The sequence below is a fragment of the Phyllostomus discolor genome, chromosome 10 (genome assembly GCF_004126475.2).
Source record: "Phyllostomus discolor isolate MPI-MPIP mPhyDis1 chromosome 10, mPhyDis1.pri.v3, whole genome shotgun sequence".
Classification (NCBI taxonomy): domain Eukaryota; kingdom Metazoa; phylum Chordata; class Mammalia; order Chiroptera; family Phyllostomidae; genus Phyllostomus; species Phyllostomus discolor.
This window is the reverse complement of record NC_040912.2, coordinates 251,861-387,858: the sequence shown is the minus strand read 5'-3', so window position 1 is coordinate 387,858 and position 135,998 is coordinate 251,861. Positions and strand designations below refer to the sequence as shown.

General features: G+C 58.3%; 7 protein-coding genes and 1 long non-coding RNA gene across 21 annotated transcripts in view; 5 read left to right on the top strand and 3 right to left on the bottom strand.

Annotated features, from left to right (window-relative positions):
- PURB (purine rich element binding protein B) overlaps positions 1 to 9,181 on the top strand; it is a 9,384-nt gene extending 203 nt beyond the window's left edge. Inside the window, exon 1 of the mRNA XM_028504205.2 lies at positions 1 to 9,181. This exon is cut by the window's left edge and continues 203 nt beyond it. Within this exon, the coding sequence (XP_028360006.1) occupies positions 880 to 1,803 (924 nt within the window). The 5' untranslated portion in view covers positions 1 to 879 and the 3' untranslated portion in view covers positions 1,804 to 9,181.
- Positions 9,182 to 18,431: 9,250 nt separating this feature from the next.
- Positions 18,432 to 26,851, top strand: LOC114490230 (histone H2A.V). Its single transcript, XM_028504169.2, has 5 exons — positions 18,432 to 18,571; positions 20,965 to 21,042; positions 23,140 to 23,253; positions 25,495 to 25,624; positions 26,521 to 26,851. The coding sequence occupies exons 1-5, from the start codon at positions 18,569 to 18,571 to the stop codon at positions 26,580 to 26,582; spliced, it is 387 nt and encodes a 128-aa protein (XP_028359970.1). The 5' UTR covers positions 18,432 to 18,568; the 3' UTR covers positions 26,583 to 26,851.
- A 499-nt stretch (positions 26,852 to 27,350) lies between these two features.
- LOC118497010 lies at positions 27,351 to 28,181 on the top strand. Its single transcript, XR_004899551.1, has 2 exons — positions 27,351 to 27,672; positions 27,961 to 28,181. It is a non-coding gene; the product is annotated as an uncharacterized LOC118497010 (long non-coding RNA).
- An 8,668-nt stretch (positions 28,182 to 36,849) lies between these two features.
- Positions 36,850 to 39,945, bottom strand: PPIA (peptidylprolyl isomerase A). Of its 2 annotated transcripts, XM_028504168.2 has the most exons (5): positions 39,787 to 39,945; positions 38,170 to 38,200; positions 37,989 to 38,077; positions 37,617 to 37,789; positions 36,850 to 37,197 (listed from the first exon to the last, which is right to left on the bottom strand). In XM_028504168.2, exons 1-5 carry the CDS (start codon positions 39,853 to 39,855, stop codon positions 37,065 to 37,067), a joined length of 495 nt encoding a protein of 164 aa, XP_028359969.1. In that variant the 5' UTR covers positions 39,856 to 39,945; the 3' UTR covers positions 36,850 to 37,064. The 2 variants fall into 2 exon arrangements, with proteins under 2 accessions (XP_028359969.1, XP_035866252.1); XM_036010359.1 differs by lacking the exon at positions 38,170 to 38,200 and having other exon boundaries at positions 39,787 to 39,910.
- A 5,348-nt stretch (positions 39,946 to 45,293) lies between these two features.
- Positions 45,294 to 57,364, bottom strand: ZMIZ2 (zinc finger MIZ-type containing 2). 10 transcript variants are annotated; one of them, XM_036010358.1, is made up of 19 exons: positions 57,256 to 57,364; positions 53,383 to 53,505; positions 53,150 to 53,264; positions 52,684 to 52,886; positions 52,345 to 52,537; positions 51,879 to 52,136; positions 51,599 to 51,724; positions 51,167 to 51,244; positions 50,808 to 50,967; positions 50,256 to 50,400; positions 49,972 to 50,182; positions 49,159 to 49,264; positions 48,856 to 49,013; positions 48,006 to 48,073; positions 47,715 to 47,783; positions 47,251 to 47,495; positions 46,673 to 46,842; positions 46,350 to 46,589; positions 45,294 to 45,838 (listed from the first exon to the last, which is right to left on the bottom strand). In XM_036010358.1, exons 2-19 carry the CDS (start codon positions 53,430 to 53,432, stop codon positions 45,731 to 45,733), a joined length of 2,703 nt encoding a protein of 900 aa, XP_035866251.1. In that variant the 5' UTR covers positions 53,433 to 53,505; positions 57,256 to 57,364; the 3' UTR covers positions 45,294 to 45,730. The 10 variants fall into 10 exon arrangements, with proteins under 10 accessions (XP_035866251.1, XP_035866244.1, XP_035866245.1 ...); XM_036010351.1 differs by lacking the exon at positions 57,256 to 57,364 and adding an exon at positions 56,941 to 57,129 and having other exon boundaries at positions 53,150 to 53,212; positions 53,383 to 53,508; XM_036010352.1 differs by lacking the exon at positions 57,256 to 57,364 and adding an exon at positions 56,941 to 57,129 and having other exon boundaries at positions 53,150 to 53,212.
- A 4,740-nt stretch (positions 57,365 to 62,104) lies between these two features.
- OGDH (oxoglutarate dehydrogenase) lies at positions 62,105 to 105,116 on the bottom strand. 4 transcript variants are annotated; one of them, XM_028504178.2, is made up of 24 exons: positions 104,969 to 105,116; positions 95,121 to 95,367; positions 86,821 to 87,012; positions 85,706 to 85,796; positions 80,874 to 80,918; positions 73,930 to 74,045; positions 73,142 to 73,296; positions 72,892 to 73,038; positions 72,432 to 72,522; positions 72,074 to 72,253; positions 69,844 to 69,972; positions 69,548 to 69,727; positions 69,228 to 69,380; positions 68,726 to 68,828; positions 68,477 to 68,605; positions 68,037 to 68,187; positions 67,704 to 67,831; positions 67,416 to 67,594; positions 67,167 to 67,238; positions 66,772 to 66,900; positions 66,289 to 66,361; positions 63,363 to 63,526; positions 63,061 to 63,215; positions 62,105 to 62,976 (listed from the first exon to the last, which is right to left on the bottom strand). In XM_028504178.2, the coding sequence occupies exons 2-24, from the start codon at positions 95,340 to 95,342 to the stop codon at positions 62,856 to 62,858; spliced, it is 3,105 nt and encodes a 1,034-aa protein (XP_028359979.1). In that variant the 5' UTR covers positions 95,343 to 95,367; positions 104,969 to 105,116; the 3' UTR covers positions 62,105 to 62,855. The 4 variants fall into 4 exon arrangements, with proteins under 4 accessions (XP_028359979.1, XP_028359978.1, XP_028359981.1 ...); XM_028504177.2 differs by lacking the exon at positions 85,706 to 85,796 and adding an exon at positions 85,481 to 85,583; XM_028504180.2 differs by lacking the exon at positions 80,874 to 80,918.
- Positions 105,117 to 112,137: 7,021 nt separating this feature from the next.
- TMED4 (transmembrane p24 trafficking protein 4) lies at positions 112,138 to 115,427 on the top strand. Its single transcript, XM_028504170.2, has 5 exons — positions 112,138 to 112,388; positions 112,507 to 112,607; positions 112,772 to 112,897; positions 113,157 to 113,303; positions 114,422 to 115,427. The coding sequence occupies exons 1-5, from the start codon at positions 112,229 to 112,231 to the stop codon at positions 114,569 to 114,571; spliced, it is 684 nt and encodes a 227-aa protein (XP_028359971.1). The 5' UTR covers positions 112,138 to 112,228; the 3' UTR covers positions 114,572 to 115,427.
- Positions 115,428 to 118,526: 3,099 nt separating this feature from the next.
- DDX56 (DEAD-box helicase 56) lies at positions 118,527 to 125,198 on the top strand. Its single transcript, XM_028504175.2, has 14 exons — positions 118,527 to 118,652; positions 118,788 to 118,949; positions 119,495 to 119,655; positions 119,800 to 119,970; positions 120,090 to 120,180; positions 120,831 to 121,075; positions 121,368 to 121,487; positions 122,038 to 122,151; positions 122,247 to 122,341; positions 122,992 to 123,065; positions 123,151 to 123,239; positions 123,772 to 123,878; positions 124,499 to 124,566; positions 124,927 to 125,198. Exons 1-14 carry the CDS (start codon positions 118,593 to 118,595, stop codon positions 125,002 to 125,004), a joined length of 1,635 nt encoding a protein of 544 aa, XP_028359976.1. The 5' UTR covers positions 118,527 to 118,592; the 3' UTR covers positions 125,005 to 125,198.
- The last annotated feature ends 10,800 nt before the right edge of the window (positions 125,199 to 135,998 follow it).

The window sequence follows — 135,998 nt, the reverse complement described above, 5'->3', positions numbered from 1 at the left end:
TGGCCCCTTCCTGTTTTTGCACGCGTCACACGAAACACGAATTCTTGGGCTGACACGGAAAATGGTGGTCGGTGCCTGTGCACCGGGCGTCGGGGACAGCGCCACCCTCCCCCGAGCTCTGCACCCCCCGCACGTCCCAGTCCAGCCCTCGCCGCCGTTTTCCTGCGTCGTGGTGACGCCATGACGTTCCGCGTACGTCCCAGCCACTCATTCTGTGAGGTTTCGTGCGGACGAAGGCGAGCCCGCATTGATGAGTGGCGCACTCATCACACCTCAGGGACGATGCTATTTCCCAGGGATTATTTCCCGCCAGCCCCACAGGTGGGCTTGTCGTGCTCGCGTTCACCTGACCCCGCTCCTTGAACGCCTCTCTTCAAAGCACCCGTGCTGCGTGCAGGTGAAATTCATCGGCAACAAACGCACTCGCTTAAAGCGTACAGTTCAATGAGTTTTGGCACATCTGGGAACCAGTACCACAAACGGGACGCAGCGTTCCCGCCACCCCGACGGTGCCCACGCCCTTCCCAGCCTCCGCACTCCGGCCCCGGCCCGTCCCCTCCCCGTGACGTCACTTCTCTGCGCCTCACCGCCGCTGCGCGGGGTCTTTCCGGCCGCCAGGGCCTGTGGGCGTGGCGGGTGGCGTCACGCGAGCGCGCGCCGGAAGCGGGCTCCGGCCGGACGGAAGTGGCGGGGCGGGGCGCGGGGGCGATGGGGGGCGGAGGCCGGCGATGAGCGGCCGGAGAGAGTGAGCGGGACGGCGGCGAGGCTGGGGGGCCCCGGAGAGCGAGCCGCAGGGCGGAGGGCAGGGGCGCGAGCGCGGCGGGCGGCAGGCGGCGGCCAGGGCGCGGCGGCGGCGGCCAGGGCGCGGCGGCCGAGAAGATGGCGGACGGCGACAGCGGCAGCGAGCGCGGCGGCGGCGGGCCCGGCGGCTTCCAGCCCGCGTCCCGCGGCGGCGGCGAGCAGGAAACGCAGGAGCTGGCCTCGAAGCGGCTGGACATTCAGAACAAGCGCTTCTACCTGGACGTGAAGCAGAACGCCAAGGGCCGCTTCCTCAAGATCGCCGAGGTGGGCGCGGGCGGCTCCAAGAGCCGCCTCACGTTGTCCATGGCCGTGGCCGCCGAGTTCCGCGACTACCTGGGCGACTTCATCGAGCACTACGCGCAGCTGGGCCCCAGCAGCCCCGAGCAGGTGGCGGCGGCGGCGGCGGCCGAGGAGGGCGGCGGGCCGCGGCGCGCGCTCAAGAGCGAGTTCCTGGTGCGCGAGAATCGCAAGTACTACCTGGACCTCAAGGAGAACCAGCGCGGCCGCTTCCTGCGCATCCGCCAGACGGTCACGCGCGGCGGCCCCGCGCCCGGCGGCCTGCAGAGCGGCCAGACCATCGCGCTGCCCGCGCAGGGGCTCATCGAGTTCCGCGACGCGCTGGCCAAGCTCATCGACGACTACGGCGGCGACGACGACGAGCTGGCGGGCGGCCCAGGCGGCGGCGCGGCAGGCCCCGGGGGCGGCCTGTACGGGGAGCTGCCGGAGGGCACCTCCATCACCGTGGACTCGAAGCGCTTCTTCTTCGACGTGGGCTGCAACAAGTACGGGGTGTTTCTGCGTGTGAGCGAGGTGAAGCCGTCCTACCGCAACGCCATCACCGTTCCCTTCAAGGCCTGGGGCAAGTTTGGGGGCGCCTTCTGCCGGTATGCGGATGAGATGAAGGAGATCCAGGAGCGGCAGAGGGATAAGCTTTATGAGCGGCGCGGCGGGGGCAGCGGCGGCGGGGACGAGTCTGAAGGCGAAGAGGTGGATGAGGATTGAAACGCGCGGCTTCCCTACGGGCCTCCCACCCACCTCCGTCCCCTCGTCTAAAGAGCTCTCTTTCCCGCCCATTCCTGGTGAGTTAGTGCAGGGGGAGCAAGGGAGGCCCACGGGGAGAAAACAAGATTTTAAATAATGTAGTTAATTACGAGAAATGACCATGAGAGAACAGTCACGGACAATTAGAGAAAAGAAGTAAAGTTCCAAGGAGCTGACAGCAACCTGCAAGGAGAGCAACAGCGTCTCCTCACCCGAGCAAAATAGTCCCAGCTCCCGTGGTTTCCCAGCTGCGGTTCCTGAACCCATCGAGATAACCCTGATGGGTCTGGGGATAGGTCCTAGCACGGCGCGGGCCAAAGGAGCGCTTCTGATCGACCCAGACCCCTTGATAACAGCTGAATTTGTGTTGTACTTGGGAACCTGGTCTAAAGATTTCTCCAGACCTCACTGTTGCGGTGTCTGTCCCTTCACTTCCATTGAAATCAGCATTTTGGGTTTAGGTTTTCATGGAATTCCTGAGAAGGGAAAGGCCTTTGCAGTTACCCAGGTCTTAGGGTACAGGTTTCATGAAAAGGAATGCAACTTTAAATAATCATGGACAGGGCAGAACAAAATATGAATTTCAGAAGTCACCTGGGAATAGAGAAACAAATTGGATCTATATCGTTTAAAATGGTTTTGCACGATACCTGGACCAAGGCCAGTATCTTTTTTTTTTTTCCCTCCCCAGAATTGTTTTGCAGGATGCAAATGGATTCAGATGTCAATCCTTGAACTAGAATTGGCTACTAAAGTATTAAAAGTTGGCAAATTTTTTGAAGATGAGAGCAGTTTTACATTGGAGGTTGCTGAGATAGGCACAAGAAAAAAATCAGGCATAAAGCACAAGGAAAAAACTGTTTGAGTGGATTGGTAGCTACTCACTAAAGTTCCCTGATCTCTCAAACATGGAGATCATTACCAAGAAATGGCTTAGGTATGAATGAGAGCCAGATCCCTGTGGCTCCACCATGTGAGCCAGTGAATTGTGGCTAATTCGGCTGTTTCCGCCACTGATTGGCTGGATTTTAAACCGTAAAACTTGAAAAAGGAACAGTGTGGCTACAAGCCTGAGCTTTAATGAAATACACGTCTCAGAAGAGTTGGAAATTACCAAAACTGAAGTCTTCCTCTACCTTCAGTTTAATCTGTGGATTTGTTCAAATACTAAAGATCCTCAGGTCCAGAATTCCAGCATCATTTATTCTTTTTAAATAAAATTTTAGAAACTTGATCCATTGTATCAGTACCTCACAATCAAAGTTGGCAAATGATGCATGTGTGATTCAAGCAAGCAGCGTGCCCTTGGGAAGCTGAAATCCATCTGAATGGACTCAAAGTGAACATGAATGTGCTGACTCTATCCTGGAAGCATTTTTATACCATCTTGAAATTTCAACAAAAACTAGCTTTTGCTAGTTTATCCAGCTGTCTTTCAAGAATAAAAGTTGGGGTTTTCAAGGATCGCCTCTTCTATATTTTAAATGGATTTTCAGTAGAAATGGTTTTTACTAATCAAGTTAATCCCACCCTATCAAAAGGTATTTCTGGGAATGTCATGGACCTAGGTAACTTTGAATCGAATGGGGGCTGTTCTTTCCAAAGTTTTTCAGGTAGGCTTGGTGCGACACCTTCTCAACCAGGAGGCGAGTAACCCCACCTCCACAGTCTTAGTGTTTGTTTGTTTGTTTTTTAACTGCATGACTGCCCTTTATTTGAGCTGCCTTTTAATTTATTGTGTACCCTTTTTGTTATTTTGGTGTTATTCAATACATACAATCTTTTTGTATTTATTGGGAAATAAGTAATATACAAAAAGGTCGTTTTCATTCATTGTGGCTGAGAGGGAGGAAAATAATCATGTATATAAAATTAGGCTTTTTAAAAAAATCAGACTGTGATTCAGAATATCGTTCATCTTAGATTAAAAAAAAAAAAACAGCCACAAACATTGGTGCCCTTTTCGGACAATTTCTCTACTCTCATCATCCACAGTAGACTTTTTAAACAGATTTTTTTAAAGCTTTTCTTTTTAAATAATTTTTCTCCGTTGCAAAGAATGTTTCCTAAATTGTATGGGAGCAATAGTATTTCCGATGTGTTAACGACATCCGTACTCTTGTACTGTATTTTGTACTACAAGGCAGCTGTTTTCAATGGTGTCCTGCTGTATTTACCTGTGTGTTTTGAGTGTTTTATTTCTTTGCTGCGGAGAACAAATCCCTAAATAGTTTTAGTAAAGGAGCTGAGAAACTAGCATTAGTTTGCAGAAACTGTTTAAGTTTCAAATTCCGAGGCAGCAATGAAAATCAAGATTGCAGCTATTAGTTGATTGCTGTAACTTTCTCCTTTTCAAACCATGTACAATTCCTGTATAGACCAACTTGTTTTCTTGCTTCAGTGGTGGTTCTGTTGCTCAGCTGCAGTTGAGCCAGTTCAATTTTGCAAAGGTGCGGTACCTCTCCTTTTTAAGGAGTTGGTTCATTCTTTTTTCTGTTCTTTTTGTTTGGCTGAATTGCAGTAACTAGCCTTGCCTTTCTATTCTGTAGAAATGACAGGGTCTTCACAATCCTCACCAGTGGCTACTAAGCTATAATTAGCTGAATAGAAAGAATGTGGAAGTGGTCTGAGGCATATGGGGTATATGCCAGGAGCACTACCATATATGGAGTCAGCTTTGGTTACCAGAGAAGTTTTCTTAGTCATTAGACCATGTAACAGTAATATATCATATGTAAATCTTTAGATATCAATTTGAGAATCCTCCAAAAAAAGGAGCAAAGAATGCATAAGCTATGTGTTGGAAAAGTAATTTATATTAAAATTTTGACCTGCCTATATAAGATTAAGTGGTAAATGTCATAGTGGTGGGTTTTAAGTCTTAACCAATCTCAAAGGTTTGTTCTCCTGCAGGGGTGGCTGACGGCCTCTCTTCCCACTGCAGGAAGGTTACGGAAGGATGTGGATTGATTGTAGCATTTCACTGATCCTCATTTCAGTCACTAGGGACAACGGAGATTGCACTTCCATCGTGTGGTCTGTTAAACAAGGTGGTGTTATGGGCTGTCTCTCAGATGCTTCTTGTTAAAAGAAAGTCTTTGCTAAATCGAGGCAGAAAGTGTTTTCAGCCACCAGTGATTTAGGGCTTTTTTTTGACTTTGGCAAATATCCCAACTAATAACGTGTTCAAAATCATCCTATTTCTGAGAAGTAGGGAGGTAAAATTTATTTTCTGGTAATTGGCAGAACGTTTGTTTCTCAAACTACTGCAGTTGCAGAAGTGAGAAGCCCACAGTTTTAGGAACAGAGTTGAAAGAGCAGGAAGCTCTGACGAGACCCCACAACTGCCTTCGGTTTCTGGTGTCCCCGCCCATCGCTCGGGCAGAGCCACGGCTCTAGTCCGCAGAGGATGTCGTCAGTGCATGTGCTGCGTGGAACGAAATGCAGATCTGGATGGCACCAAAAATCAGAGCGGAAACCAAACCAAACCCAGACACCCTATGTTCCTGTGGGCGCTTGTAGGTGGTACAGATGACCAGCTGTGACACAGACACAGCTGTTTGTCAAGTCACTTTCCATAATACTTACTGCAAAATGATGGAGAGGCCCTCGCAGGCAGCCTTTAACCTGCTTCCTTTGTTACCTCTCGATCACTTTGCAGTAAATTGCAGGTCTTTTAAGAGATTCAAGCTTCAGTTTTCTCAAAACAAAACAATTATCCTGTCTTATCTGAAAATGCAGGGTTGTGGGCAGAAGAGGCTGGTTATAATAATGCCCTCATATTGAGTGGTCTGTAAATGGCTGCACACTTCAGGCACTCTAGTTGCTGAGGATGCTTTGTTAAATATGACCTTGACTGGCTTTACAGGGGGGTAGAGTGATACACAAGGTATTCAAGTGACAATTCACTTAGGTCTACCTTGCCTTGAGGTGGATGAAATTAAGGAGAAGCTTGAGTGTGTAAGCTATGCACATAAGTATTCTTCACTGTAAATTTTGTTTTCATTTTAACCCAATTATGGTACTTTGTCCAATGCACAACTGATCTCTCAGTAGATATTCATTTGAAAATAGTGTGGCCTTGATCGGTGAGAAGGGGAAGGAGAGAAGTGACTTTTTGCTTACGTTAAAAGTGACTCGTTTGCCAAGAGTCGTTCTGCAGCACTCTAAGTACCTGACGTGTTTGTTAACGGTCTCCTTTGTGATTGGGGAAATTGAATGGTTTTGACCCTGGAGTTACTAATTCAATTGAGTTGTCTTCTATTTTTAGGAAATATCAGAATTGCTCTGATAAGTACAAAGTTGACTGCTTTGATGTCCAATCTCAGGTTTTAGAATATACATGGTGGTTAAAATCCCACTGTTAACCCTTAAAAAAACAATTTTATTTAGCATACCTAAAAGTCACATGCGTGAGGCCTGTTCAGAGAGCAGAACCTCCCATCATTTTGCTCCTTTTCCATTTTGTATTTCACTTGAGAAAGTGTGATTTTACATTGTATATTGCCATTTTAACCCTGACATATTTTTCAAGATAAAGCACTTTTTGATCATGAAATACGTGGAATCTTTGTGTGATGTGGATCATGGTTTCTCAGGCTCCCCTAGATAATCTGCTAATGAGTATTATTCTAACTCTGTGTATGAAGAGTAGAAATCTTTATTATTATTGGGTTTGTATTACTGATCAAGAATGCATTTTGCTAGCTTCCAATGGATGAGACAGTGAACAATGCTGCATTCACAGTTTATAAGTTACTTTCCCTTGAGCCTTAAGGTAACTTTTTTTGTCAACAACAGCACTGAAGTTATAGTAAATGAATAAGACTCAGTTTTCAGGGTTAGTTTTAGAGTACTGTAAATCAATTAGATGTCTTCCTCAACAGTTATTGTTCCCATTGAATAAGCTGAGTAGTGGGTGTGTGGGTGGGACTGGGGGAGGGAGGAGATAGTTTGTAAAAAAAAAAAACAAACACACATTTACCTTAAGAAAAATATAGACAAAAAAGTACATGTCGATGCCCTGTTTGAAATCCCACATATAAGGTAGAAATGGCAAATTATAGCTTCATTTCCCATTTTAATCTTAAAAGCAGTCATTTTCCAATGTTAGACCCCAGAAGTGTCCAGAGATGGAATTGAATGGTGAGTTCTGATACAGCTAACATTGCTGCTTAAAGTCACTGTTCCCAGTCCTCAGTCTTAAAACTTAAGTTTCATTACTGATGGACTTAACAGACTCTTATTTCAACAAATGTGGTCCAGTTGTCCGCACCGAAAATTAAATTTGGAAAATGAAAAAAATAATAGAATTGCATCGTGAAGACTTATTACACAAGGTAATTTTCAGTTGGTATCTGTACCTCGGATCCAAGACCTTTACGAATGTATTTTGTATTTCCTAATGAAATAGGGAATGTGTCATCAATAATCACCTTTATTCACAATCTTGTACTTCCCTTTTGAAAATGTAACTCGCCTCATAAATTAGACATTCCATTTGGGACGGGCAAAGCCATGATAGAACAGCAGCAAATGCTAGGTGGGTAGTTTCACGGCTCAGTGGGACTTGTTATAAAGGGAGGACAGAGCTTTATTTGATGCCAAAATGTTACCATTTCCCCCACAGTAACTCTAACAAACTTTGATAAAAGAGTATTATTGTACTTGTAATTAAAATTAACATGAGATTTTGAGTAATTTTCCCTGTTATATGTAAAGTATCTCACTGACATGGATAAGGGAGAGCTGGTTATATCTTTAGTATTATGAAATGTGGGCTCTGTTAGAGAAAATGCTAAGTTCATTGTCCACTACTATGTGCAAGACACCAGTTTGTCTTTTTTATCCTACCTTCAATAATTTTAACGGCTCTTTGAAGAAAATTGATTGAGACCATTATTCCTGAAAGGCAGCTTTTGTCCCCAGTCTTACCCTGTGTCACAGGAACAGGCTGATTGGAAAAAAGTCTTCACGTTTGGAAATAGCAGAGCAAGTGGTGTATTTGTCCTTTTAAGATTGCTTTTTCAGGGACCTGTGTCAGCAGGGAGAGTCCTAAGAAAACGGAAAAAAATCATATCACTAAGCACATGTGTAGGAATTCTGGAGTTTTATTTTCAAGTCTTCAGATACGAGACATAGACCCTTTTCTCCCAGCCCACACGTCCCTCCTGTGTACAAAAGCTCTCTGGATTCCTAAAACTTAGGAGATTGGGCAGGTGCAGAAGCATTTCACATCAGAGCAGAGCATACATAGAGTGGACAGTTTCGCAAATTACAGTAGCAGGCCAAGTATATTTGAGTTGTTCCAATTATTTTCAATGTTTGCATAATGTAGTTGGACTTCTTTTTCCTAAAGCTCTAGGGAAATTAGAGATTCCTGCTTCCTTTTGTACCTTCATGCAGGTATTTCTCCACGGTCATTTTTAAAAGTCCATTTGTCTTCTGAGATGTTTCCAGTCATTGTCTACCAGGGCTTCCTTAGACTAGATTCTTCACTCCAAAGTGAGGCTGATGTCCTGCCGATAAAGAATCTGCAGGCGACATTTGAATGAAGTAAAACCAAATCTTGACAGCAGGAGACAGAGCTTCCTGATCTAAATGGATGTACAACTGGGCTTTAGGTTGGAAGTTACTTTAAAAGGGGTTTGGGGTGTCTTCAGTCTGTAAATACCCACATGCTGTGCATTGTAAACCAAGTGTGTGTTCTTATATGTGAATTTGTAGGACTGACTTATGCTTCAAGAGAAGCCGCACCTTTAATTTTATAAGGTCCCCTCCACCTGTAACCCTATAAATATTTGTAAATAGAACACTAAAATTTGTAGTGATAGGATCAATTTGGGAATATCTGCTGAGAGACCAAAAAGTTCATTTTTTTTAAGTACCTTGGTTAAAGAGTAAAGATTATTCCTCTTATTTTTTAAAAGAATGCACTTTAACAAACAGCTGCATGGGCAGTTCAAACAAATCCGTGAAGTGCAGTACCCATTCAGAAACCACACTTCCTGGAAACCGTTCAAAGCAGAGTCCCGGCGGGCTGTCGGCCTCACTGCCCGGGGGTGGAAGCTCAGACCGCGGTCAGTGTCGAGACGAGCAGGGCAGCTTCGAGAGAGTGGTGTGAGCACGGCCAGGAGCTTCAGACAGGTCTCTAAAATGGCGGGTCCCGTAATTACCACTAACTAGCAAAACTGACAGAAAAACTCATAGAGAAAAATGTGTAAGAATCCTTACTGCTGGTGTGTACTCCTTACAATAGCAGACTTTTGCAAATGGAGTTTTACAGTCTATATTTAAAAAATTGTATGTTTGTAACAAATAAAGTATGCGGAAAAGTGAATGGCCGTCTCGTGCTGGTGTCTCTGAGGAGTTACCTGGGGACGGGAGGGAGATGCCCCACACCCTCTGCTGGGGCTCGAGAATGGTCTGGGACTGGGCGAGTCCCCACTGGAATGACTTGCAAGCCACTGCACGTCCCAGCGGCCCGAGTCCCCACGACCCTTTTCTAGTTAGTAAGCGACCTGTGGAGTAAGAGTTGCAATGCGGTTCACTTCCCAGACAGGCCACTTGTCACTTCCCCTAGTTTCTTCCTATTCTACTGGCTTTTGGGCCCTACCATTCCCAGTGGGTGTAAAGAAACTTACCTCATTGTGCATCATCATAGCTGACTTCTTGCAGAGCAGACTAGGCCAGTCTTAGGCCACTATTAATGAAAAAGTAAAGTTACCTCCATGGATCCCAGCTGTGGTTCCCAATGTTTTTCATCTCAGAAGCCCCTTTATACAAAACGTACTGAAGAATCCCAAGGAGCTTTTTATCTTTCAGGGCTATAATAATGGATACCTAATACATTAGAAACTGAGCCTTTCTGAAAAAGTCCTCATGCAAGGATATGTTTGGATTTTTTTTATTTGTCTGTCTGTCTGCTTTAGAGAGGGAGACCCATCCCTCAGAGACCTACCACCCAGGTGTGTGCCCTGACCGAAGATTGATCCCACAGCCTTTTGGTGTAGTGGACCATGCTCCAGCCCACTGGGCCACCTGGCCAGGGCAGAAACTGAACCATTTCTAAGACGAAAATAAGCACATAGTCACTGTCAGCATTGACATCACATCACTGAGCCTCTGGACAACGCTAGACTTGCGAGAGAACAAACACAAGGTCAGGAACGATGTTAGGAAACTGGTTTGACTTCCAGACTCCGAGATTCCTCGGGGGTCTGAATCACCCTCTGAGAGCCACTGGAGTAGCCTGAGATGTAAAAAGGATGCCTTTCTGAAGATTAGGGATGGAATTGAAGACAGATTTTTTTTGAGGTTTATCTTTTTCTTTTTAAAGATTTTATTTGTAGATAGAAGGGAAGGAGAAAGAGAGGGAGAGAAACATCAAGGTGTGGTTGCCTCACACGCACCCTCTACTGGGGACCTGGCCTGCAACCCAGGCATGTGCCCCGACTTGGAATCAAGCCAACGAAGACCCTTTGGTTTGCAGGTGAACCCTCCATCCACTGAGCCATACCAGCCAGGGCAGAGAAAACTAAGCTTATTAATCCTTTAGCCCTTCCCATGTTTTCTCTATGGTAGAGGCTCTCAAATAATTACTCTGGCCACCACCACCACCCACACACTTACACAATATGGCAGTGGTTCTCAGTGCTGGCTGCGGAAGCACTTGGAGAGCCTTGAATGCTGATGCTCAGGCGCTGCCCTGCCCAACTGGACCGAATCTTTGGGACACGCACATAGAGTGTCTTGTTTTACCTTGTTAGGCTCTCCCCTGTGAGCGTGGATGAGAGGCTGTAGGATCTTGTGGTATTGGGAAGAGAAGGGGAGGGAGGGCTAGGAATCCGCTAGAGCAGAAGAAATGCAGGGTCACAGAGGACTCCAACACACGACCTTAACCTGTGACTGCTGTGCTGAAATTGCCCACACCACCCCTTACACCCCAAAGTGGCTCCTTTTGAGAAAAGTTTGCAAGTGGAATGGTGGGGCCTTGTGTCAGCAGTGCCCTCACCAGGGGGCTTTCCTCGCACATAGAACTCCTTAGCGTCAGCCACTCGAAGGGCTTCTTAAGCACCAGTTCCTGCACTTCTGGTTCAGCTGGTCTGGGTGGAGCCTGAGAAGCTGCATTTCTAGCAAGTTCCGAGGTGATGTGTTGTTGCTGGTCAAGGGTGCTACTTCAAGCCTCACTGCAGAAATCGAGGAGGTTCTGGGAAACTAACTGGGCGTCGCCAGCCGACTGAGGCCTCAGGGAGCACCCACCCTGGCGTGCTGGCTCTGCCACGGCCCTGCTGACTTCTTCCGTTGACGTGCGTTCCGGATGCAGCAGGCTGCAGCCCCAAGAGCTCTTTCGAAGCCAAGGCCTCCAGGAGTAGGGGCATGACTTCCGAGTTTTGGTATTTTGTGAGTTAGGTTCTGTCCTGACTCTGCCATAAACGAACAGTGACTCTGGGCACCTATCTTTAACACAAAAATCCTTAAGGTCCTACGACAGTGTCTGGTTTCCTGGAGAAGCGATTGGGATTAGGGAGACAAGAGCCACCTGGTGGTCAGCACTGAAATCCTTTAAATAACCGCTGTGAGGTCAGATCATTTGCAAATCCATTCACTCGGTTCTTTTGCACCAGGTATTGTGCTAGGGGTGGAAGATGCGGTCCAGATGGAACTTATTACTTTAGTGGGTCAGGAGGTAAAACAATAGAACTAGGAGGTACATTGGACTAGAGCATTCTTAGGATTCAAATGTTCTGGTTCATGTTTACCTTGGTCTCCAGACTAGGATGGGTTGCAGCTCACATTTGCTACTGAGCTCCCTACTCAGTAAAACACCGCTATGAATCTTAAACCCTAAGAAGCCACTTCCCCAGACCCCAGGGAGGATGTGGGTGGACAGAGGAAAGGAAGGAGTGGGAGAATTCACTGAGCTGCGTCTGTGTTCTTCCCATTTTCCCCCTGGCATCACTGACCGCACGGTTAGGGTCTGGGAGGCATGAGGCCCTGTCGCTGAGTGTGTGCCTCCAGCTCTTGCAGCTAGTGAGCACTAGTGCTGGACACCGGCCAGGTCCAGTAGGTGTTCCTGCTCCTTGCCCACACTTCCCTTGCGAAAGGTGACAAGCGGGTTCCTAGTGGAACCTGAGTGAACCAATCTCCCTAGCTAAGAACCAGACCTCAATCCAAGCAATAGAGAATTTATTCGCAACCTCATTCCTGCCCCAGGCCTTTACTGCTTACAAGAGACAACACCACGGAAAGTGTAAAAAAAGATACTCCCACTCTGGCCAGTGTGGCTCGGCTGGAGCGTAGTCCCTATTCTCGGGACTACTGTCCCTGATTCTCGGTCAGGGTACATACCTAGGTGGCAGGTTCAATCCCCCATCTGGCTGTGTGCAGTCCACAGTCCAGAAACTTACGATTCCCTATCCAGGGGCGTACAAGAAACAACCATCCATGTTTTCCCTCTCTCCCTTCCTCTGTCTCGAAAAGCAATGAAAAAAATGTCCTCAGGTGAGAATTAAAAAAAAAAAAAAAAAGATACTCTCCATGCAAAATATAACTTCTCAACTTCATGATAGTTCACGTAGACCTCTCAGTGGGCCCGATTCAGGTTTTGAGACTAGTTAGTGTGATGAGTGAACACACGTCTGAACCAGTTCTCTGACACGCCACACGGCACTGCCACAGAAAGGACAGCACTCCCATGCCAAGACCCTCCTACACAGACCCACAAAGCTCTGCAGAACCTCTGATGGTTTCTGCAGAGAGGCTGTCCTTCCGACTTGGATGAGCGTTACACTCATCAGTGATTTCAGGATATGGTGTCTGAGAACAAAATAAATATATGTCCCCAGAATTAAAAAAACAAACAAACACAACATGCTGATTTGATTCATCTGTATCAATGACCAAGAAATCAAATGCTAGTCTTCTATCAGAGTGAACATCTTGGGACACGCAACTCAATCGTAAGTACCTATGGTGCCCTCTGTAAGTTACAATCAGATTTTCCTCGTCAGAACATTGTAGGAGGGGACTAGAACCACACAAGACTCAATGTGAAATCAGTGACATGGAACCATGAGGCCCTGAAAATAGTCCTTTTTATGCTATTTTACATTTTCCCCATCCTAGGTATCAAATCAAGAAATAGCAAAGTTAGCCCTGGCTGGTGTGGCTCAGTGGATGAAGTGCCGGCCTGCAAGCCAAAGGCTCTCTGGTTCAATTCCCAGTCAGGGCACAAGCCTGGGTTGCAGGCCAGGTCCCCGGTAGAAGGTACTCGAGGGGCAACCACACACGAATGTTTCTCTCCACCCTTTCCTCCTTCCCTCCCCTTCTCTCTAAAAATAAATAAATAACATCTTTAAAAAAGGAAGTAAATGAGCAGTGATCCATTTATTCAACTCTATCAGGATTTCCGGGGGCCATTTACAGAACAGAGGTTGGGAGGATGCACTAAGGCCTGTGGGTGTGGCACTGGCCTGTACACAACCATCACACAGGACTCCACCAGGAAGCCCTCCAAGGGCCTTTAGACTGCCCCACTCTCAAAACTGCCGTGTCCTTTGCCTATTTACCCAGTGCCCTTCATAATTGGTGGGCATCTTTTATGGCAGTTACAATCACCAAACTTTATTTTAAAATTAATTTAAATTTAATAAAATTTAATTTAAAATTAATGCACACTCATTTTAACAAATGTGAACAGTAGAGAATCACCGTAAAGAAACAAAACGAATGTGCTCCTTCTCCAAACCCACTCCTTAAAGGTAACTACTGTTAAACAATCTAGCATTCAGTCTTTTAAAAACTTTTGATAATTCAAAAAATCTCAACACTGTTAAGTAGCCATCACATCTGTGTATATATTGAAAAATCTGTATTAGCTAAATAGGTTAAATAACAAGGAATTCATGTTAGGTATGTTGATAGCTATTCCCTGTGGCATTTTCTTTTTTTAAGATTTTATTTGTTTAGAGAGTGAGGAGACACAAGGGAGAAAGAGAAGGGGAGAAGCATCAATGTGTGATTGCCTCTTGCACGGCCCCAGCTGGGGACCTGGACCACAACCCAGGCCTGTGCCCTGACGGGGAATCAAACTGGGAACCTTTCAGTTCACAGGCCAGTGCTCAATCCACTGAACACCAGTCAGGGCCATTTTCTAATATACATTATCTTATTATTAACTATGCCACAAAGTCAACAACTGTTATGTAGAAATTAAGTTAAAAAGTAGTTTAATTCATTATTTTAGGTTCCATTCATTCAGGCACAGGCACATCTCTAGTTGCAAAACGAAAACTCTCAGGCCTCTGGAGTTTAGAGAAAAATGTCCTTATTTCATGAATTCTGACAAATGGAACATTTTGCTATTTATGCTTCATGTATCAGTTTTACCCTGTACTTCCCTTTCGGTAAACAACTTGCACTTAAAATTAAGTCATTAAATGAAGTGATTCTCTACTGAGAATTTATTCCACTGGGTACAGAGATCAGGTGCCCTTAGCTTGTGTTTCAAAGCTGTTGTTTAGTTTAGGAAAAAGAAAATGTTGTTGTTTTGGATATACTATATAGCCTATAGTGTGTGCTCTTTGTGTATAAAAAGAAGTTCTGACCGTACCTACATCTCATTGCTTGACTCTGATGCTTTAGCTTAGAATTCAGAAAGAGCCTTTATGAATATACGACTTGTATACGGTGTCCCCTGTAATGCACAGTTCAGAACATAAAGGCAGGGTCCCCATCTTTAGCATAAATAATATACAAAGAGAAAGCAGGTTAGGTTCTCAGTGAGAATGGCAGGAAACAGTCTTCTGAGGTAAGGAAAGTTGTTGTCAGCAGTGTGGAATGTTCTAGTCCAGCAGCTGCCAATTTTCCCGCAGGGAAAACCCAGCTGGCGACATCACTCAGGCCAGTGAGTCATCAGCGCAGTGGGAACTTATCTGTCTACTCCTCAACTCACCCACACCTTTCCCGGTGGGGACTGCAAGCTCTCTTGGTTACAACTAGTGAATTCTCCCAGACCTTTATCAGCTCAAGGTGTCTCTTTTGACTTGGGACAGAAGTAAGTGAGCAGAAGATTTTGGGTGATTTGTCAAAGTGTTTCTACGCTGTAACTACATGGAGTCTTCCGAGGTTTCTGAGGGAGCACTTCAGCATGTCAATTCATTTCCTGACAATCCACCTTCTACGTAAATGAGTAAAAGAAAGCAAATTCTCTTTAAGGAAAAATTCCAGCAGCATTTGTTGAACAGACTGTGCTTTCCTCACTGAATTTTCTTTTTTAAAGTAATGTTATTTATTGCTTTGAAGAAGATGGAAACATTGACTTGCAGTTCTACTAAAGTATGCATTCGCTGGCTGACTCCTGTGTGTCCTGAGCAGGGGTCACACCCACCACCTTGGGGTATCGGGAGGACACTCTAGCCACCTGGGCTACGCAGCCAGGGCCCTCGCGGAATTTTCTGGACACCCTTGTCAAATACCAAATGACCACAGGGCTCTAACTTACTCCATCGGTCTATGTGTGTCCTTATGTCATACGCCATCTTGATTACTGCAACTCTGTAGTATGTTTTGAAATCCAGAAGTGTGCATCTTTCAACGTCATCATTTTTCAAGATTATTTTGGCTATTCTGGTTCTCTCGCATTTCCATATGAATTTTATAATGGTCCTGTCAGCTTCTACAAAGAAGCAAGCTGGGATTCCCCTAAATCTTTAGGTTTTTTTTCAAGAATGTTTAGTGGACCCTGGCTGGTGTGGCTCAGTGGATTGAGCACCAGCCTGCTAACCAAAGGGTCGCTGGTTTGATTCCCAGTCAGGGCACATGCCTGGGTTGCAGGCCAGGTTCCCAGTAGGGGGCGCATGAGAGGCGACCACACATGGATGTTTCTCTCCCTCTCTTTCTCTCTCCCTTCCCCTCTCTAAAAACAAATTTAAAAATCTCACACACACAAAAGAATGTTTAGTGGTTTTAAGAGTCTAAATCTTGTGATTCTTTTCTGAAATTCGTTCCCAAGCACTTTGTTCTCTAAAAGCTACTGTGAATGGAAGTGCTTTGTTCCTTTCGCATTTTGTGCGTGTGAATACACTGCTCACCCTAAACTTGCCTGTGGTCGGTTCCCAGGAGACAGGCTCTAACGCAGGGACTGCCTTCCAGAAGTGTATGCGGGATGCCCTTGGCAACACGACTGAGGCGGCGAGGGAAGCAGAACTACGTGGAGGGACTGGACTGCGACGCAGGGTCACACGGGAACAGCTGGAGCCGAAAGGGCCCTTCATTTGCCCCAGGTCAAGGCAAAGGACGCAGCAGTCGGTCACCGGAGGCCCCGACCCCTGAAAAGGGGCGTGACCACGGACAAGGCGGCCTGACCAGGCCAAGCACGATTGTTGGGAAGGCAGCCCTGAGCGGCCCGCAGTCAGCATGCGCCGCTCGGAGATCTCACTGCCTCTGTGCGGAACCGGTCTTCAGAACCAGGCAGCTCGGCCTACACCGTCCCAGCGGTTCTCGGACTCGAGCGCGCCTGCAGCCTCCCGACCCCGCAGGCTGGGTCTGGGGTCGGAATCCGCACCTCTAACGGGGTCCGAGGCGAGGCTGCCGCTGCTGGGCCAGGGAGCACGCACTGACTGTTAGTGTGCGGCAGCGCACCGTGCACGAGCGCTCATGCCCACGCCCCGCTAGACGGTGCCTCTGCGGAGCTCACGCTGCCTTCTGGGAAAGCCGGCTCGCTGCAAACTAGACCCTGCTCACCAGCACACGTGGTCAGCAGGCCGTTTCTGCTTGCAGAGGCCAGGAAACTTCCACCCGCGCTTCTTCAGTCTGAGGGCTTCAGCCCGGCTCTCCGTGCCTAGACACACACGCCGGTGCTACTCTGTGTGCGACGAAAGCGTTCACTTCACCCTGCCTGCGCGTCCATCGGAACCTCGGCCACGGACACGAAGCCGCGGGGCGAGGAGCGGGCAGGACGCGTTCCCTGTGGGAAGGAAGCTCACACTCACCGGACCTCCTGCCGCGCGGGGCCCGAGCGCGCTCTCTGCGCGACGTGGAAACCTGTCGCCAGGCGCTGCTTGTTCCGGTGGACAGGTGGCCGGCCAGGAGGCCCGGGGACACGGAGCGCTCGCTCAGGTAGGCCCCACCTCGAGGGGGAAGCGGTGTGGACCCCAGCCTGTCCCGGCGCCTTAAAAACCAAGTGTGGCTCCCCCTCTGGTCTGCGAGGACACGCTGAGGGGCATTCGGCTCCGGTCCGAGGACGGCCGCCGTGGCCCCGCCGGGGAGCGGGGAGGACGTCGGGGAGGCCGCGGGGAGGGGGGCGGGCAACCGAGAGGGACTCGGTTCCAGCGAGGGCAGTAGCCCGAGCAGCAGAGCACAAGCAGCGGAGCACGCGGGGGCCGCGCTCGCACTGTGCCCAGCGAGGAGGGGCTCGGGGAAACAAGCCAAGCCTCGCACTGACAGCGCGCGCGGGGCGGGGGGCGCCGCAGGGAGAGGGGCTCCCACCCCGGCGGGACCCGGCGAAGGCTCAGCGAACGCGGGCTCGGGCGAGTGAGCGCCCGCCGTGGGACGCGTCTGGTCGCGCCGACGGCAGCCGCGGAGACCAGCCCCGCCACCCGCCCCACCCCGCCGCGTCCCCTCCGCTGCCGTCTGCAGACACCCGCACACGCGCGGGGCGTTCAGACCGCCGCGCCGAGGCCACCGGAGCGACGGCAGGCGCGCGCGAGCCCGGGCTCTGCCGCGGCCCGCTACCCCCTCGGTCTCCCTCCGGATTTCGCTCCACGCCCGCGACGCCCCGACCTCCCTCCTCCCTCGGCCCTCGGCCCCTCCGACTCGTTACCTCTCCTCCCGCCACAAGGTCACTCGCACTTGGCGACACTTCTAAAATGTCAGCCTGGAGACCCCCGCGTGGGAGGTGGGCCCCGCTCCCGACCGCCCGGCGCGGCCGGGGAGAAGCGCCGTGAAAACACGGGTCGGCTCGCGGCCGCAGCGGGTGGGACGCGACCCGAGGAGCCGGCGCCCGGGGGGACCGTGAGCAGACAGACACGCCCGCCCTCCGGCCGTCTCCCAGCGCCGCAGCGGCCGCTCCCGAGCGCCCCCGCCTTCCGCCCGGCGTCCCCGCAGCTGTCCTCCGCCACGCGAGGACCGCTGCGCTAACAAGCCTGGGGGTCTGAAGACCCGCGGGGAGAAGGACGCTACGGCCGCTCTCTTCCAAACAGTTCTGAGAAGCCAGAGAAACAGCGCCGCGAACGCGCGGGAAAACCTCCACCGCCTCCAGTCTCATCCCATTGGCGAGTCCTGCTGTCGCTCCTGGAGACCCACCACCCTTACTCGCGGGCAATGTTCTCATTGGCTGACTTCCGCGAGCTCTCCACCCTCACTGGTCCGTCCCTCCGTTCGTCAGACTCCGCCGCGGACATAGGCAGAGAGTGGCGCGTGGCCCGCCCCAGCCTGCGCACAGGCGCGTCCGCGTTGAGGTTGGAGACCCCGCCCCCACGTGCCGTGTGCAAAAACAAACAGCCGTTAGGGAGGAGGGGCCGGGGGTGGGGCCTGACTAGAAGGAGACGCACGATTGGGCAGCCGCCGGGGTTCAAACCAGCAAGGCGAGCGGCCATTGGCCGGAGCACCGCGAGGCGGGCCCCGGTTATTGTCCGGCGACGGCGGTGGCGGCGGCGGCGGTGGTCGGTGCTGCGGCGGCAGCGGCGGTGGCTCGGCGGGAGCGAGGGCGGGAGCAGCCGAGACCATGGTGAGGGCGGCGTGACGGCGGCGGGGCGGGCAGGCGGCGGCGGGCGAGCCGGGGCCTGGCGGCCCGACCCGCACCGCCTTCGACGGAGTCCGAGCGCCAAGCGGGGCTGCTTTTGGCCGGGACGCCGCGCTCGGCGGGGACGAGCGGGTCCCTAACTCGCGGTGGGGCCGTGCGGCGCCGGCGCCGAAGCCTTTTCGCGGGCGTGCGAGGCGCAGCCGGTCCGCCCAGCCCTGCCGGTGCTCCCCGCGGTCACGCGCGCACTCGCGACGTGCCGCAGACCGGTGTCGCTTTGCCGGCAGCTAAAAATACCGGGGCCACTGAGTTGTCACCCGGGCCCGTAGGGTTTTACACTGGAGCGGAAGTTGGCGCGGCCCGCTAGAGCACCGCGCCGGGGCGCCGAACCAAACAAAGTGCGCCCCGGCGCCGCCGCCGCCGCCGCCGCAGGTGTGTTTCCGGCCGGGCGCGCCCCGACGCCGTTCTCGGGGTGGGGGGTGTGCGGGGCCGGTGTTTTGTTCCGCGGCCGGCCGCTCGGTCGGTCGCCGTCTGCGTTCGGACTCTCATGCAGAGGGTTCGAGGGAGTTACGGGGAGAAGGCAGCCGCCTTCTGTGCGCGCGACACCGCAGAAGTTTGACTCCGTTAGGGGTCCCAGGCGAATCGGGACCCTCCAGACCTTGGGAGTAGCCGTTTACGGTGTGGCGGCTTCCGAAGACGGGGTTCGTGTCTGCGCTCTCGAAGGGCCAGTGGACAGAACACGCTCGGTGCGTCGGGGCGGCGGGATGAAGCTGCTCGAGACCACTGGGGCGCCTGCGGCGTCTCGGGCCGGTGGTGGCGCTTCGTTGGTGGCGCTTCGTGGTCCGCAGCTCCGAGACGCGCAGCGATCAGAAGCAGCTCAGGCGGAGCGCGGGTTGGCAGGCTGTCGGGCGCCTTCTGCCGGAGCGAACGGCGGGAAGGTGTCCGCGAGGAATGGGTGAGCACTGCTACTTGTCCTGACCTCGGAAGCAAGAACCTGCAGAGAAGTAGGGTCCGAGGTTATCAGGGTACGCCCAGGATAGGCGAGGCGTCCTGGGAGACCCAGAGACGCGCTAGTCGCACCGGTGCGTCAGTCTCCGGCCGAGGTGGTCCACGCGAGACGGGGATGTGGACGCGCTCTCAGACTCTCTTCCGCTGCCTGCCGCAGCTGCGGCTCGACCCCGTGCGGTCCTCGGAGGTGGACGGAGCCGAGACCTGCACTGAGCAGGCTGCGCGTCGCTGGGCTTCCTTAAAGGCGGAGAGGAGGGGAGAGCGGGGCACGGATTCGCCGCTCCGCTCCTCCGCGTGTTCGTTGGTCGGTTGGTGCTTGCGCCCTGACCCGGGACCCATCCCTCCGGTGACCTCGGCTGTCGGCCGACTGAGCACCCCGCCGAGGCCCTCGCAGTTAGTGTTTTGCTCAAAATTTTTTTTAGGGAAATCACTACAAAGGGGAAATGCCAATTCAGTGCTTACTCTTTTTCAAAAATATGGACCCTCAAACGGGTGGCCAATCTTGTAAACTTAGTTCTTCTTTTAACAGTTCTTTGTTTTTTGGTTGGTGGGGGGGTTGGTGTATTTTTTTTTTTTTTTTTGCAGTGAAGAAATAATAAATTCAAGTGGTAAAATCAGACAGTCCAAAAAGGAACATCAGCTTCCCTCTTGTCAGATCTTTAGTATTCCCTCCCCAGGGACAAGTAATTTTTCTAACTTAGTGTGTGACCTTCTTGAATGTGTGCGTGCACACACTGTAATGTCCCGTTTCTACATAAACCAGTTCCCTTCACTTGCAAGTATCTTTCATGAAAAAATGTTTTCTGGGTTGCATATACATATGTATATTTAATAATTTATTTATTTTTAGGGGAAGGGAGGGAGAAAGAGGGGGAGAAACATCCATGTGTGGTTGCCTCTAGCACACCCCCCACTGGGGACCTGGCCAACAACCCAGGCCTGTGCCCGGACTGGGGATTGAACTTGTGACGCTTTGGTTCGTAGGCCTGTACTCAATCCATTGAGCGACACCAGCCAGTGGGTTGCTCTTTATCAGCACACAAATGTACCTCATTTGTTAAAATGGTTCTGCCACTTTATTTTTTTAAGATTTTATTTATTTATTTTTAGACAGAGGGGAAGGGAGGGAGAGGGAGGGAGAGAAAGATCCATGTGTGGTTGCCTCTGGTGTGCCCCCTACTGGGGACCTGGCCTGCAACCCAGGCGTGTGCCCTGACTGGGGATCAAACCAGAGACCTTTCAGTTTGCAGGTTGGTCCCCGATGCCCTGAGCCACACCAACTAGATATTTTTAACTAAAGTAAAACTAGAAAGCATTTTGTTTCCGGAATATTTTTGAAATAGCATCTTCATCTGGAGCCTTTTTTCATATAGGCTGGAGGCAAAGCTGGAAAGGACAGTGGGAAGGCCAAGGCTAAGGCAGTGTCTCGTTCACAGAGAGCTGGGCTACAGGTAATGTATCAATGGTGTTGTCGTTCATTATTACTACATTCCTTTCTTTACTGCTGTAATTTCATGACCCATAGATGTTTCATTAATTACAAAAATTTAGTAGTGGTCATTAGTAATGAGGTTAATTGGTCAAAATTTAAATCATAAAGCAGTTGTCTTTTAATTTGTATTCTCTTCTACCAAACAAGAACAAGTTATGAAGACATCTTAATTTGGTAATTTTGCTCTCTCTTAAATCTCTTGTCTAAATTATAATTATGTTCCTGATTCTTTTACAAATTGTATCATTGAAATGATTATGCTGTGGTTTTTCTTTTGAAGACAGCATTTGTAGTGGTGCATTAACTTTCAGGATGAGATAAAAATTTTTGGTAGAATAATGAGTTATCTGTTAATCCTCTGAATATTTCCCCAGTAGATTTAGTACACTAAGTGATGTTCTGGATGAGTAAGAGTTAGCCTCTGTACGTAGGAGACACTTTGTAAATAGGAAAGTTTGAAGGCCAGACTGTAAGGTTTGGATTTTATCCTCTTGGCAGTGGTCAGCCACGGAAAGTTTTGGGGCAAGAGGCTGAGGCGCTCTCAGCGCTCTCGGTGCTCTGGGTGGTACTGAAGGTCGAAGGCTACATTTTATGTTTCAGTGCACCACGTAAACCTCAAGGGGCATTTACCTGCAGTGTGGGGGATGGAAGTCGGATGAAGGCAGCTGCAGTGGTTTTAGGAATGAGGTCACACACATTGCGTTAAAGCAGGACAGATGGGAAGGAGCAGGATCATGGGCGTGCTCCCAGAAAGGGCAGGGGGTAGTGTTGGGGGAGAGTGGGAGGGTTCTGCAGGCCGTAGAGCTAAGGGGCACAGGAGTTTGTGGGAGGGACAAGTTACAAGGTTTAAGAATTTAAGCAAAGTTTCATTTCAAAAGGTTCATTTTGAAGTTCTACCAAAACAGCCACGTGAAAATGTCCAAAAGCTAATAGATTTGCGTCCAGCTTTCCAAGAGAAGTGATCGAAAGAATTAAATTTAAAATCTCTTTGTAAAATTGGTGACTCATGCTCTGAGTGTTTGCAAGTGGAGCGTGAGAAAGGGCCCAAGGACAGTGGCGCGCCACCCAGAGAACACACAGCGAGACTGAGGAAGAGCCAGCACTCTAACCTGCAACCCAAGAAGAAATGGGTTTGAGGTCCTACTGTGTGTCAGATAACACACTGATCACTGAGGACGTATCGCTGAGTGAGGCGTTGATCCTGCTCTTAGGAGCTAGAATTACCCAGGGAGGGAATGTCACCCCCACCCTCAAATGCCTTTTATCCTTAAGGATGACACCTACAGATGGCGAATACAGTCGGTCATTAACATGTCACTCTCCAACTTCAAGAATGGTGCTAATCAAAAAAGAAGAAGGAGAGTGCTAATCAGAAGCATGTTTGGGAGAAGGTGGGAGACAGTGTTTCGGGGTTTGTGTTCAGATTCTGCCTTCGCAAAGGTGCCTGGGCTGTGGCTGGAAGCAGCTGCCACAGACAGGGAGAGGTTTTCAGTGGAGTGTGGGGAGGGAAAGGAGCCATTGGCGTGGGGGGCCAGGAACAGGGTGAGGGTAGTCAGGGGCACAGGGGGACCGAGGGCATTTTGGAAGTGAGCAACTTCCCATTCTCAGGGAGTGGAGTCGAGGTGAGAAAACGGCACTGTTCTCCTCAAGGCAGCCCTTGGGACCGGGGGACTGCAGGGCGGGCCCCGGAGGGTGTGGCAGTGGGGGTGGCAGAGGCTGCCCTGTGAGGGAGTGATGGGGGCAGAGACCGGTGTGCGGTGGTCGCTGTGCAGCAGCCTTTCTCCTCGTTCCGTGGCGACGCTCCGTGTCGTGGAGACGCTAATTGGTGAGACCCTGTGGTGGTTCGAGCCCTTTTAAGTCCGCCACCCTCTGAGAGGGTGAACGCGGGCCTGGAGGCTTGGGGCTGGGCACTGGGACGTGGCACACTGGCCACTGCCAAGTGCCGGCAGGTGGGGCTTCTAACACGGAAACCACACTTCGTAACTTCACGCTTCGTTTGTATTGTCTGCCTTGGCTGACACTCCAGTGCCTCTCATTCAGACGGTGTCTCTTTCAGTTTCCCGTGGGCCGCATCCACAGACATTTGAAGACTCGTACCACGAGCCACGGAAGGGTCGGTGCCACCGCGGCCGTGTACAGCGCCGCAATCCTGGAGTACCTCACTGCCGAGGTGTGTGGGGGTGTTAGACAGGGAAGTCCAAAAGTTTCAGAGTAGAAAAGGCTGGAGCCATGGAAAATGGGTATGAAGCAAAAAAGACTCGGCCTTTTTAAAAGCACTTTTAGATCTGTCTTCATCGGCTTATTACCCTGGACCACTGTCAGAACCTTGTGCACCTCGTTCTTAAGGTTAAGCAGTGGTTGGCAGTCCATATTTTTAAGTAGCTGCTGAAGGAGAGTAAAAATTAAAATGTTATATACTGTTGGGTGAACTCGGAAGTCGTATACAATCAGAAGTTACGGCGTGATCTCCTAAAGATTTGGGGAGGGGGAACGGCTTGCCAGTGTGATGACACCTTTTTGAAAGTCACAGATACATGACCTTGGACGAAAGACGTGACTGATCATTCTGGCTCAGCGCATGGTTGTATGCATCCTGTGCTGTAGCATGCTCAGTGTCACTTTTCAGGAAGGTGAGTTACTTGGGCGGGAGGTTTTACTAGGGGGTTGAGGACCACTGCTGCTCCACCCCAGCGCCTCCCAGGGAGAACACGGGTGGTCACACGCGTGTAGAGGTGGCCGACCCAGTGGAAGCACAGAGAAGGTTTTCACTTGAGAAAGATTCAGGTTCAGCCTGTATGTTAATGATCTTTTGCTGTCACTTCATTAACCTCACAAGGTCATTTGTGTCCCTTTGGAGACTCAAGATTAAATTACCAGGAGTCTCAGCCTTGCCGTGTCGGGAGCCAGGGGCTTCTCTCTGGCGGTGTGGCGCTGGTTGAGCGCGTCCTCACCAGCCGTACGCCAGCTTCTGGTTAGCACCAGACCGCTCGGAGACGTGCGCTTCCCGTCCGCTCGTGGAGGCAGCGTCTTCTGGCTCAGGAAGCTGGGAGTCCTGTCTGAACCCCCCCTTTGCTTTATTCTTGGAAACTTGGGTGGCAGTTGACTAAGGCACAATTAGACAGTAAACCTGTGAACAGTCAACACGTGTTCAGATATGTAAGTTTGGGGTTTTTGTCGTTAGTAGAGGCGAGGAAAATAATTTAGTCATTAGGGGAGACAATCACTTCCCGCTCTGGCCTCCGGCCAGGGTCGCTCGGGAGCCTTCAGGAGACACTGGTGCCAGGGCAGCAAGAGTCCCCGGGGACACGAGTGGGTTCCGGCAGGCTTTAAAGCCCACCAGTCACTTCTGCCGCTCTGTTTAAGGGTGGAGGTTCTGTGGAGTTACTTGTGTGTTCCATCAGAGGTTTATAATGCCAGTGTAGTCTACGGGGGCAAAATAAAAAATTTAAAAATGCTCTTCTGTGGCCAGCTGGGACTTTGAAATTCCTCCAGCTGAAGATTTCCATTCTAGAATAGAGGTCTTCCGGTTTGTTGCATACAGATTATAGGGCCCAGTGATGTTAAAATACCTTGAGTAAAATTTTATTTATATTTTTTACCTTTTCTACAAGTACTAAGAAAGAAAGTCCACCACTAAGGGCTATACAGAAATAAGACTCCATGAATATATGAAAATCTGTGGTCTTTCCAGATGCTCAGACTCAGAATGTCGGCTGAGGAACAGGAGGAATAGTGCTGCCCTCGGGCTTCTTTTCATAGAAGTAGGTTTTTGCTCAAGTTTCTAGTGCTGTTGCAGGAATGAATATTAAAAGGCCAAATGAGGTCAGGAGAGCTCTATAAAACCATTATTAAAATACGAATAAATGATTTTTGGAATTCCTGGGCATGCCTGTGACCTCTCTCCTCCATGAAGGGCAGGGGTCCTTAGGAAAGACAGAATCTGTTCTCAAGAGTCTGGCTGTTTTCACATGTACTGGATGGGACTTGTCTGTGTGTTTATATTCCCATTCAATGCCAAGTCTGTTGTTGGAGGAGTAGTAATACATAGCCCAGAATTCATAAAAACACAAAAAAGAGCCCTGCCTGGAGTGACTCAGTGGATTGAGCACCCGCCTGCAAACCAAAGGGTCGATGGTTCGATTCCCAGTCAGGGCACATGCCTGGGTTGTGGGCCAGGTCTCCAGTAGGGGGCGCGCAAGGTGCAACCACACATGGATGTTTCTCTCCCTCCCTCCCTCATATATATAATCTTTAAAAATATGAAAAAGAAAAATGTACTGTTGGTTTCTGTATATTTTTGTGCATTTTATGCACAGATGCTATAGTGATCTTTTTAGCTGTAACTGCTAGTCCACAATGAATCCTGCATTTCACCCTTTGTTTGATGTGCTGTCCCACTGGTGCTTTGTAGGTGCTGGAGCTGGCAGGGAACGCCTCCAAGGATCTCAAAGTGAAGCGGATCACTCCACGTCACTTGCAGCTTGCGATCCGTGGTGATGAAGAGTTGGATTCTCTTATCAAGGCTACCATAGCTGGGGGTGGTATGTATTATGGCCTCTTTAGCCCTGATTGGTATTGGCCTTTCTAACTAATAAATAATTCAGGTCAACGATCCAGTGCATTTCCTCAGCCAACTGGGAAACTTACAAAACTTAAATTCTCTAAGTGTTAGGTTTTATTACAGCTCTAGGCTTCTTTTCATTACCATTTGAGTAAATATTCTTTGTATAGCAAGTGTTTATCTAAATTTCATACATGATATTTAAAACCTGGTGTTGAACATATTTCCCATGTTCATTGTGTGTGTTTGAAAAATGGCCTTGAGAAATTGCTTCATATGATGCCCTTGAAAATCAGGGCTGAGTGAAGGTGAGAGGTATTTTGGTATCTCTTAACCTTTTTTGGGTCACCTTTAGAGAACCTCCTGAAAGCTGTGGTTACTCTTCTCCCAAAATGCACATAAAATCATGGCTGGCCAGTGTGGCTCAGTTGGTTGGAGTGTTGTCCCAGAACTGGAAGGTTGCAGGTTCCATCCCCCATGTGGGCGTGGACGATCCCAGGTGTGGGCACATAGGATTCCCGGTCCAGGCGTGCATGTAGGAGGCAACCAGTCAGTGCTTTGCTCTTGTGTCAATGTTTTTCTTTCTCTCTTCCTTTTTCTCTAAAGTCAACAAAAAAAACATCCTCGGGAGGATTTAAGAAAAAATTTTTAAGCACGTAAGATCACATCATGTTACATACCTAGAGGGGTTCCCACATCCCAAGGTGGGGCCCCCCTTGGTGTGGATACTTACACAGGGTGAGTCATGGGAGGAGACTCCGTTAGGTTCCATTCTGTGTGTAATTGCTCTTTCTGATTTGAGGCGCTGAAGTGGTCAGATGCAGTCAGCTCCCCGTTCTCGCTGATGACACCACCTTCCCCTCTGTCTCACCGCAGGTGTGATCCCTCACATCCACAAGTCTCTGATTGGAAAGAAAGGGCAGCAGAAGACGGCTTAGCACGCTGTCCCGACCGGCCCTCTCCCTCTGCCACCGCGCTGCAACCAGCACAGAGGGAATGATGGGGCTGCGTGGCGTTTTAAACACAGGAAATGGAAGAGCATAGACAATTACTGTAGACATGACAAAGGAGACATTTGTACGTTCTTAGATTCACAGTTTGATAAAAGTACCTTTTCACGTGTCAGCAGTTGTGTGTTGATTGGCTGGGTTTCTCCCATGGGTTTTATACAAAAATGGAATTGATAAACCATTTTTTACAAAAATAACGTGTCTCAAAACTGTTCTGTTTGTGATGTGTTGGAAATATTTTGCTCATACTTTGAAATTTTTTAAAATTTCAAATCAGTTATGTACTCATGATAATCTTAAATAAGAATTTGGGACTGTAGTTTGACCGTGGTCGATAGCAGTATTACATCGAATCCTAGATGCTATCCATTTCCAGTATGTACATTACTTTACATACCACTAAAGGAAGAAAAACTGCCCGTTAACTAGGATACGACATTAATAACAATATGCATCCCAATTTCAGAGATGCCAGAAGGTGCCCTGACACAGATAGGCACTCAGAATCGTTGGAATAGTCCCTGGCTGGTTCAGAGGACTGAGTGCTGGCCTGTGAACCAAGGGGCGGTGGGTACCATTCCCAGTCGGGGCACCTGTGTGCGATGTGGGCCAGCTCCCCAGTAGGGGGTGCGAGAGAGGCAGCCACACACTGATGTTTCGCTCCCTCTCTTTCTCCCGCCCTCCCCCATCTAAAAATAAATAGTTTTTTTAAAGAATTGTTGAAAAAGGCTAGCAGAATTCTTTGATTGACTGTGTGGCAGGCCCTGTGCTAAGGGCTTCGCTGACCCAGGCATTTTGCTGCCCCCACTTCAGAGAGGGGGAACCTGATGCTCAGAGCTAAAATGATTTGCCAGGAAACACCAATTTGGTTGACAGGAGGTGGCGGAGCTCAGATGCAAAGCTAGGGCTGCCTGACTTCAGAGCCCACACACTTAGGTAGCCTGGAACTTACACTTGGCTTAGAATTCAAACCTGTAGAGGTCTTTTATTGGTGCAGTGATGCTCAGTAATTTGTACAGTATTTTTTTTTTGTTTCTTTATTGAATAATTTTTAAATCCTCCTTTACAAAGTAGCCTCTCAAGTTGTTAGCCCATTCTTTTTTTTTTTTTTAAGATTTTTTATTTATTTATTATTCTTAGAGAGGGAAGGGAGGGAGAAAGAGAGAGAGAGAAACATCAATGTGCGGTTGCTGGGGGCTGTGGCCTGCAACCCAGGCATGTCCCCTGACTGGGAATCGAACCTGCGACACTTTGGTTTGCAGCCTGCGCTCAATCCACTGAGCTATGCCAGACAGGGCTTGTACAGTATTTTTAAAATTGTTTTTCTTTGTCAGTTTCTAAGTAACTGGTAAAATTTAAGTTAAGGTACCAGTTAAGGGTACTTAAGATAATATTTTTACGACTGGAAGTCCTCATTAAAAAAATTTAAAATGTTTTATAGTGCAACACTATCAAAACAAAACTCATTTTTAAAAACTTGACTATGGAAGTTTTCAAAACTACACAACAATAAAGAGAGCAGTACAGCGGACCCCATGCACGCCACCTCCAACCTCAGCCGCTGCCTGCGGTCACACGGGACAGTGTGGTTCTCCCTGCCCCGCCCCCCCCCACCGCCCCCCGCCTCCCAGTGGAGCTGCGTGAGCCCCTTTGAGGCTGATTCACTCCCGCGTCTGCGGACTTCACCGTGTCTCTAAAGACGGGGCCCTTTTCAGGCCACAGCCCAGTATCACTGTGAGACAACCAGCATATTTCACGTACCCAGCACCGCATTTCAGCGTGCAGATCCCCTGATTGTCCCACAGTTTTATTCACGGTTGGTTTGGACCAGCATCCAGACAAGATTTGTATCTTGCATATCTCGTTTCTTTTTAATCTAAGTTTCTCTCACTTTTTTCCTTACAATTTTTGAAGAAAGTCATCCTGTAGAATTACCTTTAATTGCAGATTTTACTGAGTGCACCCTAATGCTATTCTTTCCCCTCTGTTCCCTATATTTCCTGTAAACCTCTAGAGGGGTTTTTTGTTGCATCTCGCTTTTCACAAAAATAACTCCTAGGTGATAACTGCACTTCGAAAACCCCATCACCCCTTTCGCCCTTGGGTTTCCGAGGCAGGACCAGAAAGAGGGACGCACACCGGTGAGGGTCACCTCGTTTTCCCTTCCCTCCTGTGCCTCCCCGGCAGGAGGAGACTCAGGCCTCCCTTCCCCGCAAAGCCCCGTTCTGCGAGGACCGGAGCGCCCTGCCACACCGGGCTGCACCCCACCCGCAACTGCGGGCAGTGCCGCTCCTTGCATCACGGCTCCGTGTAACTCAGGGAGCCGCGCCAGGCCACCTGGCCTCAATCCAAGACGTGCGTGGGCCCCACAGCGAGACAATAACCAATCAACGCCTCCGTCCACGTTGGGTGTTGGCAGCACGTGCTCCCGCCCACCAAGGTCCTACACCCAGTGGGTACCTCCCAGCGCCAGCACAGAACGGCCCTTCCTGGCGCGGACGCCCAGCCCAGAGCCACAACCAGAAAAGCCGAAGCAGCCTGAGAACCTAGACACAACACCGGGACCCGCCACACCGGGACCCGCCACACCGGGACCCGCCACACCGGGACCCGCCACACCGGGACCCGCAACTCCGTTACTCCCAAGAGCACTCACGAGCAAATCTGCCACCGCCCCCAAACCGTGGTCCCCGCACAGTGGCTTCCCCAAAGCAGGCCTCACCGGGCCTTCCACCACCGCCTTCTCCGGAACCCGGCGCCTCTTCACCAGCCAGGCCGGTGGGGGCGGCCCCACCTCGAGCGGGCGCGCAGAGGGGCTCCCAGAGCTTGGGAAACCCACAGTCCCACTCGGGGCCGACCAGCCGACCAGCGGCCCCACCAGTCACCGCCGCTGTTACCGAACAGCAAGTGGGGTCCTGCCGCCTGCTGCCACCCTCCAAAGTTCCGGGGGCATAAAGGAAAGGGGTCTGTATTCAAAAACGTCACCGTTTCGGAATAGCGGCTTTCCACCGGCATTCCTCACTCAAGCCTGTCAATCAAGGCTGAACTCTTCACACCTGAGTTCTAGCAGCGCCCTGTTAGTTTTCAATGACCTCATTCCCGTAGGCTTGGTTTGCACACTGCCACAACGCAGCACACAACAGCTCCACAACGCGGGGAGAGGGGCAGGCTTCTGCCTCGGGGCCCGTCCCCTCTAGAGCCCCAGGGGAGGGACCACCCGCCGCCCGCCGCCAGGCGGCCGACCCCGGCTCTGCCCGCAGTTCCTTCCGTCCAAAATCCATCCAAAATCCACCCAAAACCCACCTCACATCCACCGACATACCTTCTGCTGGGAAGCGCATCCAGGCATCCCGAGGAAGGAGCCAGAGGGAGCCAGTCCGGGCGCCCGGGAGCCCGGGAGCCCCTTTCTCCCTTCGAAACCTCTGTAGCCCATAATTCCACGCACTCCGCTGCGTTCAACTTCTCAGCCAATCCGGTCCTAGGCTGTTTACCGTTGCCTAGGGCAACGTCCTCCTGAGGCCCCGCCCCACTCCGCCCCAGTGAGCTACCAGACCCCTCCGCAGCGTCGTCTCCGCCCACGCTGGGAAGAGTTTCTACCCGGGGAGGACCCGCAGTGGTGCCTGCGTGACCTTGTAATCGCTTCTGGAAGCCCAAGTAGCAATAGGAAAGCCAATAATCAACAGAGAGGAGGCTTCTTTTACTGGAGTTTTCTAGATCATTGCTGCAAATATCTGTTTCCTCTTGGTAGTGTCGTTATTTGACTACTGTGACCCCAGGATTGTATTTTTGTTTCGTTTTCTACTGGAGGAAAAAAAAAAACCAAACAAACAAACCCAAGCACCTGCGCCTGTGCTCTGGGCCTCACCCAGGCTGTCCATCTTGCCGCATCTGTACCCGCCCCTTCCTCTAAAGCGTGGCGCAGCCATCCCATTTCTTCTGTAACACCTGAACAGGTGTCTTTAAAAGAAAGCTTTTTCAAAAGGACGTTTTCTCTATTCAAAGAGCCCTCCTAGCTAAGGTGTGAAGTTGTTATAAAGTAATTCCTGCACCTTCGATAGAGCAGCACCCGTGTGTGGTAGCACCTCAGAAGGGAGGGTCTTGAAACATTAGGCCTGGGAGGGGCACTTGGGGAAGGTGTTGCCGCAGCGTGACAGACATCTGGGACAGGGAAGATGGTGTGTGCAGGGTTCACAACAACCGAGGAGCGTGTGGCTGCGAGGGATGGGAAATGCCACACTTCTGGCGTTGGGGCCTGTGGCTGAGTTCACTGCGATGGTTCTTTCTTTCTCACGGCGTCACTGCGTAGAAGATTATGTTAGTTTCAGGTGCACAACATAATGACTTAACATTTGTATATATTGCAACATAGTTGTTAATACCCCTCACAAGTTTTCCTGCGATAACTTTTTCAACTTTTATTTATTTATTTTTAGAGAGTGGGGCAGGAAAGGAGAAAGAAAAGGAGAGAAACACGGATGTGTGAGAGAAACATCCACCGGTTGCCTCTCTCACACCCCCCAACAGGGGACTGGCCAGCAGCCCAGGCCTGTGCCTGACCGGGAATCAGGCCGGCGATCTCTGGTTTGCAGGAGGACACCCAGTCCGCCGAGCCACGCCAGATCAGGGCCTCCTGCAGTAACTTTTAAGGTCTACTCTTGCCAAAAAGAATGTTTTGAGAATATAAGAGTTCATTTGAGCCAAACTGACCACACATGCCGGGGAGCAGGATCTCAAATGTTCCAGAAATGAACAGTTTCGCAGCTTCTGTCATGTATTTGAGATTAAGGGCAGATCTTAGCCACGTTCAAAACCTGCAGTGGAGCGTTGCTGACTACAGTCACCCTGCCGCCCACCCCATCCCATCGCCTACTCGCTTTACAACCGGAGGTTTGTACCTGTTGACACATTTCACCCACCACCCATCACCTGCCTCACACCACCAACCTTCTCTATCTGTGAACTTGGCATTTTTAAAAAGATTTTATTTATTATTTTCAGAGAGGGGGGAATAGAGGGACAAAGAGGGAGAGAATCAGTGTGTGGCTGCCTCTTGAGCACCCCCTACTGGGGACCTGGCCCACAAGCCAGGCATGTGCCTTGACTGGGAATCAAACTGGCAACCCTTTGGTTCACAGGCCAGCACTCAATCTGCTGTGCCACACCAGCCAGGGCTATGAGCTTGGTTTTTGTTTTTGTATCAAATTGTTTAACTTGATTTGAACTTGAGAATCACGACATTTATAATTCAAGCACTTCCCCGATAATGAAGGGGTTGGCAAAAGTAGATTCACAATTGAGTATGCAAAACAGTTTATTCTTGTATTATTATTTATTCTTGTATTATATATGTTTCCATACAAATAATTGTAAACCTACTTTTGCCCACTTCTGTGTAGCTGCTTTATCAATAAATGAACCCATTCATAGAGGGGAGAAAAAGCCCTGGCCGCGTGGCCTCAATTAGAGAGCTGCCCTGATGTGCCAGGGTTGCGGTCTGGTCTCTGGTCGGCACACACAGAAGAATCAACCCATGAACGCATCAGTAAGTGGAACAGAAAATCAAGGTTTCTCTCTCTAAAATCGATGAGAGAGAGAGGGACAGAGGGACAGAGGGAAGGAGGAAGGGAGGGAGAGAGATTGATTCCACCTGGAAACAATTAGTTCTCAAATGGTGCTGCCTGGCTCACTAGACGGAAGGGGAAGGGGATGGACAGACAGACCTCTTCACTGCACCGCACCGCACCTCCCAGGCACTGGGCACTGAGTGTCTTCTTGTTAATATTCTTAGAGAGCCCTGGCTGTCATGGCTCAGTGGTTGACCGCTGGCCTGCAAATCTAGGGCACACACCTGGGTTGTGGGCCGGATCCCCACTGGGGGGTGCACAGGAGGCAGCCACATATTGATGTTTCTCTCCCTCTCTCCCTCCCTTCCCCTTTCTAGAAAATGAATAAATAAAATCTTTAAAAAAATTCTTAGAGAGAGGGGAAGGGAGGGAGAAAGACAGGGAGAGAAACATCGGTTGGTTGTCTCTCACACACAATCAGAGGTGAGGCTGAGGACAGAACCCGCAGTCCTGCAGAATCCAGGCCTGTGCCCTGACTGGGAATCGAACCTGCAACATTATACCTTGCGGGATGACACCCACCCAACCAACCGAGCTACACCACTCAGGGACAAGAGCTAAGCGCTGCACAAACAAAAAGCCTGTGGCAACCCTGAGTCAAGATTGCCAAAGCAGCCCTGGCTGGTGTGCCTCAGGGGACTGAGCACCTGCCTGCATAGTGAAGGGTGGTTGGTTCGACTCCCAGTCAGGGCACGTGCCTGGGTTGCAGGCCAGGTCCCCAGTAGGGGGTGCTCGAGAGGCAACCACACATCGATGTTTCTCTCCCTCTTTCTCCCCCCATTCTCCTCTCTCTAAAAATAAATAAATTAATTAAATATTTAAAAATAAATAAAATTTTCAAAAAGATTGCCGAAGAAAAAGGGGTTACTCACCCAGAAAGGTGGGACCCCTGCCAACTAGGACTGTGGCGCGGGGGCTGCCACTGCCCTTTCAGTTAAGGCACCCAGGAGATCACTGTGGGGCCCCCTTTTCCCCACCTCTGAGCCCCATGCAGCAGAAGCCCAAATTCCCACCCCATCACACACTTTTCAGCCAGCCCCCTCACCTCCCATGAAATCCGCTCCTCGCAGGACACTTGCCAGTAAAATCCCTTATTCCAGGTACTCTTCCCCCTTTCCCAACAAAGCTCCTCGCAGCTGCTTAACTCAGTGCCACCTCCTGACCACTGGTGACACTCTGCCGGAGGCTCCTGGGTGACGCTGACTTCTCGGGGCTTGTTGTTTGCTCTCACGTAAGCGGTGACAGCCGCAGGAAATACCGTGCGGAGTGTGCAGTGCCCACACCCTTCAGACCCCTGGGCCGGAGGAGCTCACGCAGGCCTGCACCCTGGCCCAGGGCAAATCTGCCAGCGTGTGTACTGATAAGGCGTGTGCTTTCAGAACGGCTCACGGCGTTGGAGCGCTGCGGCAGCAACGTGGCGTTCGTACCTGCAGCAGAGATAAAATCAGGAATTTTTGGACACTGTACTTTTTGCTTTACATATTTTTCCTTCGTTTTCTTGTTTTTGTTTTTTTATCTTGCTATTTTTGGATGCTATACTGTATATATATGTGTATTTTATTCCTTGACTTTAGAGGGTAAGGGAGACAGAGATTGAATTGTTTTTCCACCTGTGCACACATTCACTGGTTGACTGCTGTATGTGTCCTGAGCAGGGATCGAACCTGCAACCTTGGCTCATCAGAATGATGCTCCAATCATCTGAGCTACCTGGCCAGGGCTGTACTTCTAAAAAGGGTGAATTTTATAGTGTATAAATGATGATCTCCATAAAGTTTTTAACAAATAGAAATTACAGTATGTAAAAATAAAGTGGTGTTCTAGATTAAGAGACTAAAGAAACTTCATAATCAAATGCACCGTGTGAACCTAGGCTGGATCCTAGGGGTGGGGGGAGAGGCGAGGGGAGGGTGTTGTGAAAGACCTTCTAACTACATGTAAACCATACCTTAATAAAACTAATTTTGCCCTGGCTGGTGTGGCTCAGGGATTGAGTGCTGACCTGTGAACCAGAAGTTGCCCAGTTTGATCCAAATCGAGATACATGCCTGGGCTGCAGGCCAGGTCCCCGGTTGGGGGCCCACGAGAGGCAACCCATCAGTGTCTCTCTTGCACATTCATGTTTCTCTCCATTTCTCCCTCCCTTCCCCCTTCCCTTCCCTCTCTGTATAAGTAAATAAGATCTTTAGAAAGTAAAATAAAGCTAATTTTAAAAACACCTAGGTCCCCTGGGGGAACTCTGAAACATGGACCAGATGCTCTACATGTTACGGATTCTGCTTACTTTCTGAGGCGTGACGAAGGCACTCCGCGACCTCGCCTCCTTGGGAGCTCCCCCGGCTGGCTTCCCCGTGGCCCTGGGCAGCTCCCCTGTGGCCCTGGGATGCCGAGGCCACGCCGGGATCCACGCTGCTCACCTTGCCTTCCCCTGGTTCTGTCAGCACACAGTGACACTCTCCCCTTTCTTTGCACAGACTTGAGCTTGCTTCTGTTTCGAAGCTAAGCACAATGTTTTGGGGGCACACATACGTGCTTGCGATTGAAGAACACAGAAATCAGTCACGGTCATCTCTGGTGAGGGGACGTATGCAGTGGCGGGGGCAGAGTGACTCCCAGGGGCTGTGGGGCGACTGGAAATATTAGATATGCTGGTGGTTTTATTTCTGGTCTCTACACTCCGCGTCTTACCTGCTGGTAGGAGGCAACTTCTGAGGACGGCCCTGCTGCCCTGCCCCCTCCTGGTGTACATGCCCTTGAGCATGGGCAGAACCTACCAAGTGGCTTGTATGAGAACACAGTAAAAGCGATGGGATGTCATTTCTGCGACAGGCTGAGACAGGGACTTGTACCTCACAGGGCTCCACTGCCTGCAGGATTGCAGGTGAAGCTTTGAAGCGAGCTGCCGGTTGGTGAGACCTCGTGGCAAGGAACAGCCCTGCCATGTGACACCCATGTGCACGAGCGCTACATGCTACGGAGCAGATCCTTCCCCACCGAGCCCAGACAGTAGGCCCTGGCCAACACCTTGACCGCCAAGGACCCAGTCAAACCGTACTCGGGTCCTGACCCACAGACAGAGACACTGCTCGGTCACTAAGGTTTGGGACAATTTGGGACAGCAGTAGGTGCCCGTAGAATAAGCTTCTGTAAGTATGCTTCGCAGTAAAACATTGAGTTCCCAATTCTGGAAAAACCAACCAACCAGCGTCGTGAGCCTCCTCCGGGGGCGCGGCCCCGGGATTCACTGCACCAGCTGGACGAAACCCCAGGGGCTCGCACTCCAACACACTGGCAACACGCCCTGTGCCACGCACTCACGGGTGTGGTCCCTGAACCCTCACACCCCTCGAAGCGGGGTATGGCCTGTGTAAAAGTGACTTACGGCAGGTAGGTTGGGTTTGAGAGAACAGGCAACCCACCGCTAAGCCCAGGACACTCCCGGGGTGCCCATGAGCCTAGAACCAGCAGAGATGGAGGGTGAAGAGGTCTTGCTTGAACCTTCTCTTCACCTGGTTGACTCCAGTGAAGCCACATGGGACCTTCACGACTGTCACCTTACACCATACGAAACAAAGAATGGTTACACACTCCAGGAGCCTGGTCTACACCCCTGGAAGCTCTGCAAGGCAGGAACCTCCCCACCTTGGCTCCCCGCTTTTTCTGGTACCCATACTGTGCCTTGCTATTCAAGTCCAACTGATAGCGATTGGACAAACGTGATCAATGACCTGGCATGTGTGGCTACACATGGGAGGAGTGGTCTACTACAGCAGGGGTCCCCAACTCCTGGCTTCGGGACTGGGCCACACCGGTGGGTTTGAGCCCAAACCACTTGGATCATCCCAACAATCCCCCCTTCCCTGGTGCCAAAAAGGTTGGGGACCGTTGCATGACAGGGACAACAGTGCCAAAGGAACCCAACAGCCCGAGTTCAGGCCACCAACTGGCTAAGCGCATCATCCTTTTAGGAGGACCACATGGGACAACCAAGCCGCAGAACTGCGGTCGGCTGGGAGGGGGGGGGGAGTGGGAGGTAAAACTGTGGGGTGTCCTTCCACCTGTGCACCCGTCACTCCTGACACGCGACCCTCGTACTCCAGAGGAAACCTAGTTCCCAAGGGCCTTTCTCAACTTGGTCCCACAACCGCGGCTGGTCAGGTGTGCGCCAGAGGGTCTGCACAGATGCCCTCTGCAGGCCGGAGCTCCAGGTACCTGACTTTTCGCCACCAGACTGTTTTGTCCGTTTCAGACAGACCTTCCCCTCTTCATCCACCTCCTCCAAGTGAACAGTTCCAACGGTGCCACCACGGTAGACAGTTCAAGTGCGCCTCTCAGCTTGTTGCCACACTAACTTGGACGGTTGCCTCCCAACGTGCCAAGCAGGAACTTCCTCCCAGCAGCAGCACGGCCCCCCAGCTCCTGGCCTACCCCGCTGCAGCCCCAGCTACTTGGCGGGTACTCGGTGACACTGAACTTAGAGAAACAAAACTTGTAGTAGTCTGGAATTAAAGAGCAAGGTTGCCTTAAAAGTAACCTGTCGCTGCTAAAAGTAAAACCCTAACCCAAACGAGGACAGACACTGTTGTTTAGTTTTTATTTCATAATCATAAACTTAACTCTGCAAACCAGCTAGCCTTGGAAGGGGCAGGGAGAACATGGAACCCATTGAACTGCGGCGAGAGCACGAAGAGTATAGAACATTCCAAGCAGATGGGGGTGAAGGGGTGCTCTCCTGAGCTACAGAAGGAATGGTCTGGTGGTTAAGATAAAACGTAAGTCAAATGTATTAGAGTTGCCCACAGTCAGTGATGGTGATCTTCTTGCTGGTCTTGCCATTCCTGGACCCGTAACGCTCCATGGCTGTCACGACGTCCATGCCATCCTTCACCTGGCCGAAGACCACGTGCTTGCCGTCCAGCCTGGAAGAGAGCAATCACGGTCACCAGGGACCAGAAATTACGGGCACCCCGCACTTCAATATCAGCTAATGTTGACTCACTGAATACTGGAAACGTTATTTCATCTTTCTACCTGAAGGAAAAGACAACACAAACACTGCCCCAAAAAGGTGGCACAAGACTCTACAGCCTTGGCTAGGGAGCTCAGCTGGTTAGAATGTTGTCCCGACACGCCAAGGTTGCAGGTTTGATACCTCTTCAGGGCACATATGAGAATCAATCAATGAATGCATAAGTAAGTGGAGCGACAAATCAATGTTGCTCTTTCTCTAAAGTCAATAAATAGATAAAAAAATATATAAAAGGATGAAGAGATCACGCGCTAATTTAGATAAAACACTACTTGTTCCTTGCTTGCCCCTGCCCGGTTCTGCCCTTACCACTCAGTCTTGGCAGTGCAGATGAAAAACTGGGAACCATTTGTGTTGGGCCCAGCATTTGCCATGGACAAGATGCCAGGACCCGTGTGCTTCAGGACGAAATTCTCATCATCGAATTTCTCCCCGTAGATGGACTTGCCGCCTGTGCCGTTGTGGCGTGTGAAGTCACCACCCTGTGAACACAACAGAAACCGATCACCTTTGCAACATAACCAGAACGCATGCCAAGCTGCAAGGTTCAAACTTCAAGACTCAAGTTTAAACTGACCAGAAGGTTTAAGTGAAGCCAAAACGGTAAACAAGCAGCTCACATGTACTCATCCAATCCCAAAGTAAGGTAACAAACCAAGGGGAAATCGGTAGGTTGCCTACCTGGCACATAAATCCGGGAATAATTCTGTGGAAGCAGGAGCCTTTATAACCAAATCCTTTCTCCCCAGTGCTCAGAGCACGAAAGTTTTCTATTAGAAGAGAGAAAAAAAGAATAATGTATGCATACACCACACACACAACTAAAACGGGACCACCTTATTAAACTTAAAAAGGCACTAACCTGCTGTCTTTGGAACTTTGTCTGAAAACAGCTGCAAGAGAAAAACGACACCTGCTTACACATCTTGTTGCGGACCACCCGCGTCCTCGGAGGCTTTGGGGTCCAACTCATTTCCTCCCGCAGAAGGACGCTTCAGTAACCGCTCTGACCCCGCAGGAGAAGTTCCCCGGGCAGCCTCCACGCCCTGTGGGCGCGAGCCGGGCACCGAAGACCCGAAGACTCGCCAGCAATGCGGAACCCGCCGTGACTTACATAGTGCGAGGCTTCCGGAGAGGGACTCAGGACTGCCGAGTGTCATGACACTCGCTCCCGAACAGACACGCGGCTTCTCAAGTGTCACCCCCCCCCCCCACCTCGGCTGGAGCGGAGGCACGGACTTTCAGGAACAGCGCCTGCTGCCCCTGCGGCCCGAGCCCGGCGGCCCGCTCCCATTTTAGTGGCCGGCAAGGAAAGCGCCGCCGCCGCCGCCTCCAATCTGGTCACGCAGCCGCACCGATTAGAGGAGCAGCCGCGTCTGGGTGTCCAAGTGCCCCACCCAGGAGCGGGCACGAGACCCAGATGGGTTCCTAGCGCTCTGCTCCGGGCCTCCCCTGCGCGCCCGCAGAAACCGCCGACAGGCCCCCGCACCAAGGCAGCGCGGCTAGACCCGACTCGCCCACCGTCCACGCGGGGCCTGGGTGTTCCAGCCGGGAGGGCGCGGCCCCTCGGCTCCAAGCCCCTGCGCTCCCCGCCACTTCCCCGGGAGGCCCCAACGCCCGTTCGGGCCCTTCCTGGCAGCTCCACCCCCGTTCTCGCCCAGGGCCGCCCGAGGTCCTATCGCCTTTCCACTAAGCCCCGGGGCTAACCCGACACTAACACGCTACAACGCGCCCGGCTCCGGCCAAGTTTCCACGTGGCCCTGACAGCTCCGAGCGCCTCGCAGCAGGGCGGGCCGGCCGACCGCGACACGGCGTGTGCCCGAGGGGCCCGAGGCGCCACGGGCGGGAGCCTCCGCCCTGGGCTGCACGACGGGCACCGACTCCCGGGCGGGCCCCGCCCCGAGCGCGGCGTCTTGCGAGAAAGCGACCGAAAAGACCACGCCCGGGAACGTGGCCGGGGCCGCACCGGCCGCCCGCCGTCCGGGCTCGCTCCCGGCCCTCCCACGGGCGTCGTCACCGCGGGGGAGGCGGTCCGCGGCGCCGCCTCGCTTCCGCCGGGCCCGTGCCGACTCCACCGCAGCTTCCCAACCGCCGCGGACGCCGCGTCACGCGGGGCCCGCACCCCGGAACCTGGGCTCGCCCGGGCCGGCGCCCCCAGGCGCAGCGGCCGTGAGGAGCCAGGCAACGGTCCGAGCGCTCCGGGCGACGCCGCGCCCTCCGTCCGCTTGGGCCGTTGCCAACCCGCGGGGCCCGCGGTCCGAGCACGTGCGCGGCCGGAAGGGCGAGGCCGCCCCTCCCCCGCCGCCTTTGTCTGCCCGCCGCCGCCCCCGGCCTCCCAAAATGGCCCCTCGTCAGGAAATGGCGCCGCGCTCCTCCGGCGGGCGGGCGCCCGCCCGGGCCCCTCGGCCGCCGCCCCCGCCTCACCCCAGCCCCCGCCCAGGCCCTCCCGCAGCGCCGCCGCCGCCGCCGCCCGCCCCACCTCGAAGGAGACGCGGCCCAAAGGCTCGCCGTCGGCCGCGATGTCGAAGAACACGGTGGGATTGACCATGGCTGGACGCGGACGGGTCCGGGGCGGCGGCGGTGTCTGCAAGGCGGCACGAGCCGTGGCGCCCGCCCCTCTTATAGTCCGGCCGGGCCCCGCCCAGGGTCGGTCGCGCGCCGCCGCCCTAGCCAATCGCGACCGCCGTCAGCCGGGAGTGACGGTGCGTCTGGCCGCTGTGCAGAGGCGGCGCTGGGGCGGGGGAGGGACTGCAGGCGCGCGTGCGCGCTGGCGTTCTCCAGCAGGTTCCCGCCCGCGGGCTCCGTCGCGCCTCTGCGGCGTTGGGTGGGGTGAGGGGGCCGGGGGCGCCGCCTCGCAACGGTGGCGGGGGCGGGGGCCGCGGGCGGCCCGGGGAGCGGCGGGAGTCCGATGGGCGCGGGGGAGCGGGGGCCCGAGGCTGCCCTTCGGCCGAGCGCCCTTCCCACTGCGCTCAGGGGGCCACTGAGGCGACCTCAGGTCTCAAGGTCGCGCGGCGCGCCAAGGTCGCGCGGGGTCCCGGGCCCCGCCGCGCGGCTGCGGGCCGGGGCGGCCTGGGGCACTGCGGTCCCCGCGAGCTGCAGAGGCGGCGCGGCCGCCCGGGCCGCGCGGTGACGACATGCTTCCAGAACGCCCTACTTTCCGAAAATACCTCGCGCTCCCCGCCTGCCTGCGTCCGCCGCGGGGGCGGGGGGAGACACTGCGGCGCAGCCCGGCGGCCCCACGGCGGAGGGCGCCGCCCCCACCTGGCCCCGCTCTGGCGAGGGACGGAGCCACAGCTCTAAAGTTGGTTTCGGCAGCACCGACAGTGACACCCTTGTCACCAGGTGCACTTACGCGACCCCAGGGCTCCGCTCGGGAAGCCTGCAAATGGCGGTAGCCCGCACGTGCGCCCCCCCCCCCCCCCCGCCACGCAGCCGCAGCGCCCGCAGCCCGAACCAGCGTCTGCGGAACCGCAGGGCGCGGGGCGCGGGGGGCGAAGCGAACGAGACCGGGGGTGGGGGGAAGCCCGGCGCCCGTCTCGTCCGCCTGCGCGGGAGCGCGGCGTGGGTCGCTCGCGGCCCTCCACGGCCCCCCACGGCCCCCAGTCACAGTCGCCGGCGGCGCGGGGCCTGGGTGTTTCTGGGCGAGCCCCGAGTGCTGGCGAAGCCGGCCCTGGGCCTGGACACGGGTTTTTGTTTTTCTTTGCCCTCCCTGCCTCCCCATCACCTGGTGCCTTGTGACCTTGAGGAAGCTACTCGCCCGCACCCGACACCGAGAGGAGCCCAGGCCCTCGCGCCCAACTCCAACCTCTCTCCCTTCCACTCGGAGCCTGAGCGCATTGGGCGCCTTGTCCTGGCCCGCCCCGGCCCGCCCGAGGCGAAGGAACGAATGCGAATGCAGGAGTGCCTAGTAGAATCATCTGATTTATACTAGTGTCTCTTTCTTAAGGATTTTATTCATTTATCTTTAGAGAGAGAGGAAGGGTAAGAGAGAAACATCAGTGTGTGGTTGCCTCTCGTGCGCCCCCTACTGGGGACTTGGCCCGAAACCGAAGCGTGTGCCCTGGCTGGGAATCGAACCCGTGACTCTCTGGTTCGCAGGCCGGCACTCAATCCGCCGAGCGCCTGCTGCTGCAAGTCCTGCCTGCTGCTGTTCATCAGCGCAGCCAGGACCTCAGTCTGCTCACTGTCCACACAGGCACACGGTGTGTACTCTCAGAGAGCAAGCGTGCGAGTTTTTGGTGAGGGAGAGTGGGTGTTGGAGCGGAGCCTTCACTGGCATTATGTATTGAACTGGACTTCCAAACCGAGTAAGACAGCAGCCGGCACAGAACCTCTGGAATGTGGGGCTGCCGGTGCCTTATTCGGACGATTCAGACAAAAGAGCAAATGCGAGCGAATTCAACAGCGCCCGGACCTGGCTCGGAGGAGGTGTTCCATCCCGGCCGTCAGAACTGCGTTTGTGTAGCATACTGTACACAAACGCTTACATCGCAAACCCTGAGCGAGAGGGAATGTAACAGGGAAAGTAAGTCAGGTTATCCAAAATTATGCAATCACTGCTTTGGAAGAGGGGATCTTGTCTCTTCAGGGCCCAGCTTGGCATTCCTGCCACCCTGCTCCTGCTCACAGCCGTTGGGGGGGGGGGGGGGGGCTGCCCCTGCTGGGCCGACCGGTGACGTCACCGTCGCCAAGCCCAGGGCCCTTCCGGGGCCGGGTCTCCCCCTCCACCAGGCACGTGCGCCCCCTTCTGCTTCCACAGCTTCCTCGATGGCCTTGACTCTTCCCTCCCCCTTCCCCAGCTCTGGCCTTCCCCGTTGACTCGTTCCCCAGATTTCTCCCGTGTCACGGCTGCACAGTTGACCGTGTGTTGTCCCGCGCGCACCTGCCGTGGGGGACCTCGTCCACGCCCACGGCTGCAACCCCAGGTGACCTCCGCACCAAGCGCTGCCTGCACCTCCTCTCCGTCCCTCCCGCCGCCGCGCCCGCTCGGCCTGTTGCGGCCTGGTTACCGGGCTCCTGGCCTGCCCCCCGGAGTGGACGTCTCAGAACCCTCTGACGGTGTAACTCCCACGCTGCACAGTCCTCTTGGAGGACCCCTGGGCGGGCCCAGGGCACGGGACGGAAGCAGCCCCTTCCCGGTCTGGCCCCAGCCTCCGGGTGGACACTTCTCCTTCCATTCTCTCCCCCTCACTGTCCTTTGTGTTTCCAGGACTCACTCTTGGCCTGCTCCTCGCCTGCCCCCAGTGCCCATGCTCAACCCGGCTGAGAAGCTCAGCAAAGCTCAACCCTCTGGTCCCGGCCGGGAAGTCACCCAGAGTCACAGGGTCTGCAACGCCCAGACTCAGCACAAGTGAGTTGGGTGGACACACACATGAAGCCTGTGACCCCACAGGCGGCTGACGAGAGGAGAGCTGACCAGAGGCTGACTCTGGAGCACGCCGTCCAAGGCTGTGAAAGGGCCCAGGCCCCGTGACTGGCCAGCCCAGCAGGTGGCCCTCCTCTGGACACTCGGTCAGCCCAGGAGAGCGTCCAGGGGATGAGGCAGCCCCACTTCAGTCCCCACCCGCCCTCCACATCTGCTGGCACCTGCCCACACCCTGCTTCCTCCCCTGACCCACCCTCTCCTGTCCCCATCTCGCCAGGCCCCTCGCAGGTAGCTGGCCTCCGTGTCCCTCTTCCGCCGTCCCCTCCTCTCAGCCTCTCCTCTTCCTGCAGCTCCCTCTCCCCTGCCCCTCCCTGTTCCCAGCCCCCGGCGCGTGCCCCATTGCCGCTCTTGGCTCACTCTTCAGAACGGTCTGCACTGCTCGCCCTGACCCGTTGCTCAGCCCGGCTTCTGCTCTCACCAAGGCCCCCAGGTACCTGATGTATGGCTTGTCGGGCTTCTCTTGCTAAACCCACCGGGCCACAGGCTCACCCTGCCTCGACTCGGTGGCAGGTGGGACGGACTGTCTCGGTGGTCACCGGAGGGGGTTGCAGTGGGGAGAGCCAGGCAGTGGGGACGGGAGCTCCTCCTGCAGGGAGAGTGGGGGAGAGGGGCTGGTGGTCCTGGGGTTTGGGGTGGGGGGTGGTCACCGACTTCATCTCACTCACTGGAGTGTTCAGCTGCTATTTCTTCTTGGGTCAGTTTGGGTGTTTTGCATGTTTCTAGGAATTTGTTCAGCTAGGTTATCTGATTTATCAGCACATAATTGTTCCTAGTGTTCTCTTATGCTTACTTCTGTCAGGCCCGTACTGGCTCCCGTTTCCATCGCTAACGTAGGCATTTGTGTCTCCTTGGCGTGGCTGCAGGTCTGCTCTTTCTGCAAACACTTGTGCTTGCGTTGGCTGTTGCTTCTTTGGTCTCTGCTTCCCCTCTGCGTCCAGTGCATGCTTTCTCCACTCCCTTCAGGAGTTCGATGTTTAACTCGGGACGTCTCTTGTCTAATGCAGACGTTCACCGCGGCAGATTTCCCTCCAGCGCCGCTCCCACCCAGCTCAGGTTTGTGTGCTGTTCTCACTCACCACAAAGTGTCTCTCATCACCGTGGCTCCCTCTTTGACCCTTGGCTTTTAGAGTTAATTTCCATGTATTTGTGAATTTTTGTTTCCCTTCTATTATTGTCATGTATCTTCAGTCCCCTGTGCTTACAGAAGGTACTTTGCACGATTTCAATCTTATTGGTACTTGCTTTGCAGCCTAACACATGGCCCGCTATGGAGAATGTGCTTTGTGCTGTTGTGTGGAGTGGTCTAAGACTGGCTGGCTTAAAAAAATATTTTTAAAATTAATTTTAGCCCTGGCTGGTGTGGCTCGGTGTATTGAGTGCTGGCCTTTGAACCAAAGGGTCATTGGCTTGACTCCCCAGTCAGGGCACATGGCTGGGTTGCAGGTCAGGTCCCCAGTAGGGGGCGCAGGAGAGGCGGCCACACATGGATGTTTCTCTCCCTCCCTTTCTCTCTCCCTTCCCCTCTCTAAAAAGTAATCAAAACCTTTAAGTAAATTGGTCTTAGAGAGGCATCGATTTGCTGTCCCACTTCCTGATGCGTCCGTCAGTTGATTCCATGTGCACTCGGACTGAGAACCGCACTCACAGCCTTGCTGTGCTGGGCGCACGCCCCAGCCCCCCGAGCTACCCAGCCAGGGCACCGGCTTTGTTGTTTAATTGCGTAATGTTCGGTGCACACTGAGGTGAAAACCCATGAAGCCACTGCTCTGCTCTCCCTCGGGCTCCCCCGCCCCACAGAAGCAGGCAGAGGAGCCCTGTGAAGTGCAGAGCGCGCAAGCTGGGACAGGCACTAAGGCAGGGCCCCGACCCTGGCCTCTGGCCTGCGTTGTGAGAGGAGGCGTCCGCAGCCATGTCAGGGCACCCACACCGCGGCGGTCACTGCTCAGCCTTTTCTGAGGACTCGAAGTGGTTTGCCGCCTTGCAGTTGCGCTCTGATCTCTCCACCGCCCCCCGCCCCCGCCCCGCAAGGAGCTCCCGCAGTGCAGCAGGCTGGGGCGCCAGCACCCGCCCTGCTCTGAAGTCCCCGGAGGGCAGGGCCGGGGCTGCTGGTGAGAAAGTGCTGGGCGGGGCCTGTCCCCCTGGCGGCCTTGCTCATCCCTGGGCTGGGGCTTCCTGGCCCCCATTTGGACTCCGGGTGTGCCCCGCAGCCCCGGAGGTCCGCGACCACCCCTGTGGCCAGACAGGCCGGAAACAGGCAGCAGCGGGAGGAGCAGGTCAACGTCTGAGGGTCCCAGAACGTCAACAGCCGGGACTGAAACCTGGCACCCCCCCCCCCCCGAGCCCCGCCAGGCAAGCAGGGCTGGGGCATCAGGCGGCCAGCGGGGCAGAGGGCCCCACCCCAGGCTTCCTGCCAGCACGCCCACGCGAGGGGACAAGGTGGCAGAGGTGTCTCCCGGCTGGAGCGACACTTCACAAAACAGCAGGCCAGCTCTCGGGCCGCAGCCAACTTGGAAAATTCCAGGGATGAGGAAATGCACGGAGGCGGGGTGGCGCGCAAGGAGGACCCGGGCCACCATGGGAGTCCTTTAATCGAGACGCGGGCAGGCGGGCGCCCCCACCCGGCGCTGGGACGCCGCAGGGCTGCACGGTCACAGTTCGGGGCTGCGGGGGCGACGATGTCCCTTGTAGGTGCATGCGGCTGCACCTGGGCAGGAGGGGGCCCGGCCCCCTCGGGAACCACTGGGGTCACCGCTGGGGGCGGCAGGCGGAGGGTGCGCTCGTGTGGGAAGCGGCTGAGGGGGCGGGGCATGGGGGGCCGGGCCCCTGGAACCTCCTACAGCTGCCAGTGGGCGGGGCTGGCACGGTCCCTTCCCGCCAGGGCAGGGCTGTTTGCAGCTCTGGGACGAGTGGCCCCAGGTGAGCTCTGGGGAGCGGGCGGGCGGGAAGGTAGGGCGCGGTGACGTCCGCGTCCTGTCTCGCCTCTGGGCGGCCGGCAGGTTCAGTTGTTCTCAAAGAGAGAGAGCAGGTCGTCGCTGCTGTTGGCGGGCAGGTCGGGCGGGCCCAGGTAGGACAGCAGCTCATCCGGGTTGGTCAGTTCTGGGAGCAGCTGAGGACACAGCAAACTGGCCTCAGACCCGCCTCCAGCAGCCAGGCTGCAGCCCAGCTGGGTGTGGGGGTGGGGGATGTGGGCCGCCCCTCCCCTCCACAGGCCCGCCCGAGCCCCGGGCGGTGTGGGGCTCTCCCTGCAGACGGCCTCTGTGACCAGGAACCCCTGACACGTTGCCCACGGCCCCCGTGGAACAGGCAGGGCTGAGCTGCTGCAAGCCTCGGGGAGCACAGGCCTGTGAGGGGGACCCCACTGTGAACGGGCCAAACGGGAGCTCGGGCCCCCAGTCCCTAGGGTTTCCTGCTTAGAGCTGCTCTGGTTGTGTTCACGTGGGACCTCAGAACCCCAGGCCGTGTCCTTCAGCCGGGAGCCCCGATCCCCGGGGCCCCGCACACGCTGCCTGCTGCCTCCTCTCGGCCGTCACAGAGGCGGGAGCGGGTGCACCCGCGACAGCAGAAGACCAGCCCCCAACCAGGCTCCCAAGCACCCCAGCAGTGGGCATGGTACTCACATCCAGGGCCGGCTCTGGGGCCTCCCCTGCCCCAGATAAGGGGGGCCCCATCACGCCTGTGGCAGCATGGAAGGCCAGCTCGCCGACAGGACCCGAGCTCACCGGACCCAGGGGCTGCCGGGTTGCCGGGAGAGGGTTAGGGTGGTGCAGCTGCGCCCCTGGGGGGCCTCCAAGTGTGGGGGCGTGCAGTCCGGGTGGTCCAGAGTTGTGGGCCGGGTCCAGGTGACCTGCAGGTGCCATCTGAGGAGGGCGAGGAGGACCTGGTAAAAGGGCCCAGGGCTCCCCCGGGGGGTGGTCCTCCGGCCCCTCGGCCTGGCGCTCACCTGGCCCGGGAGGCTAGGAGCCGACTTCTCTGGTGTCAGGAGGCTGCCGGGAATGTCGGGCTGGTAGGAGATGGGGGGTGGCCCCGGGGTGAACTCAGGAAGGATCGGGGCGCTGGGTGTGGTGGGCGGGAAGGAGTCGGGGAAGGTCCCAGGTCCCAGGAAGCTGGAGCCTGAGGGAGGAGAGCCAGGTCCTGGGAGGGGCCTTCAGGGGGCAGGCCGCAGTGCCCAGCAGCCCCGTCCTTCCCAAGCCCACCCTGCGGCCATCACTCACAGGCCAGGAAGCCACAGGAATGGGACCTACCTCATCGCAAGGGGTCAGATGGGGTCAGGCCACGGGCGTGTGCCAGCAGAGGGCCCCCTGCTGGAAGCCGCTGGGAGGGTGGGGCGCAGCTGCAGCTGGAGGGCCTACGGCCACACCCACTGGCGGGGCAGAGGCCGCCTCTGCACTGCGTGTCCGCAACCAGTCCCGACGGGCGCGGCCCGCGTAGCGGTGACACCCTCCCAGGCGGCCGACCGGGCCGGAGAGCGCGGTCCTTTGCCAGGGCTGTCTGCGTTTGCAGGCTGGGCGCCGTACTCACCCTGGCTGGGGTAGTCGCTGGGGGCCGGGGCCGAGGGTGGCTGCAGGGGGGCGAAGGGGGCGGCCCCTGGGCCCAGGGCGGCTATCATCTCCATCACGCTGGGCAGGAGCGCGTGTGCGGGGCTCACGGTGCGGCAGCGTTTCAGCGCCGGCCCGTCGGGCTCCTCCTTGACGTGCACGTCAGGCTTCACGGGCACCGGCCTCCAGCTGCACGCGGGGTCGATGGTGATCTCCTCGTGGTCGGAGCTGGGCGGGGCACGAGGACGGTCACCGCCCGTGCCGCCACCTCTCCTGGCCCCGGGGCCCTCTCCGTGTGCCCTGTGGGGTGCTGGCCGGGTGGGGGCAGGCTCCATGGCGCCTGGAGCCGAGCGCACTTCTCCGCGGGTCTGAGAGGGCGCCACCCCACCCATCCCGAGGCGGCCCTTGGCCGACCACAGGGGCCGGGGAGGCTGCAGGGAGACTCACTTCTGGATGTAGGTGAGGATGCCCAGCATGTACTGGTCCACCTCCAGGCCCTCCAGCAGGGCCGTCTTGCTGCAGAGAACGAGTGGGGCATGGCTCAGAGGCCTGGCCCCGCCTCCCAGCCCCCTCCTCTGCTCAAGGCTGCCCAGCGTGAGGGGCCCTGCGCGAGGCCTTGGCCCCAGCTGTGCCAGTGACGGTGTTGGTTGTGACCCCCGCCCGTGGCTCGGGTGCTGCTTAAAGAACCGTCCTTGCCCCTGGCACCCAGCGAGGGCCGTCTGTCTCCGGGACACTCACTTGCACACGGGGCACCTCCAGGTCCCCCGCTCGCAGTTGAGCTGCAGGTAGGACTCCAAGTCGAAGCACTGTGGGGAGGGAGACCGTTTCTCACGCGGGGCCAGCGCCCAGCCGCGCACTTGCAGGGTCACAGCGCTTATTTCCCTGCACGCTCGAGGGGCTGCGTGCACCAGGCTGTCACGACAGCATCGTTCCAACGGACCACGACTGGGGACAGCCGCGCAGCCCGCACTGGGAAGAGAAGGCCCTGGGCCAAAGCCAGCGTCGGGCAGCCGTGCTCCAGACGTGGCGTCTAAGGGAAGAACGGGGCACAGGGCCGTGCGCACGCCCGTGTGGTCACAAAGGCGGCGGGCACGCTAGTCTGCAGAGTTTCAGCAGAGGGCCTGGGTGGCACTCCTGAGGTCGCAGCAGGGCACTGCATCCTGCATCCTCGACACTGTCAACACCACATCCCGGGACGTGGTGAGGTCGCTATGCTTAGAACAAACAGGAGCCCAGCCTGAGGGGGACGGAAGGAGTCAGGCTACCTGCCTGCTGGCTGGGTGGCCTGTCCTATCACCTGCGGGACCAGGTGCTGAATCTCATCTGCTAAAGATAGACAGACAGTTGCCCTGGCTGCTGTGGCTCAGTGGATTGAGTGCTGGCCTGCAAACTGAAAGGTCACCAGTTTGATTCCCAGTCGGGGCACATGCCTGGGTTGTAAGCCAGGTCCCCAGTAGGGGGCGTGTGAGAGGCAACCAAACATTGAAGTTTCTCTCCTTCCTCCCTCCCTTCCCTAAAAACAAATAAATAAGACTAAAAAAAAAGATACTTAGAGGTTGTTCCGGAAAAGCCTGCGGTGACCACCCACCTGTATGTGGCGACAGTCGTGGCCTCGGGCGGGGAGCTGGATCCTGCGGAAGGTGATGGGGCACTTGAGGGACACCTTGATGGCCGTTTGCTCCACCCCGTCCTCTCCGTTGGGCCCAGGGGTACCAGGGATGGTGCCGCTGCTGAAGTTCCGTTTTACTGGCGGTGACAGGGGAAGGACTGAGGAGAGGGCCCCTCTGGAGCGGAGCACTGCCCCGCTGGGACCCCTGCCCGGGGGAGACAGCCCCATCAGGCAGGGGCGATGCCACGGGGAGGCGGGGCGGGGGGCGGGCAGGCCACTCACTCTTGGTGATGCAGTGCTCGGCAGGCAGCAGCCGCTTCCTGAGGAGGCCCTGCAGCACGGAGCGGACGGCCGGCCGGTGCACCAGCTGCAGCACGAACAGGTGGGACTGCAAGGCGCGGGTGGGTCAGGGGCACACGGGCCAGCCAGGCCCCCAGCTCCTCAGCGGCAGCGTGTCCTCCGGCACAGTGCACAGGCTGCTGCGCTGTCTCCCTCGGGAGCCTGGGTGACGGGGCTGACCCCGGCCACCTGGGCTCTGCCTGTGCCCCACATCCTGACCCCCCACCGCACCATCGCGTGGGGCCCTGAGAGCCTGCCCACTTGCGGTGCTCCCCTCTCCCTGTACCTGCCCCTGGGCTGCCCACCTGAGCTCAGCTGCCTGGGCCCCAGGCCGGGTGGAGTCAGGTAACCCCCTACCATCGTAGGCTTCCTCCCCTGCCTCCTCCTGCGAGCTTCCTCCCCTTGCTGGTGTGAGCACCTACCTCGTGCCCGGACCTAACTGGAAGCCTCGACTCGAGGGTGGGTTTAACTGGGTTCTCTCGTTTTGGAAAGATTTTATTGATTTATTTTTAGAAAGAGAGGGAGGGAAAAAGAGAGCAAGAGAAACATCAGTGTGTGGTTGCCTCTTGCACGCCCCCTACTGGGGACCTGGCGCATAGCCCGGGCCTGTGCCCCGACTGGGAACCCGACTGGTGACCCTCCGGTTCTCAAGCCAGTGCTCAATCCACTCAACGGGGGCCTCTCCCTAAAGGGCTGGGGGACCGACGGAACAGGAAGCCACGGGAAGCACACAGGCCCGTTGCCTGGGGCACTCACGCAGCAGCAGGCCGTGACGGTGATCTGGATGGTGTTGCGGCCCGGCTGGCACACCTGCTTCAGGTACAGGGGCTTGTGGGAGGTCTTGTTGTCGCCGCGCTCGATGGAGAGTGGGGTGGCGTTGACGCTGACCTGCACGGAGGCCGGCCAGTTGGTGTTCGTCTGCCGGTCCTCGTGGTGGTAGCACTTGAACTGCAGCTCCAGGTCGGGCCTGTGCGGGGAGGACCGCGGGCGCTGAGAGCTGGGCGGGGCTGGGCGGGGCCTCGGGGCGCGGGGGCGCTCACCTCAGCATCAGGGTCCTGTAGACCGAGTCGCGGAGCTGGAAGGCGTGGTTGCTCACAGCCAGGTTGTGCTGCAGGCGGAAGGGCTCCAGGACCACCCCGTCCCGCACCGGGAAGGTCAGCCGCAGCTCGTCACAGGGGCCGCCGCCTGGGGGCGGGCCTCCGCGTCAGCCAGCGGCCGCCAGCTCAGAGGCGCCCGCCAGGCTGCCAGTCCCAGGGCCGCACGGTGGGGGCGGGGGACGGGGGGCGGGCGGGGTACTGCAGCCCTTCCTCCCCCACACAGCGCTGGGGGCTGGTTGGCGGCTCTCCCGTGACTCTGGGCCCTGCTGCCGCCTCCAGGGGTCACAGGACTGTCCATGGTTCCGTCCTGCCTCAGTTGCCCCACTGGGCAGCCCCTAAAATACAGCCCAAGGACACGCCCCAGCCGGGAAAGGAGGTGCTCCTGGTGCTTTCGGCAGGGTGGGGACCGAGTGGGGTGCTCCAGTCGGCGCTGACGACCCGGCCCACGGGGGCTCTGGACCGGGAGCGGGGCCCCAGGGGCCAGGCGACACTCACCAGGGGGCGACGGGTGCAAGGAGCTCGCGCTGGGCTTGAGGTCAGGCAGGAAGGGAGACTTGACGTCCTGGCTGTAGGGGGCGCTGCTGCCGGGGGTCATGGGCGGCGTGGGGCTCCCCGGCAGCGGGGAGCCGGGGTAGCCAGGGAGGGAGCGGGCCGGCTGTGGGGCGGAGCAGACAGTCACGGCGGAGCCGGGGTGGAGGGGTGGGGGGCCGCAGTGCGTGTCTGAGCACCCCTGGGAACAGCCGCGGCCGCTGAGGGTGCCCGGCTGGGCGCCCACACTTCCTCGCTCCTGGGAGCCCTTTCTCCTCGCGCCCACCCAGGCAGCACCCCCCGCCCCCGCTGTGGGCTGCCCGTACCCCACTCAGGCCAGGCTGGCCGTAGCCGACGCTTCCCGCACCGAAGCTGGCGGCCGGCCCGTGGAACTGCTCCGCGGGCTGAGGAGAGAAGACCACGTGCGGCTGGGGCCCCAGCCGGCCCCTGCCCCGCGGGCCCTGCCCCAGACCCAGGACAGGGCCAAGGGAGGGCAGGGGGCCCGCCGCACCCCCGGGCCTCGCCTGCTACTCTCTCCTCCGTGCGCTTTTGTGTTTTCTGAATCACCCACAGGGAGCACGTACTGACTTCATAGTTTTAGAAACTGCCACCACAGAGACAGGCGGCCGGTTTCAGATGGGTTTACATGGGTGCCACAGAGAGGCCTCGCTCTCGGGGGGGCGGGGGGCCCTCACCAGGCTGCGCCCCTGCCCCCTGGTCAGCCCAGCCTGCTGGAGGCCTGGGGGAGCTGGCCCTACCTTGTAGTGCAGTCCCAGCGGGCCAGAGGCGGAGAGGGGCAGCCTGTGACCAGGGTAGGAGGAGGGGGCAGGGGGCTGCCCAGGTGAGTACTGGCCTCCCGTCAGGCACTGCTGCCCTGGACACACCTGGAAGAGGAAGAGGTGATGCCCAGGGGAAGGACGGGGGTCAGGGGGGCCAGCTCCCGAGGAGTGAGCAGTGTCCATGGCCCAGTCTCACGCACAGGTGTCCGACCTCACCATGGCCCCACGTGGTGCCTGGGATGAGGGCCCCGACTCTCACCTCACTGGAGTAGACTCTCTTGACCCCCTGCCGCGGCAGCGGCTGGGCCTGGGGAGGCCCCGGGTACCCGTGCGGGGGCAGCCGCTGTCCTGCATACAAGGGGGCTGTGCCCACCGCCCGGGCAGGGCTCATGCCCATGGGCCCGGAGGGGCCGGCCAGCCCTCCCATGCTGGCAGGGTTCATGCTGCTGGGGACGCTGGGCCCCCGGGGGCCTCCGTGCTGCAGGAACTGGCTGTTAAAAGACTGTCCGGCCCCCATCTGGGAGGAGAAGAGGGACCATGAGGCCCAGCCACTGCTGTGGGTGCTCCTGCCCCTCAGCACCTCACTCCTGCCCACCCGTCTCCCTCCCAGGGCCTGTCCTCACGGCCTGCACCCTGTGTGCACACCGTGCAGCCCCTGAGCCGGCCCAGCCGCACTGTCCCTGCCCGCCTGAGTCCCCCCTCCCGGGGGGGGGCTGCAGCCTCACCGCTCCATACTGGCTCAGCTCCTGGCTCTGCTTCTCCTGGAGGGCAGCCACGGTGGCCGTGGCCGTGGCTGTAGCGGTGGCGGCGGCAGCAGCCACAGCAGCAGCAGCCGCTGCTTGAGTGAAGTCCGTGGAGGGTCGTGTGACATGGGAGGGGAGGCCCAGACCCCCAGGTGTCCCGGGGCCACCTGCATACCTGCCCGAGACACAGACAGCTTGGCCAGAAGCTCCTCCCCACCCGTGGCCCGGGGGCGGGCGCTCTCGTGGTGGGGAAGCACACAGGCAGCATGCCCGCTGCTGCAGCGCCCAGACGCCCGCCCCGCCGGGGAGGGTCCTGCTCACCCGGTGCTGAAGCCGGGGCCCCCGGGGCAGCCCCCGCGGCTGTACACCCCCTGCGGCACGTAGCCCTTGCTGGCGCCGCCCTCGCCAAACGCCTGCTGGCCCAGGCACTGCGGGGAGCTCAGGGCTGAGCTGCTGCCTGCCATGCCAGGCATCACGGAGCTGCCGGGGGGGCTCCCCGTGGGGCCCATGGGGCTCCCCAAAACCTGCGAGGAAGCAAGAGTCACCAAAGGGAACCATCCAAACGACTTGTTTCACATGACACCTCTAAAGTGCACAAAGGAGACGCCGGCAGGTGGAGGTGGCGGGCAGGGGCAGCGAGAGGCAGGGGCAGCGAGAGGGAGGGGCGGTTCCCAGTGGGGGGGGGGGGGGGCGTCCAAGGAGGCCACGCGTGCGGGCAGAACTGGCCTCAAGGGCCCGGAGTGCAGGGGCCCTGGCTCCATTCTGGCCGAGACCCAAGGGGGCGCACCTGGCTCTGTGCCGCACCGCCGACTCCCCACACGGTCGTGACCACCGACAGCGATCCTGCGGGCTGAGGGGCGCTCTGTTGCCACGGCAGCGCCTCATACGCGAAGGGACCATCACTGCAAGGACAGGGGTGGCAGGGAGGCCTGGGTCCGGAGGCCACAGGTGCGGGGGAGGCACTGCCTGGGAGGAGCTGGAGGCTGGGAGCGGAGGGGTCCACGGCAGCGGCCCACTCACCTGTGTGGCGCGGAGGGCGGGGCAGGTTTCATGGGGTTCATGGGGTTCATTGGCTTGGGAGCAGCCTGAAGGGTGGCAGGAAGCAGCTCTCACTGGTGCTGGTGTGGGACTCAGCTGCTCTGGCTGCTGAGACAGGCGGGAAGGACAGCAGTGGAGATGCCGCTGGGGAACCCTTGGAGCAGGTTTTGGGGTTCAGGGTCCAGGGAGCAAGGCAGAGGCAGCTCCCCCAGCCCCTGGCCTCACCCTCCTCAGTTCCCGCTGACGGGGCAGGGCAGGCTACACTGGGATACCAGGGCCCCTCGGGGGGCCAGGTGCTAGGGGCCAGGTGCTAAGAAAAGCATTCCTAGACCTGACACCAAAAGCACGGCCAGTAGAAGAAAAGTGGAAACTTGTGCTCTGTGAAGGAGGCTGCTTGGAGGACGAGAAGATGAGCTACAGGTGGGAGACTTGTCTGCAAACCACACAGCCGACAAGACTGGGATCTGGAATACACACTAAAAACAAGTCCAACTAGAAAAAGGCAAACGACACGGGACACTTCACCGAGAGGACGTGCAGATGGCAAATGAGCACAGAAGAGATGCTCAGCATCACGGGCCACTGGGAACGTAAATTAAAGCCAGGGTGGGGCGCCCCTGCACACCTCCCAGGATGACCAGAGTGGGACAGTGGCCCGGGACCATCCCCACTGCCTCTGGAAAACAGCCGGGCGGTTCCGTAGAGCACTGGGCCTGCCGCTACCATCTGACCCAGCAACTCACTCCTGAGCGTCTATCGCACAGACACACACACACACAGGTGTCCCTGTGAAAATCTGTGGGTGAATGTTCACAGCAGCTTCACTCCTAATCGCCGGAGAATGGAAACCCAGATGTCCTCCGGGGGTGAAGATTAACCAAGGCTGAGCTTCCCGACCAGAGGCATAAACAGGGCGAGCCGAGCCTGGCACCAGCCCGCAGGAATCTCGGGAAATTCTGCTGCGTGGAAAAAGCCAGTCCCCAAAGGTTACACACTGTCCAATTCCCTTTATATAACCTTCCTGAAATGACAAAATTACAGAAATGGAGAGCAGACGGGTGGCTGCCAGAGGTTAAACGTGGGGAGGCCGGGGCCGCAGGGCCGCAGGGATGGAAATATCTGTGTCTCGGTTGTGCCCACGGAGAGTCCCGCTGTGCCGCTGCAAGGTGTCACCGCGGGGAAGCCAGGTGAAGGGTACACTATTCCTTACAACTGCACATGGATCTAGACGTCTCACAAAATAAAAACTTAGTTAAAAACCCACCACTCGCCCTGGCTGGTGTGGCTCAGTGGACTGAGCACTGGCCTGTGAACCAAAGGGTCGTCAGTTCGATTCCCAGTCAAGGCACAGGCCTGGGTTGTGGGCCAGGTCCCCAGTAGGGGGCGCACGAGAGGCAACCACACATTGATGTTTCTCTCCCTCCTTTCCCCTCTCTAAAAATAAATAAATCTTAAAAAAACAACAACCCACCACCACCAGCAGCCCCCTCTCTCCACAGAGGCCCACTGGCCATCTGTCTGGCACCTGAGCAGGCTGGGCTGGCCGGGCCCACTTTGCTGCCCTAGAAACAAAAGGTGCGGGAGGGCAGGAGGAGGCCGAGTCCCAGGGCAGGGGAGTTGCATGTGTTCCACTCGGAACTGCCTACACCAGCATCCCTTGGGAGGGCTGGAGGAGGGGGACAGGGCAGGTGCAGGGCAGCCTCCCACACCACGTGGGTCTGGGGAATTCCACCCTCCAGGCTTCTCTGCTGTGGACAGACCACAGACATTTCCAGTTCCCCCAGGGCTGACTTCGTGGGGGCGGTGACTTCCTGCCTGCCCAGCTCCTGAACCGTCTGCTCTCCTCCCTGAGAAAGATCACCGTCTCCAGATGCCTGTGCAGGTACCCCTGCCCCTTCGCTCCTCACAAGGGTGGAGGCTGTGAGTGCAGACCCTCCCCCCTCCTCCCTGCCTGGAGCGGAGCCGGGAAGGAGCCAGGGCCGTGCAGGGCCCATGCCTGGGCGGTAGCAATTCCAGCTGGAAGCCAGGACCGACCCCTTGGCAGCTGGTGTGAGGCCGTCTAGCAGGCCACCCGGCTTTCTGGGGATCAGATCACCTCTTCCTCGAGAACACACTGCCCAGACCCCTCTTCTCTGGAACCTCACAGCCACTGCACCCCAGTCTCCCGTGTGCCGCCTGAAGGCAGACGTTAATGTTGGTCACCTCTCTCCCACCCTCCACTCCACCTCTCTGCCTGGTCACCCAGGAGCAGCAGGACCCAACCCCAGCAGGGCAGCCCCTGTTCTGTCTCAGAGCAAGGATGCACTGCCTCCAGCAGGCGAGGGCATTGGTTCCTGAGGGACCTGGAGTCAAACAGCCCTGGGACCCAAGGCAGCAGAAGGACGCCAAGGCGTCCTCACAAGTGCAGGGGCTGAAAGCCCAGCCCTGTCCCCCTGCCAGGCCCCAGCACTGCAAGAGTTCACCAGGGACACCCAGGAAGGAGCACGCACGAATGGCCACCGTGCAGGGCGCTTCTAAGACCCGCTGAAGGGTTTACTACTTACTTTGAGCCTCCACTTACATATAATGGGGACTGAGAAGAGGAAAGGACACGTGACCACCTCTATGTCCTCAGTCCTGGCTCCTGCCCTGGACACAGGTGTTAGTGGACACCCTGAGAGAGGCCTGGCTGCGATCAAGCCAAGGATGAGTCCTCCTCCCCAGGCACCTTCCCCGATTCCCATGCTGGCCTGTAACCATCCCCGGGTGTGACAAACCCCCAGGGCCGGTACCCACTGGCTGAGCCTGAGATCCCTCACCGACCCTATTTCTGCTATCAGGCTTCTTTCTCCCAGGAAGTCCCTCTGGCTCGGGCCCACCAGCATTTGGTGGCTGAATCTGTGTTCACCCTGTCCGACCCGCCCCGTCTTCTATATCGAGCTGCGTGCTCTGTGTACGTCCCTGTGAAATCTTCTGAGATAACGAGTGACTTACAGACATCACCATGCATGTTCTGCAACTATCAGGAAAGGGGGCACGGGGCAGCAGGTGTGGGGGCAGGATGGTGCGGAGCAGGTCAGGGGGCAGCGGGTCAGCTGCGAGGAGGTCAGGGTGTGAAGGGGAGCGCCGGGCAGGGGTAGCAGATCAGAAAGCTAGGGCAGGACTCCCTCCCGCCCGAGCTTCTGTGTCTTCCGTTTGGAAAGGGGTGAACCCACGGATCCGCGCTGGGACTTAAAGGTCAGCGTCGCCGCGCCAGGTCCCCGCGCCGGCGGGCGCGCACCGCCGGAGGTGAGCCCTCCAGCCACAGCGCTGAGCGGCGGCCGCGGGGGCAGATCGGCGAGGCCGGCAGCCTCCCGCACACCCCTCAGGGGCTCGGCCGGCTAACGGCCGCCGCAACAAAGGCTCAAGTGAGAGGGTCGCCTGCACGCACTGACCAGCCTCCGGGACCACGACGCACGCGCGGCAGGCCAGCTCCGGAGCCCCGCCGAGGCGCCGCACCTGCCGCCCCGCACCTGCCGCACCTGCCGCCCCACCGCACGCACCTGCCTGCGGCCCGCTCACCTCCTTGCGGCCCGGCCCGGCCCCTCGCCGCCGCGGCCCCCGGCCCGCTCCGCTCCATGCGCTCAGCCCGCCCTGCGCGCCGCCTGCCACCCAAGGGCCGCCGCCGTCCGCGCCATCGCGCCTCCGCCGCTCCCAGGGCACAATGGAGCTGCCGCGCCGCTCATGCATATGCATGACGCTGCGCGGCCCCGCCCCCAGGCCAGAGCAGTGGAGCCCCGAGCCAACGCTCGGTCGGGGCAGCCGCGGGCCCTACGGCGGGTGACTCGGGGACTGCAGGCCGACTGGGGGCAACCTGCGACTCCGCCCCCTCCACACCTTTCCAAACGCAGCGTCCACGGAGCCACCGCGCTTCCTGCTCGCTCTCTGACGGGGCTGGGCAGGGCCAGGACGGAGGAGGCGAGGGCGGGGTCGGGATGGAGGAGTGAGAAGGGGCGGGGTGCGTCAGGGCGGTGGGGACAGGAAGAAAGACGAGACAGGGCGTGGCCGGGGTGGAGGAGGCGGGATCTGTCAGGACGGTCGGGGCTGGAGAAGGGGCGCAGGGGGTGGGGCCAGAACGGAGAAGGCGGGGCGGGGTCAGGGTGGAGGAGTGAGAAGGGGCGGGGCCTGCCAAGGTTGGGCAGACGGAAGGCGGGGCCAGGTGGGAGGGGCCAGGGCGGAGCAGGAGGGCTCTGTCCGGGCGGCAGGGACAGGAGGAGAAACGGGGGCGGGGTCAGGATGGGGGCGTGGGGAGGGGCGGGGCCTCCAGGGAGGTGGAGGCGGGATCTGTGAGGGAGGCGGGGGCCGTAGAGGGGCGGGGCCGGCAGAGGCGAGCAAGAGTCGGTGGGCCTCTTCCGGAGGGGCTGGGATGGACCCTGGAGGGGACACCCCGCAACAAACCAGTCGCTCTGCTCGCTGCTCCCCCCGCTGCTCTCCCCTCTCCCAGAGCCACCCCCGTCGGGACGCTTTTGAGTTATAGCCAATGGCGCAGCCTTTTTAAAGTTTGCGCCTTTCTGCTTTTTTATTTTAATCATTGTTCAAGTACAGTTTTCTCCCTTTTCCTCCCAGGCCAGCCCACCCACCCAACCCTCCCCACTTCCCTCCCATTACCACCCTCCCCCTAGTTAAGTTTGCGCCTTTCAAATGCTATCATCACCCTTGAAGTTATTCTCCACTTTCCCTGCCCTCCTTCAGGAAGGCCGCGTTGTCGTGATGACCCACCACATTTTTTACTGTGTCACAGTGCACACAACATCCACCATCTGAACCCCTGCGAGGGCACAGCCGGCAGCATCGAGCGCGTTCCCACTGCTGCACAGCCTCCACCGCCACGTCCATGCACAGGGCTCCCCACCCTGCAGCGCGGTCCTCCCTCCCATCAGACCCCCCCTGCACACCCCTCCCCCAGCTCCTGGCACCGGCGGCTGCTTTCTCAGGGACCTCGTAAGAGTGCAGTCACTCAGTGCTGGTCCTTGTGACCGGCTTATGTCCTCCAGGTTCATCCGTGTTGCAGCACATGGTAGACGTGCCTCCTTTTCACGGCTGAATAATGTTCCGTCGTCTCCTCCTGTTATCCATTCATTGGTCCACAGACGCCCCACTGTCCTTCTCTGGCGTTGCTCAAATTCCTTCCCTCCAGGCTGTGTGAGCCCTGTGCTCGCTTTCTTTTGAGGATCATTAGTTCATGGAAGAAATACTGTGGGCCTACTGTGGGCCAGGCACTGAGGAAATGTAAGTTCCGGCGCCAGCCCCCACTCGGCCCCAGTGCCGCTCCCTGTGTCCTGTCTTTGCTCCGTGCGCAGGGCTGAATGGTGGCCCCCAAAGACATGTCCGCATCCTCGTCCCCAGGACCTGCAAAAGTTACCTACCTACACGGCCAAGGTGTGATGGAGCTGACTGTGAGAGGAGGAGCTTATCCGGGGTCGCCCAGGTGGGTCTGGAAGGCCTCCAAGAGAGGCAGGGGGCGTGCGAGCCCACCCTGATACGGCCACAGAGCAGAGACAGAGCGATGTGGGCACCAGCCAAGGACTTGGACTTGCTCGGAAGGGTCCTGCCCCAGAGCCTCCAGGCGGAGCATGGCCCTGCCCACCTGGATTTCTACCTTCTGGTCTCCAGACGGCGAGCAAATGGACTCCTGTTGTTTAAGGCCCCAATTTATGTCCTTTGTTACTGTCGCCCCTCTTCTCTGGGTCTCATGGGGCCGATGTCCCCTGTCTTCACCCAGGCCACCTAAAGCTGGTGACCAGACTAACCTTCCAGGACACCGCGTTTCCTGGAGCTACCTCTCCTTCCCCTGGACTCTGTCCCCCGCTCCCCCTCCCTGGACACCCTGCTCAGCCTGCGCTTGCCCAGGCACCCCGCTCTCAGCGGGCTGCCCTCCCCTCCCTGCTGGGGAGGGCACCTGCCGCAGGCTTGGTCCTCCGAGCCACCCTGTTCCCCACACTGTCCCTGCAGTGGCTCCTGTGGCCCTTAGCTCTACGTGGAAAGGACTCTCGCCTCCCCCAGGTCAGCCGGGTCCACTCTTGTCTCTGACACCAGTCAATGCCCTCGTGTGCAGAACGGAGCTCTGGGCGCTCCCGCAGCCTCCGCCTGTGGCTGCCCCCGCCCCGGGGAACTTCTCACACTGGTGCCTGCCGTGCTGGCCCCAGCCCCACGGCTCTCTCTCCTTTTGCTCTTGGTAACATATTGAGACACAACTCACACTCCTCCACACAGCCCATCCACGTACGATGTACAGCTCCATGGTGTTACACTTACTCAGAGCCGTGCAGCCACCACCACGATCAGTGAGAGCATTTCGTCGCCCCCAGGAGAAGCCGCGCACCCGTTAGCAGCCAGCCTCCACCCTCCGCCCCCTGCCCCGGCCGCCAGCAGCAGCGAGTCCACTCTGTCCCCGTGGATTTGCCCGTTGTAAACATTCCACATGCGTGAAGTCGCTCAGTGTTGTCTCACATGTCAGTGTTTCATTGCCTTCGTACGGCTGAATAACATTCCGTTCTGTGGGCAGACCGCTTTTGTGACCGCTTGTCAGTCCATGGACATTTGGGCTGTTACAAATGATGCTTCTGTGAACCTCCGCATACACGTTTCTGGGAGGGCCTGTTTCTCGTTTCTCTGCGTGGACACCCAAACACGGAATTGCCGGACCACGGCTCTGTTAACCCTCTGAGGAGCCTCCCTCCTGTCTCCCACAGCAGCTGACCGTCTCACACGGCTGCCGGCAGGGCCGAGGCCCCGGTCCCCCTGCGCCCTGTGTCTTTGTCACTACGGTCACGAAAGGGTGTGAAGGGAGTGGCCTCTCACTGCGGTTCGGACTTGCGCTTGCCTCCCCGATGCTGATGGTATTGAAATCCTTTCATGTGCTTATTAGTCATACATATTTTTTATTGAATTTATTGGGGTGACATTAATAAAATTATAGTTTTCAACCACATGTAATTTATAACTGAGTTGTCTTTTTTATTAGTGAGTTGTAGGAATTTTTAAATATATTCTAGATATAAGTCCCTTACCAGATATATGATTTGTGAATATTTTCTGTAAGCTGTCTTTTCACATTTTTATTTTTTGTTTTTTAAATTTATTAAAAAAATTTATTTTTAGAGAGAAGTGAAGCAGAGAGAGAGGGAAACATCAATGTGTGGTTGCCTCTCATGCGCCCCCTACTGGGGACCTGACCTACAACCCAGGCATGTGCCCTGACTGGGAATCGAACCAGAGACCCTTTAGTTCGCAGGTTTGCGCTCAATCCACTGAGCCACACCGGCCAGGGTTCTTCTTATTTTCTCGATGGTATCTTTTGACTCACCAACATTCCAACTTTCACAAACTCTGATTTATCTCTATTTCCACTTGTCACTTGTGCATTTTGTGTCATATAGAAGAAATGGTTGCCTAATCCAGGGCCACACGGATTTACATTTTCTTCTAACAGTTTTGTGATTTTAGCTTTTATGTTTAGGTCTTTGATCCAATGCGACTGAATTTATGCACGTACAGTGTAAGCCGAGTCCAGTTTCATTCTCTTTCACACGAATATTCGTTGTCCCAGTGCTGTTTGTTGGGAGGACTACTCTGTACCCCGTGGAATGGTCCCAACGCCCTTGTTGAAAATCGCTTGGTCACAAAGTAAAGGTTTATTTCTGGACTCAGTCTCGCCCCATTGGTCTACAGGCTGCCCTGATGCCAGGACCCGGCTGAGTCGATCACTGTAACTTGGTAGCACGTTCTAGAGTCGGGAAGTTGGAGTCCTCTTCCTTGGTTCTCCTTTCCAGGACTGTATTGGACATTCTGGGTCCTGGAGCCGGCTCCCGGAGGAGCTCCGGCAGCTCCGGCCACACCGGGCGAGGCCGACAAGCCCCTGGGCGTCTCCGCTCCCTGCACTGTTACTGCTCCCCGAGGTTCCTGCAGGGCCTTCCCCTCGTCTCCTGTGGGCGAGACTCTGGGCCCTGGCTGCAGAGTCCTGGGCCCCAGACGACATCCATCATACAGATGTACAGATGGCAGGACGACACTTCTGCCTCCGGAAGGCCGGGCTGTGCCCTCCCTCCCTCCCATGGGCCGAGGGCAGGACTGGATGGCTGCCTGGGCAGACTCGGGGCGGGCGTGCCGGTCCCGGGGGAGCACGGGCGGGCCTGCCTGCACGTTGCCAGGCCGGGGCTGGAGCCTGTGGGCGAGCCGCAGGACAGCGTGGAGGCTCTGAAGAGGCTTTAAGGACAGGGAACCCGGGAGTGGCCTAGGGGACGGGTGACGGGCAGAGGGCCCCGCCACACCCAGGCCGCTCCCTGAGTGTGGTCCCCACCCCAGGGGCTACGGCTGGCCTGTCGTGGGCTCAAGACTGGGACTCTTGTCAAGATGGGGCACTGGACCCCACGGGGGATGGGGACCCTGCTCCCCTCTGGACGGGCACTTGGGCTTCTGGGCCGGGGTGCTAACCAGCCGATGTCCTCGGGGGCCCCCAGGATGCCTGGTCAAGCGCAGACCCGAGTACATTCTTAGGTGGTGAGGGAGGGGACCAGCGCAGGGGAGGCTCAGAGCAGGGCACCCGAGGTGATGTGCACGGGTGACAGGGAGGCCCGGCAGGAAGGCGAGGGCCTGGGCTTGGGGGGACATGGCCACGGAACACCAGCCATGCAGCACAGGGTGGAGGCCCCAGGGGGTGGCGGCCAGAAAGAATGACTCAGACGAGCCCACGGATAACTTAGTTTATGAGTCAAGCCAAATGCAATGCAAAGTTGTTTTTGCTTTTTTTTTTTAACCAAAATAAATAAATCAGATCTGTCCTTGTGACAGGTGGGGGGCGGCCCCACCCGGCCCTCCCCTCCTGACCGGCTTTGGCACAGGAGAGAAGGCCCTCCAGGGTCACCCTGCGGGAGGGACACAGGAGAGCAAGCCGGGCCGGGCTGAGGGGCACCCGCCTTCCGGCCCTACACCCGCCGGGCCCTCCGGGGCCAGGCAGATGCTGTGGAGAGCAGCCCTGCCCTCTCCGAGCCTGGGCAGGCCAAGGCCCTCCCCGGCTGGCTGGCCGGCCGCCCCGCCCCGCCCCACCCCAGGGGGCCCCCGAGGACGATGGCTCCTGCCGGGTGTCTGGGGTACCACCCAGGAGGGACCCACCCGGGGCAGGCATAGGGCCGCTTGCTGGGTGGGCAGCCCCACGAGGCTGACCGGGGGCGGGGGGTGAAGCTGGGAGTGGGGCAGCCGACCCTCCCAGGACGCCCGTGGGGCTCCCTCTCCTGCTCCCACGGTCTCCGCGGAGGCTGCGCAGGGGACAGCAGTCTCGGAGGCCCCGGGCCCGGGGAGGGGACAGCGACCTAACGAAGTGAGCGAGGGGGTGCGCGGGCGGCGCGTGGGCAGAGGCGTGGGCGGCGCTAGGCACTGCGTATTCTTTAGTGGAGGAGCGAGGGCGGTGGTGGGCGTGGGGGCCGGCCGCCTGGCGGTGTCTAGGAGAAGTTCTTGAAGGCGTCCAGGTCAAAGGCCGTGTCCAGCAGGCGCTGCAGCTCCGTCACGTGGGTCTTCTTGTTGCCGGTGGCCGGGGCCGCCGCCGGGTCCCGGCCAGCATACCTGGGGGCGGGCACAGAACAGTGACGGCGAGGCCCTCCCGAGGCCGGCCCCTCGCCCTCCGGCCCCACGTGGGCCGCGGCCTACCACACGGGCTTGGAGCGGCTGATGGTGGTCCGCAGCCGGGGCTTCACGTAGTCGTAGTAGCCCTGGTTCTTGTGCTCCTCCTGGCACCAGGCCAGCTCGGCGTTGGGGTACTTCTGCACCTCCTGCAGCAGCAGGTCGAAGGGGAACGGCGACAGCTGGGGAGAGGGGGGCCGTCAGGAGGGGGTGCTCAGAGTGGCTGGCGAGGCTGGCGCCGGGGGACGGCGTCCGGGGGTCGGGGGGAGCTCCAGACCCCAACGCCCGAGGAGGGGCCTCGGCACCGGCCGCGGCACCGCCACCCTCACCTGCTCGATCCTCGTGATGGCCACCTGCCCCACCATGTCCCGCGCTTTGCGCTCGCGCGTGAGGTCGTAGTACACCTTGCCGGTGCAGAACAGGAGTCTCTTGACGCTTTCTGGGCTCTGCGCTGCGGGGCCGTTCTCGGGGATCACCCGCTGGAAGTGGGTGCCTGCAAGAGAACCACCCAGACTGGGCTGAGGACGCGGGGCCCACCCAGGTCAAGCGAGGGCCGCACGGCAGGGCGCTGCCACGGCGCATGTGAGCGCACGCGGCTCAGAGGGGGGGCGGTGCCCCCGCCCCGCCAGCCTCCGAGGGCAAGGCCGCCCAGGCGGCAGCAGGCCACTCCCCAGAACAGCCCGTCCCAGGCGGCAGGGGCAGCCGCGTCTGGGAGCGCATCTGGGAGCGTGTCTCTCGGCCGCCTGCCCAGGCCCCTCGGGCGCTCGCAGACACGGAAGCGCCCGCACGACCACGGGGCACGGCCAGAAGCTCAGGGCTGGGGCCCCGCCCAGGGGCGCAAGGCTGACTTGGGGAAGCTGCGTCCAAACCAGGGGTTCACCGCAACACGCGGGGCTGGAAGGAAACCAGCCCCACGAACAGCGGCCGGTGAGGAGAGCCGGCAGTGAGCACAGCGCCCTGTGGCCAGAGACGCCGGCTTCTCCTGGGAGACCCGGAGCGAGACGCTGGCGCCCGCCCCCCGCCTGCCCCCCGCGGAGCAGCGCAGGCGCTGGCCAGGGCGCTCGGCAAGGAGGGGGGACCGACGGCATCTGAACAGGAAAGGAAGAAGCAAAACGGTTTGTAACGACACGATCTTGTGTGCAGGATGCCCCTCAAGATCCCACAAAAAGTCGAGTTAGAAAAAATAAACACATCCGGCAAAGCTGCAAAACAGACGGCCGGCACCCAGGACCCAGACCGCTTGCGCCCACCAACAGCGACCGACCGGAACGGGCCCCTGGGGCAGCACCAGCAAGAAGCAGACACTCGGGAGGGAGCGGCCGGGGGTGTGTGGGGGTCTGCACACGAAACCACACCCGTTGCCAAAGTGAATCACTGTGTCTTCCGGACCATAAGGTGCACTTTTCCTCCCCCGAGAACTCGGGAGGGGGTGGGGGGTGTTGCAGTCCGAATGCAGGGTGCCTGGCTCACAGCAGTGCAACGGGGCCACAGGTCATTAAACATTTTACCACGTTTTTTGCTTCAACATTTCCCCCCATTTCCCTCTAAAACCTGGGTGCGTCTTATGGTCCTAAAAATTCGGGGAGACTGAGAAACGGGGCACACCTGTGGGCACAGGCTGGAAGGCTCGTTACTGTGCAGACGCTAATACTGCCCAAAGCCGCCTACGGGCTCAACACAACCCCTATCAAAACCCCATTTTTGTCTGAAACAGAAAAGCCCACCCTAGAACTCAGGGGCTCTCCAGGGGCCCCGAGACCACCGTGAGAAGGAAGGGCAAGGCTGGAGGGCGCACGTGAGGTGCAGTGGCCAGCAGCGTGGTCCTGCAGCCCGGGCCGGCCCCGCGCACGTGGTCAGTGACTTCCGACGCAGTGCGGGGGGGACCGCGCCCCCCCACGCACACGGGCAGGACGCCCACGCCGCACGCCCGCGGGAGTGAGAACGGACCGAAGGCGTGAGCGCGGGGCTGCGCCCACACGACACAACCCTCGCGAGGAACGGCAGGGCAAGGCCTCCCAGCCCCAGGCTCGGCGACGGCACAGTGACGGCGTCTTGGCGACAAGACGAACACCCCTGCCGTCCTGGACACGGAAACACCGTGTAGCCGGAGACGGTGCACAGGACGGGAGGGGACAGGGCGAGGCCGTGTCCGACAGGCGTCCCCACCCAGCAGAGAGCGGAACCTCAGTGACAGATCGGGACGCGACTGCGGAGGGGGAACGGCCTGAACAGACGTTTCTCCAAAGAGACACACAAACAGCCAGTGAGACGCGAAAGGGAGCTTCCAGACCACCGGTCCGGGAAACCTAAATTGAGGCCCCAGTGAGATGCCGCTTTGTGGTCACTAGCGTGGTGGGGCTATTGTCGCAACACACCCGGACTCCACCACGTGCAGGCCAGGACGTGGGCAGCGGCTGGGACGCGGAGTGGGGCGGCCCCCGCGCGGACCCACGCGGCGGTCCTCGGAAGGTGGGACCAGGACACCGGCTCCCGGTGAGCGCGCACAGCGGCCGGAAGGGGGTGACCGGTGTCCACTGACAGGTGAGGCACACACACGGGGTGTGGTCCGTGCACACAGGGGCACGGCTCGGCTGTAAAGAAAGGGGGGGGTTCTGGCACCTGCCGCGACACGGCTGACCTCGAGGACGTGACGCCGAGCGAAACCAGACGGGGGTGGGGGGGTGGGGGGGGCAGACGCTGCTCGGTCCCACCCATAGGGGACAGGGGCCCCGGGGGGGGTCAGACCCGGAGACAGAGACCAGACGGTGGAGCCTGGGGCTGGGGGAGGGCAGGGGAGCGAGCGTTCGACGGGGTGGAGTGTCAGGCTGGATGGTAGAAAGTTCCGGAGACGACGGTGGTGATGCTGCACGGCGACGGGAACGTGTGTGCTGTCGCCGAGCCGTGCGCGCGCCCAGGGCCAAGGCGGTGACGCCATGTGCGTGTCACCAGGGCAAAAACCCGAAAGACAAGCCAGAGGGTCCCCTCTGCTGCAGCCGGGCTGTCGCCTCATGCCGTGGGCTGGGGGGTGGGCTCAGGCCGGGCCCGCCGGCCCCCCTGTCCCCGCAGGCGGCCCGCGCCTGCCTCCGGGAGCAGCGCCCCTGTCTCAAAGGGGGCGATGCGCCAGGCGGGGGCCACTGGGCCGCCGTGTTCGGTGGTCTTCACCCGACGACCAAAAACGTGGCGACAGCCCGGCGTGAGCCCCAGAGCCCCACAGAGCAGCAGCTGAGACCCCCGAGATGCCGTCCCCGCACCCACCTGGAAGCATCTCGTCGAAGCTGGTCCTGGCCTCAGGATGCCGCAGCAGGGACTTGGGGGTGAAGATGATTAGCTGGAAAACAGAGCCGCAGGCTCACGGGGGAGCAGGTGCTGAGGGTTCAGCACCGAGGTGCTGCCCTCCCGGCTCCGGCTGGCACGAGGCGCAGGCCAGAGGCGGGAAGGGGGGAGAGACGGCGATGCTGTCCCCCGCCCGCCTCCCCCCCGCTCCGCCAGGCATCCCCCCCACGCCCCACCCAAGCCTGCTCGGAGCCCGGCCACCCCCTGCGCGAGACCCAGGAAAGAGCCCCCTCCTCCCTTGGCAGCCCCCGCCTGGCCCTCTGCTCACCCCCCCTCACCCTGCGATGCCCCGCCCAGGCAGCCCCCGCTGGGGCCCGCCCGCCTCCCAAGCTCAGCACCCCACTGTGCCCACTGCCCACGCGTCCCTCTCCCTGGCCAGGGCTCCCGAGCGGGGGTGCCACTGACCGGCTTGCGGAAGGGCAGCAGGATCTGGCGGCGCAGCACGTGGAAGAAGTTGCCGGGCGTGGAGCAGTTGACCACCACCCAGTTGCAGTCGTAGAGCTGGCCGATGTCGAAGTCGTCCTGCTGCAGGTCCTGCGGTGGGGGGGGGAGCTCAGGGCCCCGCTGCCCGCTCCCCACACACCAGCCACCTGGCCGCCAGCCCGGGCTCGGCCTCCCTCCGTCCCCTCCAGACACGCGCCCCCCCCCCACCCCCCCCAGTCCGCCCGCTGCCTCTCGCGGTGGCGGTCGCCAGCTCTCAGGGGATCAGGAGTCCAGTTCTGGGCAGCACCCCCCCGCCCCCCCAGGACGGCTGCAGGACACAGCGGCCACACCGCAGACCCCCGCGCCGGGCGGCTCACCGGCAGGACGTCGGGGTCGTCGTTGCACATCTGCAGGAAGCGCTCGGGCCGGGCGGAGGAGTGCTCTGGGCCCTGCGGGCAGCCGGCGGTCACAGCCCGCTCCTCCCGCTCTGCCCCCACGTGGGCTGCCCCCTGCCGGCGGCTGGACTCTTCCCCACCGCCCGCCCCCCCACCCCGCCCGCTGCCCCCGCAGCGCGGGACGCGCCCCGCCCGCACAGGCCCCCCCGGGGCTCGCGGGCCCAGGCTCACCATGCCCTCCATGCCGTGGGGCAGGAGCAGCACGATGCCGTTCTGCCGCACCCACTTGGCCTGCCCAGGGCAGATGAACTGGTCGATGATGCACTGGGCCGTGTTGTGGAAGTCCCCAAACTGGGCCTCCCACAGCACCAGGGCGTTGGGGCTGGCCATGGCGAAGCCCAGCTCGAAGCCTGCGGGGGCGGGGCGGCGTCGGCGTCAGGAGAGCGGGGGCGGGGACAGGGCTCAGGGGGGCGGGGACAGGGCTCAGGGGGGCGGGGGGCGGGGCGTTCGCTGGCTCACCCAGGACGCCGTACTCGGACAGCGAGCTGTTGCACACGGTGTAGGGGGCCTGCTGGGGCCACAGGTGGTTCATGGGGATGCAGGTCTTCTTGTCCACGTTCTGGTCGTGCAGCACGTGGTGGCGGTGGCTGGGGGTCGGCACGGGTGAGAGGCGGGACCGCTGCCTCTGCCTCTGCCCGGCGAGCAGCTGCGAGCCCGCGCCTCGCCCGGCAGCCACAGCAGGGCCGGCAGGTTCTGGGTTCGAGTCGCCGAGCTGGCGACTGAGCCCTGGTGTTTTCTCCCGGAAGAGAACGGCCCCCGCCCCCATCCCCCACGTGGGGGCCTGGCCCTCACCTGAAGGTGCCCCGCTCCACATCCTGGCCGCTCAGGCGGATGTGGATCCCCTCCTTGAGCAGCGAGCCGAAGGCCATGTACTCCGCTAGGGCCCAGTCCACGGTCCTGTTCTTCACCATCTCCCCCCGCGTCTTCAAGATCCGGCTCAGCCCTGCGGACACAGGGGCTCACCAGCGGCCCCCGACCTCCCGAGACGAGAGCAGCCCCGGGGAGAGCGGGGGAGGGAGCGGGCAGAGCGGGCTGTGACAGCCCAGCCCTCACTCCAGAGCCGCCACGGAGAACCACGGAGGACCACGCGGGGCAGGGTCGGGGAGCGGAGGGGCCCCTGCACTCGGCCCCCGCCCCGGCCTGGGATGGGGCAGGGGCCACGGCACATGGGGTCGGGCCCAGCGGGGGGACCGTCCGCTGCACTGGGCCCCTGGCCAGGGCGGCGCCCTCACCCCCGTGGATGGTGAAGTTCTCCACGGGCACGGAGCTGGCCACGTTGCCGATGTGTGTGAGGATGTCTTCCTCCAGGCCGGTGGAGGGGCAGGTCATGCTCCGGGGCTGCCCGTCCAGCGTGAAGAAACCTGGGGCAGAGGACACGCTGACGCCTGGCCACACTGGCGTCCACGGGACGCCGCGCAGAGGCCCGGGCTGCACGCCCTCGGGAGGGGCGCCGGGGGCCGGCCGGCGATGCCCACGCTCACCAGGCCATGGGGAGTCCAGCCAGTGCTTGATGTGCAGGATCTTCTCGTCCTTGGACCGGGCGAAGGCCTCCTCGCAGATCTTGTCGTACTTGGAGATCTCCTCCTGCGGGCGCGCCGGCGGCGTCACGGAGCTCCACCCGGCCCGGCCGGCCCCACCCACTCTCCCGCCGCGGGCCGGCTCCCCCGGCTCCTGTGGCCCTGCAGGGCCTGCTGCAGCCCGGGCCGCCCCGCAGCTGCCCCGACACTGCTCGGGGCCGCCCTCCCTCCTCTCCCTCTGTGCGCCCCCCCCCGGGCCCCCCCACCGTCACCACTCAGACCCCCAGGCCCTCCCCAGCGGGACCTGCATCGCTTCTCTCCCAGGCGCTCCACCAGGCCCACACGCGGGCCCCCCTCCCTGTGGGGGTCCCCAGGCGCCCGCACCGCACGCACGGGGGACCCATTTTGCAGCTCTGCCGGTGCGCACCGGGCTGGAGCCCCGGGCCGCGCAGGCGGGCGGACGCACCTCGTACTCGGGCTGGTTGACCACGCCCTGCGACACCAGCAGCTCCGCGTACTTCTGCAGCACCGGCTTCTGCTTGTGGATCTGCTTGTACATGAGCGGCTGCGTGAACATGGGCTCGTCCATCTCGTTGTGGCCGTTGCGCCGGTAGCACACCTGGGGACAGCAGGGGCCGGTGGGGGCCGGCGTCAGGGAGCCGTGTCGTGCCTCTGCCCCCTGCAGCCGCGCTGTCACCCGTGCTGGGACCGGGGACCCGGCAGTGTCCCGGGACAGGACCCTGGCTGCCTTCCTGCACGGCTGCCCCGCCCGGGCCGGGCACTCACCAGGTCCACCACCACGTCCTTGTGGAAGGTGCTCCTCCACTCGGCGGCCACCTTGCACACGTACATGACGGCCTCGGGGTCGTCCGCGTTCACGTGGAAAATGGGGGCGTTCACGACGCGCGCCACGTCGGTGGGGTAGGGCGAGGAGCGGGCCATGCGGGGGTCCGTGGTGAAGCCGATCTGCAGGGACACACGGTCTGGCCAGGGGGCGGGCGAGGCCAGGGGCCGGGCCCCGGCAGGCTGCGGTGGGGGCGGGTGTGGCTGCCGGGGCTTCGGTGGCCTTCCCACCAGGCTACCTGGTTGTTGACGACCACGTGGACGGTGCCGTGAGTCGTGTAGGACGGCAGGTCGCTCAGGTGGAAGGTCTCGTACACGATGCCCTGGCCGGCGAATGCGGCGTCCCCGTGCAGGAGGATGGACATGACCTGCAGATGCGCGAGGGAGGTCGCAAATCCAGCCCCATCCCGACCGCCTTGCCCGAGGGCCCGCTGCAGATCAAGTCACAGCCCACTGGCCGAAAAATGTCTTCTGAGCCCTGGCTGGTGTGGCTCAGTGGACTGAGCATCGGTCTGTGAACCAAAGGGTCGCTGGTTCGATTCCCAGTCAGAGCACGTGCCTGGGATGCGGGCCAGGGCCCCGGGGGGGGGAGGCAGCCACACATTGATGTTTCTCTTTCTCTCTCCCTTACCTTCTCTCTAAATAAATAAAACCCGTAAGAAAGTTTTGAAATGAGACCATTTCAAAGTTAGAAAGAAAGTGGCAGGAGAGCACCAGGACCTGAGACTCTGCCCAGCCCCCGGCCTGCCAGCAGCTGATGCCCACGGCCCCAGAAGCGCCCGCAAAAGGCCCCACTGGGGAGGCCGTGCTGGCCTGGTGCCCCCGTGGGTGCAGGGGCTGTGGGAGGGCCACCCCTGCCCTGCCCCCACACCGGCCCTCAGGACGAGCCTTAGTGGGGGCTCGCGGCACGCCAGGACACGCCTGCGCTGGCTTGCCCCCTGCCCCCGTCTCCCCCCGTCAACTCCCCGCGCCTGCTGGGGAACACCGACAGTGGCAGAGGGGAGGGGAACCTGCGTTCCGTCCCTCGAGGCCCGTGGTGCCGTTGCCCTTCACCCTCTGCACGGACACGTGCTCCTGGACCTCGGTGTCACCCAGCGGGGGGACCTGACCTGTCCCACACTCGGACCCCCCCGGGAGCTGGGCTGAGACCGCACCGGCGCTCGCACTCACACGGACTCCCAGCCTCTGCACGGGAGGCGGAACCACAACACCTGCTGTCCCCCCGGTCCTCCCGGCCGAGTCTGTGTGGCACCGGCCAGGCCCCAGGCCGAGCCGTCCTGAGTGTGCGGGTCACGGTCCCGTCTGCCTCCCGTGCCCACTGGGGTACAGCCATCAGAAAACCTATTTCACTGCTTTTCTGGATGCTGCTAGCACCCCAGCTGAGCACGGCCTGAATGGCTTTTGTCTGCAGTTTAGGAGTGCCGGCGTCACACAGAGCCTCCTGTGACCTTGTTCCTCTCCGGGCCCCACACGTCCCTCCAGGAACAGCAGTGGACATGCTGGAGGTGGAGGGGCTGGTCGGCGACCCGCCCTGATCCCTCCAGGGCCACCGCGCCGGGGGCTGCATGGGAGGCAGGTGCCTACTTGAGTGTGTGGCACCGCCGGGCCCCCAGCCTGACACCCTCGCCAGACCACGCTCGTCCTCTGCAGCGGGTGTCCGTCAGCGCTGGAGCCGTGCCCTGCGGCCAGGGCCGCCTGGGCCGGGCCCGTCACCGCCGGTGGCGGCTTCTCTTCTCGGGCACAAGCACAGGGCCAGCCGACTCCTGGGGTTTCAGGGCAGAGCCCTGTGCCCTGACCCTCTGCCCCAGCCCCGCTCCCTCCTGCAGAGACGCCCTCCCCGCCCCGCTGCCCGCCCCGCTCCCTCTGTCCGTCAGAGCTGCGGGCCCCCTGCTCCGCGGACGAGGGGCGCCCGCCTCTCGCTGCGCTCCGAGTCTGTGCACAGCGCTGCCCACGAGGGTGCTCCCGGCTTCCCGCACGACACCCTCCCTTCCGGAGAGGGTGGCAGCTAAAAGCGGGGCGGTGCCGCCCACTCCGCACCCCCAGAGCGCACGCCGACGCTGGCGCACGCGGGTGCACTGCCTGCGTGGCTTCGGGGTCGTGACCTGACAGACACGGCGGCCGTCAGACCCGGCAGCCAACTGGTGCTCGGCGTTCACGGCACACACGGCGCCCACCTGTCCGTCCACGGTGCCTCCTCAGGCTCCTCCACACCTGGGAAGGCAGCCCACCTGCTCGGCGGATGCGCCTCCGTCCACAGCGATGCCCGTGACACGGGCCCCGCACGCACGCGCACACGCATGCACACACATGCACGCGCACACACACACACACACACACACATGCACGCACGGGGGCAGATGGGCCCCCGCCGCTGCCCTGCCCAGGCCTGCTCACAGGCCTCCGCTCAGGTCCAGACACTGACGCCCCGCGTGCCCGGGGCCGCGCCCCGCCTCGGCCCCGGGGCCTCACCTTCTTCCCCTCGGTGTCCCCGCAGTAGAACTGCTCGGCCTTGGTCTTGCCCATCACCACGGGGTCGGCGGCCTCGAGGTGCGAGGGGTTCGCCACCAGCGACAGGGTGATGTTCCTGTCGGTCACGCGGTTGATGCGCCGGTGGTACATGCCCAGGTGGTACTTCACGTCCCCGGAGCCCTGCAGACAGACGGGGGGGCTTGGCCCTGGGCAGTACGACAGCCCTGCTGGGACGCTACCTGGGCGGCCGTCCCTCCGCCCTCCCGGAGGCCAGCCACCAGCCACCTGCTCGGGGAATGGGGAACGGGGGCCACCCCCCACAGGACTCTCCCGAGTCCCCTCCGGGAGCCAGGCTCACCTCGTCCGCGGCCTCCAGCTTCGAGTCGAACTGGCAGAAGATCTGCTCTAGCTCCTTTCGGATGACGTTCGCCAGCACGTTCAGCCGCCCCCTGGGACATGGGGGCGTCAGCAGGGCCCGAGCAGGGCCCCAGGGATCCCCACCTCCCCCGAGTGGCAGACAGCACCTCGGTTTGCTGCCCGAGAGGCACTGAGACCAGCGCTGGTGGGGGACACCCCCGTCCGTTCGCTCCCCCTGCACCGGGGCACAGTGAGGCGGGAGGAGCTGGAGCTACGGCAGCTGCCGGCACCGAGCAGCCCTCCCTCGGGCCGCCCCACCCCACCCGCTGGGACTCCGACAAGAGCGCGAGGCCAGCACCCTCGCCTGCAGCCGCCCGTGGCCTTGGGCGTGACAGTGCCTGCACAGCGAGGGCCACCGGGGTCAGGGGTGCCGGGAGGGCGGGGTGGCCGGGGGGAGGCACCTGTGCGGCATCCCCATGATCACGTAGTCCACGCCGTTCTCACTGGACTTGTCGATGATGGTCTTGAGGGCGGGGATCAGCACCTCGCAGCCCTCCAGACCGAAGCGCTTCTCGGACGACCACTTGCGCTGCAGGAACTCCTCGAACCTGGACGGGAGCCAGCGGCCCTGAGCAGCGGCCACGGGGCCGCCCCGCTCCCCAGGGGCTGGGCCCCCCCCAACCACAGGCCTCTCAGAGCGCAGCCCCCCACCTGGTGGACCGCACCAGCCGGGCCAGCAGGGTGCGCTTCTCCTCGTTGGTGAACTGCATGACCCCGGGCGTCTCGAACTTCTGGCGGATCCACTGGCACTGCTCCAGGTCGTTGATGAACATGAACTCCACGCCGATGTGCTGGCAGTAGGCCATCTGCGCCACACACAGGGTGTCCCCCAGCTGGCCGATGCCTGCTCAGCCACAGCTGGGAGGGACAGGGCCGCCCCTTCGACAGCCCCAGAGCCACTGTGAGCGTGTGTGTGTGGGGGGTGCCCTGCCAGCTCAGTGCCCACTGAGGCCAGAGGGGAGGAGGGAAAGAGGAAGGTGGGGAAAGGAGCGACCATACAGCTTGGGCTCATGTGTTTGGGCCAGGCCTGCTCATGCCGGAAACAAATTCCCACTAGGACTGGAACCCACAGAAATTTTTCTCCTTCTTATGATTCGTTACAAAAAGAAAAACCAGCCCTGGCTGGTGTGGCTCAGTGGACTGAGCACCAGCCTGTGAACCACAGGGTCACCAGTTCAATCCCCAGTCGGGGCACAGGCCTGGGTTGTGGGCCAGGCCCCCAGTAGGGGGCGTGTGAGAAGCAACCACACATTGACGTTTCTCTCCCTCTTTCTCCTTCCCATCCCCTCTCTGAACAATAAATCTTTGAAAAAAGAAAAGCCGTAGATTTTCATTTATTAAAAAGCAGAAAGAAGTTCCTTTCCCCTCACAGTAACAAAGAGGAGGACCGAGGAGACCGCACCCACTGGGAGGCTCCCGGGGCCGGCACGCGCCCTCACCTCCAGCCGCCGGATGATCTCGCGCAGCGGGAGTGCCGACTCCTGCCCCCCGATGAACGTGGTGGTCGGCAGGTGGAAGACCTTGTCCAGGTCGGACTCGTCCAGGCCGTAGAACCCTGCAGGGCGAGGAGAGACGGGCACAGCCGCACAGGGAGCACGGTTCGTGAAACGGGGGAGGGGCTCCCCAGGGGTGAGACAAGAGAAGAGGAAAACCATAAAAAGCTCTGATTTGTACGAACAATATTTTACTGCTGGAAACACAGATTAGCAACAAATAGAAGCTGAGAATTTTACGGGGTGCTGTAGGTAATGAGCATCAAGTTCAATGTGCATCCGTTAGTCCAGGGCACCAATTACTTGTGATTTGGAGAGAAGAGCGTCCCAAGGCCCCACAGACACCAGACAGTGTTGGTCTGCAAAGGCACTGGGTCGGTCAGTCAGAGGGCAGAGGAGAAGCAGATCGGGGTGGAGGCTGAGGCAGGAAACGAGGAAGTGGAGTGGAAGGGGCCGTGAGTCTCCCGCAGAGGCGACACTCGTGTGCGGCCGGTGACAGGGCTGGGAGACGGAGCAGCCGGCTGCCTGCCTGCCTGCCTGCCCGCCCGCCGCACAGCGAGGGCCGCACAGCCGTCCCTGCACCTGGGGATCCCGGCTGCACGCTCTGGACCCGCTCTCCCGGCCCAGCCCTAACCCTTCACCTACGGAGGACTCCGGCCGACGGCCTCGGTGGGACCAAGGGCCCCGACTGACGGCCGTGGCCACCCCTGAGCACCCGCACGGCTCGGGCACCTCACGCTACTGGGATGGGAGGGAAGGCCCCCTCTTGGAGGCCGCGTGCTGGTCTCCAAGGGCAGAGACTCAGAGGGGAACCGCCAGGGACACCGCGGAGTGGGCTCCCACCCCAACAGAGGCCTGTCCTGCTCCTGGATTCCCGGGTCCTTTGAGAAATCAGACCCGCAGGGTCGGTCTCCGGGGAGGTGGAGAAGACTCTCCTCCCTGCTGCCCATCAGGCGCACCTAGAACTCAGACGCCACACGGCAGACGGCAGACGATGGGAAAGGGGGGAGGGAAGGGGGAGCAGTGGAGCCCGGGTTTCCTCCTGGGCCCCACGTCCCCGACCTGGAGCCAAGAACCTGGAGCCTGGAACCCCTTCTGGCGCAGACCAGCCCCACCCACAGCTGCTCCCGCAGGCGCCCAGGGGAGGGCAGCCGAGCTGCACTGACAGAAGCTGCCCGAGCCACACCCCGCCATCCCGGAGGCGCTGCGGCGCGCACTTTGACCTGCAACCCCTGAGGGCTCACCCCTCTGGGGGGTCAGGAGCCTACCTGCGCCCTGACCCAGGATTCCTATCCCTACCCGGGAGTGACGGGACGCCCTCCCCTCGGAGTGGCGCTCTGAGGAGGCTGCTGAAACAGAGGGCGAGGGGAATCCCAAGTCCCCCCCTTCCCCAAAAGTTCTGGTTTCAGGTGACAAGCACTCAAACAAGAACAGGAGCCCCTGAGACTGAACGGGACAAACAACGGGACAATCCACGGGGACAATCCACGGGGACACAGATGGCAGAAGTGTCTGACAGGTAGCTCGAGGAGCCATTGTGACACGGTTTCAGCAGCAACTAGAACATGACAGAGACCAAAGGGAAAAAAACTAAGACTCAGCCAAAACAAAACAAAACAAAAAATTGAAAATACAAAGAAGAACCAAACAGGAAATTTTAAAACCCCAAACTGTAATAACCCAAGTTTGAGCTCAGTGGGTGGGCTCAGGGGCACAACTGGAGACGAGGGGAGAGAAATGAACCCACTGACGGGACAGAGACAGGGGCTGGAGGAGGAGGCCAACAGCCGTGGGAACGCCGACACCGACAGGAGATCGCTCGCCCGGTCGGTCGGCGACCCCGCGAGAGCAGAGAGGGGGCTGGAAACTGGAAACCAATGGCCGAAAATCTCCCAAATACGGCAGAAGATGAGAACCCACAGATTCGAGAAATTGAGGAAACTCATGGGATAAACCCAAAGAAACCCAAGCCAGTGCACACCCTAACTAACCCTCTGAAAATTAAAGAAAAACCCTTGAAAGCGGCCCCAGGAAAACGACAACTGGAAGGAAAAACCACCCAAGGGACAGAGGACTTCCCCTGGGAGGGGCCCGAGCCAGGGGGCGGTGGCGGCACGGAGCGGGGAGCTGGAAGACAGGGGCCAGCTCGCAGGACCCGGTCAGCTGACGACAGCCTTCAGGGGAGGCGGCAGCTGTGCCGGGGTGAAGGGCAGAGAGAGCCGGTCCCCCCAACGGACGGCCGCAGGACGTTCTCGGAAGAGGGGAAACAGTGTCAGAGGGAACCGCAGACGTCAGGGAGGAGAGAAAGAAAGACGGTATATCAACAGGCTCTCCTGCTCCTCTGGGGGCTCCTAAATCACGTTTGGTGGCTGCGGTGGTTCCACTGGTGACACCGGCTGATGGGGTTCCAGACGCCAAGTAGAGGAACCGTGTTGGGAGCCAACCTATAACCCCCGAGGCTAAGGCTGAGTGAGAGACCTTGGGACCATAAGCCACGAAGGAGACAAAGCTTGTCTCCCTGGCAGAGGCGCTGCCTCTGCCCCTTTTACTTCACCCTGCTTGGTCCCCCGTGCATGACCGGCTAGCCAATGACGGGTACGATTCCTCAAGGGAGGGATGACCTGAGACAGGCGTGGTCACAAAGGTGCCCTCAGAGAAGGATTTGGGGGGTTGCAGAAAAAGGGGATGATGGACCCTCGCCCCTCAGCTTTGACATGGCCTGAGTCCTCCCTCTGTCTGCAAGAAGTCTCCTAATCTCTTGGCTGCCTTACTTCCCCTGCCCGACTTAAGCCTGAAACAATGCGGGAGGTGGGTGTGGCCCTGTGCTGGAAAGGGTGGGTTCCCTGGGGTGATCAGACCTGAGAAAGAATGCATGAAATCCTGTGAAACCTGCTTTGCTAAGAATGTCCTCAATTTAAACAATAAGGGTCCAAGCACAGAATGAGTTTGCTTCCCCCAAGTCTTATGGTCCTTTACCTACCTGACCCTGACTCAGAATAGGCCCTCATAGTTCTTGGAATGTTACCTTCCTGCCTGACAACGACTGAGCTTTGCGTACATGCCCTGCGTTCCTGTGCAAATCAAACCCAACAAAAGCCCATGGAGGAACAGGCTCCTGGCCCTTCTCCTCTGAGAGATCGGCCACCTCTCCTCTCCAAGCAGATCGCGTCTTGGTGGACTTATTCTCATCGTGGTGGGGGCGGGGCCCTGCGGAGCCCGCCCAAAGAAACAGTTATGGAGCTCTGCTGCCATCGGAGCCCGAGGAGAAAGATCCCAGCAGGAGACCAGGGCACACCCGTGTGTACAACGCCACACCGAGACTGCCACTACAGACCGACAAAACACCAGAGATCACCAGAGATGTGATAAAAAACACTGCACATAAAGGGAAGTAACTTAAACCCGCGGGAAGTCACGAGAAGGGAAGCAGAGGAATGCGAGGGAGGGCGCACGGCAAACAGACTGAAACGGCAGACTCGGCCGGAGCGCAGCGACCGTCTCGGTAACTGTGAACGGCCTCGCCACGCCGACCAGGCGACAGGGCTCGGGAGAGTGGGCTCAACAGGACCCGACCGCACGCGCGCCCACTGCACAAGCCCCGGCAAACACGCGCCGACACGGGCAGACTCGGACACGGGCGCGGTGGCCGTGCTGAGAGAGAATCCCCCGAGTGGGGGAGGGACGCTGCGCACGGGCAAAGGGACCGTCCGCTGGGAAGACACGCGGCCCTAGCGCATGCGCACGCGCCCCAGGCGGCGGGGCCGCAGACACGTGACCCGGAAGCCGCCGCTGGGACCGGAAGGGGGGGCAGACAAAGCCGCGGCTGTCGTCGGACGCTCGGCACGCGTTCCCAGGGGCCGGTCGAACAGCTGGACGGGACACCGGCAAGGACGGCCAGCGGGCCGCCGTGGACCTTCCCAGGACACCTCGCCCAGCGCCGGCAGGGCTCGCACTCCCCTCGAGGGTCCAGGCCGAGGCAGGCAGCGCGCCGGGCCCGGGCCCCACACGCTCGGCACCCGCGGCGGACGGAGTCGGCGCAGAGAGCGCTGTCCGGCCGCAGCGGGGTCAGACTGGAAAGCAGCGACGGGAGGACGAGAGAAGCGTCTCCAGGTGCTCGGCCCCCTTCTAGCTACCCCCCGGCCGCAGAGGTGGTCTCGGGAGACACGGGGACACGGGCGGGACTGAGCGACGGCGCAAGCATGGCGCACCCATGTCTGCGGGGTGGCGGGGCCGGTGGGGGGGGGGGCGTGCGGCGTGCGCAGGAGGGGACAGAGGTCTCTGCTCTGCACCTGTAAGGACCTGGGAAAAGGAGGAAAACAGAGGACAACTGCAGAGAAGTCAGAAGACGGGAAATGGTGAAGACGAGAGCAGAGACCAGTCGGAGGGAAGACAGGAAAACGGGGGAATCAGCAGACTGGGAGCGGGACAGGGAGCTGGGAGCCGGTGCGTGGACCGGGGACGGGCACTGAAGCCCCGGGCGAGCCTGGCGGAGGACGAGCCGCCCGGCCGTGGGCGCGACGGTGCAGCCGGACCATGGACGGTGCGGCAGCCGCCCCCAGGCAGCCAGCAGGACACGGACGCCGACCAGCGCTAGGGACAGGAAAGAGCAGAATTCACCGGAGCTCCTGAGAAGGAGATCTGCAAACTCAGGCGGTCTGGGGGAGAACGCTGCCAAATGTTTGCATGAGGACGGCGCACAGTCCCTCCCAGGACACACGGCAGGAGGGAACCTCTCCCATCTGACCAAGGCAGAGTCGCTGGGACACCAACCGGGCGGAGACACAAAAACAGGGCGGAGGAACCACAGACCCACGTCCCTCGTGGACGGAAACGTGACCACCAAATGGGCGCAGCAACGCAGGGGAAGGGTCACACACCGAGACCTCGCGAGGCTCGTTCCAGCAGCTCCGGGCTGTTCAACGTCTGAAAACCAACCAGTGCGACCCGCCACCCCGTCAGGTCAGGTGAGAAAGATCACGTCGCCACGTCAGCAGACGCAGAAGAGGCGTCAACAAAATCCAACCCCTGTTCGCAGTGAAGAACCGCCTGAAACAGGAGCAGGGGGAGCGCCAGCACCTGGGTGAACCCCGCACCCGCAGCTGATGCACCCCACCCGCCTGAGACGGGGATGAGGCAGAGCGCCCGGTCGCCCACACTCCCGGGACTCGGTGCCGGAGGCGCCAGCCAGGGCGCAAGGTGGGAGGGAACCAGCAACTGTCCCCTATTCGCAGACGACACGAGTGTCTACCTAGGAGATCCTAAGGAACCAGAAGAGACATCTTAGGAGGAGGGATCTCAGCACGGTCACAGGTACGACACACACACACACGTCACTTGTGTCGCCCGATGTCAGTGACGACCACGTGGGCAGTAAAGCTAGAGGGCAAAGGAAGAAACCCACGGGGCCCTGACGAGACGAGCGCGGACCCCGGGGCCGGAAACCGCAGGGCAGAGGCGAGGATGGGGAGGCGAGGACGCGGAGGCGGTCCTCACGGAGACACGGGGGCGAAGCCTGCCCGGCGACAGGACGGAGACGCCGGCTCTCCCTGAACTGACCCCTGGGCTGGGCTGGACGCCGTTCCTGCCCACCGGCCAGCGGGCTTTACACAGACAGGAACCAGCTCGTCTGAAGCGTGTGCGAGAGGGCCAGGCCCCGGGACGGGGGACACGGTGCAGCGGTCACAGGTTCACATGTCCACAGGTTCACACGTCTAGTGCAGAACCATAAAGCCTCGAGACAAACGCACAGGACGGCGTCTCGGGGGCTGGGCCCCGACCCTACGAACACGACCCCAAGAGGGAGAGCCGACCCCTGGGGCCCGTCAGAACTGGAAGCGCCTGCCCTGCAAACAACCCAGTAGCCCCAGAAGCAGACGACCCAAGGGCCATCGACAGGCCGGTGGCCGGGGCCGCCGAGGGCAGGAGGGAGTGCGGCCCGGCAGCGGCGGGGACGATGCGCTGGGAAGCGGCGCAGGCGAAGCCCTAGCAACGGAGGCTGGTCCGGAGACGCCCACCCCCACCGCCACGTGTGGCGGCAGCACTGGTCCCCTCCGGGGGTGACGGCGGTGGGAGCTGGGGACAGACCGTGGTCGCCAGGGGTCAGTTGCACCAGGGCGGCCGGGAGGCAGCGCCACCACAGCGGGCCGCAGGAAGGACCCTGCAGGGACAGACCGGGCAGTGGCGGCGCCCGGCTGGGACGCACTGTGATTGGCTGACGAGGTGTGACCGCAGGGGAGCTGGCTGAGAGGCACGCGCCCTGTTATTTCCAGCAACTGCCTGTGAACCCACAGTTCTCTCAGAATGGTAAGTTTAATCAACACTGGAGTCTCGCAGATGTGCTGAGCAAGATGGAGAGCATGCCGGGAGGCGCCCGGCACGGAAGGAGCGCTGGCGGTGGGTGAGCGGCCGCAGCCGAGGACCCCCAGCACCCTGCTCTGGGTCCCGCGGAATGGCCCGGCCCCGGGCGTCGGGGCCCCTCAGCGCATGAGGACTCGACCAGCACCTCGGCTGCCCGTCGGACGCGGGGAGCCCAAGGGGAGGTCTCGTCACAAGTGCCCAGGAGGCCGGCTGAGAGAACAGAGCCCCGAGTCCACGGGGGTGGGGTGGGGGTGCACATGCAGGAGGCCGCCCAGGTCCGGCCACCGCGGGCAGCGGGAGCCCCTGGAGCGCGAGGGAGCGCAGCGAAGCGAGGGGCCGCACGGGGTGGATGGAAGAGAAATGGCAGGAGCGGCAGCTCTACCTGCTGGGTTGCTACTGAGGGGCAGGGAGACAACGAACAGATCTCACGGCCCTGGGCAGGGTGGCGGCTCCCCCCCAGGGCATGCTGGGAGAAGCCCCCCGTCCTGGGCGGGTGGGCAGGCCTCCCTGCGGGGAGAGGGCCCGGCTCCTACCTCCCACTGTTAGCACTCGGAGTCGCTCCTGGAAAACGGCCAGGCCTGAGAGCAGGGAGCAGGGGCAGGGGGCGCGGGAGGAAAGAGACAGGTGAGAGTTAGTCCCAAACCCCGCCCCCCGCGCCTCGGCAGGGAGGGGACACAGAACACAGACAGACACAAACGTGGGGGGGGGTGGGGAGGAGGACAGGCAGGGAACAGGGTCGGGTCACCGGCTGTGGTCACTGGGGCTACTACCGTGGTCACCCGCTGGCCCGAAGTGCAGGAAGGCCAGGGGGCAGTGTCTGAGACCCCCGTCCCGTCCCACGGAAGCGACCGACAGGAGGCTCCTGGGGAGGAGTATGCCCGATCTGGACACTTCGGGAAAAGGAAAGCAAGAGGAAGGACTCACTCCTCAGGCCTGAAGCCCCGGGCAGGCACTAGACTGGAACCCCCGGGATCCTGGTGGCTTCTGGGTGGGTCTGTGCGGCCCCTCGAGGCAGAACTGGGGCCAAGGTGCTCGGCCCGAGGACACGGCCCACGGCCCCGGGGGACGGCCTGTCTGCCGCGCTGGCACTCTCCCAGCCGCCGTGAAAACCCCCGAGTCCCTTCTGCTCCGGACCCAGGCACCAGTGTGCATGGGCCTGGGGGGCGGGGAGGCGTCTGGTCACCATGCGGTCACCGTGCCTGTGGCCACTCCTGCCCTGGGGCAAGTGCACGGAAGGCCAGCAACACCTCCTGGGACGCTGGTGCCGAGCACTGACTCAGGACACCAGGACCCCGCTCTGGCAGGGGGATGACAGCACCCGGCACAGACCCGGGAGCCAGCAGCTCCCCGGCCCTGAGCGGAAGGTGCAGATTCTGCACCCGCGGATGCTCCGAGGTGAGAGCAAGGACTGTGCTTTTCCCCTCCACGCCCCAGAATCGAGACCAGCGCCGGGCCAGGGGCACCGGCAAACACGCTGTCCGTTCACATCTGCAGCCAGTAGGGGGGTGGGGGTGGTGGTCACGCCTGCTCACTCTGGGCGCAGGGCAGGTGGGCGCTCGGTCTTCCCCTGCTCAGCAGCCCCCCCACCCCCGTCTGCGGCCCCAGGTGCTTGTGGCCAGCCACACCCAAACACATTCAACAGAAGTCCCCAGACACAAACAGCTCCGAAGTTCCCCACTGCACACTGTCTGCAGCAGCGTGAAGGGATCTCGAGACACTGTTCACAGCCGCTGGTCACTCAGGGGCGTCTCGGTGACCAGAAAGGGCCCACATTCACACGACTCCTGTGACAGCATGCTGTCACAGGCACCTGTCAGCCAGTGCGACCCTCTCTCCCTGCGCCTGCAGGACGAGCTGCACCTGTCACAGGTGTGTGTGCAGGAGGAAACAAGGTGTGCACAGGGCTCGCACACCTGGGGGTCACGGGATGTGCCCACACAGATGAGAGGGCTCCTGTCCTTTTTCAGCTTTTAAAAGATGAAACACAAACGACAGACACAAACCAAAGGAAAGCAAAGGAAGACACTCTGGCCGTCACTAAGGAGAGCACCTGGACTCGGTGGCACGTGTGGCCCCGGCCGCACACAGGGGCCTCTGCTGCCCATCAGGGGCGGGGCCGGTGCCAGGCCTGCCTGCCTGCCACCGGCCTGCCAGCTCCCGGGCGTCCAGGAGGGAGGCAGCCTCTGGGGACGCGCCCGCCAGGCCGGAGGGAGCCCAGCCCCAGCTCCCACCCACCGCAGCCAGGAGGGGCTGCAGGCACTGCTCGCCCGAGACGGAAGCCGACTGCACGCTGCGCCCCGCTCCCCGTCCCGGCCGTCGAGGGAAGGCCCGGGGACGAGCTCCCCCCCGCCCTCCCCCGGGGAAGCAGCTGACTGTTCCCAAGGCTGCCCTCTTCCAACGGCTCTCGGGCTGCTCGGCTCCAGCCCCCCGCAGCCTGACCTCGTGGGCGGGGTCGGTCTCCTGTTCTGCACACGCGTGTGCGTCCCCCGTCACCGCGCGTCTCGCTCTGTCGCCGAGAGCAGCGGGCTGGGGCGTCCGCACAGGCACCACCGCGGGTGGCGCTCTCACGCCGCAGCCGGACGCGAGCGTTGTTGCACTTGGGGAGGAGACAGAGGGCAGGGGTACAGGGGGCCGCCTCCAGGCCCCAGACTAGGCGGGCGGCCCAGTGTGGCCAGGTGGTCAGCACCGGCACGTGGGGCTGCACGGGGCAGGCCCAGCTCCTGCTGGGACCTGGATGTCCGTCTGGCCCTTCCCATCAGGGGCTGCACTGACCTGTCCTTAGGGCGCCGGGGGCTCGTGGGAGAGCTCCAAGCCTCCTTTGGGGTGGGGGGGGGGGGGGCAGGACAGCCTGGCGCCTGCAACCTGACCCCCACAATCACATTCTGAGATATGGCACCGCTAGTCAGCTCCACAGGGGCAGAGCCCTGATGTCCCCCCACCCCTGGGAGCACCCAGGAGGCACGCGACCACCCAGCCTGTGGATGGCCCGTCTGGCCACCTGACTCAGGCCGGGGGATTTATAGGCCGGCTGTCCCAGCCTTCTCCAAGTCAGGCAGTGAGCATCGAGACCTCGGCGGGACGCATCCGCACGGTCCACTCTAAGAAACTCGGAGTAGACCGCTGGCTGCTCTCACCAGCCCTGCGCTTCTCCGGTGGCAGAGAATTCCCTGGAACGTGGGCACGTGTCACCCAGGCCCCATTTCCCCGCAGACTGAGAAGCCCCAGGGGGCTTGGCAGCGACTGAGGACACCGGCCACTCGCTCACTCACTCGCCCCGGACCCACAACTGGGCACGCTGCTGCACACAGCGACACCCTGTCCTCGGGGCTCCCTCGGGGGGCCCGGTCCTCCGCCCAGCCCTGTGCGGCCTGGGACCGCCACTCATCTCCCGACAGTCTCCACCAGAGGGCCACTAGCCCCTGCCCGGACTGCGCCGACGGTGCGCCCCAGGCTCTGTTCTGAAACAACCCGGCAGGTGAGGAGACGGGCACCCAGCAGACCCCGGCCTGGGGGTCGGAGGAGCCGGGGGCACACACGCCGGGAGCTGCGTGCGCAGGCTGTGGACGGAGAGGCTGTGCTGGGCCCCCGTGTTCCGGACCCGCGCACGTCCAGGCTGAGACGACTCAAGGCCACCTTCCCTGCAGACGGGGGCGCATGGCGGCGAGTCTGCACCACCCCTGCTGCTGCAGAGGGAACCCGCCGAGACTGGTGCGGTGACTGGTGCGTCACATGACTTCAGATTCCACAGAGGGGGGAGGGCTCCTCGACTTCCTGAGTGGCTCTGAGGGCCCCTGGCTGGAGGAAGCAGCACCCCTGGTTCACGAGGTCCATCCTCACCGTGGGACGCTCTGTCGGGCAGGGCGGGGTCGCCATTCCCAGGGAGACGGGAGGCAAGGCCGCCACGGCCCGCAGCACAAGAGGCCTTGCCTGCGCCCCATGAGAGCTGGGGGCAGAGGGGCGGGAGGGCCCCAGGCCTGACCTCGCGCCCTCCTCAGTCACCCAGGCCTGTCGGGTGCGGCCCGGCCCTACCTGAGCAGAGTCGGGGCAGAGGAGAGCTCTGGGCTCCCCGAGCAGCTCTCGCGAGCGCTGACAGCCACTGAAAACAGGTCCACTTGGACGCCACGAAGCTGGCGCCCTGGGTGCGGGGACCCCACTCCCTGTGCACCCGTCCTGCTCTGTGGGAAGGATCAGCCGTGCCCCACACCGGGGGGTGCTCACGGAGCCCGGACTCGGCCCCCCCCCCCCCCCCGAGGCCTGAGCCCACTCGACCAGTCAGGAGGCCGCAGTGCAGAGCGAGCCCTGCGTCACCTGGGCCTGTTCCCGAAACGAAGGCAGAGCAGGGACGAGCCTGCACACCGGGGCCAGAGCCTGGGCCCAGCCTCGCCGACCAGCGCCTGACCCAGGCACGCAGGGCAGGTTAGGTCCCCTCACACGGGGAGGGGATCGTTAGGCGGAGAGGGAACCGTCAGTCTCGTTAGCATGCAGCGTTTCTGTGACACCCGCCCACTTCAGAATTAGTCACGCCATCATTTGTTGAGCGCGGGTTAGCAGCACGGTGCCTTAGAGCAGATTAACTGGAAAAGCCACTGCAGGTATGAGCCCAGCCGCGCCCCACCCAGCACAGCAGCACCGAGGGGTGCACCTGAGGACGGCCCGGGCACCTCCCACGCGCCGGCCTGCACCCCGGGGCGCCTTCCGAAGTTTCCTCGGTGTGATCACCGGCAGCTGAGAATCGAGACCCCAGCTGCACAGCCCACTCTGAAGCTGGCCCTGCCAGAGGCGGGCCCGCTGTGCCAGGGAGCACAGAGCGCCTCGGCCTGGCCCGGGCAGCCCCGCACCTCGGTCCGGGACCTGAGGCCAGAGGAGCGAGTCTCCGACTGTCCACCTGCGTGGGTGGGTCGTCCTTTTCCGCCCCAAATTTTACTTCCCAGCTTGAGACTCAATCGAGCTCCTACGAACAAACTGAAAAGCCGAGATGAAAATAACCTGCCCCCGACACACGGAGGCGGCCGGCCCAGCAAACGTCCAGTGATCAGAGCGAAGGAAACTTGAGAGTCTCCCCTCCCGCCTGGGGCGTCTGCGGCCGCAGGCTGGGACGCGGGCGCTCCGCAGCGCACGCCGGCCGCTCTCAGACCCTCACCAAGTTTGTCTGTGGATGAGATAATGTCAGCGGGCACGGAGGAGTCCAGATCGGCATCCAAAATTCCCAGGGGGTCCAGCTGTGCTACATGGTGCCCTCGTATCTACGAAAGGGCCAGCGGTGGACAGGGAGGGACACACACAAAAGGACAGGAGAAAAAAAAGAGGGAAGGGGCAAAAAAAAGTAAAATTACATTAAAATGAGCATTTACAGATTAATCCTCACCCACGTTTGAAGAAACAGTTACTGGAGCATCATCAAAATTTACACAACTAATTCCGAGAGGATCAAGTTTTGCAATGTGGTGACCCCTGACCTGGAAGCAATAACACAAGCAGCGGTTAAGCAGGTCCCGGGCTGTGGGGTAGAAGTCACACGTGGTCAAATCTTCCCCGACAGCAGTGAACCCAAGCAACAAGACCACTCGTCAGCGCCCGAGCACAGGTGTCGGTCCAAGCACCGCGGTGTGCAAAGGCGCTTTCAGAGACGGGGGCCGACTCTCAGTGGGGGAGCCGGGTGTCTGAGAGGGCCCACTTCTTGGGATCCTTGGTTTCCCTGGATACATGGAAGCGGGCTCTGCTGGGGACTGTCACCCCCATGTGATGCTGGCTGAACCGAGAAGAGGCCAAGGTCCCTGCAGGGGAAGGGACTCCAGCACTGGGCAGGGGCGGGGAGAGGTCAGCCCTGGGGCCCCACCCATTCCTGCCGGCCAGGGCACTCTGGGGTCCGACCTGAACTGCCTGGAGACGGGAGAAAGAAAAGCCCCTCAAGCCTGTCCCCTCAGGCACGGGCAGGACACCCCACTGGCAGCAGCTGCGGCTGTGCCTGCTGCCCACGGCCGCCCCTGCGCCGCCCTCGCCCCCCTGGGGACAGAGACCCACGCCCGGTGCCCCTGCCACACTGCAGTGATGGGAGAGGGAGCAGGGGAGCTGGGCCCCAGGGCCTCCCCGAGACCTCTGCTTCCGGGCCAAGTGCCCGGTCTCGGCTCGGAGAAAGGCCCCGCACCCAGCCTCCGGCTGGCTGACCGCACACTGGAATCCCCTCCCCTGCCCCTGCTCCCACGGGCGGGCTGCTCCCAGACCCTGCAGTTCATTCCCACCTACTGTGTGTGGGTGCTAGCGTCTGGCTCGGGGACAGCACTCCCTCCCGCCCAGCACTGTCCCCGCCCACGGGTCTTTCCTGTAAGCCGCGGGAACAAATACAGGGCTCTTTCCGGGGCAGTCGGGAGTGGCAGAGGACAGGCCTTGAGGCTGGCTGTCTCGGCCCCTCTCCTCTCTCGCCCCAGACCCCAGGGCGGGGGACAGCGCCCAGTGTCTACGGGAGAGGGGGCGCCCCCTTACCTGGTAGGCCCTGATGAGAGACTGCACCGCCAGGTGGTCCTCCACCAGCTTGTCCACGTTGGGCTGGGCGGCCACCAGGGGCTGCGCTCGGGCCATGGCAGATAGAGCGCGCGGGCCCAGGGGGAGCGGGCTCTGGTAGGCGGTGCCTGGGGGTGCCCCAGCATTGGTGTTTCGGAAAAAAATGTCCCACGACTAGAGAGAGAAGGAACACGTGTGTCACTCCACCGCTCACCGGGGATCGAGCCCTCATTTTCAGTCAAAGAACGAACTCTTCTTGGCAGGCAGGCCTCGCCCTGATCGGGCGACGTCCGCCCGCTCCAGCCAGCTGCTTCTGCCCCACGGGGTGGGTCTCTCCAAGCTCGGCCCACCACCCTCCCCACTCCCGACACCCCGTGCCAACGACACAGGCGCCCTTGGCGGCCCTGGCACTGCCACCCCAAAGGTCTAGGGAGCCCAGCGGCAGGAAGAGGTCTTTCTGCCCATCTGCCCCCTGACCTCCTGTCCCCTGATGGAGCCTCCAGAGCCCAGGCCTGGCCTGGGTCCTCCCCGACACACCAGGAGCCCCGTGCAGAGGCAGCCCAGGCTCCGACCCCTGGGGGAGCTGTGTCGTCTGGTGAGGGGCCTGCCCAGTGGCCGGCTCGGTGCTCTTGTCCGCAGGTGGGAGGGAACAGCCTGTGCCCCCCCCCCCCCCCCCGCCGTCCGCAGTGAAGAGGGTCTCTCGGGGACACAGCGCCTGCGCCAGCCCCGCCCCACCCCGCCCCGCCCGTGTCCACACGAGGTCCTGCGCTCGACCCTCCCTACAGCACACAGCCTGTGGCAGCAAGGGCTGAGCTGCAGTTGCTCTCTCTCAAGCTCCCTTGTGCTAATCGAACTAACTCATTTACCTCTTTTCCTCCTATTTTTGGCTATTCACGTTTGAATGGTTCAGTTTGTAATTTTAAAAAATGTTTATTTATTTTGGGAGAGAGAGAGGAGGGGAAGGAGAAAGAGAAGGAGAGAAACATCACTGCATGATTGCCTCTCACATGTCCCCCACTGGGGCCCTGGCCTGCAGCCCCATCATGTGCCCTGACAAGGGAATCGAACCAGCGGCCCTTTGGTTCTCAGGCCGGTGCTCAGTTCACGGAGCCGCACCAGCCAGGGCTCACTTTGTAATTTGTATACATACTGGGAACTATTAACAGTTTACTCTTCTCATAAAAAGATGTGAATTTAAAAAAAATATCCGAGGCTAGAGAAACTAAGACTTAATACAATTCCATTGCCAAAGAGTCCCGAACTACTAGAAACCAAAAAGCTGAGAAACATGGAAACATTGTCCTTCTCCTCCGCCACATTTTCCAGTTTCCCGTCAATCCACTCTGATTAGAAGGGTCTGCAGCGAACTGTCGCTGGACTCGCGTTTCCACCAAGACGCCGTGCAGGCGCCGCTGGCTGCCGCAGGCAGGCCTCCCAGCGCTGTCCAGGGCGCAGGCGTACCCGACCCCGGGGCCCCCGAGGGCCACGGCCTGCAGCGGCCAGCCGCGAACCGGAAAACCCGCCGCGGTGAGTGGCGGCCTGCGCGCCTGCCTCGCACGGGGCAGCTGGCGTCACACCACACTGTTCCCGGGGGCTCTGTTCCCGGGGGCTCTGCAGCGGGACACGCTCCCCTCGTGCTCGAGGGACAGGCTGCCGGGCGGCTGTGCAACGTGGCCACCACACTAGGAGCCAGACTCTTCCATCTTAATGAAAACTGTGACTTACATCTTCAGAAAAAATATTCTATTTATTTATTCTTAGAGAGGGGAAGGGAGGGAGAAAGAGAGAGAGAGAACCATCAATGTGTGTTTGCCTCTCACATGTCCCCCACTGGGGACCTGACCCACAACCCAGGCACGTGCCCCGACTGGGAACTGAACCAGCCACCCGTTGGTTCTCAGGCCGGCGCTCAGTCCACTGAGCCACACCAGCCAGGGCTGTGAGTGACATCTTAACAGCGATTTAAAGATGTTTCAACACATCTCATTCTTCAAGGCCTTCCTATTTTGGCCGCTGGGTTGCTGGTCAGTGTGTGGGCTCATGGCAGGAGGGAGATCTGGGTTGTTCCGGCAGCCCTGGCCATTGTAAAGCACCGTGAACCAGGTCCTTGACACCGGGCATCCCTCTGCCCTGGGGGGGACCTGGCAACCGGGACCCAGGGCCATTCTCTCAGCCTCCCCGCGCGGCCGCTCCCCCGACCCATGCCCTGCACCCCGAGCCCTGCTCCACTGTGGGAGGAGGCGGTGTGCCCCAGCGGCAGAAACCGCCTGGCTGCCGCTCGGGAAGGCAGAGGCCGCCTCAGGGTCCACTCCCCGGGGCAGGGCAAGGCCTCCGCTTGGCCCCCACCGGGTCCGTGACAAGGACACATGAAGTGGTAGAACGGACACCCCAAACATTCCGACCCCCTGGCGCTTTGACAGCGGGCCCAAGCGAGCTCCCTGCATCCCGAGAGCGGCTCTGGCCCAGGGAGAGCCCTGGCCTCCGTCCAGGCCTCCAGTGACCGAGGGCCCAGCCTCACGTGGCAAGAACCGACAGCAAGCTGCCCCTGCCACAGCGCTCCTAAGGGACGCTCCTCTGCACCCGAGCGAGAGCCTGTGCCGGTCCCGCCCCGCCCATGTCCACACGAAGTCCTACGCTGGACCCTCCCTGGGCCTGCGAGAGGCTCCAGGGCTGGGCACACCCTGCCCCTCCTTCCAGACCTGCAGCAGACGGTCTTCTGCCCCACAGCACGCCACAGGTGCGCCCAGAGACACAGTGCAGTGACCCAACAGCAAGACGTCGGGCCAAGGTCCCGGCCACACAGCAGCCCATAGACCTGATGGCACCAGCTGCTTGTGGACCCAGAGCCAAAAAGCACAGCAGAAGCCAGAAGAGGTCCTCTCTTCGGAAACACGGGCGTCGAGCAACCGCACAGCACTGGCGGCAACAGAGGCGGGAGCAGCTGTCCAGACGTGGGGGCCCGGGTGCACCACCTCTGCCCCTGGGCCCCCCAGGGCGTGGGTGAGGGGGCAGGGCAACTCTTGCCACTGTACGTGGAGTGACCTGAACTCCCAAGGCTGCTGCCTGAGGGCACAGGGTCCCTTCCAGCCCAGCCCTGGGAGGGGCATCACCGTCACAGGGCCACCCCTCCTGGCCCTTCTCCTAACGGGCGGAGGGCGGCAGCACAGAGGGGCCCACAGAGAGCTGGGCCCTCAGGACAGCACACCCGGGACACGCTCCCACGGCTCCTGGACCACACCCCCGCCGAAAGCACGCGCCAGGCCCCCACCTCACACCTCTGGGCAGCGGGTGTGGGTGCAGGTGCTCAGTTGCACCCTGCCCGCCTGGCCCCCAGGTGAGGAGCCCACCCCAACAGCAGCCCCTGCCCACCATGACCTGGAAGGTCCTCACACTTGGGTAATGGACAGTTCTCGACTGCACACACTTGGCAAAGCCTGTGCGCTGCAACCTCCAGCAGGTAAAATCTGTGCCCCTGGGCTGGGCCGGGGTGCTGGCCCTCCCAGTGTGACACAGGAGGGTGTGACCGCTCACCAGCCACGCCGAGAGCCAAGGTGCGCAGGCACTGTGGCCACAGCCTGACCTGCACACCTGCCTGTCCCACAACGAACTCAGGGAGGAACCTGTCCCGTGCCGGGCCCTGATGGCCAACGGCCTGAGGCAGACACTCAGGCCTCTGCTCACAAGAGGTGAGAGGGCTGGTGACCTGCAGGAGGGGCCCTGCCCAGGGAGGGCACGGGAAGGCACCTGCGGCAGAAGGCCAGCTCCTGTGCCCAGCAGGGCCCCAGAGCCCGCAGCGGTCTCAGTGCAAGAGGACCGTCTCCCCGGACGTGCACGCAGGGGACTCGAAGGTGCTGCCCCAGAAACACCCCCGGGGGCTGCCTCTCTGTGTGCGGCTGCTCTGAGGTTCGGGGACAGGAAGGTCTGCGGTGAGCTCCTCCCTCCCGGGAGCGGCAGGACGGACGAGGCCACGTGCCACTTCAGAGCTGGCACCAGTACCGGGAGGGAGTGTGCTCGGAGGAGAGATGCTCCCATGGCCACGTGGGGCCATGTGGGGCCACGTGCGTGGGCTGGTGGAGGCAGGCCCGGAAGGTGGGCTGGGGCCAGGGTGCAGCAGCCGGGCGGTGGGACCCACCACGGAGCTCCTCGCCTGTGCCTGGCTGGGGGCTAAGAGGGAGGAGCCCGTGGGCAGCAGCACCACAGCCTGTCCAGGGGGTGGGGCTGCCCCCTCCAGCGGGTGTGAGGCCGTCAACTGGTGGTCGAAATGACTCACACCCAAACACGGCAGCTTTCACATGTGAGCGAGGGTGCTGCTGTGGTTGAAATGAAACCAGAATTCTCACTTTAACTTTATGTAATGAAACCACTGAAAGCCGTGAAGCTGTGCTTTCGACGGCTGCTGCTCCTCCCCTGCCCGCCCACCGACCTTCCAGGGCCAGGACAGGCTCTCCCTGCAGCCACCGGCGTCCCTCCCTCCCTCTGCAGCATCCTACCGAAGCCGGTCCAACTGCCCCACCAACTGGAGTCCGGTGGGGGGTGGGGGTGGGGGCAGACACCCGTGGAGCCGGGCGCGGTAGGGTCAGCTGTGCGAACCTTGAACATCCAGAGTGCACAGGCTCCCCGCCAGCAGGGAGGTGCGGACCATGGTGGGTGGGGCTGCTCACGGGGGGGGGGGGGGGGGGGCGGCTCACTGAGGCCGGAGGACTCGGCCTGCTGACTGCCAGCGGATCTCCGGCGTCTCAGTGCCAGGCGCCCGGCAGGGAGCTCTCACAAGAGCCTGACAGGTCGAGGGCTTCGGTGTGGGAGGGGGGGCCAGCACGCCCCCGGTGTCCCTCCGTCGAGAAGGCCCCACCGAGTGTGGAGCACGTCAGCCAGCACAAGCAGGTGGCCCGCCAGAGCCGCACACACGACTGTGCCCACCACAACGGGCCGCCCGCCGGCTCTGGGGTCTGGGGGCCCCTGCGCTCTCCCTCAGGCGGGGCTCTCTGCGCCAGGTCCCTCACCTGTCCAAGCGGGAGCACAGGCTACCCAGGGGGACACCTCACCCCTGCACAGCTGCGTACACTGGAGAAAGCACCTGCGGGGCCCTGGCTGGGTGGCTCAGTTGGTTGGAGCATTGTCCTGTGCGCCAAAAGGTTGTGGGTTCGATCCCTAGTCAGGGCATGTATGGGAAGTAACCAGCTGAGGTTTCTCTTTCACACCCATCTCTCCCCCTTAAAAAAAAAAAAAAGGCACCTGTGGGGACAAAAAGTTTAACTGACCCTCAGTTACTACTGCTCATCCCAGCTGCCACTCAATTCTAGGACTCTGGGACTCCAGGTTCTGGACGGCCACGGCCACTCCCTCTTGTCTAATGCCACTCCTGCGGCTGCCCTGCAGCCCCCACCTCAGCCAGGAGCCTGCCCCGCCTGCCCACAAACACACCCGTGTCCCCTGATGGCCACCCTGGAGTGCACCAGACCAGGTTCAAAGGCCATCACACACGGTAAACTGACGACTGCCGGCCCCCTGCAGGCCCCTGCGTTCTCGCAGACGGCCATGTCAGCTCCTGACACTGACAATGCTGTTGAGCTGCTACAGACGTGAAGTCCAGGGTGACACGTCACCACGGAAATGGGGTGCGCGGCCATCCGTGGAGAGCGGGCGCGGGAAGATGGCACTGGTCCAGTCGCAATGGCATGAAGCACAGCAAACAAGATGGAGTCACTCGTGTCAACCAAGACAGCGTGCCAGGCAGCCACCATACTCTGGCTCACGAGGGGAACCGCCCACGTCGAGCTGGACACGTTCGGCAGGGAGACGCACCCCAGGCACCTGCACACGTGGTCAGAGCAGCCATGTCTGCAGAGCAGGACCACCACAGGCTCCTGGCAACCCCCCCGCTTGGCACCAGGGGCACCAAGACACTTATCAAAAGGACCCAGAGGGGCGGAGCCCACCCCTTGGAAGGCACAACCGAGGCCCAGACCACTGCGGAGACGGCGAGCTCCACGCCCCGGAGGGCGGCCCCAGGCCACACTGACCTCCCTCCCTGCCCTCCTGTCTGCCCTGCTGCCCACCTGGCCCCAGAGACCCTTCCTTGCAGGATGCGGGGGGCCCCCTTGCCCACCGAGCCGGCTGCCGGACCTGCAGACCGAGACTCTGGGACTGGGGTTCGTGAACCCCCACTGATCGCCGTGCGTGTGTGTGTGTGTGTGTGTGTGTCACATTTGTCTTGACTGTCAGAGTGTGAGCAGGATATTAAGGTATGCTGCTGTTCTCCTCTGAGTGGACCTGCATTCGGTAAAAGCTGAGTGCGCAGCGCAGTTCCTGTGTGCGACTCTCGTCTGCTCCTCGGTGCCGGGCTGCTCTGCCGGCAGCGAGCGAGAGGCTGCCCGGCTGACTTACAGGAAGGACCGTGTCACAATGGAGCTACGCTTGTGACGTCACCTTGAGACAAGGGTTTGGCCAGTTCAGCATAACCAATGGACAGGCAGTGACCCCTCAAGCCAAGGACGGTCAGACCGTCCACACACGTGCACACCTGCCTTCCCACCACCGGGATGGGCTCCCGTGCCTGTGGGCCGGCTCACGACCTCCCCTCACAGGACCTGCACAAGAGACCCATGCTTTAGGGCTTGGCCCCTCTGGGACAGCATGCAAGACTCGGGGTGCTGACCTTCTGACCCCCCCCCCAGGACGGGCAGGGCCGCACTCAGAGCACTGCCCACCACGCCTGGGGGCACTGGGTCAGGCCCCTGACTTGCCACCGACGCAGCAGTTGCCGCTGGGGGCCCTGCCAGGGTGCTGCTCGGCCGTGGAGACCCAGTGGGTGCACGCTCGGTCGGAGCAACACCGCTGTTTGTAACCCACAGCAGCCCGGGGGGGGCCATGGCCAATGGCTTCACTGTCTCCCCTCCACAGCGTGCAGGGTGGCCACGGACTCCAAGGTCAGCGAGGAAAAGCTGCCTCAGCTCTGCCCCGGGACCTGCCGAGGGTGCGAGGCACGCCCTGGTCTCCGCCCGAGACCCAAGGTAGCGGCCCCGCTGGGCTGTCGGAGAAAGGGTGAGGCGGGCTGCCCCGTGGCCACACGTTCCCCACGCCCCGCCCGAGCCCCTCCGCACAGGTGCGGGCGTTGTTCTTGCTAAAGCCAGGTATAAACTAAGACCGGGGAGAGGACAGTCAGGTCCTGAAGCCTCAGGGCCAAGCTTATTCCAGAGAAGGGCTTGCAGCAGCTGTCCTCAGGGACCTTGCGCCTCCACCAGCCGAGGCAGGGCTGCCCTCCCCCTCCCGGCACTTCCTCCAGGGCTGCACCCCGCCTTCCTGCCCAGGGGAAGGCTCCAGAGGGCCTCCTGGGAACCCCGGCCCCACCAGGCTCAGCTGGCCGTGGAAGCAGGAAGGACCCAGCTACACGCCCTCCTTGGCTGAGCCACCAGCTCAGAGACGGAGGCGGCACTTCTGGTGAGACAGGGCTGGTGGCTCCCACAGACACACCAGTGTACCCAACCCAAACGCCCTTTGATGACGAGGCCCCAAGACTCACAGGGAAGGAAAAGGCCAGTGAACAGCGAGGACGTCAGCCTGCACCGAGCACCCCTGGGCCGCCCCTCGCAGCTCCCCCGAGCCTGCTCTGCCGTCGCCTACCCCCCACCAGGCCCCCCACCCTCCAGCTCCCGCACGGGGCCAGTGCCGGACCCGAGCACCAGGAAACAGTCATTTAAACCACACAGTTCCACTGGCCACTGCTGTGAAGACATTCCGCCAGGAGGTGTGCCTGCTGCCACGCCAACTGTGAGGAGAGGGGCACTCGGAAGGGCGTGTCCCCAGGAGACACAGGGGCCAGAAGGAAGCCTTCGAGGGGGGCTCTGCCTCTCGACGCAGGAGGAACGCAGGGGCACAGCGAGCTCAGACGCGGACGATGCAGAAGTCCCGCCCGGTGGTTTTGAGGCTCTTAGGACGCGGGGACGCCGGGGCGTCTGGCGGTCATCTTCCTGCTGGCTTCCTCTCCCCGGCGTCTTCCCCTCCAGCGGCCTTGCCTGCCGAGATTCGAGATTCCGGAAGTGCTGCAGCAGTGTCTCCAGATCCGCTGTCTGTTCCGGAGCGCGAGGCACGGCGGGCCAGCGGGAAAGCCCCCCGGAGAAGGCGGCCCCCGGTGGGCCGGGGCAGCCGCAGAGGACGCGGGTGGCCGGGCTCCCGGCTGCCTGCCTGCCTGCCGGCCCAAGGGCTCCTCAGGGCACTTACCTGGATGGCCGGCCGGCATCGGCCGCCGCTCCAAACACACACAGACCCGCTCCTGCGAGCCTTACCTTGTGAACACTCTTGGGGTTCTCCAGCCAGGCGTAGTACATCTCCTCCACATAGTTGGAGCTCGTCCCGTTGAGGAAGGGCTCTGCAGCCACGGGGGCAGTGTAGCATCGGATCTGCCCAAACGTCCTCGAGGCTGCTGGTCTGTTTTGGGAAAATGTCCTAACAGTCTGGGAGGCCGTCAACGGCCTCAACTTAGTAGCACAAGTCCTTAAGTGAAACATTGTTGTCCCAGTTTTCCACAACTGCCTGCACAAAAAAAACAAAAGAAGAAAAGTCAGAAAGAGCATTTTGGCAGATAAAGCTACTGGGGCAAAAATGCCCGCTGGCTCTGGCCGGAGGAGAAGGGGTCCTAACACTCGTGGCAGGTGTCCTGCTCCGGTCCAGAGGGCACAACGGAACATGAGCCGGGGCTCCCCGGCGGCAGGGGCAGGTCTTCCCTCACAAGCTTAAACCTCGTTGCAGGGATACAAACTATCACTGGATGTAAAGATGTAACATCTTTAGGTGCACACATTGTATAAAACAATGAACAACTGTAGAAAAGGCAACACGGATTAGTTGATTACAGGTTAGATTTGGATTAATTGCAACATGAGAAAGATATTTTTTACTCTACCCAGAAACTATGGAGCACCTGCCGTACTCATCCTGATATTCTGGAGAATATAGAGAAACTGGGAAAGATATTTCACAACTTATATTTGAGCAGAAGAAAACAATATTTAAAAACCATCACAGAGAAAGCGCCGAGTGCCTGCGAGGCCCAGGAAACGCCAGCTCCCCAGAGGGCTCCCTCTGTCCAGGCCAGAGGCCTCAGCCTGCAGGCGTCCCACAGGGAAGCGGCAGGAGGGAAGCGGAGCGGAAAAGCGTGAGGATGGCGGGGAACACTCGGGAACTGCCGGTGCGGGGCAGGAGCCGGGGCTGCACAGGCTCGGAAGGAAGCTTACACACACGTCCACCGTCAGTGCACCCGGGCCAGCGACCTGACATGCCAGGGCTCTTCCGGAAGCCCACAAACTCCCCTCCGTTTCCCAGCTCAGCTTTCTGAGTTTCAGTTTAGGTTTCCCCTAAGGTCACAAGGCCCCCAAGAGCAGAGCCAGGCTTCCTGACTGCAAAGCCCCATTCTGCCTGGCCCTTTTGAGATACTGTGAGCAAACTGGGCTTCTGGGAAGGAAATGGATGGGTAGTCTGTTTGCTTCTGATCCAAATGGACATTGCACCTGACGGTCATTAGTACTACTAACTCTAACTTACGACTCTATCAGAAGTACCCAGTCTAGCCCTGGCTGGTGTGGCTCAGTGGACTGAGTGCTGGCCTGCAGAGCAAGGGGTCACAGGTTCAGTTCCCAGTCAGGGCACAGGCCTGGGTTGTGGGCCAGGTCCCTGGTGGTGGGTGCTCAAGAGGTAACCACACTGACGTTTCTCTCCCTCTCTTTCTCCCTCCCTTCCCCTCCCTAAAAGTAAATAAATAACATCTTTAAAAAGAATATATCCAGGAAAGTGTAAGCGAACCTATCAATGCCAAAAAAAGTAGACAACATGACACTATCTGTAACCCATTAATTTCAGGATACAAGTACAAACCTATACATTCGACAAGAATAAGGTTTAAAAAGTAAATGCCAAAGCAAACTTTGTTTTTAAGGGTTTGGGGCCCCGGCCTGAAAGGTGACAGGACTTTATCTGTGCCTGCACCTTCCCCCGCCGGGCGGCACACACCCTGGGCCACCCCCGCGCGCTCAGCAAGGGGACAGAACGGACTCCTGGTGCCCTTCCGCGCCCTGCTGGCTGGGCGGAGGGCCAACTAAAGAGGCGACGTCAGCGAAAGCAGCCTGGGCACCGCGTCCCAGGAAATGAGTCCTGGAGGGTAAAGCGCACGCACCGTCAGGTGACTGTACCCCGCGCCCCTGCGCTTCCTCCAACAGAAGCTGAGGCAGCAAGGGAGTGAGGGTCACTCCCAGACTGCGGGGCATTCTGCCATGGCCACACCGAAAGGACAACTGAGCGGGGGGCTGGCGGGGGGCAGGGGAACAGGCGAGTGACTCCAACTGGCTGCACGGACCTCACACGCCTCCCCTGGTCTGCGCCTGGCTCCCTTCACGGTCCTGCCCCCACTGTCTTCCTGGGACCGAGACACCACCCTGAGAGCACCCCCCACGCTCTGGGAGTGTTTCTGTGACAACAGAACGACAACTCACCAAGAGAAGAGGTCAACCAAAGATGTCTCTTAAAAATCCGCATTTCCCACCCTGGCAGGTGCTCAGTGCAATGGGTGCTGGCCTGTGAAGCCACAGGGCTGCTGGTTCGATTCCCAGTCAGCGCACATCCCCGGGCTGCAGGTCAGGTCCCCAGTAGGGGGGTATGAGAGGCAACCGATCAGTGTATCTCTCACATGTTGATGTTTTCCTCCCTCTCTTCCCCTCTCTCTAAATTAAATAAATAAAATAAAATCTTTAAAATTCTGTGGCACACCAAAAAATATATTCCAAGAAGTCTGAAGTTCCCATGTAAACCTAAATGCAAGTTAATTTGGAGTGGGTAGCTGGCCAGATCTCGGAGGGACTCCACGCCCACAGTCAGAACCCCAGACGAGCTTCGTCTGCGGGTCTGCAGGCTGACCCGCCCTCACCCAGGCTGTGCCCACGACGGGGGGGGGGGGGGGGGGGCCTGCCTGCGGTGCTCCCGGGTGCAAGTCAACAGGCCCTTTTCAAGGGTGCTGTTCAGAACACAAATCACTAAATCTTTACAGGAAGGAAGGCCATTTACCAACACTCATCAAAATGTTTAAAACCATAAACAGGACTCCCATTTCCTGCTAAATGCACCTCGAGACACTAGACACCACATTTAAAACAAAAGACTCAGAGATGGAGAGGAGACAGACTGGGAAGAAGATACTGCACTGGGCTCCTGGTTTTCTCTTTGCTTCACATACCCCAGTTTCGGGGCTGGGGAAGCTGGCAGCCCAGGAACGCCAACTACAGTGGACAGAAATGGGCAGCAAGAGCCGGCTTCCCCTCACCAGACACCACACAGCAAACAGGGCCCCCCCCCCCCCCCCGGTGAGGTCAGTGGAGGTCAGGGGGAAAGCCTGGGTTCTACGCCCCCACCCCCGCCCCCAGCAGACACAGGGCAGCACCCTCTCTTCCCGGGCAGGGTGAAAACACAAAGACCGGACAGAGGACTTACTACACCCACAGAGCAGATACCGAGGAGGCTGGGTGGGGAGCCTGGATTACACCCTGACTGGCAGGGACGGGCCAGCAGCCCCGCCCCCATCTGCGTCTGAGAGAGACTGCCCTGCTCAGAGACTTAAACAAGATCCAGTCTCCAAGTGTAACACCCAAATGTCCAGGCTGCAACCAAAGATCACTTACCACATCAAGAACAGAGATGATCTCAAGTGAAACAAAAAAGAGCAATCTATAGACGCCAAGACCAAGTGACACAGATGTCAGGATTATCTGGCAGATTTTAAAGAGTCGTCATCAAAATGCTTCCACCAACAACTAGAAACACGCTTAGAACAAACGGCAAACAGCCTCAGCAGAGGAACAGTAGATGTGAAGAAGAACGGAATGGCCATTTCGGAACTGAAAAACACAACTAATACAAAACACTTGTGGGTGGGTCAAACTGCAGAGCGCAGGAGCAGAAGCAAATCAGTGAACGTGGAGCTAGAATAAAAGAAACCATCTGATCTGAACAACAGATAAAAGAGAGAAAAAAATGAACAGGCCCCCGGGACACGTGGCTCAAAAACAGAAGACCTAACGATGACGTGATCTGCCACCTGAACCCCAGGAGCAGCAGACAGGCGCTGCAGAAGCATTTGGAGAAACAACAGCTGAAAACTTTCCAACTTTGACAACGGGGAAAAACCTGCAAGTCTAAGAAGCTAGGTAAATCTAAACAGAATGAGCCACAAGAAATCCGCTCCAAGACACAAGATGGACAAACTTCTGAAAACCCCAGACCATTTGAACAGCACGCTCATCAGAAACCGTGGAGGCCAGGGGAAGCGACCCGACACTGTCAAGTGCTGGAGGGAAAGAACTGCCGCCCAGAGCCGTACGTCCAGCAAAAACACCCATCAGAAGGGAAGGGGGGTGGGAGCACCCTCAGGTGATCCAAGAGGAAGACCAAGAGGCTCTGCTGCCAGCAGACCTGCCCTCAGTGACCAGCGAAAGGAAGTTCTCTGGACACTAGGAGACGGTGAAAGGAATTTTGCAACACCACGAAGAAAGGACAAGCGAGATAACAGAGATCGAGTAAATATAATTTCTTTGTCCTCCTGAGTCTTCCAAATTACATGGGACACTTGAAGCAAAAACTACAACATGACTGAGAGAGTTTCATTATTTATTTATTTATTTATTTAAGATTTTATTGATTTATTTTCAGACAGAGGGGAAGGGAGGGAGAAAGAGGGAGAGAAACATCAGTGTGTGGTTGCCTCTCACATGCCCCCTATTAGGGAGCTGGCCCACAACCCAGGCAAGTGCCCTGACTGGGAATTGAACTGGCAACCCTTTGGTTTGCAGGCCAGTGCTCCATCCACTGAACCACAGCAGCCAGAACCTGATATGGTTTTAGATGCACGTAGAGAAAGTAGTTGAGACGAGTGTCAATGGGGGAGGTAAAGGGATGTATGCAGAGGTAGGGCTCCTACACTTCACTCAGACTGATAAAATGATGATATCAGTGGACTGTGGTAAGTGTATACACTTATATAATGTAATACTTAGCCCCTAAAACTGCACAAAGAGATATACTTGAAAACACTACATATCAATAAAGGAGGAATTTCGAAAACAACGTTCAAGTAACCTACAAGAAGTCAGGAAACAGAAAGCAGAGAAACAGAAAACAAAATAGAAAATAGAGCATAAAAGGGCAGATGTAAGTCCTGACACAACAATAACTGCATCAAATGTAGATGATCTAAACACACCAATGAGACGGCAGGTTGGCAGAGTGAATAAGCAGGCCCCAGCTGTGTGCTCGTCTGTAAGAAGTTGACTTCACACACAACGACTCCGCCCTGGCCAGGCAGCTCCGTTGTTAGGGCATCATCCTGACGCATCGAGGTTGTGGGCTCGGTCTGCAGTGAGGGCACGTGCAAGAAGCAACCAATGAATGCATAGGTAAGTGGAACTAATCAATCTCTCTCAAATCAATAAAAGTTACAGAAATCAGGGCTCTACTACCAGATAAAGCAGACACTAGAGCAAAGGAAGCCTCCGTATTTCGCTGTGTGTGACGCGGATCCTTGATTTTTTGCTCAAACTTTCAGTTAAAAAAATCTTTCGCTTTTATTTTTAAATTCAATTATTTATTTATATTTAGAAAGAAAACCAATGATCATATTTCAGGGTATTATTTTGCATACGGATATCATTATTGCTTTCTAGAGTTACGCTTCTAATGTATAAGCATGATAAAAGAATTAAAAACATTTATATAGATACGGAATTAGTACTACCCACGTACAATGGGCATCTTTATTTTTTCCTCAAAAATTTGGGCAAAAAAGTGTGCATTAAACACAGCAAAATATGGTACCAGAGAGAGCCGTTACCTAATGCCAAAAGGTCTATCCACCACAAAGACATAGCAATCATAAATGTGCATGTGCCAAACATCATATTGCAAAGTATGCAAATCACACTAATAAAAGTAAAAGGAGAAAAAGACAAACCCACAATTATATTTAGAGACTTTAACTCCGTCTTTCAACTAGACATAAGATCAGCAAGGATACAGAACTCAGTAAAAGTACAAACTACCACACTCACCCAATTAGCAACACGTAAGTTTGTAACCCCACAATTACTTAAAAACTTTTAATTTGTAATTAAAAAGCCTCTGTAAAAGTAAGTTCCAGGCCCAGATGGTTTCACTGGAGAATCCTACCAAATGTCTACAGGTGCATCACCTCCAGGTCTGCACATCTCTTCCAGAAAACATAGGAGGAGGGGACACTTTCTAATTCATCTCATGAAGCCAACATTTCTCCGAGACTAAACTCAAAGACAGTACAAAACAAAACAAAACAAAACAAACAAAACAGCTTTAAACTAATATCCCTCATGCATGCAGATAAAAAATGCTTAATAAAACACAGCAAAGAGGACTGAACAACACATAAGTACAATTACACACAGTGACCTAACGGGGTTTATTTCACATCTGCAAGGCTGGTTCAGCTTTCATCCCCCTAAACCAAAGGCAATGTAACTTATCATATCGACAGACTAAAGAACAAGAAACACATAGTCTTATCAACAAATGAAGATAAAGCACCTGATAAAATCCAAAACCCATTCACGTTAAAAACTCACAGAAAATAGCCAGAAGAGAACTTCAACTTAACAGAAAACATCCCGAAGCTGACAATTAACATCACACTCACTGGTGACAGACCGACTGCCTCTTTCTAAGCCAGGAGCCACGCAAGGCCGCTCACTCTCACCCCTGCTGTTGCACTCAGCACGGAAAGTCGTGCCTCCCGGGGCCGCAGGACAAGAGGAAGGACTCACAGGCTTTCCGGTCAGCAGACGGTGAGACGTGAACCGCTCCTGTCTGCAGATGACATGATCGTCTGTGCACGAAACCTCCAGAATCTCTCTCACACACACACACTCACTGAACCAGTAAGTGAATTCAGCAGAGTCACAGGATACAAGATAAACATAGAGAAACCTACTGTATTTCCATATACTATCAATGAATACGCGAAAACCAAAATTTTTAAAAAGGGAATACTTAGCGTAACTCTTAACAAAACGTGCGGAACTGTATGCCAACTACAAAACACCAATGGGAGAAGTGAAAAAACCTAAATAAATGGAGAGACAGCCTGTGTTCTAGATTGGAAGACTGAACAAAGATGCTGAGTGTCTCCAAACTGATCAAAATCCTAGTGAGACTTTTTGTAGATTTAGGTAAAATTATCCTAAAATTTCTATGAGAAAGTGAAGGAACGAAATTAGCAAAAAACAACTTGAAGGAGAATGATGTGTTTTGACTCAATCCACCTGATGCTGAGACCCACTGTGCAGCTGCACAACCAGGTGTGGTGCTGAGGATGGGACCAAGGGAGGGACCGAGGCTCGAATGGAGGACTGGGAGGCAGACCCGTGCACGCCAGGCACGGCCGACTGCTGACCAAAGTGCAAAAGCAATTCCATGGAGGAAGAACAGTCCATCCAATAAAGGGTGCTAGCTAATATCCATAGGCAAAGAAAAAAGAAAACGAAAGAAGAAACCCTTCAACCTAGATTTTACATCTTACATTGAAATTAATTCAAAGTGGGTCATAGATTTAAACGTACAACACAAGGCTATGCAACTTTTAGTAAAACACATACGAGAAAATCTCGAGGAACTAGTGCCAGGCAGAGTTCTGAGGTGTGACACTAGAGTAACTGACAAAACTGATAAACCGACTTCATCAAAATTATAGACTTTTGCTCTGCAAAAGATCCTGTTAAGGAAAGATCCTGTTAACGAGGGATCAGGCTACAGACTAGGAGAAAATGCTAGCAAATCACTACCCAAGAAACGGCTAGTATCTAGACCATGTAAGGAATTCTCAAAACTCAACATTAAAAAAAAAAAAAGGCAAGCAAACAATCCAATTACAACATGGGCAAAAGATATGAACAGGCATTTCAATATACAGATGGCAAGTAAGCACATGAAATTTTTAATATCACTAGCCATCAGGGAAATACAAATGAAAACCACAGTGAGGCATCACTCCACATGTATGAGAATGGCTAAAATGAAAAATAACATCACTAAATGCTGGCAAGGATGTGGAGAAAGTGGATCACAAACACACTGTTGGTGGTAATGTAAAATGGTACAGCCACTCTGGAAAACACTTCGGCTATTTCTTTAAAAATGAAACATGCACCTACCACATGACTCGTGGGCTGCACTCCTGGGCATTTGTCCCAGGGGATGAAAACTGATATTCACATAAACACCTGCATATGCGTTTGCCGAGCCTCATTCAAAACAGCCAAAGAATGAAAACCACCCAGGTGTCTGCGAATGTGTGAACAGTGACATCAGCTGTGGCATACCCGCGGCCTGGAGGCATTAAGAAACAACCAACTACGGATACAGGCAACAGCCTACCCACATGACCCTTCAGAGAACTATGCTGCGTGGCAAAAGCCAACCCCGAAAGGCTACATACTGTATGATTCTCTTTACATAACACTCTTGACACGCCAAAATTACAGAAATGAAGAACAGATTAGCACTTGCCAGGAACTGGGGGCTGGAGGCAGGAGAGAAGAGGACGTGGCTATAAAAAGGCAACAGGAAGGACCCTTACGGTGCTGGAATTGTTCTGCGTCTTGACTGTCACCAATGTCGGTATCTGGTGGTGACACAGTACTACAGTTTTTGCAACATGTTACCCCTGATGGAAACTAGGTAAAGGGACGCTGGGAGCTTTCTATACTATTTGTTATAACTGCATATGGTAGATTTGTACGCACAATCTCAAAACTGTAGTTCTTAAAATAAGCTGTTAAGGCCAAAAAAAGAAAAAGAGTAGATGAATGTGGACAGTGGTCTCGAAAGATAATCAGGACACCCTGATCTTTCTCCAGCTCCCCAAGAGTCAGTCTTCAGCCAGAACGTACTGCGTATTTCCACCTAGGGAAGGTCTGCACGAAAATCCGTGGCCTGCCACGGTGCAGACAGCGCTTCCTCCCAGGGCACTCGTCCTGGAGCTGCTCGGAGACCTGCGCTGGAAGTGGGTCTCCGGTACCTGCTGCAAAGCGCGGGACCGCAACGCGAGGCACCTGGAGCTCCGAGTCCTTTCCTCTCTTCCGGGCGCAGGGCAGATGGCAGGTTCTCGTCTACTCAGCCACACAGTTTTATACCAAATTTCGATACAAAATTACACTTATGTCAAGTAGGTGTGCAAACGGGAAAAGGTCCATGAATAGAGTCTTCCTCCAGGAAGTGCACTTCGTCTCATCCGCAAAGGCTATCAAACCTCCTGAAGGATGGGGACATAGGGTCACCTGTTCAAGGTCATCACCCCAGCAGCTCGAGGGGAGCAAGACGAACAAGGTGGACCACGGAGCCGGGAGTCCTGTGTGTGTGTGTGTGTGTTTGGGGGGATTTCTGCGGTGTGACAGGCTCACCAAGGGCGTCGGCCCAGGAGCGAAGGGGAAAGGACGGGCGGGGTACTGACTGAGCAGGGTAAGTACTGACTGCGGGGAGTATCGAGTGAGGCGGGGCACCACGCACGTGGGCTGCCGCAGAGTAACCCGCTCAGGGGCGTCGCCCCGGTAGGGCAGGGTCAACCCGGGCTGGAGCCGACCCCGCACCGCGCCCTGGGAGGCGGAGCCCGGGGCCCGCAGCCCGCAGCCGCTTCAAGGGCGCGCCGTCGATCAGTTCCTCCCGGCGCGCAGAGGACACTGCTGGGCGGCCCCACGTGACGCCTCCTCGACCTTGGGGGTCACCCCGGCGACTGAGCCCGTACCCTCACATCCGCCGCGCGCCCCGCCCCCCGCCCGCCACAGCCAATGGCACGCCGCTCCGCGCCCCGCGCGACCTCTGCGCGCGCCCGCTCCCGCCAATCTCCGCCCGCCAGGAGGCGCCCGCGGCGCCACTGGCTACCGCGTCCGTCCGTCAGACCCCTGTCCCGCCCACCCTCCCGTCAGCCCCGCTCCATCCAGCTTCACTCCCTGTCACCGCAGCGCCGGCATCAACAAGGGTGCGGCGGCCTCATCCTCCACCGCGGCTCCCGTGCCCTGCCTGACAGGCACGGAGCCTCCACACCGAACCGGGCCCGGCGACAGCGCGCGCCTACCTGTCTGCGGCTCAGCTCCACCCGAATGAAGCGCCGACACCCCACTCCGGGGAACCAAACTCTCGGCCCCGCCCAGGCGTGTGGCGTCAGCACGTAGCCCGGCGTCGGGAGTGTCCCCGCCGCGTGGGCGGGGCGGTGACGTCACAGAGTCGTGCCGCCGAGGTCTGTGCCGCGGTCCTGGCAGCGTCCGGGCCAGCGCGGAGGTCTCGGCGGCGGGGGTGGGGATGACCTTGGGTCCGTGGGGCAGGTCCGGGCTCGAGTCTGGAAAGGGATCTGCGCGAGACCAGGCGTGGGGTGCCCGAGGCCGTGAGGCGAGTTGAGGAGGTCGGACGGAAAGGCGCCTCGGTCAGCGGCAGCCTGGGAAGCAGGAGGCCCCGGCGCGCCCCCTTCGTGGAGCGGTCGTGGACTCGAGGGTTTCCCAAATGGACAGCGGGATAGGTGCCCGGCGCCGCGGCCTTCGGCCGGTGCGAGGGGTCATTGGCTTTTAGACGTTATGTTACTTATTGCTGAGAAAGAAAAAACGCTGTTACTAGGACGCCTCGTAGATCTTAAGATGCAGCCCTACTGCAAAATGCGAAAGTGTAGGGAAAATACTGTATCAGAATTTAAATACGGTGAGTGATGGTCACTCACGTAATGAGGAAGTCAGTCCCCTGCAGCAAGGAAAAAGCCTCATTTCATGCTAATGTGCCTGCAGCTTCACTTTTTCTTCTTTCCTTTTTACATTTTTTTTTTTTTTATTTTGAGAGTGCGTTATTAAAGCTGGGGACAGTGAAACGGGGGAGGGCCTAGGACAGAAGCAGCAGCAGGGAATGCAGAGACTGGGCAGGGCCGCTTTGCTTGCCTGAGAAATAAAAGTCGCAGTGACAGAGGTGAGCCAGTGCAGGGCTGCTATTGGCTCACTGAACAGTCGGAGAGAAAAAAAAAAAAAGAAACTCTGGGGGCTTTGGAGACAGGTTCGGGGGGTGAGCCGCCGCTGCCCATTGGCCTGGTGGGGACGCTTAGAGTTTTCGAGGTGCACACCTGGGAGGGCTGGAGGGCCAGACGCCTGTAACCCTGTCGGACGAGGAGACACGTTAGACAGGCTCGGGACTGGCGATGGGCTAGAACTTAAACTGCTTTGTCTTCCTCATCTGTGAGTTTCTCTTTGATGTTTATGGCAAGTGGTACTGGCCTTCCTCCTTACAGTACTGATAGTTTTAAATTTTTTAAAATTGCTCTTTAGAGAAGGAGAGGAAGGGAGAGAGAAAGAAACATCGATTTCTTGTCCCAGTTAATGATGCATTCATTGTTTCTTGTATGTGTCCTGCCTGGGGGCCCAAACTGCAACCTCAGCGAATGGGACGGAGCTCTAAGCAGCTGAGCTACCTGGCCGGGGCAGGATAGTTTCTTTGTAATAAACGGTTCCAGTGAAAGACTATGTTAACTAGGTATTAGTATGGGAAGGTGGCATCCAAACAGCTGATATTAGGGAACGCTGTTTCACACTGTCCCGAATTGATCTGTGTATGCGCCAGACAACTTCCTGGACTGTGCCCGGTGGTAGAGTAGAGCATGCTGGGAGGACGAGGGCAGTGATCTGACCCAGATAGTGGCGCAGAGGACACAACCGAGTCTGGGCTGGAATTCAGACTCGAGACTGTGTCGCCCACTCCCGGCTGCGATGCGGGCTTAGAGCAATTCCTAAATTCCTAGAAGGGAAAGGCAAAGTAAGAGGGGTTTTGTTTTTAAGTAGGAGTGCTGTATAAATGCTTGCGAGAACTAAGTTGGGCTGCCGTGTGGGATGAGGATGGAGAGACAACTGCAGTGTGTTGTTTTCTTTTTCCTTTTTTAAAAAAAAAACTGATAAAATATATGTGAAAAATATTCATTGCCCTGGCTGGCGTGGCTCAGTAGACAGCACGGGCCTGTGGACCCAAAGGTTGCGGGTTTGATTCCTGGTCAGGGCACATGCCTGGGTTGTTGGCCAAGTCTCCATTTGGGGGCGTGCGAGAGGCAAATGATCCATGTTCTGCGCATCGGTGTGTCTCCCTGTCTTTCTCCCTCCCACCTCTCTAAAAATAAATAAATAAAACATGAAAAAAATTCTCATTAAGTGTACAATTTGGCATTGATTACATTCATGCTGTCGCACAACCATCACTGCTATTTCTAAAACTTTTTCACCGGTCCAAATAGAAACTAACCATTAAGCAATAACTTCCTTTTCTCCACCCCTCTCCCTTCTCCCTATACTTTCTGTCTCTGTAAATTGACAACTCTGGGTACCTCATGCAAGTGAATTCATACAGTATTTGTCCTTGTGTGTGTCACTATTCGGCACATTTCAAGGTTCATCCATTTTGTAACATGTGTCAGATTTTTGTGGCTGATAGATTCCATTGTACAGCCAGGTCGCACCTGGTCTGTCCATCAGCTGCTGACATTTAGGTTGTTTCCACCTTTCGGCTACTGTGATTAATGCTACAGTGACCATTGGCTTCCAAGTACGTGTCGAGTGCTTGTTTATAATGCTCTTTATAATACCTGGGAGTGACTCGGTGAGTCACACAGTAATTGTATGTGCAGCTTTTTGAGGAAGTGCCCAACTGTCTCTGGCAGTGGTCATGTCCTGTTGCGTCCCCACCAGCACTGCATGAAGCTTCCCATTCCTCCACCTCAATACTTTTCAAGAATTTGTTATAGCCATTCTCATAGGGGAAGGTAATCTCATTTTGGTTTTGTTTTGCATTTCCTTATTTCTAATGTCAAGCATGTTTTCATTTCCTTATTGACTATCTTTATATCTTTGGAGGAAAGTTTATTTAAGTCTTTTTTTTCCTTTTCCTTTTGTTTTATTCTGGTCTTTTTTGAATTGGGTTGTTTGTCGTATATAGTTGGAGGACTTTATATATTCTGGATATTAATTCCTTACAAGATATATGATTTATAAATAGTTTCATTCTTTTCACTTTATTTGTAATATTTGATGAACAAAAATTTTAAACTTGAAGTCCATTTTATCCATGTTTGTTATTGTTGCTCACATATCTAACAATCTATTGCCAAATCAGAGATCACGAAGATTAACCCGTATGTTTTTTCTAGGAGCTTTATGTTTTAGCTTTTATTCTTAGGTTGTTTACCCATTTTGAGTTTATTTTTTGAATTGATTTTTTAGTATGACGTGTGTTAGGGGTCGGACTTTGTCTTTTTGCACCAGGAACTCCAGGAGTCCCGGCGTCACCTGGTGGAAGACGATTGTTTCCGCATTGAATGAACTTGGCACCCTTTAAAAAAATCATTGGCCTGTGTGCGTTGGGTTTATTTCTGGACTCTCGATTCTCCCCTTGGTCTGCGTGCTGTCTTTATGCCAGCACCACAGGGTTTTGATCACTGTAGCTCGGTACTAAGTTTTGAAATACAGAAGTGAATTTTCCAACTTTGTTCTTTTTCAAGATTGTTTTGGCTATATTAATCCCCTCACAAATTCATGTAAATTTACGGTTTGGCTTTCCCACTTTGGCAAAAAAGGCTGTAGGAGTTTTGATAGGGATTGTGTTGAATCTGTAGATTGCTTTGGGCAGCATTTACATCTTAACAATATTAAGTCTTCCAGACCATGAACATGGGATGTTTCCCACTTATTGGTGACTTAATTTCTTTCAGCAATGTTTTGTACTGTTTGGCGTGCAAGCCTTCTTCCTTGGTCAAGTTGTTCCCAGGTGTTTACTTGAGTGGGACTGCTCTCCTGACTTCCTCCTCCTGTCGTTCATTACTGGTTGTTGGGCACTGGTCTCTGTCCCGCGACCTCACTGAGTTTATTACCTCTCGTACCTTTCTCGTGGGTTCTTTGGGGTTTCCCATAGGTAGGATCATGGAATGTAAATAAAGATGGTTTTTTTTCCTTCCCTGTTTGGGTGTCTTTTTTTCTTGCTGAACTGCCCCGGCTGGAACTTCCAGTACTGGGTGAGGTGGAAGTGGTGAGAGTGGGCACCCTTGTTTTGTTCCTGATCTTGGAGAAATGTTCCAGACTTTACCATTGAGTATGTTTGCTTTGGGATTTTCATAGATATTGTTTACTATGTCGAGAAAGTTCCTTTCCATTCCTCATTTTTTGTGTGTTTCTGAGATGAAGGGAGAAAGGATTTTAAGTGCCTGTTCTTCATCAGTTGAGTTAATCATTTTTTCCCTTTTGTTCTATTATTGTGGTATATTGCATTGATTGATTTTCTATTGCGAACCATTTGTCCCTTGCATTCCTGGGACAAATCCCTCTTGGTCATGGTGCATACTCATCTAAATATGCTGTTGGATTTGGTTTCCTAGTATTTTGTTCAGATGTTCTGTATCTATGTTTATGAGAGATATTGGTCTAATATTCTTGTGATGTCTTTGGCTCTAGTTTCAGTGCTGCGCTGGCCTCACAGGATGGGTTAGGAGGTGTTCCCTCCTCTTCAGGTTGTTGGTAGAGCTTCAGTAGCATTGGTGTTAATGTTTCTTTAAATGTTTGCTAGAATTCACCGGTTGAATTCTAGCAAGCCATCCATTCCATACCAATTTTGGTTCTTGTTATGTTCAGGTAATTTGTGTGTTTTTAGGAATTTATCCATTTCATCTAAGTTATCTTATTTGTTGGCATGCCGTTGTTCATAGTATTCTCTTAGGTTTTTTTAATTACTGTAAGGTCAGTAGTAATGTTTACTTTCATTTCTGTTTTAATGATTTATGGTGTTTTTTCTGTCAGTCTAGCTAAAGGTTTTGTTGATTTTTTTAAGGTTTTATTTATTTATTTTAGAGAGAGAGGGAGGGAGAAGAGGGAGAGAAACATCAGTGTGTGGTTGCCTATCACATGCCCCCTACTGGGGAGCTGGCCTGGACTGCTGACCAGGAATCAAACTGGTGACCCTTTGGTTTGCAGGCCAGCACTCAATCCACTGAGCCACACCAGCCAGGGCCTGATTTTTTCAGAGAACCAAATTTACTTCCATTTACTTGTTTTTCCATTGTTTCATTTATCTCTAATTTTTATTCATTCCTTTCTTCTTCCAGCTTTGGGTTTAGTTTGCTTTAAAAAATTTTTTTTGGTCCTTCAAAATGTAAAGTTAGGTTACTGATAGCCTTTAAAAAAGATTTTATTTCTTTTTAGAGAGAGGGGAAGGGAGGGAGAAAGAGGCAGAGAAATATCAGTGTGTGGTTGCCTCTGACATACCCCCTACTGAGGACCTGGCCTGCAACCCAGGCTGTGCCCTGCCTGGGAATCAAACCTGTGACCCTTTGGTTCCCAGGTCTGGCACTCAGTCTACAGAGCCACACCAGCCAGGGTTGATATCTTCTTTTTTTACTGCAGACATTTATTGCTATAAATTCTTTTGTAACCACTGCCTTCATTGCATTCCATAGCTTTTTGCTCAATATGCTTTCTCATCAAAGTATACATTCTTCATTCACTGAACAGATACTCATACCAGCCTGGTTCTAGGTGGTGGGGATACAGAGGTAAATACAGGACGGGCAGGATCTGTGCAGTGATGGAGCTGCCATTTAGGGTAAACTGAAACAGCAACTGATGGTTTCAAATCTGTAAAACAGGGTGCTATGATAAAGAGCAGCAGCAGCGCTGCTTTAACTTTTTTTTTGCTTTAACTTTTAAGTATGTAATATATACACGGGGTTCAAAAATAAAAAAAGATATTAAAAGGTCTAGTTTGCAAAGTCTCCCTTGCTCATCTGTGACCTCTTGCCTCCTTATCTGCCGGCCTGCCAGACCCTCAGAGCAGAGGTGGAGGGAATTCAGGGCTCGGAGAGTAGCCATTCACCACCTAGAGCAGAAGTATCTCCACGTTTTAACCAGCACAATCAAATTGGTGTGTACTGACTGAATATTCATGCTACCTGCAAGTAACCATTTCTGTTGGTCTTAGTCTTCCAGGGTTTTTCATCAAATTCAAACCCAAAGATAACTTTCTGTGTACTTTCTATGCACCTTTTTATTTTTCCTTAATTTATCCTCACCCGAGGACATTTTTTTTTCTTTTAGAGAGGAAGGGGGAGAGAGAGAGAGAAAACATGGACTGGTTGCCTCCCAGATGGATGCTGACCTGGGATCAGAGATCGTACCAGACTTTCGGTTATGGGACCACACGCTCCAACCCAGCACCTTGTTTTATCTTAGCGATCTATCCTGGAAGTCTGGCTGTCAGTTCATAGTGTCACTTTTTACCCAGTTGGCGTAATTACATGGAGTGGTTTGGGTGTTGACAGCGGATCCTTGCGCCATGTTTGGGCTGCCAGCCCTTCTAATGGAAGTGTCCCAAAGGGCATCATTCCAGCGCCTGAAAATGGAAGCCCTAGGGCCCAGGCCCCAGAGCCATATAGGGCTAGTCTAGATGTGGAGGGAAATAGATGCCCCACCCCCACCGGGGGAAGAAGGTGGTGTTGGTGCTAGTTCTGCAGCCTTCCTGCCACACCAAGTCCCGGTCAAGGTCACATGTCTATGCGGGCTTATGCACACGCAGTCTCGTTTAAATTAGTGTACTTTCCCCCCTCCCCCTCCCCTCTTCAGTTCTCGAAAGGTTGAATCCAGTTGTCCTGTATTCTGGATTTGCTTTATTGTTTCTTCATGCTGTCCTCCGACTTCTTAATTCCCCATAAACTGCAAGGTGAGACAAGATACCTGATTAAGATCAAACATTACTTACAAAAGTATACTGTACCCAGTGGTGACTCTCACGTTTCACTGATCATCTTTTGCCAGGAAAGGATAATTTAAAAATCTAAGCTCAAATCATTCCTCAAACAAAATCCCCTAAGGGAGTCTCACTCATTTACCAAAGACCTTACGTGGTCCAACAGCCTACCTGACCCTCCCTCCGTCAATCCCAGCCCTAGCCGTACAATGGACCCACGCCCACTGCGCGGGCAGACCGGACCCTAGGGCTAGAGTGTGGATTTGGGGAATGGGGAACAGGCGTTTCAGTGCAAGCGTAGTCCGTGAGCGGTGGTGTCCAGCCTACTGGGAGCGGGGCGCAGACCCGCGACCGGGCGCTGGGGAGAAGGTGTGCGTTGGCAGTTGGCGTACGGTGCTACGTAGCTGGGGAGCAGAAGGGTTCCCCCGCCCTCCGCTCCGGGCCCAGACGCTCTGCGCGTGCGCACGCCCCACTTGCCCTAGCTCCGCGGCCTGAAAGGGGCGGGGCACACGTGACGCCAGTCGCGCCCAAGCAGCGCCCCCTAAGAGCAGTGCGCAGGCGTGCGCAGGCGCGCTGGGCAGAGGAGGCGGCGATGGCGGGGGTCGATTCCCCACGGCGACTCGCGATGGGGCGGCGGGCGTTGCTGCTGGTCGTGCTGTGCGCGGTGGGCGTTCGGGGGCTCTACTTCCACATTGGCGAGACCGAGAAGCGCTGCTTTATCGAGGAAATCCCCGACGAGACCATGGTCATCGGTCAGGCGGGTCGGGGGTGGACGGGGCCCTGAGCATCCCCCAGGCGCAGCCGCGGCTCCCCGCGGTGTGCGGGAGCCCGGCTGACGAGGCGCGTGACGACGGCTGTGTCGCTCCGCAGGGAACTACCGCACTCAGATGTGGGACAAGCAGAAAGAGGTCTTCCTGCCCTCGACCCCCGGCCTGGGCATGCACGTGGAGGTGAAGGACCCTGAAGGCAAGGTAGGGCCACCGCTGCCTGCCCGCAGGGAGTGGCAGGGGCGTCCTGCGGACTGTGGCAGGCCGACCTCCTCCAGAGCCCTACTGGGACGTGCGGAACTCGGAGACATCAGACGCCCCTGGAGAGGTCAGTGTAGGTGGGGCTCCCACAGACTTCCGTGTTGCAGGTGGTGCTGTCCCGGCAGTACGGCTCCGAGGGCCGCTTCACCTTCACTTCCCACACCCCCGGGGACCACCAGATCTGCCTGCACTCCAACTCCACCAGGATGGCGCTCTTCGCTGGTGGCAGACTGGTGAGAGAATGTTCTTGGGCTACAGCTTGGAATTTCTCACGTGGTTCCAAAGGTCTGATTAATCACCTGCACCATTTGTGACGCTTCGTCGTCGCATAGTCACAGTTGGAGAAACAGATAGTGCCCTTCTGCCCCGCAGCCGGGACGAGAGTGGGTTCCGTAGTCTGGAAAAGGCCGTTGAGGCCTCCCCCACTCAGACACAGCAACCTCGGCGTTTCTGACCCTGCGGCTTTGGGGCTCCCACCCCTTGTCCTTGTAGCGTGTGCACCTGGACATCCAGGTGGGGGAGCATGCCAACAATTACCCTGAGATCGCGGCGAAGGACAAACTGACGGAGCTGCAGCTCCGAGCCCGCCAGCTGCTCGACCAGGTGGAGCAGATCCAGAAGGAGCAGGACTACCAAAGGGTAAGGGCATGTCGCTGTCCTGGGACCTGGCAGTTGACCCTTACACCCACCACACCCACTGGAGTTTCTGCTCGGGGCCTTCCCAATGAGCTGTTCAGGGAGCGGAAGGGTATCAGTCTAGAGCAGCGATTTCCTTCTTTCCTGCCTCCCTTCCATCCAAAGATTTTATTTAGAGAGAGAGAGAGAGAAACATGGGTCAGTTACCTCTCCCCCACAAACCCAGCTCGCCCTCGCTGGGAACCTGGCCCCAAACTCAGGCATGTGCCCTGACTGGGAAGGGAACCCTAGCAGGCCTGTACTCAGTCCACTGAGCCACACCAGCCAGGGCTGGAGCAGTGACTTTTCAACCTTCACCTCGTGACATTTACAAACTAAATACTAAATTCTGATGCACACCAAAAAATACATTACAGTCATACTTTGCAGGTCTGACAAAAAAAAGAGATATAATTTAGATTCATTCACACCAGATGGCTATTGTGTTGGCTCGTCATTTTTTTATTTGACAGTCTAAGGGGAAAAAAGTCAGTATTCCTGACCAAAGAGTCAGGTATTGCGTGTTCTAAAAGTCCTGGCGTGCCCTGACTGGTCTGGCTCAGTGGGTTGGGCGTCATTCCAGAAACAGAAAGGTCGCCAGTTCCATTCCCACTCAGGGCACACGCCTGGGTCGTAGGCCAGGTCCATAGCTGGGGGCCTGCGACAGGCAACTGGTTGACGTATCTCTCCCTCTCTCCTTCCCTTCCCCTCTCCCTAAAAATATGTTTAAGAAATAAAAAATAAAGAATAAATAATTTTTAAAAATTAAGAAATAAAATTCTGGCAGCACGGCGGTTGAAAATTGCTTGTCCAGACGGCTCTTGTGAACCTCCTGTAGAACAAAGCGGAAGTCTAGGCGTCACCCCTTTCCCTTGGGGTCTTGCTCGAAGTGGTCGGAGCAGGGTCCACCCCCGCGGAGAGGCTGGTGGGAAGGCAGCTGCTCGTGGCTCCCCTGGGCCACTCCCTGTGGAGCCAGGCGGTCCCGAAGGCGCTTGGTGGGGTGGTTCCAGGGAGGGAAGCCCTCCTGACGGCCAGGACCCGGGTGTCCTGCCCCTGTAACCCTGGGTTTGTCGTCCGTGCAGTATCGTGAGGAGCGCTTCCGTCTGACCAGCGAGAGCACCAACCAGAGGGTCCTGTGGTGGTCCATCGCTCAGACCGTCATTCTCATCCTCACAGGCATCTGGCAGATGCGTCACCTCAAGAGCTTCTTTGAGGCCAAGAAGCTGGTGTAGTGTCCTCCCCGTGTGACCCTTCCCTCTCACCGCGGTTATTTGGTTCTTACCCCCCTGGCTTGTGAGGGGAAAAAGGGAAAAAGAATACAGACCACATTGGTTCCCTGTAACAAAGCGTCCCAATCAGCCACTTGTTAACACTGGTTCTCAAGGACATAGGACATTGGTCCGAGATTTCAGAAATGTCCTGGGGTTTGTGCACAGTCAGAACCGACCCCGAGCTACATCTTGCTTCTTCGGCCTCCACTGACTTCCTCTCCATCCTGTCGCAAAACGAGCAGATGACCAGTCTGTCCCGTGACTCGTCTTCGTCTGCCCACGCAGTGGGCGCCGGACATGCCCTCCCGAGGAGGCCCGCCTCCCTGACCCCTGCCAGCCCTGGGTTCACTCAGCGGCTCTGTGAATGTAAATACGGGGCCGAGGCCCTAGAGGATTGAAAAGTTTTTCTATGTATTAGAACTATTTTTTGATAAATTATATATTTTCCTTCCTAGTTGAAGTGCTGCTGCCTGTGTGACTAGCTGAACACCAGAGCAGCCTGCCCGCGTTCTGAGTTCCCACGTTTTTGGTGACCGCTGTGGCAGCTCTCGGAGTTCAGCGGTCTGTGGGCCAGGAAGCAGGCGTCCCAGCTGCGGTCCAGGCTCACCCGAGGGCCGAGCAGAGACCCCCTGGGACACCCGAGGGCTCCATCACGGGGCCTCGGGAAGAGCGCGGGCGTGACAGCACGCACAGGGCAGGGCGCTGCAGCCCTCCCACTTCCCTTGCCCTTTATTTAAGCTGTGGTGACTGTTTTCATGGAACCAGGGTGGGTTCTTCACACAGACTGTTCCAGTGAAATAAAATGTGTTGTACTAGCTGTCTTTGAAATGAAATGAGAGGTTGTGGGCAGAGGGGACGCCCCCCGGGGCAGTGGAGGCAAGGCTGCCGGCCTGGACTGCTCTGCAGAGTGGACCGTAGTGATGGGCTCGCAGTGCTCAGGCCTGGCGTGTGGGTGCACGAGTGGTCACTTAGCCATTGGGGTCATGTGAGGGGTTAAGTCCCAGGACCATAAGTTTAACCACACTCCTTTCATGCCGTTTGCTCTGGAAAACAATGCCATTATTTCATGGTCTTTTTTTTTTTTTTTCCAAGATTTTATTTATTTTTAGAGAGGGAAGGAAAGGGGAGAGAGGGAGAGAGAAACATCAATGTGCAGTTGCTGGGGGCTATGGCCTGCAACCCAGGCATGTGCCCTGACAGGGAATCGAACCTGTGATGCCTGGTTCGCAGCCCGCGCTCAATTCACTGAGCTACACCAGCCAGGGTATTTCATGGTCTTGTTTATCTGTCCTGCAGAACTAAATTCTTTCATGTTTTTTTTCCTTATGTCCTATACTACTCCATATTTATACCTATTTTTACTTATAAAAATATATGCAATTTAGATTTATAGATGTTGTCATTCAGTATTTTTGAAATTCTACCTGTTCCACATTACTAATTCTGGATGGCTCTGTAAACAGCCCTGTGAGGGGAAATGCCATAATTGACATACCCAAATTTATGTTTACTTTTAAAAGCAGGATCTTTAACAATACACTATGTATTTATTTTTGGGGGAGGGAGAAAGGGAGAGAAACATTGATCAGTTGCTATTCATACCCACCCTGGCTGGGGACCAAACCTGAAACCCAGGCACGTGCCCTGACCAGGAATTGAACTGGTGACATTTCACTTTGTGGGATGATGCCCAGCCAACTGAGCCTCACCAGTCAGGGCAGTATATTTAAAACAGGAAACTGGAACCAGCTGGCTGTGTGGGCCACTGGCCTGAGGCTCTGGGGGAAGGGAACACGCACGTGTCTGCTCTGGCTGGTGCTGGGAGTCCAGCCAGTGAAGCCAGTCTGGCCTGTGGAAGGACGGGAACTTCCAGGCAAGAGCTGAGGCTGGCTTTCACTGTCCGCCAGTGGTGGACACGGCTGCATCTTACGTGGACCGGTCGGTCAGGCAGTTTGTGGCAGGAGGGGGGTGGGGTGAGCGCAAACGTGGGACTGCATCACACTCCCGTGAGGGCAGGTGGGCACTTCTGTACTGCTGAGCGGTCTTCACAGACACGTCACAGCCTAGAAGTTTCAGTTTGGCTTCATCCATGGGACTAGCAACCCCATCCCTCTCACCACATACCCCCAATTCCCTTCCTGAAATTGTTTCTTAGACCACAATGTCCATACCAAATGGCCTTTACCTCTGTATCACAAAAAAGGGTTAAAAAGGGATGGGGGAGCCAATCTGATGCCCTGCCATCCTGGCCGGGTCCCAGGCTCTCACTGGGACGGCAGACCTCATGTCCACCTTTGGTCACTTGGTCCCAGCGTCACGACCCGTGGTGCGCAAACTGCTCTCCGTTCTCACCCTCATCTCTGGCAGTCTTACTGGGCCCGCGTCAGAGTTGACGCAAAGAGACGTCTGGGAAACAACACAGATTCCTGAGCAACACCCAGGTCCAGGCTGATGAAGCAGGTTCACGTGGTTGCAGGATGAGGGCCCTCCAGTGATGCCTGTGTCCTAATCCCTGGGACCTGGGACTGTCACCTAACAAGGCAAAGGGGACTTCAGGGTGCTAACAGCTGATTTTAAAGGGCAGCTCATCCTGGATTATCTGGGTGTGCCCAGTGTCCTCATGAGCTTCCCGAGACGTTGCAGGAGGGAGGCAAAGGAAGGTCACAGTGAAACGATGTGAGGACTCGACCACCTTTGCTGGCTTTTAAGATGGATGGAGGAAGGGGGCCGCTGGCTGGGCTGGGAAAGGCCAGACAGGAATGGTCCCTCTGGTCTCCCAAAGGGAAGGTAGCCCTGCCAACAGCTTGATTTCAATCCCGTGAGACTGTGTCAGACTTCTAAAATCGTAAGTACCTGTAATAAGTTGGTACTGTTTTAAGCCACTAAGCTTATGGGTAAATCTTTCAGCAGCAACAGCAAACTAATACAGGTGAAAACCAAGAATCCTCATTTTCTTTTAATCCTCACCCGAGGATGTGTTTATTGATTTTTCGAGAGGGAGAGAGAAACACCGATGTGACAGAAACAAGGATTGGTTGCCTCCCACAAGTGCCAGGGGCGCCGGGGGATAAAACCCACAACCCTTGGGTGCCGGAGAGGACGCTCCAACCACCTCCTGGGGCAACAATCCTCATCCGCATTTTAACCAAGCCCTGCAGGCAACTGATGGGCAGCCAGGTTAGGGAACCCCAGGCACACCTCCCTTCCTTTTTTTCTCACGCTACCCATTCTTCCAGTCCTCACCCTGGCACAGTCCAATTGTTCTGGTCTTTCCTTGGGCCGTCTTGTAGCTCCGAATCTCAGCCAGCCTCTCGGTGGCCTCTGCCGCAAACTGCCACACCCACTGTCATTGCGTTCTACTCAGAAAGCTGTTGTCCCCGCTCATGTTCCTGTGTCCCCACCACTGCTACAGACCCTGGAACAACTCCTCTGCGGGGAACTCTTCCCGAACGCAGCAGGGGGAGCAGCCAGCGCTCACGCAGACCCGGACACTGCCCCGGACAGCAGGACAGGCGAGGGTGCTCCCAAGAAGCTACCACGGGCCGCACTCCTGCTCTTAGGGAGCCACGCTCAGTGGGGCTCAAAGACGGGCTAGCGAAGGTAACGCCACAACCTACAACTGTGTACTTACGAGCTACCTGCCCCGTGGGGCCGCGAAGGTGAGCACAGAGGGACCACACCCCCGTCCACGCAGCCCCGCCGCAGGAAACCCCAACCCAGCAAGCCTTAGAAGTAGGTGTCAGAGGTCGAAAGGGGAGCCGTGGAGGTCCCAGGCGACCCTCGGCTTCCACCACCTCTGATCCGAATTCCGGGCCTCGCGCGCAGCCGCAGCCGCAGCGCTCCGCCGGAACACCGGAAGCCAAGGCTCCAGCTCTTCCGGGAATGATGGCTCCTCCGGCGCTCATTGGTTAGTGCTTTGACCCGCCCAGGCGTCGCACGCTTTTCGTGCTGCGCGTGCGCGCTGTCACTACACAGCTCCAGCATGGCGGACTCTGAGCAGCTGGGCTTTGAACACATGGGTCTTGACCCCCGGCTGCTGCAGGTACTGCGGGGACTAAGGGTCAGGGCCGGTGTGGCGGGCGGCAGCAGGGACGCGGCGGGCTGAGAAGCCCGGCCGGCCTGGCTGGGGGCCACTGCAGAGGTGTGCGCCTCATGAGCCGCCCCCCGTCTCTCCTAGGCCGTCACTGACCAGGGCTGGTCACGGCCCACGCTGATCCAGGAAAAGGCCATCCCGCTGGCCCTGGAGGGGAAGGACCTCCTGGCTCGGGCCCGCACTGGCTCTGGGAAGACGGCTGCCTATGCCATTCCGATGCTGCAGCTGCTGCTCCACGGGAAGGCGGTGGGTCGCGCGGCAGGGGCCCAAAGGCGGGGAGGTGCAGGCGTCTGAGTGCTTGTCGTGCCCTCTTGGAAAGGCGTGTGATTGTCATCGGTCTTCCCCAAGAACCAGGCTTTCTTGTGGCCTCTTAAACCTGGGAGGGATGGCCGCAGAGAGCCTGGTGCTGTCGTGGCAGACGTTCTGGGCTGGACCTCAGGTCACCCGGGTCTTAGTCCAAACTGTGCTGCTGCCACTCCGTAATCTTGAGTAAATCTTCTTTCTGCGGTAAAAATCACTCCCCCTCCCTCACAGGCTATGATGAAATGAAACACCAACTGCATGACTGGTGTATTTTAAGGAATTTGATAACCCTGAAGTAAGTTAGTCTTGAGGGTCAGCACCTGGGAAAGAGCCCTCTTGTTCCATGTCCTGGGGCGCAGAGAAGCAAGCACCGAGTCATTTGAAGTCACAGCAGTTGGGTCAGATTGTCTCTAAGAGTTAGAGAAAGCACCAGGTAGCCCCAGTGATGGGAACGGACTGTCTGAAGTCTTCAGTTTGTGCTCTTGCAGTCGGGCCCTGCGGTGGAGCAGGCTGTGCGCGGCCTTGTCCTCGTGCCCACCAAGGAACTGGCTCGGCAGGCCCAGTCCATGATTCAGCAGCTGGCTGCCTACTGTGCCCGAGACATCCGGGTGGCCAACGTGTCGGCCGCAGAAGACTCAGCCTCCCAAAGGTGGGGGAAGGAACCGGGGCTGTGGGGGAATGAAGCTGCACAGAGGTGTGGGGTTGGGTTCGTGTGCAGCCAAGGAAGGGGGCTGGTCCCGGAAGAGGTCCCAGCTGTACCTCCTCCCAACACTGAGGTGTGGCCCGCTTACAGAGCCGTGCTGATGGAGAAGCCCGACATAGTGGTGGGGACCCCTTCTCGCATATTAAACCACGTGCAGCAAGACAACTTGAAGCTGCGGGACTCCCTGGAGCTGCTGGTGATGGATGAGGCTGATCTTCTTTTCTCCTTTGGCTTCGAGGAAGAGCTCAAGAGTCTTCTCTGGTGAGGAAGAGGCATGTGGGGGCTGTGAGTCGACACCAGGGCTTGGGGCAGGGGGCCGGAAGCTGACACAATTAGAGGCCCTTGGAGCTGGAGTCTGATGGAGCTCTGTTTTGTTTTAGTCACTTGCCCCGTATTTATCAGGCTTTTCTGATGTCAGCTACTTTCAACGAAGACGTACAGACTCTCAAGGAGCTGGTGCTGCATAACCCGGTGAGTGGCTTGTGCGAGCATCTGGAGCAGCTGACACGTGACTCTCTGAGGACTTGATCCTCCCTACCCCCTGTTCAGGGTTTTGGGTGGGACAGTTGTTACTGGTTTAGCCTTCTGGTTTTAAAGCACCACGAGCCAGTAGTCATCAATACCTCCCTCCCTTTAAATCTAAAGTCACTGTATAGTTCCAGAGGTCCCTTAGGGGTTTAACACATTGTTTGCGGGTAGTTTTTATCATGCGCTTTACTACTAGTCAACGTAAAACGTATAAATACGTTTCCCGCATACAATGTGTTAAATGATAGTTCACCTAAAGGCCTGAGCAGAGACCTCAAGGGCCAGAAAGGCTGCTGTTAGCAGCAGGTGCAAGCTCGCTACTTTGTGACCCCTGCTGTTGAGAAAGGCTGCCGCTGTAGGATGTCCCTCCTCACTCCAGTCATGTGTCTGTCTCTCTGTGCGCTATTCCCCAAATGCTTTGCATGTAACTTTACATTCTTCATTCCCTACAATTATTAGGGGCCTTGGACTCCTTACACCAGCTGGACGGGACCCATAGTGCCCTGAACTAGCTCATTGCACTGTGGCTAGTGAGCCAGTGGCTTGCGATAGCATTTCTCTCCTCTTTCCTGACCGCAGGCCTGTCCCCCCAGGTCACTCTCAAGTTGCAAGAGTCCCAGCTGCCCGGGCCAGAGCAGCTGCAGCAGTTTCAGGTGGTTTGTGACACGGAGGAAGACAAGTTTCTGTTGCTGTATGCCCTGCTCAAGCTCTCGTTGATCCGGGGCAAGTCCCTGCTCTTCGTCAACACTCTGGAGCGGAGTTACCGGCTGCGCCTGTTCCTGGAGCAGTTCAGCATCCCCGCCTGCGTGCTCAACGGGGAGCTCCCCCTGCGCTCCAGGTGCGCTGCGGCTGATGTCTCGGCTGCAACGCGTCAAAGACGGGCTCGGAAAGGGGAGACGCACTTGCTGTTCTTGTTTCTTAAGTGCATAGAGGGCAGGCTTTGGGCTCAGTCCATAGTGACTTTGTCACAAACTCCGAGAGACCCACTGTCGCTCGGTCTTCAGCCGAAGGGTGGAGTCACCAAGATAAAGCTGGGGGAGAGTTTAAGAAGAGGGAGAGCCAGAGCATGATGGGCAGCGGTGCTGGGGTGGATGAGCTACTGGGTGTGACCCTCCCCTCTTGGCCCACAGGTGCCACATCATTTCACAGTTCAACCAAGGCTTCTATGACTGTGTCATAGCAACTGATGCCGAAGTCCTGGGGGCCCCGGTCAAAGGCAAGCGTCGGGGCACAGGGCCCAAGGGGGACAGGTGAGCCCACGCTTCTGTCCTCCCACACCTCCCCGGAGAGACGAATCAGGGTGCTAGAGTGGAGCCAGGCCTCTCTGCCAGCGTAGCCCACAGATCCCCTGTTCAGCTGCTGGGCCTGGAGAAGGGCAGCGAAGGGTGCGCGTGGTCCCCGGTGGGGCGAGGGGCTGGGCCGCCTGGGTTGTTGGGGCACCGGCTGGCTCGGGGAGATGGCCCAGCCTGCTCTGGGTGCAGTTGTGACTTGTGGGGAGGGTGTTTCCGAGGGGCAAAGGGAGGCCGCAGTCTGTCTGCTTGGTGGGCTTCTCAGGTCACCGCGTGGGGCGGTTAGTTCTGCTGATGCCCCAGAGCCCAGGTCAGGGCTGCAGTGTGGCCGCCCCGCTGCCCTGCTCCTGAACCAGTTCTGAAGGTCGAGTCTTGCACTCTTAGGTCCTGTGGCTCCACATTAGGTCCTGTGGCTGCACACAGGCCTTGTTTGGAGACTCTGTAGACCCAGTGGGCACGAGCACGCGGCCCAGGGAGCGCCGGGTGAGCCGGTTGTGTTCGTTCCCTGCAGGGCTTCTGACCCGGAGGCAGGTGTGGCCCGAGGCATCGACTTCCACCACGTGTCTGCCGTGCTCAACTTTGACCTCCCCCCCAGCCCCGAGGCCTACATCCACCGTGCGGGCAGGTAGGGGCGGCTGGGTGTGGCGGGACGGGCACCGGGACCGTGGGCTCCTGCAGGGCGCAGGCCAGAAGCACGAGCGGGGCCGTCTCTCCTTGCAGAACGGCGCGTGCCAACAACCCAGGCGTAGTCTTGACCTTCGTGCTGCCGACGGAGCAGTCCCAGCTGGGCAAGATCGAGGAGCTTCTCGGTGGAGGTGAGAGCCAGGGCCAGGCTTCGCCCAGGACGTCCCGGAGCCGGGACGCAGGTGTGACCGGCCACCACCTACCTGCTCGGCCCTGCTCGCCCCCAGTCCCTGACTCCATCCCCGCCCTGCCCTCCATAGCAGGCACTGTCCCCATCACAGATAAGCAGGCCCAGGCCCAAGTCACATGCACTTCCTGCCCCAGCGACAGAAGGGCCAAGGGCAGGGTGGGGATTTGGGAGACAGCACCGAAGGCTGGTGGTGTCTCAGGAGGCAGCCTTGGGAGAGGGCACGGTCTTGGGGCAGCCGGGCCGTGTCCCAGGCTCTGAGGAGCAGATGGTGGAGGAGGGGTGGGCGCGCGGTCTACCACCAGGATGTTAAGGGTGCGGGGTCCAGAGTGGCCCTGGGGAAGCAGAGTAGGGGGCTGGGCAGGTCCCGAGAATGAGGGGTTGGTGGGCACCGTGGACATGGGGCATCGGGCTGCCCTGGCTGCAGCACCCGGAGAACCCTCACGCCTGTTGGCGAGACCCAGGTCCCTCGCTGTGCCTGCAGACCGCACCGCAGGGAGCCGGCTGGCTGTGCCCGCTGTCTCTCGGGGGGGGGGGGGGGGGGGGCGGTGGCAGGTCTGCGCCTGGGTGTCGCTCACTGTCGCTTCCCCACAGAGACCGGGGCCCCGGCCCTGCTCCCCTACCAGTTCCACATGGAGGAGATCGAGGGCTTCCGCTACCGCTGCAGGGTGAGTGGGCTGGGGACGGGGGCGGGGGGTTCCTGGGGGGGGATCCCCGGCTGCCCCAGCGCCCTGACCCTCAGTGTCTGCCCAGGACGCCATGCGTTCCGTGACCAAGCAGGCCATCCGAGAGGCGAGGCTGAAGGAGATCAAGGAGGAGCTTCTGCACTCGGAGAAGCTGAAGGTGAGAGCCGAGCCCGAGCCCGGGCCGAGGCCTCGGCGGTGGGTGGGGCGCGGGGGGCCGTCTGTTTGGCCGGAGGTGACCGCGCGGAGGACAGTGGCCCCGCCCGCCCCCACGACGGGGCCCGTGAACGTGCACAGCTGTGGTGCTCGTGCCCCCCCACGCAGCCCCAGCGTCGCGCCCGGAGGCGGGAGCCCCCCACAGGGACGCGCTGCACGAAGCGGGGAGTGCACACAGTGTGTGTGTGTGTGTGTGTGTGTGTGTGTGTGTGTGTCGGTGCGGGGGCAGCCTGGGACGGCCCCGAGGGACGGGCGTGCTGGGCCCCCGGGTGCTTCACAGAAAGGGCAGCGGGGGTGGCGGGGGAAGTGAGACCCCATCGGCTGCTGCGTCTGGAAGGGAAGCAGGTGACCGGCACAGGCGGTGGGACACCCGCTTCGTAAACTCCAAGTGCAAGTGGCCCCCGGGAGCCCTGTGCCGACACACACGGGCCCGCCCTGCAGCGCTCTCCCCCGCCCCCCCCCCCCCCCCCCCCCCGACGTACTTCGAAGACAACCCCAGGGACCTCCAGCTGCTGCGGCACGACCTGCCCTTGCACCCGGCCGTGGTGAAGCCGCACCTGGGCCACGTCCCCGACTACCTGGGTGAGCGGGAGGGGTGGGCGGCGACGCAGCGGGCCCTGGGCACTGTGCGCTGGGCTGCCGGGACCTCCAGGCCCAGCGACGGTGTGTGCAGACACAGGCAGGCCCGCTTGCCGCACACCCCCACTGCGTGTCGCTCCGCGTGGGGACGGGGGCACGGAGGGAGCCCCGTCTGTGTCCTGGGGGGCCTGGCCAGACAGGGCTGTGCTGGCACTGAGGGCGGGTGCAGGTGAGGGCGGAGGCCAGGGCTCCTGCCGTGGGCGGGAATGGCGGAGGAGCCGACAGGTGAGGGCGGGCGTGTGGGGAGAGGCGGCCCGTCTGGGGAGAGGCGGCCCGTCTGGGGTGCGGCTGTGGTGGCACGCCACACGGGGGAGGGTTGTAGGTCTTCTTCCGTCTTAGCAGCATTTTCTTTTTCAGAAACTTACCTTCATTTTTCTCTGTTACGTGGCTATCGCAGCAGCCTCCGTGATAACAACTAGCACTGTGGGCACTTGACTGTGGGCTGGAGTGTGGCTCTGGGCCACACTGGGGGAGAGCCCTCCCGAGGGCCCGGAGGGCGTGTGGGTGCGGAGGGGTCGGCCAGGGGCTGGGCGGCAGCTGCTGAGGCCTCTTGTCTTTTGCAGTCCCTCCTGCTCTGCGCGGCCTGGTTCGCCCCCATAGGAAGCGGAAGGTGTCCTCTAAGAAGGTCAAGGTACGTTCCCTCGTCACCACGGCGTGCGTGCCTTGGCGGAGAGTGGCTCCAGCAACTGGCCCTCAACTCCTGGCTCCAGGTCAAAGTCCTGGGGGCTGGGACTTCCTCCACCCCCCACCCGTGTCTCCAGGGGCAAGGGAGGACTGGCTTTCTGTCCCCACCGCCCTCCGCTGCCCTCCCGGCCGCAGGAGGGAGGTGGGCCGAGTGGGGGCTGCCGGGTGTGGCGGCCACCGTAGCGTCTGTCCTGGGCGTCTGGGCTGCAGGGCCCCGAAGTGGCGGCCCCGCCCACTTCTCAGAGCCTGTCTCGGCGTGGACATTTGGCGTCCAGCGCCCTGTGCTGACCCGTGGCCCCCTCCCCAGAAGGCAAAGGCCCAGAACCCCCTGCGCAGCTTCAGGCACAGAGGACAGAAGCGCAAACCCTCGGCGGCGCCCTCCTGAGTCTGTCCAGGCCGGCTGCGAGTCTTCCAGGCCCCGCAGCCGAGCACGGCGGGGATTGGGTGTCTGCTGGATGGACCGGATTCCTGCCCTGGAGGGGCGCCCTGGGCCCCAGGCAGGCGGACTGTGGCCTCCGGGCCCGTGGCGCTGCCAGGCCAGCGCTCGTGCCCCCAGACAATAAAGGTTCTCACTGCCTTCTTGCCGCCTTGGTTTGGGCTCCTGCAGGGGGGAAGGGGCTGCCCCCAAAACTGCCTCTGGGAGGGCAAGCCTGGCCCTTCCTGCTGCGTGCAGCCCCTTTGGCCAGCAGGGGTCAGCCGTGCAACGCTGCAGCCTGGGGCCTCCGGCTCTGGGAGACACCTGCCCTGTCCAGGCCTCTGTCCAGCCCACACCTGCTCCCGTGCCTCTGTTTGGGGTCTTGCTGGCCAGCCTCTATCCCTTGGAGCTCGGAAACGACATTTCACCCACGGGGAGGACGGGCCTTCCTCACCTTGAGCCTGCTGCCCCCTCCAGTGCCGCACGCGGTGGGCGCAGCCTCCGCCCCTGCAGCCCCTGGCGCCTCACTGCTCCTGGCGGCACACCTGCGTGCCCCATCAGTGCGGGGGATGGGGGGGCTCACACGCACTGCTCGCTGCTCTGCACTCGGCCCCGACGCCCCGACGGGAGAGGGTTTCCCCGCCCGCCGCCCAGCTCCTGCTGTGCAGAGGACGGCCGCTGACTGCCCTCTGCGAGCCCCTCGTCCCAGGATCGCCTCCCCCCGCTCGGCGGGCCTCAGGCCGGGCTGCGGAGGGGAGTCCTGGCGCGGGGCTGGGGGCGCTGGCACGCAGCCGCTGGGAGAAAGCCCGGTGGCCTGAGCGTTTCAGAAGGAGGACCCGCTGTGGTGTCAGCACGGGCGGTGTGCACGGGGCACGCGCTGACCCTCGGTCACTGCTGGGGTGGGTGTCCCAGCTTTTCCTGCCCCGGTTCTCCTTGGAGGGCTTCTGGGGGCCAGGCTGTGTGCAGGGGAGGAGTTCTCCGCTCGGGGGATCGTGCGCCTGTGGGGAGACGGCAGCCAGAGCCGCGCCCCAGGGTGCTCGTGTGCCCCGTGGCTCAGGTGCTCTCAGCAAACAAGAACGGCAGCTTTACAGCGTCTGCTGGGTCCCCTCGGGGTGACCCCCTGGCGGCATGGAAGGGGGCGGGCTCACACCTTCCCCCCTGCTTTGCAAGGCGGGTGAGGAACCGGGGTCTGGCCCCAGGGACGGGTTTGCTCCGGAGCAGTGTGGCCGCCTCGCCCTGTCCCCCCCCCCCCGCCCCCCCGGCTCCTCCTACCCGCCACCACTGCACCTCCTGGCCAGCAGCCTGCATCCCGGAACCAGTGTGGGTGTAGGAGACGGGCTGCTTGGGCTTCCCAGTGACGGCCCTTCTGGAAGGGGCTCTGCTCTGGTCTGTGGCTCCGCCTGGGGCTGGGTGCAGGCCTGGCGGCCATGCCGCACAGCACGCTGCGGGCCGGAGCCTGCGCCCCCCTCGGCAGGCGCAGGCACGTGCTCCTGTGGGGGCTGAGGTGCAGGAGCAAGCTCCTGGCACGGGGGTCCCTGTGTGGGGAGGCTGGGCAGGCCCGCCGTCCCCCCAAGCACTGCTGTTGGTCTCCCCACCACACCCTTGGGGAGTTGGCCTGCCTGGTCACCTTCCCGGAGCTGGAGCGGGCCCTGGCACTGGATGGGGTCTGGACTGGCTGGGGCTCTGGGGGCCCGGGCGTCTCCTTCTGGCCCTGCACAACCCATTTGCATGCGGTGAAGCTGAGGCCACTCAGCGAGCACATGAAAGGTGCCTGGAAGGCCTGGGGCGGGGCTGGCCTGCTGTAGGAGCAGGGAAGGTCAGCAGTGGATCCCAGGGTGACCCAGTGGGACCAAGGGCAGGGAGGTCGGTGGAGTCCCAGGAACATCCCCACCCCTGGCGGGTGCAGTCACACCCACACCCGACTGGACACCCTGTGCCAGGGACTAGGGGGCATCGGCAGGCACAGCCTTGCGTGGGAGGAGCTTCTGGGGATCAAGAAGCAGCCCTCAAGGTGCCCCACCTCCGAGGGCCCAAGAAGCTCCCATCTGTGCTGCAACACCTGGTGGGGGCAGCCAGGTGCAGGCGCTCAGCTGAGGGCTCGTGTGTGCGTGTGCGTGTGTGTGGGTGCTCGGAGCTGGGTAGCCACCCTTTGGGATGTCTGGGTGCCCTGAGGGCTCTGCAGCGTGTGCCCCGGCTGGAGGGGTCGGGGAAGCCGCCTGTCAGGTGGCTGAGCCTGAAGAGTGGGCAGGACCCGCAGCCCTGACGGACCAGCAGGCGGCAGTGTTGGGTGGGGGGGGGGGGCAGCCCAGCGCGTCGGAGGGGAAAGAAAACCGAAGGGGTCGAGAGTGGCGAGTGGGCCAAGAAGCTGCTGGGTTTGTAACCAGGTGCGGCTGGTTTCTAGGCAGGGCGTGCCCTGATCAGATAGCCTCGAGCCACGGTGATAACGGGGTGACAGAGAGTACCTGGAAACCTCTGGACCCAGAGCGCGAGCAGGTTCAAGTGCATTTCCCAGTCCCGCGAGTACCCCATCTGCTCAGGATCAGTGACTCAGCTTTCGGGGAACTGTCAGTCTGGGGACTTTGGTCCCCAGGGGCAGTGTTCCCAGGAGGAAGTGGCCAGCAGCTCCAAACCGTGCAGGAGAGTGCACAGTGTCCTCTCCCCCCAGGGGGAAGCAGCTGGACAGCCCACCTCTCGGAGGGGTGCTGTGAGCCAGTTGTCCTGTGTTGGCCATGGCCATTCTCACCCTGAAAAGCAGCCATCCACGGGGAGGGGCAGATGCCCGGCCCAGCGTCCTTCCCACTGTGCAGGGGGCCGTGCGGGGCAGACTCCCTCCTCCCACGGCATCGCCCGCAAGCCCACCGGGAAGCAGTCTCTGTGGCCCCCTCCACGTGCTGCCCGACCTCGAGAGAGGCGCCTTGCTCTTGGCCTGCCCCGGGGTCTCCTCCGTAGGAGGAGTGAGGTGCCCCCATTGAGTGTTTTGGGTCGGGGGTGCACCCCCGAGCCAGCTCTGACGCAGGGTCCTCAAGCTCCGAATCACAGCAGCTTCTTAGGGTGAGGCCCCCCGGCCGGCCGGGCCGGGCCAGGGTCTGATCTGCACCCCTGACCACAGCCTCCTCCCAGGAAGGCGGGTGCTCCTGGGCCCGGAGCACCCTTCAGGGGCTGAGCGGTGCTGTCCCTGCGCCCGTCCCATTTTACAGATGGTGGAATGGGCCCAGAGGGAGTCAGCTGCCAGCCCCATGCCCTCCGGCTCAGGGGCCGAGTGGGAAGCTGTGCAGGTCTGTGGGCCCCGACCTGGAACCTGGGGTGGGGCTGGGTTCAGCCCATCCCGTTCTCTCAGCCTCAGCCCCTCCCCTGCGGTGCTGCGACGGGGCACGACCCCGCGGCATGCGCCCGTCCCAGTCAGTCCTTGTGATGATACTGGGCAGTAACGCGTTTGTGTGGAGCTCAGACCAGCTGGAGCCCTGGCTCACTCTGGCTGAGTCTGGCAGCCCTGGGTGTGGGACCCTCCCTACCCAGGCACTGCTGCCCCCCGGGAGCCTTCCTGACCCCCATCCGGGGCCAGCTGCCCTGTTCGGAGTGTTCACTGGGGTTAGTTTTGTTCCGTTTCAAGTCTTAGCTCAGCAGGACCTGCTGACCCCTCGCTTCTGGCCAAGTGGCACGAGGCTATGCACATGGCCCTGGGGTGGCTGGCACACAGCTTGTGGGGGCTAGGGGTGGGGGGCGGCAAGAAGGACCCCCTTTTCCTAGCATTGTGGGTCTGTGCTCTGGTGGCTGGCAGCTGCTTCTGACCAAAGAGGAGGCAGCCATTGTTGTACCTCCAGCCTTGAAGCGAGACCCTCTCCTGTCGGCTCGAGTGACTTCCAGGGAATTAAAGGGACCAGTGACCTTTTAGTCCCTCTTCCACTCCCCTCCGGTCAGAAACCAGACATTAAAAACCAGGGGATTCAAACACGGCTGCACACGCAGGGGAATTAGTGCCTCTGTGAGCCCAGGGAGTGAGCAGCTCAGAAAAGAGCTGAGAAGACCTTAGATTGACACTTTAGGCTGGTCTTGGCATAGGGACATCCTATGACAATTTTTTAAAAATATTTTTTAAAGATTTTATTTATTTTTAGAGAAAGGGGAAGGGAGAGAGAGAGAGAAATACCAATGTGTGGTTGCCCCTCAAGTGCCCCCTACCAGGGTTGCAGCCAGCAACTCAGGCATGTTCCCCAACTGGGAATTGAACCGGTGACCCTTTGGTTTGCAAGCTGGCACTCAACCCACTGAGCCACACCAGCCAGGGCCAATTTTTAAAAAATAAATAAAACAAGTAAGAAACCCTGGGGAAGGGGAAGAATCTGGTTCCCAGATTTATTAGATTCAAATGTTCAGTACACAACAAAAACAGAAAACCACAAGGTCCACAAAGAAACTGGAAAATATGGCCCACACAAAGGAAAAAAAAATAAGTCAACAGATTGTCTCTGGAAAAGACTTGATGGCAGACATACTAGGCAAAAGCTTTAAAACAACCGTCTTAAACATGCTCATAAAACTGAAGGAAGGTCAGAGAAGGTCAAGAAAATATTGCGTGGAAATTCTGAATGGGAAAAAAAGACCCAGTAGAAATTTCACGAAGAGATCAGAACAAAAAGAAATTCTGGAGCCAGAACTACAATAACTGAAATGAAAAGTTCCTGAGGGATTTGAAGGCAGACTTGAGCAGGTGCAAGGAAGACTCGGTGAGCCTGAAGGTAGGACAGTGGAAATCACTGAGTCTCAGGAAGAGGAAGGAAAGAGATGGAAGGAGAATGGAGCCGAGGGGGCCTGTGGGACGTGGAGAGTGAGCCAGCAGGCACATCGTGGGAGCCCCAGGAGGGGGAGTGAGGAGGGGCTGAGAGGGTGTTGAGGGATGGCTGAGGACTTTCTGGGTTTGATGACCGACATCCAAGAAACTCCATGAATTCCAAGGAGAGTGGACCAAGAGACCCACACCGAGGTGCAGCATGGCCTAGCTTACAAAGGCCAAAGCAAGAATCCTGAAGGCAGCAAGAGAAGAGCAAGTCATCACATACAAGCGATCCGCTGAAAGATTACCAGCAAATATCTCACCAGAGGGAATTAAAAGAACCAGTGACCTTTTATTCCCTCTTTCATTTTTCACTCCCCCCCCCCCCCCGCCTTTCAGGAGCCAGACATTAAAAACCAGGAGATTCAAACATGGATGCACACGCAGGGGAATTAGTGCCTCTGTGAGCCCAGGGAGCGAACGGCTCAGAAAAGACCTGAGAAGACCTTAGACTGACACGTTAGGCTGATCTTGGCATAGTGACATCTTACAACAATTTTTTTAAAATAAAGAAGACAATGATTTTTTAAAAAGATTTATTTTTTTTTTAAAGTGAGGGGAAGATAGAAAGAGAGGGAGAGAAACATCAATGTTTGGTTGCCTCCCATGCACCCCTTACTGGGGATCTGGCCAGCAACCCAGGCATGTGCCCTGACTGGGAATTGAACCTTTGGTTCGAAGCCCATGCTCAATCCACTGAGCCACACCAGCCAGGACCCTAAAACAATTTTAAAAAATATTTTTTAAAGCTTTTATTTATTTTTAGAGAGGGGGGAAGGGAGAGAGAAAGAGGGAGAGAAACAGTATGTTTATCAGAACACATAGGCCGGTATGTTTAAGGTACCTATTTCTTTTTTAAAGCTATCAACATGAATCCTATAGCTGGCAAAATTTTCCTTCAAAAGTGAAGAAGAAATTAAAACATGCCCAGATAAACAGAAAACTGAGGTCGTTCGAAACTAATGGGTCTGCCCTGCTGGGAGTGCCTGGAGGAGCTCTGTGGGCAGCTCACAGGGCACTGGCTGGCGACCCCCAGCCAGCCGGAGCCACCAGGCCTCAGGGAATGTGGGCACACGGGCACGTGCCGAACTTGCATCCATGTGACCGTGGTTTGTAGCTGCATATTTTGTTTTCTGCATGGTCAGAAACCAGTACATCTTAAGAGAAAATCATTCATGCAAAAGCCAGTATTAATGTGTCTTGGTTTATAACTCCAAATCTTTTCTGCATCACTTAGGAGACTCATGCGTTTGGAATACTTATTAGTCTATGTTTGGGGCACACGGTATACAAAGATGTAAATCTGAGGCCCCGAAAGGGGTGGAGACAGCACTGTAAAGGAGCAGAGTTTGTATGTTACTGAAGCTACACTGCCGTAAATTCAAATTAGAGGGTTAGCGTTTAGGGCGTTCAACGGGATGCCCATGGGAAGCACAAAGAAAATAGCCACAGAATACGCACCAAAGGAAGTGAGGAGGGAATGTCAACGATTTCCTAATAAAAATCAACTGAACACAAGAGAAGGCTAATGCAGGACCTGAGGCGGGTGGGGTGGGGAAGCTCTAAGGCATGGGGAGAACTAATAGTAGCTCCTTACCAGCAATCACTTTAAATAGAAACAGGTTGATCTCCCCAGTGGAAAGCCTGAGATTGGCAGGATGGACTGAAAAGCATGATGGAGCGACATGCAGTCCACAAGACACCCACGGGAGATCCCGAGAGGCCCCCGGGTGGGAAGTGAGAGGACAGGAAAGGTGCTTTCTGTGCAAACGCAGCAAGAGAGTGGAGGGGCGGCTCTCCTAACGTCAGCCCAGGTGGGCTGTAGATCCGGATGCTCACAGAGAGAAAGGAGGGCGTTGCATGTGAGTAAAAAGTTCGATGCGGGGAAAATGAGGCTGTGTACACATTTATGCACCTGCGGACAGACCACCCCAAACCTGTGAAGCCAAATGGACAGAGAAGTGGGGAAACGGGAAGTTCTACAAGGACGGGGGGAGGGTTCGACACCCCACTCTCAATGCTGGGCAGAACAACCGGACGGGAGAAGCAGGGAAACCGAGGACGTGGACGGCCCCACAAACCACCGGGATCTCACAGACAGGTGCAGAGCGCGCCACCCAGCGGCAGCAAAGCACCCGTGATTCTGGAGTCTCAGATACACAGGGGACAGTCCGCAGGACAAACCAGGTGTTAGCCACGAACTAAGTTTCAACATTTAGAAACTTACATCCCACATGACATACACGCTCTGACCAGAGCTGTATAAAGTCAGAAGCCACCGAGAGCAGGAAGGCGGAACAACTCACACACTGGTGGAAGCGGGCCACAGTCGGGCACCCGGCGGTCCCAGGAAGAGTCGCCGCAGAGCAGGAAGCGCGTAGAGACGGGAGCAGGCAGAGCGCAGCACACCCGACCGTGGGACGCAGTGGGAGCAGGGCGTTCCCAAGGTCTTCGCTGCGACTTCACAGGGAAAAAAAAGCAAGAAATGTTTCAAGTCAACCACCCCACTTTACCGCCTAAGGAACTAGGGAAACACAACGACATCCAAAGCCAGCGGGAGGAAGGACATAGGAAAGACGAGCCCAGAGATGAATGACACGGAGAACAGGAAGACACCGTGGAAAATGACTGAGACCGGAAGTCGGTTCTCTGAGATGACTGACCAAGCTGGCGGGCCTCTAGCTCGGTGCACCAGGGGGACGAGAAGACTCCCGTCGCCAAGTCCGAGTGGGAGTGGGGGCAGCGCTGTGGATTCTCTGGAAACACAGCGCTCGCTGCACGCGAACCATTGTTGCACCAACGCGGTGAGAGGGGCAGGCTCCCAGGAGCACAGAAGCTACCAAGACGACACCACGAACGGACACACGAGCTGAATGGACCCGTGAGTAGTAAGGGGACTGAAACAGTAATAAAAAAATCTCCTGGCAAAGACAAGTTGTGGGCCTGACAGCTCCACTGGTGAATCCTGTCAAACATTTGAAGGAGAAATGACACAAATACTTTGTAAACTCTCAGGAGAATTGAATGGGAGGGAACAGCTACTAATTCATGCTGTGAGACCCGCGTTGCCCTGACAAAACTATGGGCCAATATCTCTCATGAGCGTCGATGCAAAAATCCTCAGCAAATTGCTAGCAAATCGACTAAGCGTGATTTCTAGAACGCACACCCGTGTTCAGAGAGGCGCGATGCACAGCCACTACAACCCGAGGGTCCATAGACAGGTGAGTGGGTGAGCGGAGTGTGGTTCACAGGTACCGTGGAGCGTTATTCAGGTTCTGCCATCCGCTGTGACACGGGTGGGCACAGCACAGAAGCACGACCAGGTTTCACTCGTGCGGGACTTCTTGCGTGATCCCGGGTCTCGGAGACAGAATGTGTAATGGGAGTGCCAGGGGCTGGAGGAGGGGAGACTGGGGAGTTACAGTTTAATCAGCACAGGATTTCTTTTTCTTTTTTAAAAATTTTAATTGTTTATCTTTAGAGAGTGGGGAAGGGAGGGAGAAAGCGAGGGAGAGAACCATCAGTGTGTGGTTGCCTCTCACACGCCCCCCACTGGGGACCAGGCCTGCAACCCAGGCGTGTGCCCTGACCGGGAACCGAACTGGCAACACTTTGGTTTGCAGGCCCATGCTCAATCCACTGAGCCACACCAGGCAGGGCGGGGCTGGGTGTAGAATGTCTGGTTTTCAGGACGAGCAAAGGTATGGGTCGGTGGTGCTGATGGGCACACAACAGTGTACATGCGTGTAACACCCTGAACCGAACACTTGGACATGGTCAAGGCGGTAAATGTCATGTTGTGTGCGGTTTGCCACGCACACACACACACACACGCACACGGAGTGTCTGCACGAAGAACAGGCTTTGTCAGGGCGTCCAGAGAGGGAGAGGCATGGAGGTAGAGCAGAGGGAATTTGGGGGCAGGGAAGCTATCCTGTGTGATGTTATAATGTGGGATACGTGTCATCCCGTGTTCGTCACATCCTGCAGAACGTACAACACAAGGGAGTGAGTCTGGTGTGAATGATTAACTGCAGTCAGCAATGTGTTAATACTGGCCCATGGATTGCAACAGAGGTGCCAGGATGTTTCAGCAGGGAGACTGGTGGGGGGTGAAGGGGGACCTCTCCTCCTTCCTGCTCAGCTTTCCTGTGAACATAAGACGAATAAGTCCATCCAAATAAAAAAAAAAAGGCTTCACATTGGCCAGAACCAGATCGCCGGCCACCGCGAGTCGTGACAGAGGCCGGGAGCCCGGGAAGCAGGGTCTCGCCCCGGGCACAGTCCCTTCACTCACTCCGGGCCCTGCGGCCAGGGACGGGAAGGCGCCGCTGGGGTCCAGCCCCCCCGGCTGCTCACTGCCACCAGCCGGAGGCCACGTAGACATCTCCCCCCAAACCCCTGCCCGGTGCTGGGCGGAGCACTGCACACCCATCCAGCGCTGTGCTGTGGCCCCCGCCCGTGACTGGCTGGTGACCGGCCGAGCGACACGCCTGGCCCCTCGCTCAGCAGGACGCACAGGCTGGTGCCCCCAGGAGCCACGCAGCCAGCCCAGAGGCTCCTGCACCTGCCACCCGTCCACAGGGGGCTTCCCTGAGCCCCCAGCCAGCCTGACCCCTGGAGGCTCCCGGCTGGCCCCTTCCCACCACTTCCTGCACTTGGTGGCTGGGTTCAGGGCCGGTTCCCTCTCCGGGCCAGTCCATGCCGTGCCCTGCCCCAGTTGTGAAATCTGGAAACTCTGACAGCAGACCCAACACACAGAGCGGGGGCGGCTGGGGACCGGGCACCTTTGGGGGCAGCCGCTGGCCGTGGGAAGAGTCTCGCCCGCCCCCCCACCCCCCGGGGAGTCAGCGTGCAAGAACCTGGCAGGTCCCTGCCCAGACACCCTGGGCTGCCTGCCGGAGCTGCTGGACTGTGCACTTGGGGCCATGAACTTGCCACTCTGACACTCTTATCTCACCTCTAGGATCTGGGCTTCAGGAAATAGATGCAGGCTGGGGAGATACCATCAGGCACAAAGACGTCAGCCAAAAACTTACTCATCCTGAGATAGGAGAACCGGCCAGCCGAGAAGATCCGAGGGCCGGAGGATCACGGCCCGGCGACGAGTGTGCTGGCGAGGGCGTGGCGGGAGCGTGGGGGTTCGGGTGACAACCGGGGAGAAGCGGGACAAGAGTGAGCCTGTGCCCTCCGCAGCCTCGCAGGCACTGGGTGCAAAGGGCGCCGCCGTGGTGGATCGTGGGTGTCCCACGGGGGACCCCGAAAGCCCGCGCTGGGCTCTGATGCCACGGCCCCCTGGGGCCCCCCTGAGTTGGTGGTGCGAGCCGGGCCCGGCAGCTCCGGCTCCAGGAGGCCACAGGAGCCTGGGGCTGAGGCCGCCTGAGGGTCCTCAACCAGCACCCACATCCTGCTCCCTGGAGGAGACCCCGGCCATGCCCCCACTGTCTCCCAAGGCCCCTGGTGAGCCCTCTCTCTAATGTGCCCTGGTGGGCTTCCTGCCGTCACCGAGAGTCCCTGCTGCGGGGGGAGGCACCCAAGAGGAGGAGAGAGACCCAGGTTGGGGGGGGGGGCCCAGATGTGGGGGTGAGGGTGACCGGCCCCGGGCTGCGGCAGCTCCTCTCCAGAATCAGGGCTGAGGGGCCCTCCTGAGCCTGCCCTGCCGCCCCTCGTGTTCTGGTTCCCTTCCCCCCTTTGTCTTCCCAGATGTGTGCTTGGGGATGCCCCGGGGTCCCGCCAGGGTCCGTGAAACACAGGCTGGGGAGGCAGGAGGTCTCTCCCTGCGGCTGGCCCCCGCCGGTGGCTGCATCAGAGATGTGCCCGCCGCTGCCCTGAACGGCCCCGCCTCGGCCTCGGCCTCGGGGCCAAGGTCAGGCCCATCCTGGCGACGGGGAGATCTCTATCAGGAGGGAGCAGATGGCGAGTGCTGAGCACGCGGGCACTGGTGCGGCCGGGCGGGGCGCTGCCCGGGGCTCCCAGCCGCAGCCTGGCCCTCCGGGGCTGGGGAGACCAGAGACGGGGGAGCAGATGGCCACGGCTCCCCCCTCGGGGCCTCCGGGCACTCAGTCCCCCGCAAGCTGGCCTTCCCCCGCCACCCAGAGTCGTCACTGCGTCACGCCACGGCTGAAGTGTC

What these genes read in the sequence shown, in the direction of transcription:
- LOC114490230 (XM_028504169.2), top strand. An exon ending in TGGAGTACCTCACTGCCGAG is followed by an intron (nt 23,254 to 25,494) that starts GTGTGTGGGGGT and finishes GGTGCTTTGTAG; the next exon opens with GTGCTGGAGCTGGCAGGGAA. An exon ending in GGCTACCATAGCTGGGGGTG is followed by an intron (nt 25,625 to 26,520) that starts GTATGTATTATG and finishes GTCTCACCGCAG; the next exon opens with GTGTGATCCCTCACATCCAC.
- PPIA (XM_028504168.2), bottom strand. Translation starts at nt 39,855, where the DNA reads ATGGTCAATCCCACCGTGTTCTTCGACATCGCGGCCGACGGCGAGCCT. An exon ending in TGGGCCGCGTCTCCTTCGAG is followed by an intron (nt 38,201 to 39,786) that starts GTGGGGCGGGCG and finishes TTTCTCTTGCAG; the next exon opens with CTGTTTTCAGACAAAGTTCC. An exon ending in TTCCCGGATTTATGTGCCAG is followed by an intron (nt 37,790 to 37,988) that starts GTAGGCAACCTA and finishes TTGTGTTCACAG; the next exon opens with GGTGGTGACTTCACACGCCA.
- ZMIZ2 (XM_036010351.1), bottom strand. Translation starts at nt 57,114, where the DNA reads ATGCATATGCATGAGCGGCGCGGCAGCTCCATTGTGCCCTGGGAGCGG. An exon ending in CGAGCACTGCATCACCAAGA is followed by an intron (nt 49,014 to 49,158) that starts GTGAGTGGCCTG and finishes TGTCACCGCCAG; the next exon opens with TAAAACGGAACTTCAGCAGC. An exon ending in ATCCTCACCTACATCCAGAA is followed by an intron (nt 47,496 to 47,714) that starts GTGAGTCTCCCT and finishes TGCCCCGCCCAG; the next exon opens with CTCCGACCACGAGGAGATCA.
- OGDH (XM_028504177.2), bottom strand. Translation starts at nt 95,342, where the DNA reads ATGTTTCACTTAAGGACTTGTGCTACTAAGTTGAGGCCGTTGACGGCC. An exon ending in GGGACACCGAGGGGAAGAAG is followed by an intron (nt 69,973 to 72,073) that starts GTGAGGCCCCGG and finishes GCGCATCTGCAG; the next exon opens with GTCATGTCCATCCTCCTGCA. An exon ending in CCATCACGAGGATCGAGCAG is followed by an intron (nt 63,216 to 63,362) that starts GTGAGGGTGGCG and finishes CCCTCTCCCCAG; the next exon opens with CTGTCGCCGTTCCCCTTCGA.
- TMED4 (XM_028504170.2), top strand. Translation starts at nt 112,229, where the DNA reads ATGGCGGGGGTCGATTCCCCACGGCGACTCGCGATGGGGCGGCGGGCG. An exon ending in TGAAGGACCCTGAAGGCAAG is followed by an intron (nt 112,608 to 112,771) that starts GTAGGGCCACCG and finishes TCCGTGTTGCAG; the next exon opens with GTGGTGCTGTCCCGGCAGTA. An exon ending in TCTTCGCTGGTGGCAGACTG is followed by an intron (nt 112,898 to 113,156) that starts GTGAGAGAATGT and finishes TTGTCCTTGTAG; the next exon opens with CGTGTGCACCTGGACATCCA.
- DDX56 (XM_028504175.2), top strand. Translation starts at nt 118,593, where the DNA reads ATGGCGGACTCTGAGCAGCTGGGCTTTGAACACATGGGTCTTGACCCC. An exon ending in GAGCTCCCCCTGCGCTCCAG is followed by an intron (nt 121,076 to 121,367) that starts GTGCGCTGCGGC and finishes CTTGGCCCACAG; the next exon opens with GTGCCACATCATTTCACAGT. An exon ending in ACAGGGCCCAAGGGGGACAG is followed by an intron (nt 121,488 to 122,037) that starts GTGAGCCCACGC and finishes CGTTCCCTGCAG; the next exon opens with GGCTTCTGACCCGGAGGCAG.